The sequence below is a fragment of the Pholcus phalangioides genome, unplaced genomic scaffold (assembly GCF_987345545.1).
Source record: "Pholcus phalangioides strain wild (caught in Gottingen) unplaced genomic scaffold, Ppha-v1.0 ptg000014l_1, whole genome shotgun sequence".
In the NCBI taxonomy this organism is placed as follows: Eukaryota; Metazoa; Arthropoda; class Arachnida; order Araneae; family Pholcidae; genus Pholcus; species Pholcus phalangioides.
The window spans coordinates 23,637,524-23,781,702 of NW_028301607.1; the positions used below are offsets into that span (position 1 = coordinate 23,637,524).

Here is a 144,179-nt window from a genome sequence, read left to right on the forward strand (position 1 = left end):
CAGCACATCCTAATTAGAAAATGAAAGAGCCAAACACTCATTACATACTCATTATATTTCAATGTAAGATCTGTAGGGGGCGGGGTGTATGTGTGGTGTAGCAGTAGTAGGTAGGGCTTCCAAAAAATGGCTCGGGGATCCATGATGTTCTTAAGTCAGCCACCTCGTTGGGCAGTTTGCCTGTTGTGGCGTTGTATTTGTATTTGTATTGTATTTGTATAATAAATACCACGCAATGTCACGACCTCGTCCTACAAGAACGGGAGTGGTTTTGGCAAGTCACGTGACTCCGGACAATTCTTTCCATTCCGGGCAATTTTGCGTGTGATAACTATTCTGCCCCGGTCCGGAAATTATTTCTCTCATTTTCACTGGTCCGTGAAATTTTCAAACTATTTTCACCAGTCCGCAGGTGTAAAATGTTGAAGAACATTGCCACATACAACATAAATGCGTTAGGGCCATGCATATACGCAAACATACAAAGAAGACATCCCAACCGCCGTGTAACAAATCGTTTGAAATTTCCCAAGGGAATAGAGATGGATGATGATTTTTGCTCGGCCAAGACATGGAATCATTAAGTTTTCTGGATATTATGTCGGGGTGAACATGGGAAAAAAGGGTCTTTCTTTCGACTGGGAGTTGAACCCAGGACGTCTTGAATAACGGGTAAGCGCACTGCCCATTATACCATGGAGAGGTGTTCCTTTTCCCCTTAAAGCAAGAAGATTAGCGTGACTTGCAGCCTCTCTCTTCAGCTAATGGCCTCTAGGTGGCGATAGTAGCGATAGATAATGATTTTTGCTCTGCCACGAGAGGCTACTACTTAAACTAGACATGCGCCGCGTCCATATTATCTGCGAAACTTCTAACGAATTGGTACATGTTGGAATGTGTGTGCTATGTATAGTGAAACCTTCCATGAAGTTTATTTTTGTGTAATGCTTGTTATGTGTAGTGCTGTCATCTGCAATCATTTTTTTAAACTATGAGTTTTTTCTCAACTCATAGTGAGAGAAGACCACGAGAGGCTGCAGTCTCTACTCAGCAAGTCAAACTACTGTGCGTGTTTTAAGGAAAAAAGAATCGTCTCTCTGTATGGTTTAATAACCAGTGCGCATGCCAAGAGGTTCTGGGTTAGATTCCCAGTGCAGGGAAAGATATTTTTTTTCAAGTTCCTTCGGTATAATATCCAGAAAGCGTATTGATTTCCCAGTGGAATGCTTGCGAGTTGTATGTACGTACGGTTAAGTAAAAGTTGTAGCCTACCTAATAACACACTTCATCGGACCTTGGGGCCATTCAAGTATTACGTAAGCAGATTATCAGCCATTCTTTACCCCCCCCCCTTGTCAGCAAAAGTCAGCAAAACACTGACCCCCCCCCCCCCCCGTCAGCAGCTTAGAATATTTCATACCTTCAAAATGGGGTGGTTGATGACGTAAGCGACCTTCAAACCCCCTCCCCAACTTGTCATCAAAAGTCAGCAAATCCGAAACAACCCCCCCCCCCCGATGCTGACGCAATACTTGAATGACCCCTTGGGTTAGAACTGTGACCAAATTTGGTGACGGAACAGTCAAACATTTTCCGACCATGTGTGTCAGATATCCGATCTTAAATTCCTATTCATACCAGAAATTGAAGAAAATATTTTAAAAAATGCCAGAAAATTAAACCAAATAGTGTTTACTCATAAGTACATATTTTATACTCTCATTCCAGTTTACGATTAAAAATGAATCCACGCTGCATCGAAGCATTGGGATATAACAAGAGTAACCAGTGTTATCGGTGATGATGGCGATATTCGAACAGTAAAACAATAAATGCACATATAAGCTTACAGCTATCCATCCGTTGTCTATGCGGAACGTATTAGATAGATAACCCCATATGTATTATCCGCATCTCCTGTCTCTGACAAACGCACCCGATAGATAGATATATACATACACGGGGGATCGCGAAGCGTCAACGTGATCGATACGAAGCCGGACATGTCCCTAAACATTACGCAGGATGCATGATGATCGTCAATTGATGGCGGAACAGGGGTGAGAGAGGGCATTCTTCTTGAAACACGCCAGAAGGGAGGAGGGTGAATATTCTGAGAATGAGATCCAAGATGCGCTGAGGGAAAAAAAAACAAAATACGACAAAAATATCGAATGCAGCTGACACAAAAAATATCGCATTTAACTAAATCAATCGCTAAGGCCTTCAAAAAGATTGTCGTTATGGTAACTTTGACAACGTAAAAAAAGAGATGACAAATAACGAATGCCCCTCCCTTCAACTAAAAAATAGTATGGGGAAAAGCGTCTTTATATATGCATATACGTACAATAGGGAGATGTGAACTTCGACGAGATAAAAAGAAAAAAAAAATTCCGATATCGTCCATAACGACGTTCAGGGGATATCCGTTGTGAAGAGGAAAATCGTTTCATCGATATCACTTTTGAATCTTTATTTAGGTTTACAAAGAAGAAATAGAAGACTAAAAAGAAGACATTATATGGAAAATTTTTTCCAAGAAATGATACGTGTGATCTCTATGATCATCGTCTATCGGAATTATTCGTTGATATAGTCGGTGATGGAGAAATAACTAATTTGCTAAAACGACACAATGATTAGACAGATACCCGTAAATGAGTATACCAGTTTGTTTATACTTGTGGTGTGTGAAATAGATCTAGGGAAAGATTGTTATACCTTAGAACAGCGGTTCTCAACCGGTGCTCCACAGTGCCCTTGGGGGCTCCTTGTTCACTCTCCAGGGGCTCCGCGGCCTTTCGAGAAAAATAAAAAAAAACCAGTAAAATTAAAAAAAAATTATAAATATTTTTAAATATTTAGTATAAATCAGTAACTTTGACGAATAATTAAATAAATGGCCTACGGGGCTCCGCCATAGAGTTTTTTTACTTAAAAGGGCTCCGCGAGTCAAAAAATATTGAGAACATTTTGTTGAAATGCCTTAGAACATTATTTTTTTCAAAAATTTCTCAGTCAATTTTCACCACAAAATTTCACTAAATTCATTTTTTGTATCTGTATACTCTATGAAACATATACTTTTTAAACTGTCTTTCTTTCTTACCGTAATCATGGAATAGGGATTTTTTAAAAGGGAACAAATGTTCCAAGTTACAACAAGGGTTCTTGTACCTTGAAGCAGCTCTGTTTTACATTGATACAGGATGAAATTAAAAAGAAAAAAAATACAAATATTACTGGAAAAGTTATATAATGTGTATTTTTTTATATAAATCATATATTCGAATAAAAAATATCAAAATAAAGGTCTGCACAATTATGATTATTAATATATATATGCACAAAATTAACAGTAATGAATGTAGGAAAGCATTTATATAGATGAAATACATAATTGTATTCTTCGTTATATTTGAAGAGAGGAAAATGTAAATGAATCTTTATAGTTTTGTCTTGATGTAGGTGATTTCATTAGAGATGTAACATCCATGATCAATATTTGCTATATCCCTGGCACTGATGAACCTCTCCTCCTAAGGAAATTCACTTGGCATCTAAACCCAAAAAAAACTGTAAACTTTGTTTTTTTTTCAACAAATTTGACCATGAAATAACCGAAGGTGAGTGGAAAAGAAGCAGTGAATGTAGCTAAAGTATAAGAAAAAAGAAATTTATTAATTTTTAAAATTTTAATTTATTAATTTTTCTTAAAATTTATTCCTGAATTATAAGAAAAAGTATAGAACTAAAATATCTGAAATATAAATAGTATTTAAAAACAAAAGAAGAATTAGAATTAGTGTAAGTCGAGTATTTCAGGGTAAACTAGAGGAAAATGTTAAGTTTCGCACTGTTTCGAGGTACACGGAGGTTTTCTATGGTCAAAGTACAAGCGTGACCGCTACATGATTTCAATTTTTTTTCTTCTTTTTTTTTAATTGTCAATTTTGAGTTTTTCGATGGGTTTCGGCAGAATTTTCCGGATATTTCCACAATTAGCCCAATATTAATGTAATATTTGTTTGCTGTCGCTCAATGGGAAGGTGAGAGAGTCGCAAAACGAATACACCTTATCTGGTAAGTTGAGTGTAATATTTAGCACCGCACAATATGGGTGACAGCACGTGTTAATTACGTCAAAATGGCATTACGCTTTGGAAGAAATGAGTGATATAAAGCGAGTAGGTTGGTCGTCCAGTTATCGACCAACCTACTCGCTAATATTACATTACATTATATTGGATAACTTCTAAGGATAACTAGATATATATATCCTTATAACTAATATTATAAGGATAACTTCTGATTGAGATATTTTAACGCCGTTTTGCATTTGTGCCATGAAATCAAGTACTCTCTAATGCTGTTTGCAGGTGCTTTTTATATTTTGCCTAAGAATTCACGTGTGCCGCAGCAAATACCCAATCTTCTTGAGGAATTTTACTGGGAAGCACTAGAACGTTCCCCTTAAAGTCCGAAACTGTCATACCAACATTCATTCACTTCTTCAAGAAGTCGTTGGTGATTAAAATTGCTCACATTTTCTATCCAAACTGTCTGTAATGTCTTTTGTTCTATTTGAAAGTCTCCAATGTCATTGAACCTCATGGACACAAAAACTGTTGAAATGGTCAGGCAGGAGTTTTCTCGTTAAATAATGAAATATCTGGGATATATCATATGACATGTTCAAGTACGTAGATAAGAAAAATTCTTTAAAACAATAGGTATTGTATATCGTGTTCATAAAATAAAGAAAGAGGGAGTCGAAAATACCCGAATCTTAGACGAATATCGTCAAATGTACTGAAAAAGTTCAAAATTACATCAATCCATATTCAAACAAACGTAAACTGAACACATGTTTTCACGATAGAATATCGTAATACAAATTACCCTACGGATGAAATATACGTACCGATAAGACACGAAGGAGACACGAATCAAAATAAATCGAAACAGTAAACCTAGATATAAAAGGAACAGCTCGGAATACCTCATATACTCGAGCGAAATGCCACCTACATACGCGCACATACACATTTATATTTACCTACACCATACCACTAAAACCGAAGGTGTCTATTGAAGACATCTCCCAAAATTCTACCATATATATATATATATATTAAAAAAAAAAAACATATAAGAGATGAGAGAAGAAGAAAAAAAGGAGAGATCTCAGTTTGAAAATCTCAAAATGCGGAAATGGAATTTCGGTATCTCTCTAGAATATAAGAGAAAAAAAAAATATATTTTTTTTACTTCTATCATAAGAGAAGATAAAAAAAATGTACACAGAAAAGCAAAAAAGTAAAAATAAATAAATAAATGAAAGGGTATAGAGAGAGAGAGAGAGAGAGAGAGAGATATCGCTCTAAAACGAAAATGGATTCGATTTTGTTTTTTCTTATTTTTCCGTAGGAAAAAGGACAGAGATTTTTTTGAAGAGTTCGTGCTCGAAGAAGTTTTCAAATTGATTTTTCTTTTCTATCTCTTCCCTAAACGTATATATATATGTAACATATATAAGTGTGTATCGAGAAACGTGGGTATTATAAGTAGTAGAAAGTGGCGGTATTCTTTAGAGGAATCCCATTCAGCTATATATGTGTGGGGGCTATGTACTGTACTTACCTCGTTACGCTGGCTTCCGATTCACTGGAATATCCCTCACTTCACACAGGATGTACCGAGTTCGGGTAAAATGAAAACGCCCACTGTGAAAAAGTGAATAGAGATCAGAAACGTATCGGCACCATGTTTGGAAAACGATAATTTTCTGTACTACCGCTTTTGAATATGAAGTATTGAAGAGAAACGGGTGGATATCTAAGGAATGTCTGATATATATCTCTGAGTAATCAAGTCGACTATCGGATACGATTATCTGTTTCATTCGTGGATGTAATTATACAGGGTGGTCCTGTACCCTTGCCGTCGAAATAAGATTGGGGATATTGTATGTGAAAGCAATTTTCCTAAGAAACCGTAAACCTTTACCAACTTATTCATTCTAAAAAAAATAAAATAGATAAATCGAAGAAATTACAGGGTAGTTGCTGTTCTTATTTTCTTCAGTTCATTTCTGATCCTTGGTGTAATGCCGTGAAGATTATTGAAGCAAGATTATTTTTCTGCTATTTATTCAGTTTATTGCCATTCCAACTTCAAATTCATTTTGCTGGGATGTTCTACACCTACTGATTGTAAAGAGTTTTTATAAAAGATTCAAAGGCCGATTAATTCACTCTGCTCCTGATCAATGTTTCTACGAATTTGCTCACGTTACCAAACTTCACGAAATTTCATTGGACTTTTTTTTTAATGAGATTTATCCACAGATATTTAGTCGTTGCATGCATTTCTGTAGAAATATTTAGAATTCATTCATTTTTTGTCCTACGCGTCGACGTTTTTTCAATCATTTGTGAGAGAGTTTTTTCAATCATTTGTCATATTATTCATTAACCAATGAGGTACCGCTTCATTTGCCTCGCTTTATCTATGTAAATCAGAAAAAATTTCCAACATTCTACACTGCTCAAAATAATTAGGGGAGCAAGCAAAAAAGTGAAGAAAACCGTGCTAGACAGCCACGTATTGGCATACAATGGATAGTACACGCGTATCAATGCGCAATACAGAAAAAAGACTGGAAATTTGGAATTAGCTTTAATTCTTTGAAAATATGGAAAAAACATGAAAAGATGATTTAGGGCAACAATTTGGTTACATGTAAACGATAAAAAAAAGTACTGTTTAGACATGATGCATGAGTTTTAATAGGACGTGTGGTCTCCTCGAACAGCTAAGACTGCTGCACACCTGTTTGCCATGGATGCGATGAGGTTATCGATCAGACTTTGGGGAATACTGTTCCACTCCTCAAGAAGTGCAATCTGCAAGTCTCGGACAGTAACAGGCGGCCTTGCGACATGCGTCGTCCTGATTCAGGTCAGGAGAGCACGCTGGCCATTCCATACGCTGTATTGTTTCAGCTTTACGCATGTTCTCCACCAGACGAGCTCTATGCGGTCGGGCATTATCATCCTGGAAAACAAAGGAATCTCCAATGGCTCCAGCGTAAGGGATGACATGAGGTCGCAGTATCTCGTCTGCATACCTTCGGGCCGTCAAAGTGCCATTCCGAATGATATGCAGGTCCGTATATCCGCCTATGCTGATTCCACCCCATACCATCCAACCAGCTCGTCTGTATTGTGACCTTTCACGAACGAATGCGGGGTTATTTCGAGTGCCCCTGTCCCTCCATACCAGAACACGTCGGGTGTCACACTCCAGACTGAATCGGGACTCGTCTGTAAACAGCACTTGGCTCCAATCATGTTGCTCCCAATCTCGATGTTCAGCAGCCCATCTTCTATGGGCCGCACGGTGGCGTGGGGTCAACGAAATGCAGACCATTGGCCTACGTGCATAGAGCCCTCCCTCATGAAGCCGATTACGTACTGTTTGGCTGGACACCCTTCGTCCTGATGCCAAGAGCAACCGTCTTTGCAGCTGCGTAGCATTCTCTGTTCTGTTTCGACGGGCTGTTAACCGTACATACCGGTCATCAGTTGCTGTAGTGGCGCGTGGCCGACCTTGCCCTGGTCGACGTCTAACATTTCCTGTTTCTTGGAATCGATTCCACAGCCTTGCAACAACACTTCTGGCGACTCCAACAGCGTCCGCGACACTACGTTGTGTTTGCCCGGATTCCAGTCTGCCTATAACACGCCATGCCATGGATTCCGGTAAATCACGTTGTTGAGACATCCTCAAGTCACCTTGTCTCAAAAAAGAATACTGCGCAATCGAATTTCACAGTTACGGCAGTGAAACAGACGTTTCTGCAACATCCCGATTTCTGCCCTTATCCCCTTTTTCTGGTTTTTCACGTCATGAACTTTGATTAGCATATGAAGTTTTCTTCTTCCGTTTCCTGCTAGGCTTTAAATTACGGATGATTCAATTTATGTCACTTATCGGTATATATCTTTGCGTAATTTTGTTAAAATCATGTGCTCCCCTAATTGTTTTGAGCAGTGTAGTTCACGTGGCACCTGTGATCGTTATTAGACAGTTTCACGGCACACATGAATACTGAATATTTTTCATCTGGAATATTTTATTACAACATCTATGATAAAAAGGAAACATTTATTTTCTGGATATTATGCTGAGGTGAACCAGCACCTCCTAGAGATAGAAAGCCTCTGCACAGTTTGCCATAAACGTTATTCAGATTACAAAGCAAGTTTGCCACATTTTGAAACACGGCATCCTATTTCTGTATCTTCTTATTTTGGCGTGGAATCCCAATTGGCTTACAAATACCGCATACTGATTGGATGTGGGGGCATAGAAAACGCCAATTATGAGCCCGATCATCTCTTTTCCTCACAACGATGATACTGACACGAGCAGGGAATTTTTTTGCCGTGAATATTCTGATGGGAAAATGGATTACTTACTGACGTCACAAGGAGACTGCGGAGGCCTTCTATCTCTAGGAGGTGCTGGGTGAACTCAGAAAAAAAAATAATCTTGTCTCCACCGGAATTCGATTCCAGGCCCTCTTGCATACCGGGCAAGCATGCTACCATCTACACCACTGGAGACACGACCCTGACATCTACTTCGGCTCCTCACGCCACAGCGCGTGAAATAATGAAGGCAGGGTCGTGTCTCCAGTGGTGTAGACGGTAGCATGCTTGCCCGGTATGCAAGAGGGCCTGGGTTCGAGTCCCGGCAGAGACAAGATTACGTTTCTTTAAGAGTTCACCTCAGCATAATATCCAGAAAATTAATGTTTCCTTGATATCTTGGGTTGAGGAAAAATCCATATATCTCTCACCTATATATGATAAAAGTTTCTGTTCTTGGTAACTGTGGAACCGTAGAGAAGCTTTCGTTAAGCCCTAGGATTCCAAAGATTGCCATTTCGAAAACTATGACTTAAATTCACTTCTAGATCGGTGACTCATACAACTTATTTGTGCCACCGTTTCAGGCTCTTCCTCCCGAGTTTTTAGAGACAAAAAAAATATTCTCAGCACACATTCCCTTTCCTGAGAAACAGTATACTGTACTGTACCTGCAATTTCTACTCAGCTCTCTTTCATTTTTGTCTCGAGTTTCAGACACGGCCAGAGGTGTACTATGCGAAAATAGCATCACTGCGTGTCATTTAGAGGTAAAGTGCCATCGGTGTCACGATATTTTTATTTCCGTGATTTGCAGGAATGCTATCTCGCGACAAACCTCATCATTAGCTCTACCTCATGAAATAAATTTGAATGGGAAAATCCACGTTGTGTGTGAGAGTTTACTTCTGCCTCACTCAATTCAGATATGAATTGAAAAAAAAATACAACTTTACAGACAGCTTTTTAAAAAATGAGAGCATTGATATGTATCGAAATAATTCTCTAGTGAGACGTTTTCCTCTCTATCCCCTTTACTCTTCACTTCTCTCGGGAATAATTTTGAACTGAGAAATATTGCGTTTATACGCGTATTATTTCGTAATATCACAGGCTGTATAAAGAGTATCTTCATCGGATTTTTCCGTTCAGGGAGATGTTTGTTATACATAGTACATCATGATTTCCGCCCTGAAGTGAATCTTCGAGGGGAAAATATTCTCACTTGGGGAAACTTGGAAAACACTTAAGTGAAATCCGAAAGACATTAAAGCTCCCGACGCAGTTCCTGACACGAAAACCCATTTTACATTATGACTGGATTTAACATATGACATTATGTAACACATTATGCAAATACTTTTACAAGACATTATACATCAGCTTTACTGCTCGAACATTCTACGAGTGGGAAGTAGGATGTCTACCGAGAGAGAGCGAAACACCGCATTGCGCTAGAACGATATTCACTCGGAAATTGGTATTGGAATGAGATTTTATTAGGGCTTGATAAATCACCTTGTAGTTCGCAATTATTTTCCCATTGTTTGGTGTTTACATAGTAATTTAATAAACGACGCGTCGTTAAGCTATTCAATATCAATCCATCGATTTTACAGAGCTAAAGTTGTTTTGAAGTTCAAAGGGCAGGTCTATGATGAATACCTCTATTGAAAATTGAGAAAATGAACGCGTTTGGCTGAAAATATGAATGTAGGATAAAAATCAAGAAAATCGGAATGGACTCTGTTCCTTGTGCTCTACGTACCCAGAGCGGTACACAGAATCGACCTTTAAAGGGGGGCACAAACATTTCCTTCCAGAGAAATTTTGAGTTAATACCCTTTAAAAAGCATTTAAATCAACAGAAATCGGCTAATATATAGCATATAAGGGGTATTATGTTTTGATATTTCAATTCGTTCACCGAAAAATTTTATCTTTCTTTCCCCTTCTAATTTTTTGTCAGCTTGCCGGGGGGAAGCACGAGCTTCCTGAGCAGCCCCCTCTCTGCGAACACCTCTGCACGTACCCTTTGTACAAGTAAAATGAAAGCCACGACCCCTACATCCCTAAAATGATAGGACTCCCCCACCCTACCCCTAAAACCTCTCCACTGATTCCCAAGATCTTCATGAACCCCCTGGACTACTACTACTTACTACTTGAACGTGCACCTCGTAAATATTTCCCGGGGGAAATTTTTTAACTGTATAATTGATCACATCCAGGAACGTGGAGTGTGTGCGCAAATACGTAGCCCTAACACTTAACCCTACCATTGTCAGGATTAAGATTGTTTCGTGTTCTAATGGTGCCGTCATCTGTGTTTCGTATTTTGAAGTGAAAAGGACGAATGCCTGAATTTTCACGCGATGTAAGTATCTCGTTTTAGAGCAGCTTGTTCTGCGGAGAGAGAGCCTCCCAGGACTGGACAGAGACATCCGAAGTTTTCCGCACTGTTATCACGTTTTAAAAATGCTGAAGACCTACAAAACTCATAACTGTGAATTTTTGTGTATATCTTAAATGGGGAGTACAGTTTTCCCATTTACAAGAGATATGTAAATGGGCAGCTTAGTTTGCCACGGCTATGTGGTCATGTGGACGTCGTCATGGACTGGTATTGCGGGGACCCAGGTTCGGACTCCCCTGACGGCATAGTGGTGCTCGTCTGAAGTTAATTTTCTGAGATTTTCCAACTTCAAGGCTTGATCTGATCTCTCATTTATAAAAATATCCCCACGTAGAGCAATAAGGTCTCCAAAATTTAAAAAATTCACAGATGAAAAGCGAAAAAATTACCGGCCAACTTGTCTGCTTCTCTAATGTACGGAAAAATATCTAGATTTTGAGACTATGTACGGTACAATATATTTCTCATCAATATTGAATATCCTTGTCATGCCTCATTAGCGAGTTCTCAAGATATATCATATACTGAAAAGAAGGCTCTCACTCTCTGTAGTGTCCCGGAGGGAGGCATGCAGCGGCAAATACGGCAAACAAGCGCTCTTAACAAAACTTTGTTGTCGCCGAAAGTTTCTTTACACTTTAAGATCAAGGTAATAACTAAAGATCGCGCTTCAAGCTATACACTAGCACAAGTCACCACCACCTCATACTTAGACTTACTTCCTCTCGCCACTTGTATTAGACGGAAAATTAACTTCCTGCTGCTGCTGCTGCTGTCTCCTGACGAATGGCTAAAAGCCCGAATTCGAACAAGGAGTTGGGGGGTTGTGTGTGTGTGTGTGGGGGGGGGGGGGGGGGTGGTAGCATGGCATGTAAAAGCACTTCATCATTGCGAGCGAATGAACGTTCCAAATTACACCATTAAGCTACACGTCCATTTACACGTTAGCGACTAATCACGGGAAAAGCTTAATTATGTCATAGGGTATTGAAATCCTCTCGAATTCTCTCTCTCTCTCGGGCGATTGATTAAAATTTGTTTCCGGACAAGAGCTTTCAAGGCACATCTTACTTCCCCCCCCCCCTTTGCGCATATCCCTCGTAATGCAATGTCCTGGTGATGTATCTCACGGATATCACGGGGTGGAAAACTCTCCACAATAATCTTCGAAATGTGCAACCATTTTTGCTAATATTTTGAAAACACTGTGAAGGTCGAGGATGTCAAGAATTTTTTTTTTCAACCCTGCTGTTTTGTTCGTTTTTATCTTACGGTTGTAACGTTTGGATGAATATGACCGGATTCGTTTGTTTGCACTTTAGTGCTTGTCTATTACTTTAAAAAACCAAAAACTATAAACCTTTGGAACCTTACACATGCGTACAACGCATTTTCTATATCATTCATTAAAATTTCGATTTTAATTGCATTACTTAATTTCAATTAACAGCTCTCTTTTAATGTAGGCAAAGAACGCCCTATAAACTACTCTGCTTTTACTACAAAAAAATACTTGTTTTCAATACACAAACATTATACAGTAAAAGCGTGGTATAACGTCAATCCTCTTATAAAATCATCCCGTTTATAAGGTCAGTAATTTCTGTATAAGTAGCAGCTCTCCGATACCGTCCATCCTTTAGGAAAAAGCACAAACTAACCAGGATGGTGTCTCTGGGCGGTTAGCGGTCATATCTGTCTGTCTGTGTAAATATCATGTTGGTCACGCTTGTTAGTTAGTCGCACCGCTTTTGAAGTCATGTTATTCGGTCTCCAGGGAGGTGACGTTACACCAAGGTCAGACTTTAACATGGATGTGATGTAATCCCCCCAGAGGGGGGGACAAATATAGGCCCGTGGGTCTAAGGATGACTCTGTTGTTTACATGTTTTTTACCCCATACATTCACAATGCAGGATCCAACCTCAAGTGAGTTTGAGTGTTGTGATTAGCCTCAGAATTCAGAATAGCGCTCTTTGAAACCCCAGGATTCTTTACCGCACACATACCAATTCTGGCTATATCTTGTAAATCTTTTTGGAGTTTCCAAGTAGTACTCGAAGCATGAAAGATTCAGAGCCAACAGTCAAGAGTATCTAAAACAATAAAACAATAAGTCTATGCAGACGCGTATGTATTATGCTCGAAAGGAAGATTCCAACGGGTTGGGGGGATCGTCGTTAAGTATCATGTCTAGTGAGTACTAGTCACTTCATAAGCATGCAAAAATTGAAGCAAATAGTCAATAATAGTCCAAAATATAGCAATTTACTATCGATCTGGTCGCGTCGTAAATGAAGGCGCCATCTGTCTGTATTTTTCTCAGGTTGGATAAGGAAAAAATTATGTTCTTACGCAGGATTGAACCCACGGACATGACTGTAGTTTTCATGGTATGGTGGTAGACGGGCCTCAGTACACCCCCATACCATGCTGAAAACGACGTTTCTCATCCGCTTACTGAAGTTAAGCAGCATCGGACATGGTGAGTACTTGGGAGGGTGACCACCTAGGAACACCGCGTGCTCTTGGCATCACATTTTTTGTCACTATGGCGGTCATAGTAACAGGCTCTTATTGCACCCATGTTCAAACCCCACCGTTGCCATAGGGGTGGTCGGCTGAAGTTGGTTTCTGTGGTTTCCAACTTCGAGGCGTGAATGCGAGCCGATCTCCCCGCCAGAGAGAGCAACAGACCTACAAACGGTGCAGATGTAATTCAATCATTACACTCCACTCACTTCACTTCTGAAATATAGATGGCACTGAAAAATAAGGCACAACACTAAACACTCACTCAGACAGTTAGATACACTCACTTACTTGGCCGAAAAGCAAACCAACACATGAACAGATGCTAATGAAGACAAAATTCAGTGCAACGATTGAGAAAACTACCGTAATTAACAAGATAGCAGAGCGGGTACACTCGGTTCTGCCGGCTAATGACGTCACGCGTGACGTGAGCTGGTACTGACTACAGCGCCTCGTGAGACAGCCCTTGTTATATGGCCCTGACGTGTATTACCATAAATGCCGGCGCAGGTCGTACACAAACAAAGAAGATCTCACCAAGAGGTTGATGGAAGATCCCATCGGCGGAAGATCTCCTGCGGCAGTGATGTGATCCGCATTGGTTGTTTCCACATTTTTCTTTGTCTGAGTCTTGCGTCTAGCGCCGGCGTTTATCATGCTACAGGTATCGCTTCAATGTTATTCATGGTGCCAATGTGTTTACAATGCATAACAGGGAGTTGCTATTTGAATTTTTCTGAATTTCGCTGTGACCGTAACTGCGTGCATCAAGTCTTTGTTTCTTTTTTCATACTCGATCGCATAACACCCATACCTCAAATTTTATATGTATTCGATGATTTTTGCCGCCGCTAAGATCTCCTACATCCGCAAAGTTATTTTATGGCCACCTTGTATAAGAACTCCAAATGTCTTCTCCATGAGACTTTCCTCCATAAACACATACCGAAGTTCTTTTATCTGATTCGACTTGTTAAACGTTCTTCCTTAGCCGTTTTCTTTCTCGTCCGCTGATGGTACCCACCATCAATACGCATGAATGTAGGTCACGTACCAAATATAAAAATATACGTGCCTTAGCAGACATATGGCGATTTTAGCTATTTCTCCTCTTCTCTAATGCAACCTTCATAGTTCGGGAGGATTCGATAGCCTTCCGTCTCCGTTGCGAAGTACTAAAAGAGGCAAATGGTGAAAAAAAACAATGTCTCCCTTTTTACCAACAAATACAATTTAAAATTGTACCGCACTGCGCATGTTAATTAATTTTCTTTTCAGGGAGTCCGAAAACTACCCAAAAGTAATCGCTTGCACTGATGTACATGTACAGTTTTGAAAGTACAGTCGGCTCCCCGTATTCGCGGTTTCCGTATATATTCGCGGTTTTTTTTTTCTTTATTGGAAAATTGTTTTGACAACACTCAGCAATCGTCGTTCACGTGTTTTGTTTACAAAATATGAGTTGTGCTTGTTTAAGATGGCTCATTCTTCTAAATGCTACTGATAATGCTTTGAAAAGGCAAATAAAAGTGAAAACTTCACAAGAAAAATTGGACATATTGAATATGCTTGGCGAAGTCAATACCTGCTGTGGTCCGCCATTACGGAATAAACGAATGTACGGTGAGATATGTCAGGAAAAGGAATCTGAAATTCGTTCAGCCAGAGCCGTAGCTGCACCCGTGGCAGTCAAAACTTTGTAGCGCCTATGGGATCCATGTGTTTCACGTACAGAATTTTTTTTTTTTTTTTTTTGAGTACACGACTGACACAAAAAAGGTATTCCAATTGATTGTAAAGCAAACAGAATAGGGGAAAAAAACAGAAAGGGGAAAAATTTTATTCTTCCATAAGGAAAGGGCTAGTGAAACGTCTACTTCATCAGAATTTTATGCAAGTAAAGGTTGTTTCATAGGTTTAAGAAACGATTCGGATTGCGTGATGTAAAAAGCATTGGCGATCAAGCCTCTACCGATCAGGAGGCAGCTAGAAAATTTCCGAAGAATTTGTAGAAAATTATTGAAAAGAAGAGTTACGCCATCAGCAGGTGTTTAACGCTGACGAAACTACACTATTTTGGAAGAAAATGCCGCAAAGAAGTTTAACAAGAGAAAAAAAGCGAGATCCTGGTTTTAAGGCAAGTAGAGATAGACTTACTATGTTGTTTTGTGCAAATGCGTATGGGTACATGGTACATCATTTTGAAATCTTCGAATCCGTGAGCATTGAAGGGAAGGATTAGCCAAAGCTCCCAGTATTTTGGACGAACAATGGACTATGAAAAGATTTTTCCTGGATTGGTTTAAACGGTTTTTCGTTCCGGAAGTCAGGAGGTACAGTACCTTGATAGTGAATACATGTTATTCTCAAAGTTCTTTTGATATTGGGTTGACCGAGGAGGAGTTAACAGGATGCAGTTGAGTGGTCCTGAAACTGAAGCAGCACCAGATTAAGAAGATCGAGATAAAGGAGTAGAAGTTCACATCACAAATAACATAGCGGAAGGAAATCGCAACCTCAAATCAGGAATAGACTATTTTCATAACATAGATCCGTCTATTTTACGTTCTTCACATGTATAAAAATTAGTAGAGGAAGCCTTGTCAACATCTCCAATATACTTGATGATATGAAGAAGAAGACACGGCAAACATAAAAATCACAACATTCTTTCAGAAAACATCGCCAACAATCGCTGCAGCCTCTTTTACTTTCCCTTCTACCTCTGCGTCAACCTGATCTTTCTCATGATGTTCAATAAACGAGATATACAATAAAAAAACCTATGGTTTCTGTTATTCGCGGTCACTCCCGGAACGTAACCCCCGCGAATACGGAGGGCTGACGGTACTACACCGGTGTAGCACCAATTTGTTTCCATCCAGGTTGCGCATGCGCATTGTTCACAGCTGGTTTTAGGCGCTTTCAGCAGCAGTCGCGCTGCCTGCCAGTCAGTATGTGGACGCCACAACGTAAGGTTATACAGGACAGGTGATTCAGAAAAGATGGGGAAAACTTTTAAGAGGTGATAGTACACACCAACACAAACAATTGTCATCAAAGAATGCATGGTCTAATATGAAGCGCAAACGCGCTAGCGTGTTTCGAAACGGCCGCTCGGCAAACGTTAAAACGGCATTCCTGTTGAAATTTCTCCGGAGAAAAAGAACACGATGCATGCAAATGTAACCTGGGGAAGAAAAAGAAACTGTGTGCAAATCTGCGTGAATAAAAGGCGCGGACATGAGCCTTGTGAAGTTATTCCAGCGTGCAATGTGTGTGTGTTCTAACAGTTGTACGTACGGGATAATGGTGCACTTTGATAATACTGTAAAAACAGGCATGGATGAATGAAATGCATGTCTGCTTTTTCAGTATTTTTCATCCCATACGTTACAACTGTTTGAACGTGCGCGCGCGCTGAAATAACTTCACAGGACTGGCGTCCGCACCTTTTATTCACTGTGACGCAGATTTGCATACGGTTGAACTGGAAAAAATTAAATGGAATTCTTAAACTATTCAAATCTATGAAAATTATAAAAACACACAGTGTGTTCCCCTCAAGTGTAAAATACTGGTTTTTTTTTTAAATTTTAATACCACTTTTTTTTGTCTTGTAATAGCATTCGGGGTAGCTCATTTGCTTGATATAACCCTCAAACTTTTACGCCTCTTCATATTTCAATGCTTGCTAATTACAGGGTTAATATACTCTACGAAATTACCGTGTCTAGTTACAACACGGTTTCCAGGAACTTACAACCCGGCCGCGAACAATCAAGACACGTGTAACTTGGTCCAAGAATTCTTCGCAAAGGAACCAAGGAATTACCCACTAACATCACGGATGTTATATAAGCGGTGTATCTTAGCCTTAAGAACTTTCTTTGGGCCACTCCATCTTTGGAGAGAGAGAGAGAGAGTTACCACAAGAAAAATCAATAATCCGATATTTAATTAGCCGGGACTAATCTTTTTTTTTCCTCTCTTGACGTTGCTCAAGCTCCAGGCGAAGGAAAACCTCGAAAACGACTGAATGTAATTCAGCCACCGATTTTTGACTCCTCCTGAAAAGACTCGAAGCGAATTCTCTTTTCTTTGCTACAAATGGATTCTCGGGCTAGAAATATCGCTTCGAATTGACAACGAATCTAGAGTTAAATTAATTTCGCTGCATTCCAAACCAAGAACATTGACAACTAAAAGTTACTGAGTTGAAATGAACACGTAATTATGACTGTTTTTTTTCCTTGAGGAATTTGTCAGCGGAAATTCTGCTCGAATAATGTTGCGAGAATGTCTCGAAGATGGTTGCAAGTAATCTAAATGCTACATATACGCAATGGAAGCTTATAGTCGCAAGGCATACATGCTCAAGCCATGGCCCACTCAAATACTGCCCAATATGTGGACAACCATCACAAATCTACTTCTGTAAAAAGTAACTAAATGGTTGTTCATATGTAAGTTTTGTTTGATTAGACAGTGGGTCATCCCATATTATTGCCTTTTGGTGTGAATACCAGTTCCCGATCACTTAATCAGCCCACGGAACCTTTATAGATCGGTTTAGCGACCTGTGGAATATTTATAGATCATTTAAGCGATCTGCGGCTCAGTTGCAGATCTCTTAAATGTCCCGTGACACGTTTTCAAATCAATGAAGTAGTCCACGCTTTCCAAAAGGTTGAGTACTCTCGTCATAAAGGAACGGTGAAGACTCAACTTCGAATGAAGTCCGAGTTCGATCCCCGTGAATAGGGAAGAGGTGCACAACCATTTCAGTTCGCGGATCACCAGAGAACTAGGGCTCTTATTCTAAATTAAAATGTCGAACTAAATTTATTTCCATATTATATGAATTATAACTATGCTGATTATGGTTAAAATATAATTAATTATGGTCATATGAATATTCATCTCATGTATTTGTCGAATTGAATGTTTAATTTGTAATAGAGAGAGCTTCACTTTTACACCATTAACTGATAAATGTCAGCTTACCTTTGGCAGCATTTCGGCGATAATTAGCTTAGTTCCGCATTTTTCCGTATGGATCCCGATTACCCATTTTCTGGAAGCAATATCATCAGACAGGTACATATCATGTTGAATATATTGATATTCTTCCGAAACACCTTTTGCGCGGCCGGGTGGAGCCCCTTGGAGGCCTTCATTTGGCCTGACTTTATGCAAGGCGTCAACCGTATGCGGATACGTGGGTGAGGGATCAGTGAGGACGATCACTGCCTTTTTCACCAGTAAAAATTGCATTATTGGCATAGTCGGGCGGGCAATCGCACCTGCCCCGCCGCCCCACATTTGAGAGCCGGTATCAGCTCATGTTCGGGCTGAAGGTATGTAAAAGTGATAGTTTTATACTAAGAGGACTCTCTGCACATGCTTGATTTTAGGAGTTTTGCACCGTCGAGAGAGGGAATAGCTCCAATTTTTTTATCCGAGTCTTCTACCAAAGTCGCGCATGCACACATTCGACAGTTGTTTTGAAACGCTTTTCAATTACACTTAAGGCTGAAACACACTAAACTGACGTGGCGTGATTTCACGTCATGTCAGAGACGTTGTGAATTCTGATTCGTGAAAATTCTGTGACGTAGGAATTCTGCGTCACATAATTTGTACGTCGCAGTAATTCCAACGAATAATATTTCACAAATTCAACATCGTAGTGTGTTTCGGTCTTATGTCTGACGTATAATGTCTGATATGATTCCGCGCCATCTGACGTCATGTGGTTTCACGTCATAGTTGTGTGCATCGGCCTTTACTGCCAGCATAGAGACGCCATGGTTGGCTGAAGTTGGTTTTCTGTGGTTTTATAACTTCAAGGTGTGAATGCGGAACTATCGTCCATGTAAAAGAAGTTTCTCTGTAAAGAGCAAGTGATCAGGCCTGAAGCATTCAAAGTTCAAGCATACTGTATTGATACAATCAAAAAGAACTGCCGAGTTGTTTATTTCTCGGAAGACAGATGGCAACACTTCTGAGATTCATGACAGGCATTCCTCAGAAGCAAACTTGACGACGGTAAGTAACGCATACGCGGAACATTCCGACATGCAGCAATTCATTAGAAGTTTCTCAGAGGAACGTTTACGAGGTGCATCTTCGGCTGATAAATAGCAGTGGCAGCAGATGGATGCCACAACATAAGGATCAATGCTGTGGTTTTAAAATAGTGACGCGTATATTAAAAACGCCGTGCTCAAGCTGAGTGAAACGTGAAGTCTCCCACATGATTAATGAGATAGTCGGTAATGCCATCTATTCGCAAAGTACGTTACTACAGTAGAACCTCGATTATCCGTGCTCGGATTAACCGTGCTACAAAAATTTCAATTTCATGTTTTCAGCTTTTCTTTCGTATCCGTATTTAATTATTTATTTTTTAATGGTTATGTAGGATTTTATGAGTGCTGTGATGAAAACAAGCTTTTTCATTTCGTAGAACCAGATTTCTTCATTATTTTACATAACCCCAACCTTCCCCCTCCCATTCTCAGAGTTGATCTCTCATATATACACATAAGAACCGCACATTGTTGTCTTGGGGATTCACAGATCAAGATTCACAGCCAATTACAGGAAATGCCGAAAAGTGTTAATCGAAATTTATTGTTTTTTTTAATGACACACAAGAATGATGTAACTTCAGATGCGGTCACGTCACCGCATGGGTCATTGGCTGGACCAGCGCTATTACTTGTTTTTGTCCTTCTCGCAGTACAGTTTATAAGTGTGCTGAATAGCTGACAGGAGAATGATGACCGTGTTTTTCTCGGTTGTAGATCACCTTCCCTAACATTAGTCCGGATAACCGAGGTTCTACTGTATTTTTCTGTCATCAATAAACCCCAGTATATTAGTAGTGCGGCTATCCTTAAAACGTGCAATTTTTTATTAGATTTTTTTCACATGGATAATATGAATAGTCATTTTGAACAGGTAAAATGTGTAAATACTTATTTTTCCCCCAGTTTTGTCATTTTAAATCTATTTTTTTTTTACTCCCTGTGGGTTTTACAGTGTTTTCTGATTATCCGTGTTCACCTTCCCCAACTATAAATTAGCCCTGATAATCAAGGTTCTACTGTGATTTGAAAATTCAGTACCATTCAAAACTGGCTGGTTACAAAATGAAAATACAGCAAACGGTTTATATATCCATCTCTAACAGTTTTTCGTTTTTCTCCTTCGTAGCTGTGTCAAAAAATCCGCGCCTACTTAGGAAAGCTGATGACAAATATGGTACTTGCCATCTAATCTGTGCATAATTACCGATTTATCGCATTTACCGTAACATATGCTCATTGATACTTACTTTCATGATCCTTTTCCACGGGGTAAATTTTAAATTGAACTTCCTGTACCAACATAGGAAGAAAAAAATTAGAGGAAAAAATTCAAACTATGAAGACAACACTGACGCGCCAAGTATTGACTAAATTGATTTAGTCAATACTTGGCATTGAATATTGATTGAACTCCCTACTTTTTGCACACCCTGTATTATATCGTCTATACGACGATTGACTGGAGTTTCAGACGTTGAAATGAAAAGGGCAAAATACATGACATATTCATTAGAAACTAATGAAGAAAGTTCTCTCTTGTCCCTTGGATGAAAGTTCAACCTCGACAAGCGCTTACTTAACCTTTTCGGTGAGATTTAATGCGATACATAAATAAATGACTTGGAAATACTTTTCTTGAAAAACCATGCACAGAGGACCATCCGCTAATCATCTAATGGAGTATGAAATGCTTTGAATCCTTTGATAGATGAGCAGCAGCATCTAAAGTGGAAAAATAGACACTAAATTTCAAAAGGTCCCGAACGCCATTCCCACGAATTCGATTTCTCCTCGACTAATACTAACACGAGGTTCTGGGGGGAGGGGAGGGGAGGGGGGAAACAAACGTACATACAATTCCGAGTTTGGGAGTCGCTCACAGCGACGTACAGTTTCCATCAAACGTTGTTATTATTGTTTGTTGTCCTTCTCCTTGCTGAACTCGGGTCTCTGGAAACAGTTTCGGCTTCTGTTTAAGGGTTGGGGCGTGGGGGGGGGGGATGGCTAGCTTGGGAAATGCACAGAGATCTGCGATGGGGCTGTAAAATTTAATTAGTTTCATTTAGATGCGTTCAAACTCATTAAGTGCTCTCTTGCGATGGGACTCGAACACGCAGTCAGTGCGCTTCGAAACTTTGTTTATCTCTTTGTGGGAAACGGGGAGTTGCAGCAGTGAGATTAAACGAACTGTTCTCGGTCGACTCGAGATAAGCTACTCGGATAAATTGCTAAGAATCGTGTCCACTTCTAAAACTAAACAAGATTGATCGGAAAGTATGTCGTAACAAGTTCAAACACTTACTCGCAATGTATTACACAAACACACGGTACTCTTTCCTTTTTTGGTTTCAAAATTTTGAACATCGTGTGTAGCGATGTCATGGTCCAAATTGAAACCTCAAACCATCTAGGTAACTGTGCGCCTATTTGAACTTATTGTGCACTCATTCATCAGCTTTGCAGATTCAGCCAATGTGCTTAGAAAGTTCGATAACTGAAAGGGTGTCTAGAAGATGGGCTGAATATAAATTCAACCACAGCTGAACTTTTTATAACTAAATGATATCTGAAATAAGAGATGAATCTAAATACCCCTTCAAACAAATTATGAATTTCGATAACTGGAGGGGTTATGGGAGGAAAAATTAAATCCAGATTCAGCCAACGTGCTTAGAAATTTTAATAATTGAGGAGGTGTTTGAAAGAAAGGCTGAATCTGGATCATTCTATTAATTCAGACGCATTTGATTATTTAAATTTGAAGCTCATTTGGCTGAGTTTGGATCAGACATTCCTTGAATTGTCAAAATCCAAAGATTTTGGCTCAATTTTGATTATTTCAATTATTTCCTTTCAGGTAATCAGGATCAAAACGCCATAACGAATAATGAAAGAAGCGTATGATGAAAGTGTAACAGAATTAATATATATTTTTTTTCGATCAGGTTGAGAGGAAAAAAAAGAGCATCGATCAAAAACGGGTAGAGATCTTCACAACCAAGGGAAAAAAAAAGGGAAAAGTACTTTTTTATCTTCAACGGCTGAATAATGCAAAAGGGAATTGCGGAGTGAAGTGGAATTCCATTCCCGTCAGATCTCGTTGCATGTAGTGTCGAAAGGAAATAGAGAGAAAGGGAGAAAATCACGCCTGCCACACAGTACAGTATACTGACTAATGATGGAACCCGAAATGTGTAGGTTCTCTTTTTTTTTTCCACCACCCTTTTAGCAAAGAGTAGCGAATTTCTCTTCTCCCAGCTAAGTGCGCGAGGTCAACCAGTAAAGAAAGAAAGCAAGAAAAAAGGGACAGCAGCAGTCTTGAAAAATGGACGCAGATCTAGACCGCAGTAAAGAAAATAGCATGTGAAAAAAAGCAGGTGCTACGTCAAGCCGGGAATGCACCAAACAGACGTAAAGTGCCAAAGAACAACGGGAAAGAGACGTTTTAGGAAAGAAAAAGTAGACATTGGAAATAAGAAGACAAACGATATCTCTATTTAAGCCCTGGATACCGGTCTTGATTTTTTTTTATTTTCTCTAGGACCTAGAATCCCAACTTTGTGTTCAGCTGAAACCCAAGACACGTTCAGGGGGTTCCGCGACACAAAAACCGCATTTCCATTGGTTTTCAAAGTACTTCATTACATACATGTATCTGTATTAGAGAAATATTCATGTTTTATATGGGTTCTGTAGAAAAGTCTCGTAACTATCGAGAGCTCTGTGGAACAGTAGCGTAACTACCAGTGGGTTCCGCGGAACAGTGTTGTAACCGTCGAGGATTCTGTGGTACAGTATCATTAATGATTCTGTGGAACAGTCTAGTTGCTCTCAATGGTTACACGGAAAAGTATCACCAAGTGTTACTTGGAAAAGTATCACCAAGGGTTACATGTAAAGTATCACCAAGGGTTACACGGAAAGTATCACCAAGGGTTACATGCAAAGTATCACCAAGGGTTACACGGAAAGTGTCACCGAGGGTTGCATGGAAAAGTGTCACCAAGGGTTGCATGGAAAAGTATCACCAAGGGTTGCATGGAAAAGTATCACCAAGGGTTACACGGAAAAGTATCACCAAGGGTTACATGGAAAGTATCACCAAGGGTTGCATGGAAAAGTATCACCAAGGGTTACACGGAAAAGTATCACCAAGGGTTCCGTAGAACAGCAAACTCAGCCTCCTGCACAGGGAGAAAGACTGATATTGCAAATAGGTGATGAGTCTGAGTTGTTCTTCGTTGGTATGATACGGTACGGTATGGTATGATGAACAGTATCACCACGAGTGAAGGAAGCAAGGAAAAAAGACATAACAGCAGTCTAGGGGAAAATGGACACAGATCTAAACCACAGTAAAGAAAATAACCATTGGGAGAAAAAAAGCAGGTGCTACGTAAAGCCGGGAACGCACCAAACAGACGTAAACTGCCAGAGAAAAGAACAACAAGGAAAGACGTTTCAGGAAAGAAAAAGTAGACATTGGAAATAAGAAGACAAACGATATCTCTATTTTAGCCCCGGATACCAGTCTTGGTGTGTTTCTAGACATTCAAGATTTCAGGGGGGAAGTAATACGAAATAGAGGTGTATAAGAATAAAAAAAAAGTCCCGTCCTGTCAATAAACCGATACTTCAGAAAAGGGATTATTCCGAATGCGGCTTACGGAGAAAATTGAAAATTCTACAGCGTGAGGGTTACTCTTTTTAACGAAATGCGTGGGAATATCCAGAAAAAATATATATAAAGCTTCTTTTTCTTTTACATCCCGTTCCCAAATTAAACTGAGCCACGTTTCGTTTTGGTTCGAGGGGGAAGAAAACAAAAAAAAACACTATAATAAGCCTTTTCCTTTTTGTAATATATGCAGATGAAATATATTGATATTCTCTTGCTTATATACTGGAAAAGCAAATGTTCTTATTGTGAGAAGAAAATTCAAGGAGGTGTTTCTGTGCGTTGATTGGACGGTGATACTCGATCGGGATTGCACTGGGTGATGTTTCGTACGTGGTCTAAGCTTACTGTAAGTATGTGAGAATATTATCGTAAACACAATTTTGAGTGATTGCGTTTGCTGTTTGTAAAAATCATTCAGTGCAATACTTCGTGTTGTTTTTTGGAGAAGTGTTCTCAACCGCTGGTCCACGGAACATTTCGCTCAATTGATACAGCAGCTGTTTAGTTTTCAATTTAGTAAATATTATACAGTCTCTATGTTGGGTTTTAAATTGTCTTTAGCCATTCGGAACGTCTTTGAATTATCTCCACTCATTTATTTTTCGCCGGTTCGAAAATTATTTCCCCCTACTCATATATTTTTAACTTGTCTTCGAATTATTCCTCTCTCTCTCTCTCTCTCCTACTCATTTATATATACCAGCGTTTCTCAACCTTTCTGATCTCAAGGACCAGTAAAATGTCTGAAACAATTCGACGGACCACTTATGTTCCGTATTATGGGACATTAATGCATTTTTAGTTGTTCCGAATTGTTTTATACATTTGTCCCGTGTTTTTTTAGAGATACTTACTTGAGTTTGTAATGTTTACTAAAATCGTGAATAAGCGGCGTTTTCATAACATGTTGTGATAATTATACCCCTGTAAATACAAATATTCGTTTTGCATGTCTGTCAGGTTCGTTTTTTCCTGAACTTTTCAGGGAGATTTTAGCTATAATAGGGAAATTTTTTGTCGACTTATGGCAACGTTTTTGATGGCAATTGGCGACGCCCCGTATTTTGCCGTAAGATCTCAGCTCCCCTCAATTAAATGTGGTCATCTAGCTATTTGAGTGTTTTTTCGCAAATAAATTTTTGTTGACTGCGATTTTGTAGCTCTCTCTGTCTAACCTTTATTTCCCCACCCTTCACCCATATTTGCTGTAATTAGCCAACTTATCGTAAATTTGCATCTTTTGACTACGATTAGTGATATTCCGATCAAAATTTCTACAATTGTTCTTGATGATGTATGGTGAACCTAAATATGAAGATACAATTTTCACTTGAGCCCATATGAATATTATTAATATCATTTACAACAAATGTGAATTAGTTAGAGCCGAATTATCAACTCTGTCTGCTGACCATAGGTTGAGAAACGCTGATTTATATTTCCCCGATCATAAAATAGTTTCTCCCACTTCAATTATTTTTTTTCGATCCACAAATTATCCTAACTATTTAATTTATGTGTTTTTGGTTCGCAAATCATTTTTTCCATACACGTTGGTTGTATGGGAAAAATGGGGACCAACGTGTCCTCCCTTCCACCTATTTTTTTTCCGGTCCTCAAATTGCTTCACCTATTTCTTTAATTGCCGGTCTGAAAATTATTTCTCCCATTTGCATTGGTCCTGAAATTATTTCGTCTATGTTCTTATTTTTTTCGGGTCCACAATTTATTTCTCCCATTCACACCGCTCGGCAAAACTGTTTGACCCTTTTCACCCGACCGCCGTTGTAAACAAGGTTGAAGAACACTCTGCTCTACAGGTTTCTCTGCTATTTAATGTGGATTTCAGTCTTCTGAAACACACCAAAATAGTCAAACCCACTCACAAACTTTTTGTTGTCTCCGAACGCACGAGAATGAATTTAAATAGTCCATAATCACTATCAATCGCGAACTGGAAAGAACATTTAATTAAAATCGTGTTATAAAAATTATTAAAATAATAAAAATGAGATATTTCCGTTTATAATAATTGTTAATAATTATCATATTTCAGTATTTCATAAGTAGCAAATGATTACCTGGTGGTAAAGGTGGAAAAACATCAAATCGTCATTATAAAGCTTTTGAGCGTCTGTCTCATTTATAATGTAAAGAAGATGGTGTCGCGATTAAAATCACTGCAGGGCATTCATCAGCAGCATTTCACGGACCTCAATTACCCCGTAGTTATAACCTCATATGTAATCTCATGCATATCTGTCCAAACTATCAATTGCGAAATTCATCTCTCTCTCTCCCAACTCAGCAGATGTGCCTGGCTGGCCAATGTGCCGCTGTCATGTGAAATGAATATATTTCCTTCTCCCCCGTATTATACGCAGTATTATAATTTATACCAATAAGTACGGCCGCGTATATTACGTACGAGAAGAGATATAGATAACCGCGGGATAACACGTTGCTGCGATTTTCTCCGGCGGAAGATTTGGCGTCTTCTCAACCACTGATTACGGAGCAATGTCAAGACAAGAGCAAGAAACAATGACATTTGCGTAAAATAGGAATCTTCAACCCGTTGCTTGCGGCACCTTGGTGTTGTTCCCTGAAACACCCAGAGTGTTTGATGCCCATTTGTCCGATTTTGTGCTTGCGGGCTCTAGGTCAACGTTCCAATTACAGCCGAATCCCGTTTTAACGAATACCGTTATAGCGAAAATCTCGTTTTAACGAACACTTTTCTAATTCCTCAAATAAGTTTACATAGGAACAATACCAGGTATCCTGGAATTCCTTTATAACGAAAGTCCGTTTTAACGAAGTGATTCCTCCGGTCTCTTGGCATTCGTTATAATGGGATTCGACTGTAAATACCTGGCAAAAAATCCCATTCACGGATTGATATTATCCTGATTTCATGCATATGTATGTCAAACTTGCCGTCCTGGTGCTCATCTTTTGATGATAGGTACAAGCAGAACTCGCGACTAGAGGAAGGTTGAAGACCTTTGGCGCGTATATAAGACGTTACTCCCTCATCCTCATCCTCCTTAGTCACCAAAAATAAGCACCGTTAGTAACAGTAGAAGTACAATATTTTGTACAGTAAAAAATGTATTCATCAATTTTTTACCTTATTATTCGTTTCGTGCATACAAACACAATCGAACTCGGTTATAACGCGACATCGCAGATTCCGCGGAATTTCGCCATTAAAACCGAGGTTGGCGTTTTTGAGGTTTATTTAAGTATAAAAAATACGATCAGATGCAACAATAATATGTTATGTATCAGGCTTCCACACATACTGTGCAATATGCTAGGCATTCAATAAAAATTTATGAATATACAGAGTAATGCACGTACCCTCCTCAGAGTTCTTTATTGAATCCCTTATATGTCAGATGTCTGTGGGATCCAAAGTTACCCTTCATTGTTTTTCTCTCGTCGGAACCCCTGAGTAGGAGCTGGGGGGAGGGTCACTCGATTGTTGTGGAGCAACTTATATTCCGAAATTTTGAAATCAATGAATGATACGCAATATAAAAACTGTAAACATAAGATTTTTCCATGGGGTTGGGGCCTCACAGTCACCGTGTCCGGAAAATTCACCACCGGACAATCCACCGACAACAATTCACCTCCAGGAAAATTCACCGACAAAAAATTCTCCAAATGGGAAATTCACCGACATTAGTTCATGAACGAGTCAGCAGGTGTGAACTAGTGAGTGAATGAATGAGCAGAACCAGCTTATCACCAGAGCTAGCTCGCTCACTCACTCACCAGGTCACTCAGTCAATCACTTAGGTAGTTCTTTCTATCACTCAGTCAGTTCTTTCTATCACTCAGTCAGTTCTTTCTATCACTCAGTCAGTTCTTTCTATCACTCAGTCACTGTGGGTCGTTCCTTCTGTTACTCATTCTCTAGCTTGTTCATTATATCACTCACTCACTTACTCCCTAGGTTACCCAATTGCTCAACAGGTCACTCACTTACTCACCAGGTCACTCATTTAAAATGTCGCTCACTATGTTACTCGATCACTATCTCAGTAGGCCGGCCACTCACTTGATCTCTAGGTCGCTTACTTTGTCATTTACACACAGAGACTCACTCATTCTATCAACTGAGTAGGTCATTCATTCTATAATCAATTCATTGGGTTGCTCACTCTTTTTTACAATCAATCACCTAGTCACTCAATCTGTCACACGTATTCAATTACTAGGTCACGTACTTACTCATTAGTTTACTCAATCTGTCACTCGCTTACTCACTCATGGCCGTATTCACCGGCAGAGTTCAAACTACAGTTGAAGTTTAAAGGATTAGCGCTGAATTGGATAGAATCGTGGTTAAGAGATAGGTCGCAACGAGTTATGGTGAACGGGGAATTCTCTGGTTGGACAGACGTCACAAGTGGAGTTCCTCAGGGAAGTGTCCTTGGCCCCATACTTTTTTCACTTTTTATCGACAAACTCGATCAGGGTATCGATGGAATTACTAGCAAATTCGCAGATGATGTGAAGCTAATGGGGGTAATCGGAAATGAAAGCGATAGGGAGTTGCTCCAGACCAACTTAGACAAGATTGCAGCATGGGAAAATGAATGGAGCATGACGTTTAGCGTAGATAAGTGCATGGTCGCTCATTTTGGTTCGAACAACCCACGGTTCTCTTACGAGTTGAATGGTGTCACTATCCCGGATGCAACTAGAGTCACCGATTTGGGAATTCTCATTGACGAGCGACTTAAGTTTTCTGAACATTGTTCAGCGGTTGTCAAAAAATCGAATAGAATGCTTGGTCTCATTTTCAAAAAGGTCTCTTCGCGTTCTCCTAAAGTCATTCTTCCGCTTTTTCGAGGCTTAGTTCGTCCTGGACTGGAGTATGCTGTAAGGTTTTGGAGACCATACCTACAGAGGGACATAGACTTGGTTGAAGGGGTGCAGAGAAGAGCTACGCGTGTCCTTATTGGCACACGGGGCTTGAGGTATGAAGAGAGACTTCATTTTTTGAATATGTTTACACTGGATGAACGCAGGTGTCGAGGAGATATGATCGAAGTGTTCAAAATTTTCAATGGGATGGATAGGATGGACCATGAACTTTTAGTACACCGCCAATCGACTGCTTTTACAAGGGGACACCAGTATCGATTGGTGAGGGACAATGCAAGGTTATGGTGTCGCAGGGAATTTTTCTCCAATAGGGTTGTTAATAAATGGAATAGCTTACCCCCGGAGGTAGTAAATTGTAACACAATTGACACGTTTAAAAAGAAATACGATAAACATGTTGGGGTAAATCGAGAAGCTCTATCCATACTTAGAATAAGACAACCATAAGTATTCTTTATGGGCATTGTATAATATTTTATCATGTGTATATATTGTTTGTAATTTGTGTTAATTGCATTTTTAATTGGGTTGCTGTATTTTTGAAACATATGACAACCATATTTTTATGGGCATCTTTTTATCAGCCACCTCGTTGGGCATTTTGCCTGTTGTGGCGTTGTATTTGTATTTGTATTTGACACGGATTCGTTAAATTGAGGATTTTAACCAATCCTTGTTGATTGTAATCCTTTAACCTCTACGATTGTAGTTTAAACTGTGTTGGTGAATACGGCCGTCAATCTACCACCGGCTCACTCACTACGGCAGTCACTAACTTACTAGGTCACTTAATCTATCTGTAGGTCACTATATATATATATAACTCGTTTGCTCACTTACTCACCAACACTAACCACTCTGTTACTCACTAACTACAGTATCATTTACTGACTTACTCACTCTGTCATTCCTCGCTCACTTACTGGCTCACTGATACGTGTCGAACTGTTGTCGATGAATTTTCCCAGCGCGGTAAATTTTCCATCGATGAATTGTTGTCGGTGAATTTTCCGTAAAACGGGAATTTCGGTAAGTCTAAGTCTCCCCCCCCCCCTCTCCTAAGTCAAGTGTTCCTTCAATATTCGGATAAAAGCACGATGCCTTTTTATCGTCACGCGGATTTGAATCTCTAAATAGTATTATAATATCCCAAAACAACGAACACAATCAAGTTCACCTTTGCAGATATTCCACACTTTATCTCTTTCGGCATTTAATTAAACGCAATTATAACGAGAGACACCCGTCCAATGGGGTCTTATCTAAACTTTCCTTGGAACGGGTGATAATTTCCTCGAAACAGAGAGATATCGTTAATCTCTTGAAAAATTTTAAAGGAAAACTTTATTATCTCTCGCTTCTCCTTCCGATCCGACTCTTAAAGCAAAAGTTTCACCGCAGAGAGAGACACACACACAAAGATGGAGAGAGAGAGAGAGGGGAATTTTTAAAGTACCGCAATTATCGCAAAGAAATTAACATTCTTGATTCCTTTTGTAAATGGGCTTTTTGTGATAATTAGGTTGCCCGCGCTTAAATTTAATCGCTCCCGCATAGCTTCTATCTCCTCCGCTCTGTGCAATGCGCGAGAACAACATTACTCCATCCAAACTGATTGCAATTTCTGTATTTTTTCTGCACCTAATTTTTTGTTGTTGTTGTTGTTCGCATACCTTGGTATTCGGATGGCAATTATACTAATAACGATGTTTTTACTCCCTCCATTGTTTTGTTTTTTTTCTCTCTCAACGATACTCCCTCCATTGTTTTTTCAACGATCTTAGAATCAAAACTCTCTCTATGCGTGAATTAATTATTTTGAATATTCATTTTTTCCCCCTCTCCTGGATCGGTGAGATAATTGCGTTTGCAGTGAAGAATATTTTCCTTGTAAATATGTACCTTTTTAGAGATGTTTTTGAATATTTTGTGCGAGATCAAAAAGAGGTTTTTTGAGAGAGAGGAGTATTTAGTCTCTTATAAAAGAATCACGATTGCTGTCATAAATATACATGAGCTCGGACTATGCATTAGCTTTTATCCACCGTTTGAAAATATCGATTTCACTATTTTCCGTACAATAATTTTTTTTTCCGATCGGCCAATGTATACAGCATAGATGTGACCACCGGAGTCATCTGATGTGGCCCGTGACCCTCAAACCTAATTTTTTTTAAATTAAACGAGCAGCGGATCATATAAGTGACCCGCGTTGCATTTCTACATAATTTGAGTGGTCTCTGCGGTGCGGTTTCAGATCACTTAAGTGGCCTCTGCGGTGCGGTTTCAGATCACTTAAGTGGCCTCTGCGGTGCGGTTTCAGATCACTTAAGTGGCCTCTGCGGTGCGGTTTCAGATCACTTAAGTGGCCTCTGCGGTGCGGTTTCAGATCACTTAAGTGGCCCGCCGCGTAGTTCCAGATAACTGGAGTGGCCCACGTAGTAGTTCCACATCACTTAAGTGACCTTCGACACATTTAGAGATCGCTTAAGGGCCGTATTCACCGACATGGTTTACACTGACGTCGCAATTCATAGATTGGTTAAAAGCCTGAATTTAACCAATCCGTGTGGATCTCTTATCAAAAAATTGTGACTAGTTTAAAACATGTCGGTGAACACAGCCCTAAGTGAACCGCGGCAAAGTTCCAGATCACTGGAGTGCATGGCCCCCACATCCTGTAGCGGGGCCCCTAGGCTGGGATCTTCTGCGGGCCCCTCGGTCAGACTTTTAACGGGCCCCTTCTGCAGTTAATTTATAGCATGAAAAGTAAAAATATGATGATAACCGTCCCGGGCCCCAGGGCTAGAGCCCTGTCAGCCCCCCCCTATGTGGGGGCCATGCTGGAGTGACCCGCGGTGTAGTTCCACATTTGAGTGGTCCACGGCATATTTACCGATCTCTTTCGTGACCAGTGAAATATTTATAGATCACTTGAGTGACCCACAGCATGTTAAATGTTTAAAAAAAAATTCAGGGACCCTCGGCCCTGTTCGAGAATTTAAACGGCCCTCGTCCCATTTACAGATAACTAAAATTAACAGCGGCGTAATTCCGTATCACTAGAGTGTCCCGCGACATGCTTAAATATGAATTAATCGAGCCACGGCACAGTTCCAGACAACTCAAGTGGCCCGTGGCACATTTCCAGATTACTTCCATGACCCACGGCAAATTTATGATCCGCAGCATATGTATAGATCGCTAGAGTGGAATACGGCACAGTTCCAGAGCTTAAATGAACCAAGACACAGTTCAGATCACTCAAGCGGCCCGCAGTAGATTTCCACACCACTCAAGTGCCCAATGGCATATTTCCAGATTACTTTCGTGACCCACGGCAAATTTATAGACTACACGAATGACCCGCAGCATATGTTCAGATCACTTGAGTGACCCACGGCAAATTTATGATCCGCAGCATATGTATAGATCACTAGAGTGGAATACGGCACAGTTCTAGAGCTTAAATGAACCAAGACACAATTCAAATCACTCAAGCGGGCCACAGTAGATTTCCACACCACTCAAGTGGCACATGGCATATTTCCAGATTACTTTCGTGACCCACGGCAAATTTATGACCCGCAGCATATGTATAGATCACTAGAGTGGAATACGGCACAGTTCTAGAGCTTAAATGAACCAAGACACAATTCAGATCACTCAAGAGGCCCGCAGTAGATTTCCGCACCCCTCAAGTGGCGCATGACATATTTCCAGATTACTTTCGTGACCCACGACAAATTTATAGACTACACGAGTGACCCGCAGCATATGTTCAGATCACTTGAGTGACCCGCAGCATATGTTCAGATCACTTGAGTGACCCGCAGCATATGTTCAAATCACTTGAGTGACCCACGGCACAGTTATAGAGCTTAAATGAACCAAGGCACAGTTCCAGACCACTCAAGTGGCCCGTGTGACACATTTTCCCAGACACTAATAACAATGTTTTTATTCCCTCCAGTTCACGATTTTAGAATCAAAAACTCTGTCTATGCGTGAGTTAATTACTTTGAATATTCATTTTTCCCCTTTCCTGAATCGGTGAGATAATTGTGTTTGGAGAATCGCGGAAATTTGTTTGTGCAGTGAAGAATATTTTCTTGTACCTTTAAGCGATATTTTTGAATATTTGGTTTAAGATCAAAAGTGTTTTTATCTGAGAGAGTAGTTTTTGAATCTTTTCATAAGAATCTCATGTGATTGCTTTCATAAATATGCATGAGCTTGGACTATGCGTTAGCTTTTATCCACCGTTGGAGAAAAAAATCATATCCGCGAGAGAACATGTGGGCCATTGTTTATATTACAGCATCATGCTCTCCCTTTCGATTTACTGAATATTCACCGCCACGCAATTCACCGAGAACAGCTGACAAGTGAGCTCGCAAGTGTGTGAATGACCGAGTGGTTGAGAAACTGAGTTGAAATGTATGAGGAGAGTGAGTGGCCCGCTAAGTTGCACAATGAGCTGAGCTAGCGCATCATCTCGCGGGTGGGTGAGTGACCATATGAATGAACGAATCAGTGACCGAGTGAGTTACCAAGTGAGTGAGTGATCATATGAAAGTGTGAGGGAGTGACCGTATGAGTGAGTGAAAAATTTACCGTTATGAGTGACCAACTAACTCCCTTACCCACCTGCTTACTCATTCGCTCACCTGCTCATTCACACGCTTATTTGCTTACTCACTTGCTCTTTTACTCGCTCATTCGTCCACTCACTTGCTCACGTACTCGCTCATTTGCTCACTCATTAGCTCATCTGTTCACTCATTAGCTCATCTGTTCACTCATTAGCTCATCTGTTCACTCATTAGCTCATCTGTTCACTCATTAGCTCATCTGTTCACTCATTAGCTCATCTGTTCACTCACTTGCACACCTGCTCACTCATTCGCTCACCCACTCACTCGCCTCATTCACTCACATTCTCATCCCCTTTCTCACTGTCTTTTAGTCGACGATTACTTTTGTCGGGTAATTTTCCAAGTGGTTAATTGTGATGTCGGTAAAATTACGTGGCGGTGAATTGTTGGCGATGAATTTCCTGCACCCGTTTCCTTTCATATACGACGGCCTTTCTTCCTTTCAAACCGAGCACAACTCACGTTAATTGCCATGAGCAATTTACTACCCAGTGAGTTGTGCCGGAAGTGTGAGTGTGTAAACCTATCATTCTGAGTGCGTATATAGTGTTGTTTCAGATTTTTAAAAGTGCTGCCATCTATATTTCAGAAGTGAAAAGAGTGAAGTGGTTGAATATTTGTACCATTGTAGGACTGTTGCTCTGGGGCGAGAGTTTTTAACGGCGAGATCCGATCGCAATCCCATCATTTCATGCCCATATTTTTTTCTCACGATTTTTCATAGCAAACGTCAAATTTTTCGTTCATGGTACAGCAATTTCATTATTTTCCGCGCAATAAATGTTTTTTTCCAACCGGCCACTGCATATAGTCATAGATGATAATGAAGAAGTGCTTTTCTTTTTAGGAGCTTCTTCGTTATGGAACTCTTCGTAATACATAAGAATCCGAAAAACAGGGCCTTTTGTCCCAAAATTTATTTTTTTCTGTATCATTGGTTTATGAATTATTTATCAGGCCATCGCCTCTAATGAGCTTCTTTTTTTCAATAGTTTTATATGCAAACCAAATTTCGGTTACCAATTTTTTTCCGCGCCACCTCCGGGTTTGAATTGCGCTGATTTTGCACGGAGGCAAATGATATCTCGCTCTCCAATAAAGTGTGTTTAAAATTCTTTTTCCTTTATGAAAAATGGACTATGCATATATATTTGTGTTGTGTGTGAGAGAGAGAGAGTCATTTCATTCCCCCAGTACTTATGAATTTTCAATGCGAAATTCGGTTCAATATATTCATATATTTTTGGCGGTTTTTAGATTTGATTTTATGAAAGAATGTGGAGAAATCCGACCTTAACGATGCTTCAAATGAAAAGGAGAAAAAGAAAACATATTGCATAATTTTAAGTCTGTGCTGTCTTATTTCCTAAGGAAATGGAGCAGAAATGGCTAGGCTGACTATAGGCATTGCGCATATTTATTCTTACTTGGCCGTGGTAGTTATAAATTTGTAGTAAGTTCATTTAGAAAATAATCGATATTCTCCGTGGACATTTGCGAAAATAATTGAAATAGAGACAATATCTTTTTTGGAGGGACTTGAAGTTTGTGAACTTTGAATTTATTAACTTACTAGCTATAATCACTGCCGGATTTTCTTCTTTTTCTGGGAGGATTGAAAAAGTGGCAAACTATTAAAATGGACACATAATACTGACAGCATTGAAGAAGTGACAAACCATTGCAAAAGTATATACATTGTACATGCTTTTGCAATGGTTTGTCACTTCTTTAAGTCACTTTTTGCCTAAGCACTCATTGCAAACGTTGGGGGGAACTAGTACATCAATTTAGGCTTAAGGTCAAATGTACTATCAGAAACGTTTGCATATTTTTTGGCTGTTCTTTGGGTGTTTCTCCCTGATGACGAGCCCAGAGATAGCTTTATATATTCAGCTCGACGATTTCGGCAATTTTTTTTTTTCAATTTGAAATATATATATAAAGTTTTTAAAGTGTTTGACATTGTCACTACATTAATAATAATAAATATATGAATTGATTAATATAATAAACTATCAAAAATACTCAGCTCTGCCTGCTCTGGCGAATTTTTAAAGTAGCCTATCGTTCAAGTATATATCCACTACATATATACTGTATAGTGGATTTCCATAAGAAATAAACCAATATATTGCACACACAAGCATCATTTCTCAACCGAATTTCCGTGAGACATTGATAGGGTTTCCTACAGCAATCAGCATTATAAAGACTATGCCTTCAGAGATTGTGATGTGACCGAAGTCAGTGTGAAAAAGAGTAGAAGATAGAAGAGGTAGAAAGTGAATGTGGATTTATTTTCAAAGGTCTCCCTAGATCAGGGTTCTTGACCCTTTTTTTTTAGCCGCCGCACGAACACGATCAACTGTGCGACCGATGAGTCTATTTCGGATGCTTATTAAATATTCCTATGCAATAAATTGTTCCGTTTTCAAAATCTTTAAAATCAGTCAATCGCATTTTAACGGGTGGATCAAAGTGTCCCGGGCCCCAGAACCCTGAATTAAACAGGATCCCCCAATATATTGAAAGGGTTTACTAATTCGGAGTTTTCATATTTTTGCGTAGATATATATTTTTTATAATAAGGTGTGCGTTTGCAATAATTTCATGCTTTCTTTTTTAAAGCCGACTTCCCTTCCAAAAATTTATTACGCTGTAGTTTAAGAGTATCTCAAAAGATGTTTGGGTCCCAGTCCAGGCCATTGAAAACATTAAGATGCATCTGAAAACAGTCGCATAACGATAGGGTTCATAATGGGATTTGTAAGTGGATTTGTACGACTCACCCCCAGAAGTTCTCCGTCTCACAGATAAGAATCGTGCTTATCCACGTTTCTCGAAAGTTCCCCAAAATTCTGTTCTTAACTTCAATGTTTTCCCTTTAACAGTCATTTTAAAATTTCCCTCACCCACGACCCCATTGCTATAGTCAACGTTCATGCGCGCAAGACCTGAGAATTGTCTTACAAAGATTCACTTCAAAGCAACGAACAAGCACATATACGAATACCGCTTTACAAGAAATAGCTAGAACTAGCTCTTCGAGACACACTCTTGGGAAACACGGCATTAGAACATGAATATACCGTTTCATGGGGTCCCTATAAATGTACGGTATTATTTCAAGCATTTCGCTAGAACATGGCTAATGTTATTTATGGTCGTTTCATGATTCCCTATGTCAGATACGTTTGAGAGTAGCTGAACGTCTCTAAATGAAGGTAGTGTCTACCGGGCAAAGCCAACACCATCTATAGCATAAAGCCTCCGCGCGAAGCTCGTGACGTCACTGAAGTCGACCATTTCACCTATAGTCATTGGATACACTGCAAAAAAAGTAAAGGTTTCGCATACGTCGCTGCTTTAGCTAATGACTATAGGCGAAATGGGCGACTTCAGTCAAAGCATCGCGCGAAGGCTTTCTGCTACAGAAGGTGTTGGTTAAGCAGCCGTCATTAGCATGTGTTTATCGTAAATTTTTTTCCGACAGCAAGGAATCTGCCTTATCAGAGAATTTTCAGTTCAGACCTGAATCAGTGCTATCCCCTTTGTCCTAAACGCTTAAAATCGGCCATAAAGCTTTCTTTTTCCTTTAGCTAAGAATAAAAAGAAATTCTAGTGGCGAAATTTTTATGATCTTATATATGAACAGGTCGTAAATTCATACAAAGCGCCCTCTAACGAAAAAAAAAACTGATGAAAAAGCCCATGAAATATGTGATCATTCCTACCAACCAACAGCTAGATGCGTTTTGGAACTGTATGAAGTTCCTTCTTCAAGTAAACAAGAAAAATTGAAGGCAAATATAGAGTTTTTTAATTAGCTCCCGCTATTTGGAGTATTTGCCTTCAATTTTTCTTGGCTATTGAAGAAGGAACTTCATACAGTTCCGAACTCATTGTACTCTTCTTATTTTGCGTTAAACGACGTTGTTCCCCTAGTACATTGTCTCCCCCCAAAAAGATAATTTGTGTTTAGCTCATAGCAGTTTATCACTCTAAGGCCGGCATTACGCTATAAAAAGTTTTAAAAAAGTTCTTTTATGAAACTTGAAAATGCAACCAATAAGAGTATTGATTACGTTCGAATCAATGTAACTTATTAGTTGTTGTTTTTTAAGTTTTCTAAAATATATTTTATCAAACTTTTATAGTGTAATCCTGGCCTGATACTCTACAAGTACAGTCAACGCCACTTATTAAAATCTCGAGTAATGCTGTCATTCGAGTATTGTTATTACTTTTCTAAAGAACGAAATTAACCAATATCATAACATGGGAAAATACTTTTTTTATAGCTATTGGGACTTCGGTTAATGTTATGTTATCAATTTCTTTTTTTCCCATCGGAAAGGTTTTTTTTTTTTTTTTTTGCGCATTCGGAAGCTAAGGTTTAACCAAATTTATTTATTTTTCCTGTTAGTTATCGTTATCAGGCTGGAAGACTATGTAAGAGGCTAGAAAGTGTTCTCTCCCTCGTCCTCCCTTGTCAACAAACATTTCGAAACCTCTACACTAAAAAAATCTGCGTGAGAATCTCGTGCGATGGAAGTGAAACTTTAGTTCCGGCACATGACTACATTCGCTTCAATTGAATTCAATTTTAATTATTTAAAATGGAATTTAAAAATTTTATTGTCCTACACGAATGTCTATTCACATTCCCTACCACCATCACAACCCATCTGCGTCTTGGAACTTCATCACACAATCAGTTATTCCACGGAATGGGTTTTGAGGAAAAAGAAAGCGTTTCACTTTTTGTGATGAATTTCCTTTCCCTCACATATACTTTTATTCTCAAGTCCCTTTCACTCTTAAATCACTATAGAAGTTTCTCTTCAAAAACTCGTAATTCGTGATATACATTAAACAGTTCCATTTTAACGTCTCACAATGGCTGGAAACAAAAATTTCAGGGTTTTAGCTTAATGGGAAAAGAAGTCCCGTTTTAGAATTAAAGACAAAAAATGGATCGATTGAACAATACAACCAATTAATTCCCTGGACAGATCGTAAAGATTTCTTGGGAATACGTGGTGATCACATTATCAATATATAAAAAAAAAATTATGTAAGAACGAAAAACTGTTGTCCAGTTTTGCCAATATACGTTCACCATAGGTCCGTTCAACCAAACGCGATGTATGGTCACCATATTTGCAAACGGGACTTTGTGTGCAGCTATCATTGAGATGTGGTTATCAGCGAAAACCCAATCTGGATGTGATCGCATTAAGCTACGTTGACTGTATGTATTTGTTAGGAGTTTTACTGATAAATTAACATCAATCACGAATTATAATTTTGAATTATATATAAAATCGATTGTGGCGCACACACACATTATTTTCCTTTCCACAGACAAGATTATTTTCGATTATCAATGCATCAAGCGCCTCGAGATGTAGGTTGGGTCTCGTGTTAAACGAGGGCAAGGAAAGAGGAGGTTTTCTTCGGATTAGAAGCTACATTAAGCTGGTTCAACCCCGGCGAACGTGGTCTTTATTTTCTTAGCTCCCAATACTAATCGGATTCGTGAGCCATATATTAAAGGGATACCCCCTACACACACACAGAAAGAGCCTTTTTCTTTTCTTATCCGAAAGAAAAGAGAATGAGGAGGTAAAAGTAGCGTAATGCGCGAAACCTAATTAGGATAAAATGAAGGGCGAAAGTCCTGTTCGGGAATGGATACTAAATTGGATAGATGGGGATCGGGAACTTTTCTTACATTCGTTGAAAGCTACTTCGACGTTCTTTTGCTGCGCAGAACAGAAGCAAAAATTCTCTGGGAATGGGTTGTTGTTGGTGGATGAGGTAACGAAAAGAAAAAGGCAATGATAAGATGTTATCGTATCTCTTGACTCGTGGAAGGGAAATCTATTCTGGTCCGAAGAGAGAAGAAATCACGAGTTTTCTTTGACATTCTCGGCCTGTTAAAAATGAGTTACGGCAGCGTAATTTGGTAAGCAAAATCGTTCAATCAAGGACTTACCTTTCTAAGAAATGAGCCACTGATACCTTTTACTCGGGCGTATCTTCCAAGGGATTATTGAATCGATATAAAATGATTCTTTCAAACGGTTTTTTTTTTTTTTGAAATTAATTATTTAACCTATAAATATACACTTATTAGCATAATCACATTTCTTTCCGGAATTTTAGTGGAAACATACTCATATTATGCAGATAAATATATTTTCAGATAATAATGCAATGTACGTGGTCTATGGTGCTGTGACAGTGGTATGTATAAATGTATGATGGTCAAATTAATCGATCAATTGTTAATCGCAGTTAAAAATTTTAGTTGAGTTAATCGACTCGATCAATTCGATTAAAATTTTTAGTGAAAATTCGTGAATTTACTCATCTTTTTCTTAAAAAACCGATTAGATGTCATAAAAATCATGTTCTATACAAACCATTTCGGATAAGTGATTTGAATCAATATTTTGATCAAATTAGATTCAATGAAAACTGATGATTTCAGTATCAAACTGAGTTTGACGGGAGTGTAGGTGTCGCTGTGAAAGTTCTGTATCAAAGGAGTTTTTTTTAAAGACGAGCAAAATTTATTGTCTCCACTATGAACAGTAGTTTTTCGTATTCTTGGAAGCATCAACTCATCATACAATTGAACGACCGACGTAATTGAAAGTGGTTCGCAGTGGTTCTTTTGAAATTTTGGGTTCAACTACGTCGGTCGTTCAATTGCATTATCTAACCCAAAAAAGGTAATTCATTTCCATCAACTCATCTCCTCACAAGTACTATTCGAGAGGAATTTCTAGGAAAATAAGCAACAGTATAATCGAAAGTAGTTTCGAAATAAGTGAATAATATCCAAAAACAACCGATTTTTGTAAAAAAAACGAAAAAAAAATCCAAATGAAGAGAAATTACAGGTTTAGGCACTTATGTTCAGTATATCTCATTGCTTGAAGCAGGCAGCCTTAATTTTTTAAACCTATTCTTACGTCTACCGAATAGGAGCGTGAAATGACTAAAACTCGGTCTATTAATCTATTAAACGTTTTCGATTAACCAGTTAAAATTTTTAATCGATTCCCTTCCCTATATAAACGCGATCAATATTCCGTTCCGCTGTTGCTTCGTTCGTACACATTGGCAAAGAGCATATCGAGTGATTTTGTTGAATTTGATAAGAGTATAGCAGAAGGGATAAGGGTTCGATTTCCGCATGGGCAAGGAGGCATTTGCTCAACGCACAATAATTTTAGAGGCTTCAAAACTTTAACAAATGTTACGGTGAATCCGATAAAACGGTAACTGTGCATAATTACCGGTTATTATGTATAACCAACAATTTTCTTGGTAAGTTTGAACAATTTTCCTACATTTATCATTAAATACCATCAATATTTATTATTTCATTACGCATAATTCCTGAATGAAGTTGATAAGTATAATAAATATGAAAGAAAACATCACTATCTCCCGTAACGATGTGGGTGTTCACTACACATATTTTGCCATAAAAATTATATTAAATGAAAACAAGTGCTATGAGAATAAGGACGTATAAATTACTGTCAGGTTTGTAATTTTAGCTTTCTTTACGTTTATCAACACATTTAAACATAACCGATATCACCGACAACAACATCCTAGACCTAGACTGAAGTTTAAGCGAAATTTCCGATAAATTTAAGTAATTAATTAAGGATTCATCATATTTACCAATATAAGCTAGGAGCTATACATAATCACCGTTTTTTGAATTTGATAAATTACTAAACTTACTTAAACAAACTTAAATAAAAATTGATTAAAGTTTCATATATGGTCTATAATTATGCATAATAACCGGATTTATCATATTTACCGTAACATATATTCACTGACTAACCTGAGTCGCAGGTCCACTCTTGTCAAATTCAGACCCAGAAGAAGTATCCACCTTTAGGAGTAATAAATGACGGAATGAGGTAGAGAATCATTAGTAGATTGTAGGCAGGGGAAAATCCAAAGCTGAGTTCGTGAGAGTAAAGCACTCTATGAATGTGTTCAATAATTTGGGGGGAACCCTGTTTAATAACGGGAATTCAACGGTGTGACTTAGTGGCCCGTGCAATATTTTAATTTAGCCCGCAATGCCTGAGATGATGAAGACCCTTGCTCTAAGGCCATATCCATGAATAAAAATATTATTCATAACATTTTTGTCTAGTCGCATCCTTTTTTCCGAATGCGACGAAGCAACAACTAAAAAAGATTCGTAATACTTACACGTACATAACATAGAAGACGGGCGACTCCAATTTCCTCTTCTCGTAATACACAATATATGAGCAGTACAAGAATAAAGCAATATCTGAAAGACCCAAAAAAGAAAAGAATATCGATAATATGGATATGCGGCACTACGTATATTCTAGGAAATCGTCATCGATGTTTCCTGCTTGAAAGAGAGTAATGAATACTAAACGTAACTTTGGCATGTCTATTTACGGCGACAAACGAGAATCTACAGCCAAAAGAAAAATAAATGGATGTGGATGTATATGGATATTTCTTCGGAAGATCTACTTCTTGAATTCTTATATATGTGAGTGGTATATTCTTCGACGGACAAAAAGGTATTACAAAAACCTTCATCTTGGCTCTATCAAACGATAGCCGCAGAGAATCATTTAAATTGTAAAATATATAGGCTATCACCGTATGGAAAGTTTTAATTTGGCCCGTAATTGCTCTAAGCCGGAAATGAAGGATGCATCAGGCTAGCGGGCCGAATGCGGCCCGCTAAAGTTGTTCCGGTAGAATAGTATTAATGCACGCAACACTATAAATACCTAAGCTGACCATATTTCCTTCGTAAAAATACAGGATATCGAAAACAAACAAAACAAATTTGGCAAAGGGAAGTCAAACTTCCTGTTACAGCAAAAAAATTGCCAAAGGCAAAGTAAAGTTGTCAATTGCAGCCAAAAAAAATTGTCAAAGGCAAGTAAAATTGCCGATTATTTCCAAAATTGCCAATCACGAGAAATGATGGGTGCCGCATTTTAAAATGTAATTCACCAAACAAATGTATATGTTTGATAAATATGTGAGAATAATACCGTATATTTGTATGACTTTAATTAATTATGGGAGATGAAACATGGGCACTCACAAGCAAGACGATACAAAGGCTACAGACAAAGGGGTATGGGAAGATGTATGCTAGGCATCACAAGGAGAGACAGAAAACGAATCACTTGGATAAGGAACCACGCAAAGGTATATGATATCATGGAAAGAATCAAACGTTTGAAATGGAAATGGGCTGGACATATTGCAACACAGGACAACAGATGGACCACAAGTAATCTAGAGTGGTATCCCCGTGGTGTTAAACGTCCGAGAAGGCGTCCCCACGCAAGATGAATTGACGAGATCAGGAAAGTGGCAGGAGTCAACAGGATGGCTAAAGCATCAAACAGAGTAGAATGGAAAAATTTAGAGACCTTCATCCAGCAGTGGATTGAAAATGGTTGTTGATGTTGACGATGATGATGATAATTAATTATGATAAAGTTATAATTATCATAGTAATATGTATTGCCATGAAAATTATCTTAATTTATTATTTCAAACATTCACATAAGCCTTGTTGAAAATAGGGGGGGGGGGGTCATTTTATAGAAAAAGTTTGGATGACCAAAACCACTGGAATATCCCGTGAAATGCGAGTCACGTGGTCGCTGTACGAGTCTGTGGCACACGAGCGGTAGAAATACCTTATATATAGCCCACGGACTGAAAACATTCTGAACCCCCTGCTCTAAGGCAATCAACACCTTATCCAAGAATAGAAATGTTATTCATAATATTTTGTCTAACTACGTCCTGCTTTCTGAATGCAACAACTAAACAGATTCGTAATCGAAGTGCATAACATACATGACGGGCATTCTTCCGTCGACTCTAATTTCCTCTTCTCGTAATACACAATACACATCAACAGTATAAGAGTAAAGCAATATCTGAAAGAACCAAAAAAAAGAAAAGAATATCGATAATATAGATATGCGGCACTACACGTATATTCTAGGAAATCATCATCGATGTTTCCCTGCTCGAAAGAGAGTAATGAATACCAAACGTAACATTGGCATGTCTATTTACGGCGACAAACGAGAATCTACAGCCAAAAGAAAAAGAAATGGATATGAATGTATGGATATTTCTCTTCGGAAAGATCTACTTCTTGAATTTTTATACCGGCGAGTGGTATATTCTCCGACGAACGTACGTATTACAAAAACCTTTATCTTGGCTTTTTCATACGATAGCCGCAGTGAATCATTTAAATTGCAAAGTATATATCACCGCATTCCGCACAGCGACAAATCATACATTCCCTCTTTTTCTTAGGACCGTCAAACTCCATCTTGTGTTTTTTTTTGTTAGAACAATTTCCTTTCGAAATTTCTGTGTCAGTGATCCCTCTTAGCCCATGTACTCTATCTTCTTTTTTCCATGTTTTTTGTCTTACTTGAGAAGCACGCAATCTTTGGGACATAAGAAGAAAATGTAAAAGGATTTCTCTCTCTCTCTCTCTCTCTCTCCGTGTCTTGTCTCTTATATATATGTGTGTGTGTGTGTGTGAGTGTTATTCTCACCTATTTCTCTCTTTGAGACATTTTCCAGAAATACATATATATCGATCTTGCGGAAATGATTCGATTTCAGATTTGCTTATCGCAGTGAATTCCGGTGTCATTCTCGACACTTTTATGTTCGTGTGAAATGGGATGATTCCACTTTTATACTGACGTGGAATATATGATGTTATATCCGTCTGGAACGGGACGAGAGAAATGGTTGGACATTTCTAAAGGAAGTTTCCGTGACACACGTATATATATATATATTTCACGGATTGCGTAATCAGAAAAATAATAAAAATTACAATTGCATTTTAAAATAATTAATGGTTGTGATTACTTTTTGGAACTTCCATCTGGATTGCGTGCTAAAAGCGTATAGCAATGATGCATACAGTTTTGTTTAATCACGAATTTTTTGGAATTTCGTGGATGTTTTTCAACGGTTCCGGTGATACTCCGGAAGCGTCAGAGACATATTCCGAGTGGATGCTTCACGGTAGACAAGCATCTTCCGCTGTGAAGCATCTTCTATCTTCACAGTGGAAAATGCTCGTCTTCCACTATGATGGTTACCGTCAAGGTCCACGGGTTCAAGTTTGGTCAAGAGCATCAGAAACAAGTTCTTTACCTTCTGAGCCTGGGGCGACCACCGATAGATGCAGAACCTTCATTTCTTACCCTACTCTACTGGAAATTGCCGTACGGTAATGCAGGTCATAGTCTGGACATTTTCGATTGCCGAAAGGTCGAAACGACCGAAGTCCGAGGAGTTTTCTACTTTTAAATTGAACAGAATTTAATTAAAAATAATTATATTTAATTAAATGTCTCAGATATTCGTAAATAAATTAAAAATTCATAAAAAAACTGAACGAATTGATACATTTGGATGCGGTTTGCGGAAAGTAATTCTCACGAAGGGAAATTTTCTTGTACAGAAAAAATAAATAAATAAACATTTCAAATGGTTGTTAATAGAGGGCGCTGCACGATAGAAAGTCTGTGGAAATATGCAAATCAGAGTCATAAAACGCAGGGTTTACGATTAACAGCTCATTTATGATATTTTCTGTTATTGGCGCTCATATAAGGTTTTCATTGTGATGTTGGCATTGGTAGATGAAATACTATTAGTGAGGTTTTACCTCGAGCACGAATCACCGTCTGAAGCTTTAAGAACGTTTCCGACAGAGAAGTGGTTGAAATATTTTTTAATCCAATCAACCTTGCTATACTTTCGTGCAGCGTCCTCTACAGACACAGATCAGAACTAAATATTTTCCTGCGCAAAAGAAATCCTCCCCACGTGGGAACGACTTCTTTGCAAACAACATACAGATATGCCAATTCCTTACTTATACGAATTTTTTTTGTATATTTAGACTATTTAGGGATTCATGGGACAACCTGTACAGAAGAAGTGTTGATGCACAGATTAAAATGATTGATTACAATAAGATAAATTTGAACTATTATCGAATGCCGTTGTAGCGAAAATCTCGTTGTAACGAATACTTTTCTAATCCTCCAGATAATTTTACATAGAAGCAATACAAAAACCTGGAATTCGTTTACAAACGAAATTTCGTTATAACGAAGTGATTTCTCTGATCTCTTGGAGTTCGTTATAACGGGATTCAACTGTCATTGAATTCGTCAGTTGGCAGGAATTGGTTAAATGTCCCTCTTTCGTCCCGAATGAAATATGGGTAGCCTGCCACACGTAGCAACGTGGCAGCCTGGAACATTCAGTGACCGTAGACAAGTAATGAATCATATAATTGTGTGTATTGCTGAACATGTTTGATGTTGATAACGTGATCTTATCAAAACGATCTACATAAATTGATTCAATTTATGGTGCTTTCATTGTAACACTATTTCAGTATGTTACAACTGAATTAACACTAGTAACTCGATGCATTGTTACGCATTTTCAACACATTTCTCAACTCGCTTCTAATATTTCCTCAAGTATAGAGCGATGAAAAACACCTACCAAATGACTGCTGGAATGTATTAGGGAAAGGGCTGTAAATTTAAGAAAAGAAAGAAAGAAAATTTATATAATGAGAGCAAAAGAGGAATTAAGCCTTGATGACACGACGTCATTATACACGTGTGCTAATGAGTATTCCTTTCACGAGCTTCTTTTGTTCTTCTTTTATTTCTTTTAAATTGCAATTACCAATGGGATATATCGACAAAAAATTCTGATTCTAGAATCAAAAAGGGAAATAATTACGGTTCAAACGAAAAGTTTCGATTTTTTCTTCTTTTTTTTTATGTAACTCTTGCACAAACAATTTGTACTTGCAATTAAAGGTTTCATTTTAATTGGAGAACAATCGCAGAAAACTCAGAGCCTTGTTAAAATAAGTTATGGCTGTCCCCTTTTTTATTTAAATTGTTTCTCTGTTAATAATGACCATGGCCAGGATGTTGTTGACCTAAAAAATCCTGAAAAATGACCATAAAAAATGTCACAAAAACTAAAAAAAATGCTCTATTCAGAAAAACGTCTTAAAAACTAAACCAAAAGATTTCCAAAAATTTATAAAGAAATGCTGTTGAAGTAACGAAACAAATTTATTTAGAAACTGAACCTGTTGAACGCCAGAACTTTGCCACTGGACTTATCCCGTTGGGCGAGATCATTTCCAGTTTCGTGGCAGAGTCTGGAACACTTTATTTTGTGTCAAAAAAAGAGAAAAAAAAAACCCATAAAATTTTTTTTACAACGTATTTTCCCCGGCCAATTGGGTACTATCGCGATTAACAAACATTGTGGTGATTTCAGACGAGATGGGGTTGGGTGTTGGAGAAAAGTTTCTGGGTTTCATTAAGACGGATGAATGTACGCATATTAGGATGGAGGTATATTTTAAAAGCAATTGGATACCATCATTATATTAACCGGAGGTCAAAGAGGAAAAAAATTCCAATAGTATCTGTTGAAAATCGCATTCATTCTCAACATTAGCTTTCATCATATTTCTGAAAAGGCAGGATAAACTTCTTTCCGGATATCAGACGTTTCTGTAAAGACATCAAAACATTTTTGCCCCGTTATTTTTTCAGATTTCTCCGTAGCAAATTTCCCCCCCCCCTCCCATTTTTAGCATACTGACTTCATCGATAACATCAATAAGCTATATACTTTCCCGCAACGACTGAAGGATGGAACCCCCCCCCCCCCCACAGAATGCTGAAGATTGATTTTACATACGTCATCAGTTCTTCAATATCCCCAAGGCAAAAAAAAAGCTTAAGAAATCTTACTGCATGCAGCATTCTTACGGATGAACATCATTCAACACGAATTTGCAGGATTCTAAATTCCCCCGTAGTACGTACATGCAAATACTATACCATGTTCCCTCACTTCTCTCTCAATACCCCATATAAGATCAGAATTTCTTGAATTCACTTTCATTTATTGTTTGAATAAGTGTGGACAGCTTTTGGAATTTTTAATGAATACTACATTTATTTACTTGGAATTGATTCTATATCAGCTTTGTTTGTCATCTATGAAGGGAAATACAAGTCAAGTGATGTTTTTTTTGTTTCAAAAGTTTTTTAGCCAACTTTTTATTTTGAAAAGTTTCAAAAATATCCTAAAAATCCCAAAAAAAATTCCCTTAAACCTATAAAAATGCCGTATAAGTGAAAAAGTATTGCCAAATGCAAATGTCATCAACATCCGGGCCATGATAACGGCACTAAAGTAATGTTGCGGATTGAATAGTGATCTAAAAACAAGTAGTTGCTTATTTGGATTGTTTTATCGGATTGTATTGTCATCCGAGGAGGATGTTACTCTCCGCTATCCATACGAAGGCTTTTAACAGCTGACTGATGCGAAGATATGCGGATAGCGGAGAGTGACATCAACCCCGGATAAGTCGCTACCTGGTGGCAGTGTCAGAAATTGTGAGTTTTGGCCGTTCAGTGCACACGAGCTCCAAAGAAAGATTGAACGATTCGTTGCCTTTGTGGTCTAGTGCGTTCACCCGCAAAGTGAAAGGACGTGGGTTCGATTCCCCGCAAAGGCAGTTGAATTTTCTCTTTTTTCTAAACATATCTTCGCATCAGTCAGCTGTTAAAAACCTTCGTATGGTATTGTCATGCCCGTATTAAGGTGTGTGCAACAAGTGCTGCTGCTGCTGTCTTTCTCATTTATAATGGCATAGTAAGCCAAATTTATCGAGTGGACCTGATTTATAAATTATACAGTACGGTATATGCTTATAAATTCGATGAAAACGCAACGAGGTCGGACGTAACGGCACTTTTCGACGCTTTTGTTATCGTATTTACGACGCTTTTTCAAGACATTTCTAGAACTAGAGCTCATCACATTGAAGAAATTTTCTTCTTCTAAAACAAAACGATTTTTCAGGAACATAAGATTTATTACATGTTTATCACTTCTACTTGCTTATTGGTATAATCCATACTTTTTTTAAATAAAAAAAAATCCCGTTTTTTCTAAAGCTTCTCTAAATCCATGATGATTTCCACTAAAACTAGGGAAATGAGATAATCTGCATAATTTATAAATAATATTATAATGAACACGAATTATTATAATTTATATAAATGTCTCTATACATCTGGCATATTTTTCAAGCTCAAAGTGTGAATCACATTTTTATTCAACGCGCCCTTCTAATAACACTTTTTTTTGCACAATAATGGTTTTTAAAAAGCAATAACATAATATAATAATATATGTAGGCCTATATGTACACACTTGGTTTAGTCGATTTATCTAAGACATTGGATACTTAGTGATTTTGTGGACAATTAAATGTGGAAATTCAACTCAAAATATTGGTAATGGTTCAAACATTACTGCTCGAAAGCCATGCTTATGTCATACTTATATTGCACAATGCTTCTTTTTGGATCGCAAGACTTTCCTACGGATAGGTGAACATTGGATGATTGTTTTGCAATGGATCCAATGCCGTTCAAACAATGACACTCATTGGTACCCAAGCAATATCAGTTCCCACCGTGTCCTCTCCCATATCCTGTTTTTATTACAGCTTTAGGAATCCTCGCCTTTTTTCTTATTATCCATCTTTCGTTATATGCACCATAAAAGAAAGAAGAAGACTCTCCCAACAAATTAACTCGATATAATATATATATATATATATATTTTTTTTTTTTTTTGATTTTATTTTTCCTATTTTGTCTATGACCGAGAAGCGGTACAAATTCCCGGTTCCCACTATAATAAAAGAAAATGATATCGAGATCTTTCTTCCTGGTAGGAGAAGAGAAAAAGCAATATCTTTCTTACTTTTGGTGAATGAGACCGCCGCGTCCTCGTTTCGAGTTCTAACTAATATGACCGGAATGCGATAAAAAAAATAATAATAATAAGATGAAAGGGGGGTATCACATGACCAATATCCGAACAGGAGAAAAAAAGGCCAATATGATTTTACCAGATATATACTCTGTATCTTGCGTCATATACCATAAAAAGGCTGCACTTGAGATGCACCTTGTCCATATTATGTATGTAATATGTATTGGCAATATGTGGTTGCAGTGATAATCGTAACCCTATTTTTGGGACAGACATGGAAAAATTTGATATCCACGAAGCCACGAGTGCATCTTGACCTGGATTAGGAAGAAGACACTATCGCATATCACCGTATTTCTTATCCTATACGCTGCATTGTTCAATTCAAGTTATTTTCGAAGAAAAACTTTTGGGATTACGGTGCTCATATACCACCTATGTTAACTTTTGACAATTAACTGTGTGGACATGACACTTATAGAGAAACTGCGAAGATTATATACTAACTCTTTTATATTTTTGATTATTATACTTTAAAATACGGTATGACATGAACCTGAAACTGGTGTTTTCATAAAGTTTGAATTCTTTTCGTTGCTTTGATAAATGTGAAGATATTTGGGGTGGAAGGGGTTATGTGAAATAGTCGGGTAATATGGAATAACGAACGGTTCAAAATGATAAAACGAGATTTATATAATGCGTCTGTGACAATTGAAAATTCAAATTTCATTGTTTTTGTAGTTGATGATAGTGGTGTCATAGTCCATTTACAAATGTCACAGATACAATTTTCTTTCTCTACCCCAGAACAATCAAAGTAGGACAAAGAGAACAGGACACGCATTATTACTAGACCTCTCTTTCCCCTTCTACCTTACTAAACTTTCTATCTTGAAGGGATATCCTAGCCCAACACAGATGATAATCAAAGCATTCCCTTCGACGCACAATTTTCGAAAAACTAGCGTTCCATCTAACCGGAGAGAATCGCTAGCTAAAAAAACTGAGCAAAGTACAATAAAATATAAAACCAATTATTATTACGTACATTCTGTCTAGTTAAAAATTGCAAACATAATTTGAGCACATTTCCCACAGAGCTGGAAATCGATTATAACATTTAACTGGTTAATCAAAAAATTTTAATCGACTAATCAACTGATTGATCGAATTTTAATCGAATATTTTCAAATTCTAATCATCCTTAGCAAACGTATATAATTGGTGAATATATACAATATGAATTGATGCTATACAAAAATATGTTGTATTAATTTTTCGCCTCACAATTCATTCACTAGATCTTTACAAATATAGGTATGGATTTTAAGACCGTCCGCTTGAAGCTATTTAATATGCCGAACATACTTGTCATATCCTGGAAGTCTCTTAAATTGGATATTTGTTTCCTTTCCTCTTAAATCAGTTATTTTATGTTAGTCCTGATTTAGAAATTTTCATGCATTTTAAATTCGATATTCAAATTGCTCGTTCCTCCCTTAAAACTGTTCTTAAATGTTACAGGCGAAGGAGGGGAGCCGATGTTTCTAGAATGAATAAAGTGGTATTCACAGTTAAGACAATAAATTTTGGTCTTGTCTTCCAAAAACTCAATGGAATTTGATTTGAAACTGAAATTATAACTACTTTTCGTTGGATCGACTTGTATTTAAACTTCCAATGTCGAAAAATTTGATCAAAATATTGATCCGTCCAGAGCATTTGTTAGTGTTAGTAAACATCCATGCCCGGAAACATGCAAATATTTGAATATTGATTCAAATATTTTTTTAAATGGTTACTTATCTGAAATTTATTGCATAGGAACATAATTGAAAACAACAAATCGTTTAAATAAATAAAGTTGAATTATATACTTTTAATTTTTATTTTATACAAATTGCCACGTTTTCAAGACAAATAAAATTCAATTGGTCGAATGGTCGACGCGTTTCGGCTCTTCAATGGAGAGCCGTCATCAGGACCTCATGGTTAGAATTCATATGAATGAGTCGTAGAGGGGTGACGTTTACGCGCGTCTGGTCGTCCGGAGAGTTCGCCTTTGTATTTGCTGCGTCCGAGTGGTCTTTGGATGCGAATTGGGGAGCCATCTGGTGCAAAGTGTTGAAAATTTTGTCTCGACTGATGTTAATAAAGCCTGGACGAACTATTAACCTCAGTCGAGACAAAATTTTCAACACTTTGCAACAGATGGCTCCCCAATTCGCATCCAAAGACCACTCGGACGCAGCAAATACAAAAACGAACTCTTCGGACGACCAGACGTAAACATCACCCCTCCACGACTCATTCGTGGGAATTCTGACCGCTTTCGATGACGGTTTACAATGGATAAGCCGAAACGCGTCGATCATTCGACCAATTGAATTTTATTTGTCTTGAAAACGTGGCAATTTTTGTATAAATTAAAACCAGGCAAAGTTTCTAATTTTTGTGATAATATATACTTTTAATTTAAATTTTAATCGAATTTTCATCAGACTGATTGAGTCCAATAACACAACGGAAATTTTTAACTGCGATTAAAAATTGATAGATTAATCGATTGATCGGACCAGCCGTAGGCCGGGACTGCACTATAAAAGTTGTAGGAAAGTGCTTTTATCAGAAAAAAAAAAACCCAATAAGCCTATTGGTTACATTGTCTGGGATGTAACCGATATGTTCATTGGTTTTGTTTTCTTTTTCAATTTGATAAACGAATTTTTCTAAAACTTTCATAGATAGATAAATAGATAAAACCGCTCACAACCCCGGACTGATGCAAAGCACCTTACTTCCGTTACTAAAACGTTCATAGTGTATTCCCGGCCAACCTAATTTCCAAGAATTGATACATATCTTTGAAAAATTTCTGGAAGTGGAAAAACAAATCTCCTCCCAATAGCAGCCGGGATGATGGTGACAACTGATCGACACACATTACTACCACTAAAAAACACATGCATCTGGTCCACATCCTTCTACGGAATTTCTAACGCATTTGTACATGTTGGAATGTGCGTGTACGTGTTATGAACCTAACGTAAAGTTTGTTACTGTGTAATGCTTGTTATGTGCAGTGCTGCCATCCGTCATCAATTATTCAAACTGTGAATGAATTGCAATGAGAGATTAAATAATTGAACCATTGTATTCACGTTGCTCTTTGTGGTGAGACTATTTTAAAGGGAATATCCGTTCACATTCGCGCCTCGAAGGTGAGAATCACGGGAAACCAACTTCAGCCGATCACCACTGTGAAGACGGTTGGATTCGAACCCGAGCGAATTCCTGGCAATATTGTCATTGTCGAGAGATGTGAGTCCACTTGTGCAGGTTCGTAGGATCGTCCGGTATTTTACGGAACAGACAAATTTTTGCCAATATTAGACGGCTCTTGAAAGGAACTGTCGCTACCATTGCCTTTCTTTGGATTCAGGCCTGATCCAGACGAATTACTTGCATCCACATCAGCGACGAATTTATTAGAAAATCCTCCGAAGGAGGTAACTTCAACTCTTTAGACTTCAATCGTTTACCTTCAAATTAATAATTTTTCAGAGAATTAACGAAAAATCATATTCAATAGCTAAAATAATTTCTCAAATTTAATGGTAAATTCATATTTAGTGGGGAAAATGATTTCTCAGAATTAAGGAAGAATTTATATTTGATAAGGAAATAATTTAAGAAATAATGAATATTCATATTTATATATAAAGAAAAAGATAGTCTCACAATAAACTCTCCAATAATATATTGCTCCCTATTTGACTCGAAGGTTTTGGGACCCATTAGGTCGAAATGTTAAGACGCCACTATGTGAATAGAAGTCCCACACAGCAAGACTTATTGGCCATTGGATTTTATGGAAATGTTTTTCTTTGTCCCACACAGGTTGAAAAACCCTGCTTTAAACCAGGCTGATAGATTTTTGGCTTCTCCCACGTGTGAATATAAGATTTCGTTTAACACTTAAACGACCGCTAACGCGATTTCTGGTGTTTCAATGCTGAAACGTAAAAGACCGGCAACGAGATTTCTCGTTTTTTATCTCTTTTCTCTGAAAATTATCTGTTCTAACACTAGTTGCTAACGGCCGTGTTCACCGACACAGTTTAAACTACAAACGACTTCTACAAATGAAAAAAATCAACAATGCTGTCGTAATTCATCACACTAAACGTTCTTCAAGAACGGATCCACCTGGACGATTATCGAGTGACATAAACAAACATGTACTCAAAGCAATTCCTTGCCTAGGTGAAAAAAATTCCGACAGTGGTATGTCGAGTCTGCGCAACCTATAAAAAAAGGAGTGAAACAAGGTATATTTGTAACTTTTGTGCTGTACCTTTGCATAAAAGAACTTGCTTTCGACAAATATCATACCCTGCGGAATTACTAATCTTATTTTAAAAACTACATTTATAATATATTAGTTATAAGGTTAATAAATATGTGGATTTTTAATTTTCTATATGTATTTGCTTTTCATTTCCAAACGACAAATCGCCGGTCTTAGAGTAAGCCTACAGGAAATAATATGCGGTCATTTAAGTGTTAAAATAACAAAAAATACAGTAAAACCTCCCTCAATAAACACTCCCCTTTAGCGGACACCTCCGATATCGAACGCTTTTTTAATTACTACGTTATCGGGCCTCGGTGTATTTTTCTATCCATCAACGGACACTCCTCGTTAGCAGACGAAATTTTCTTTCCCGTGGATGTCCGTTATCGAGAGGTTTCACTCTATATGTCACTGAAAAAGGACAACCGCGTAAGTAGGACCTACTTTCGAATCGAGGAGAGGAGCATAGAGAATCTTTGCAAAGAAATTTTGAGTTTCTAACTTTCAAAAAGTGTTTTAAATTCACAGAAAAATATTCACACATATAAAACAGCATTCGAATTTTTTGTTCTCAATATTTCAACTTTTTCACTTTTTCAATTTTCTCGCTCCCCGTGTGTGTGTCTCTTTAATTGGGGGGGAGGGGGCATCCGGATTTTACAAGATGCTTAGGTGGGGCATGGCGAGAAAATAGTACCGAGGGACCAGCGGAAACCATTCAATTTCATTTAAATCCATTAACTAATCAAATCGCATTTCGTATATTCAATAATTAGTTCAGGACCGCTAACGAACATTTTATTTGACTATTAAATCGAAGTTAAATTTCATCCTACAAAGTTATGACACTTATGTCTATGTCAAAAATCAATTTCCGTATAAATTACATACATTATAATTTCTAAATTATTCTCTGAATATTGATTCAGAACAAATAAATCCTTTGTTTAATTTTGTTTTTATTATTTCTCTACATACCATACCGTATTCGAGTAAATAATGGGAATAGAATCAACTAATATAGTGTTTTCGAAAGCTTTTTATGGACTTAGAAAACAACGAATCAATCCAAATAAATCCTTAGTGACTTCAATTCTAGTATTATTAAAAGAATTAGAGGTATTTGTGCTGTAAATTTTCGTTAGAAAAAAAAAATTTGGAGAATTTCTTTTTTCTTTGGCATATGTTGGAAAATACTACTTGTAAGATATTTTTAGGGATTAGGAAGCTGTCATCTATTATTTTATAGGAAAGAAGAAGTACTTCGAGGAGAGAGAAGAAAAATCTTCATCTCAAACCCATCAGAGTTAATACGAACGTTTTCTTACGGAGAATTTATTGCTTCACTTAACGGTGGTATTTCTCAGACTTAAATCTGAAGAAATGAACAAAATAGGGGGTTAGTGTTTTTTTTCCAGATTTATTTTACTTTCTTATCGATTTAAAAACCAGCGGATAATTCGTATTTTCTGTTCATATATGAACGGAATCATTCAAGTGCAGTTGAACTCCTCTTTTGTTGACACCGGTGGGGTGTAAAATTCGTCGTTAAAAGAGGGGGGGGGGGTGACCGTAAAAAAGAGGGTTCCTACTGAAGCCTTTAATCCATACGTGCTAAACCCGTGGTCCGCAAGCTAAATGTGGTGTGAGAAAAATAAACAAACCCTTTCAAGGGCTCCACGAAATATTATAAAAACCACTCAAGTAGTCCGTGGCACATTTCCCACCTTATTTAAACTGCCAACGGCGCATATCGAGATCACTAAAGTCCATTATCACTTGAGCGACCTGCGGCACACTCTAGGTTCCCGTAAGCCAGCAGTTTTCAACCTGTGCTCCGCGGAGCCCTTGGGATATAATTAATGAATATTTTTGAATAGTGAAAATAAATCAGTAACTCTTTGATGACTGAATAAAAAATGGGCATACGGGGCTCGTATATATATCAGAAAGGGCTAGTTAAAAATGGTTGAGAACCGCTGCCTTAAGCCAATAGTCTTCAACGTATGGCCAGCTCGCAAAATGTGGACCTGGTAGGCCCACCGACTATTTTAAGGAAATAACTGAAATACATTGAAAACGTTTAAATGAGAAAAAAAAAAAGTTGAATCGATGAAGTTTCTTAATTTCGTAATCAGTGACAGATAGAAATAATTTCGGAATCAGTGACAAAAAGGGGATTTCGAAATCAGTGACAGAAATAATTTTTTTTGAATTAAGTAAAAACACAATACAAAAAAGTATTTTTCCGTATTACTGTCAGAAATTATTTCAGAACAAATACAAATTTTCAATTTTAGAGGAATCATGATTCTTTTAAGATTTATAAATATCGCATTGTGATTTGGTGAGGTGGCCCGCGGGCTTCACGGGGAGTTATAATTAGGCCTACAATGTGTGAAAGTTTGAAGACCCCCGACTTAAGTGGTACGTGGTAAATTTGCACATTACTGAAGTTGTTGACGGCTCATTTCCAGATCACTCGAGTGGTCCGCGGCATTCTTAGAGATCACTTGAGTGGCGCGCAGTACACTTACATATCACTTCAGCGGCTAATGACACAAGAAATGTTTAAGTTCACTTAAGGTTCCTGCTGCACTTTTATAGATAATTTAAGTAGCTTTTAGCACGTTTCCAAATCACTTAAATTGCCTGCGACACATTTCCAGATCAGTATGTCGCCCGCGGCACACTTTCGGATCAAATGTGAGTGGTTCGAGGCATATTTCCAGGTAACTCAAGTGGCCCGCGACACATTTCCAAATAAATGAAGTGACCCGCACTCCCGAAAAGTTTGAGCACCCTTGCTTTAACCCATTATCTACCGCGATGGTAAACCAGTGTTTCTAAACCCTTTTAGCCCTTGGCTCCCTTTGGACCATATTTCCTTTCCGTGGTTCCCCTGTCTAACGCAGGGCCCAACCCGTACCCTCATCCAATAGCGAGACCCGTTCCACTAAATCAATATCAATCTCTGGAACCCTGGGCCAGGCACTGATCCAGTAGGTAGGTGATCATTCCTCCCACGAGCCGAATAATACGGGAAAATGGGTCTGGGTAAAATGCCGGACGATCCAACTAAACTACACAATAAATCGAACCTTCCGGCACATCATCCTGTGTCTACGCCTACCCTGGGCTAAAGTTAAGTAAGCTACCTCCTTGATGGAGTTTTACGCATGGCTGTGTCAACATCATGGGTCCCCGAGAAAAGTGATGTTCTATGTTGGGGGCCCTATACTTTGCTAGAAGTAACACTTACATATTTACATTCGAAAATCATAGAACCAGATCTCATCATGTAGGTCCTGATATGAGGCCCCGGGTAATGCTAAGAAGTTTCTACGTGTTAAGATGGCCCTGGTTCTGAGGACAGCTCTGCTGGATTCTAAAAGAAGTCACATCCCCCCCCCCCCCACCATATCTCTCACTTAAAAGCTTTATTACTTCACAGCATTCTGTGGTCCCTTTTCACCACCTGTCCTGGCTAAAGATCACAGATCCCAAATTCCAGATCACAAGTGTTCTGTGAACGATTAGGAATCACCGCTTTAAAGTACAAGGTCAGATAATTTCTTACGCACCGTTTATACTGTATGCGAATCGTGCAGGAGTTCTATCTCAATTGAACGAAATATGAAAACAGCGCCCTGACCATAGGCACCGGAATCTAGGGGCTGGGGTCATTTGTGCTCCCCAATAAATTATACACCCCCCCCCACCCCCAATAGTTGATGTATGTTGGGGGTTGGGGCTGTGAGCCCCCCCCCCCCGTAATAGTTCCTGAAAAATAATGCAATGCACCTTCCCTTTCCTGTGTACGCGCTTGAGTCCCGTATATACGGCACGACCAGAAACTTTCAGCCCCTCTCCAATGTTTTCTTCATGTCGGCGCCTTTGCCCGTGACCAAAGCTGGCTTGAAGTACTCTCAATGCAACTTTCTCCGTGACCGTTGGGAAGGGATTAAACGTGTATACTTCATATCAGTGATTCCCAACGTGGGCGGTAACGCCCCCTTGGGGGCGATGGAATGTTCCAGGGGGGCGGTAGAAACTACGCGTATAACATAGGATCCTATGGGTTAGATTGCATTGGGGGCGATGGGACAAAAAAGGTTGGGAAACTGCTTTAAATAGAGTTTTCCTGAAAATTAACGTGGCCGTGAAAGAGGAGTGGCCTTTAAAAGGGATTTTACTGCATTTGCCTTTCATTTTCCTGCGGTCTAACAATTACTCAACTTACATTTATCATGTAAATATTCTCAATAAATGCGAATATGCGTGAATGGAGATTGTTGCGTCATCTAAAGTGTATATTAAGAAGGAAAGTATTTAGTAGTTACACAGTAATTAAATATTCAGTATTTATTGCACATTGTTGTTTTAAAAATTATTCAAAAATATTTTTTAAGCAAAATGTTAATAAAGTATTCTCTCTCTCTCGATAGTGTTAAAAATTAAAATTCTATAAAGTTACTATTTATTATATAATTATGTATTATGTTTTATAATCAATGTTTTTTATATTCCATGCATGTTCCTGGTTCGCCGTAAGTACATATCTACGGATGAGCGCTCAAGAATTCATTCGTACACGAATAAGTTTATTGGCGTGCAATCAATAATATACGTATGGGGTGGTAAATTTATCGCGCGCGCGCTCTCCCGGGGCCAACATTTTGGTCAGCTGCAGTGTGGTGGGTCGTACCAGGGGAAAAACTCTGGCGTACAGTCCGCACCACGTAAAATAGAAAACACAAATTTGTGTCCGCCATAAGTACTATGGTGAAGAACGGGCAATTTAGCCATTAAAATTTTACCCTGTCCCACCCCCGTTCATAAACTGATACATGTCCATGGCTTTTCTGGTTCTCAGCTATGAGACGCAATCCATCAAAAATTACTGTTTCTTTTGCAAATTAGTTCATTCAACTACATCCATAGTTTGAATTTCGCAGACAAAACATTTTCCTGTAATTACAGTAGAACCCAACAAATTCCAACTAATTGGGATGGAGACCTGTTCGAATTACCGGGGATTACATTTTAAATATGGCTTTTTTAAAACTGTAATAATAGTCAGAATGGGGTAAATTTACAGACCAGATAATTCTGTTTAACAGTATATACCAAAACAACGGGGCATTTATATAAATAAATATTTTTTTTTTTTAATCTTTGCATGCTACGTCTTTGCTTCAGCCAAAGGACCAGGGGGCGATACAAACAGTTTCACAAAAAAATTTTGCTTCGGTACCTCATTTAACCTTGAGATAACCTTTCCACTGTCCAAAAAATGGGGAAAAAATCGGTTGAAAAATGGCATTTACTGGCCTGCAGAAGCATACGTGATGGAAACCTTGCAAAAGAAAACCTGGAAAAAATGATGGTCAAGATTCGCTTTGGACGATAATGAACAAATAATCCGATGAAATCCTCTGGATTTTAAAATAAATTCCTGGTTGCGTGGAAGTATAGGAAAAGATGTGAATGAAATGTTCCCATTGGATTCCAACAGCAATCACATTTTCACGAATGCAGAAATCGCCTTCGAAGTTCCAGCAAACAATGACTCATCGTCAAGCGATGGGTTACGTAAGTGATTCTCAAAGTGTACACCGTGTCTCGTGAAGACGTCGCCAAGCTTTGTCAAGGGCGTCGCGGTGAGATGTGAACATTGATGATTGTCTGTTCAGTGCTTTAGAGTGGTTCTTTCTTTGACTATTCTAGGGCGTCGCGGATAAACGTTGCCATAGCAAGAGAACCACGAATTGCAAAAGTTTGAAAACCCCTGGGTTAGATCACGGTGCTCCACCACCAAAGATCATTTTTCTTAAACTATGAGTTTTTCTCAACTCATAGTGAGTGAAGTCTAATGAATAAATAATTATACAATTATATATACTGTTCCTCTCTGCGGCGATACTTTTTAACGGGGAGATCGGCTCTCATTCGCGCCTCGAAGTTGGGAACCGCAGAAAACCAACTTCAGCCGACCAGCACTGCGGCGATGGTGGAATTTGATAGAGGAACAATGCGCATTATGACCCGTTTACACCCGTTAAGTAATTAACTGAATTTCAATCCGTCAAGTGCTTAAAACGTATGCAGGCATTTTAAGGGCCGTTTATACGTTATTAAGGTGTCGTTAGACAAGATAAACCACCCATTTTTTCGATTAAGTAGGCCCTATGCGCACGCAGTTGTGAGGCGTACCCTCGTATTTACTAATGAGTATGGACTACTTGATCACACACTTATTTGTTGAGATAGTTTTTTTTATTACTTGGCCATGTACAATTTAGTTAACTATCAATTATAGTCGATCGCATTTGATAGGTTATCAGTGATTCCATCACACAATATCCGATTAGGGGAATGGGGGAGGGGGTATCCCCATAATACATGAAACAATTCAATTGTCACATTTTACAACGTTAGTATGGTTTGTATACTGAAAACTGGTGAAGGATCAACGAAATAAATCAGGCATCAAAAACGAAATGAAAATGATATTTAATTACAATGATCACAATATTTGAGAATTTTACTTTTCATTAGGAAAGTCAGCGCTCTCTATTGGCTCAAGAGTGAACAAAAATAAAATAATTAAATGCACGGATTCAGGACAACTGGAATACTTGGAGGCCAGTATTTAGTCTCAAATGTTCTTTTTCTGAATCTTAACTTAGTTTAATACATTTTTCATTAATATTCCAAATGTTTGATTCAATAAAAACGTTCTGTGTATAGCGATTGATGTATACTTACAGGTCACGTGTAAAGCGTAATATTCGATTAAGCGGGGGAAAAGTGGTTTAAATTATCATGCGAAGCGGGGATAGTTAACATTGTCTGGGCTTTTATGTGTTTAAGCGGGGTATCCATTATCCGATTAAGCGGGGCCAACTGTACTCGACGCTTGTAAACGGGATTTTGAATCAAGACTTGTATATAAATCTGGATTCAATCTTACAATAAATACCACGGTATGAGATAGTGTGGTGACCCGCGTGATTCACGGAACATTTGAATTTGTCTTGCAATGTGTGAAAGTTTGAAGATCCCGCTGTAATTGATGATAGCAATGCTGGAATACATAGAGTTGGTTACCTATTTGCTCCTTGAAGTTGAAATATGGGAATATTATGACATAAATAAATACGTCTCTCACCTTAAATGTCATTTCCACTCGAAAATTTCTGAGTTTTTGGATCGAATTTTTTTTTTTTCTGGGTCCATGAAAGCATAAAGTTTCCACACATACATGAGAATACCTTTGTCATTATTTACAAGACATCTACACGAAATTCATTTCCTACATTTCTTTTCTTACAACAACAAAAAAAATAAGAAAAAAATTTTACTTACAAGTGGAAAACATTTTTTTATATATATATATATTATTCCAGTATATTTTAACGTACGTATATTTCCGTCTTTTTCTCACTAATGGGTTTTTGATGAGGGGAGCTCGATTTTTTTTTTCTCTCTCTCTCTCCCATCGGATGATCCCTCAGCGATGATCGGATTTCGAAATTTCATTCTTGCGCCGCTCACCGGAAAGATAATGACCGGAAAAACATGTTTTGCGAAGGATAAGCGAAAAAAAATAATAATAATAATAATAAATTCGAGTTGAAAAGCAGCTCTTTTGAGCTAGTTAATGTTACTTCGAGGCACTCTCTCTCTCTTTGTTTCTTCAGTCGATTTCATTAAATTCACTCAACTACGAGTATCGATCAAATTAACCGAACGAAATGAATAAAATATTCGCATTTTCTTAAATCTTTCCTCGTTGCTCGTATATTGGGGAGAAAAAAAAAATTAAAACCCATTCAAAAGAAATATGCTATCTTATATAATTCAAATAATTCAATCACGTTTAGGCTTCGTTCGATACTGCTTAATTAAATATATAACAATGATGGGTGATATATATCTAGTTTAAAATTTTGAAGGAAATGGAATTCATATGCGCGTATAATTTCATTGCCTGAGTAGTTATTGTATTCACGATGTTTTTTCTCTAAGGTGATTGAACAAGTCGAAAAAGAATGAGTATAACTAAAGCAGCTTGTGGCCCTGTAGATCTATGCAGGATCCACGTTGGAGAATGTAGATATATGCAGCTATAACATACCCAATGCTGATACAGATTTTTTATACACCTAAGTACGAAAAACTGGATACCAAGTGGAGATGAAAAGAAATTTCAAAAGAAAATTCACATGCCTCTGTAAAGTATCTAGCCATCAATCTCTCCTAGTCTAATAGAATGTTCCACCATTTGGCTACAAACACCCAACATTTCTTTCCCTCTTAGAGCATATATATGAAAGCTAAACGGGACGCACAATTTACATTCCTAGATGCAGATACCAGGAAAAATCGGGTTTTTTTTTTCAATTTTTCTGGAAGTTTTTAATTAATTCTGGGATTATGTATTTCTTTCATAATATCCGGCGTTTCTTGCATTAATATATTGTGACATTTTTCCACAAACACTTTTTTATTTACTCATTAATTTTAAATTCTCATTAATTTTCGATTGTCCTTCATTTTCTTTTCGTGTGTTCATATTTTTGTATGCATATTTTGCAGCACTTCTGTGCGTTATTTAATAACGTTATGCTTTTTTGGACGCTAACCCCCACCCGGCCTCTCAAATTTGCAAAATTTTGGCTTGAACGGACTCCCAAAAAATGTCTGGTCACAAATTCGGAATGCTTGCTTCAGATGAAATTTAATTATGTCATAAGAAACACGGATATGACACTAGATTTCAGCCAGGTTTGGGTCGCGACCAGTGTTATCCGAAAACATGATCTTGAAGAGTAATTTCACTCCTGTCCAAAATTTTATTGAGTATTTTTGCAAAAAAAAATAAATTATTATATATCAGCGAGAAATAACTCTATTAAAAAAATTACCTGAAATTTCAAAGAGCATTTTCATTCCTCAACAAAATTTAGAGGAGAAAAACTGAATTTTGATGCTTGAATCGCGCAACTGGAGAACACAATGGTATCGGTTGTCCTTTTTTTTTCCAGATAAGACACATTATTTTTCATTTCATGTGCACAGACCTGTTGTTTCTTCTCGTACAGAATTTCCATTTCTACCTTACACAATGTAGGGATTTTTTTTTTGCGCAGTGAAAAGTTCCGTACACACGGAACGAAAATTTGTAAAAAATATCTTTACAAATCTTTCCGTTGTGAAGGCCCTTTGTGATTGGATAGTTATCGAGTTCTCAGTCATTCTCAGATTCTAAAACGCCCATATTTTGTAAATAAGCTTACATATTCTGTAAACTTATTCACCATGATGTGAAATGGTGCCTTTCTTAGTTACTTTTTTTTCCATAAACAATGAAGGGTAAAAATAAAACTTTATCAGTACAAATATGCCTTCCAGAAAATAAATGAAAATGACTATACAGTACAGCGGTGTTCGCCAATACGCCATATAGATGCGTGATTAACGCATCAAAATTCTATTATCATCCTCCGAATTTCATTCAAGAGTGAAAATACTCCTTTAATTTTTTTTTTGAGTTATTTCTTTGTTTTTCTTTTCCCAAAAATTTCAGTTAAAATTTTAGAGCGGTTCTCAACCGGTGCTCCGCGGAGCCCTTGGGGCTCTCTGTGCACTCTCCAGGGGCTCCGCAGCCACTCGAGGAAAATAAATAAAACAGTAAAATTTTAAAAAATAATTATAAATATTTTTAAATAGTAAAAATGAACCAGTAACCTTGATGAATAGTTAAAAGATTGGCCTATGGGGCTCCACCATAGAACGTTTTTAAAAGGGCTCCGCGAGTCAAAAAAGGTTGAGAACCGCTGCCCTATCATATACTCGTAAAAACACAATTATTATAACTTTTCGATCAGAATTGGTGGTCGATTTTTGTTTGATGTGCCGCAAAAAATATATATATGGTGTGATATTAATAAATATTTTTAAAAACAATAATATTAGTTTAATCATTAAGTTTGCTTCGGAATTTCAACAGCTGTTGTAATAATAACGTCCTCTTAAGGTGAAATTTTTCAAATTACAATTTCTAAAAGCCAAGGAAGGCTGCATTTTGCTTTACTAACATTTTACAAAGCAAAAACAACTGTTAAAATTTCGAAGCAAATTCAATGATTGAAGTACCACATTATTGCTTATAAAATATTTATTATTATCACTTCATATATTTTTTATGCTGCACGTCAATCAAAAACCAGTCACGGATTTTAATCGAAAAATTATATAACGATTGTATTTTTTATATGATAGAGGGCAGCAGCCGCTCCAATTCAATGACGCTTCTTACATGTTATATAGTAGTGCATCGCAAAATTATTTAAAAATAATAATTTTGAAAAGTAATTTTACTCCTGCCTAAAATTTAAGTGGTTTGTAAAAAGATTGATAATTTTTTGTAAAGAAAAACAGAGAAATAAATCTATTGAACAAAAACCTAAACTTTTTGAAGGAGTATTTTCACTCTTCAATGAGAAATTTGGAGGAGTAAAATCAAATTTTCCGATGCGTGAATCACACGTTTAGATGGCGTATTGGTGAACACTGGTAGCAACACACGGGTTAAGAACGCCTGATCTGCACGGAGAGGTTTCTTACGCTATTCACACGCTTGAAAAAAGTGTTCAATTTTATAACTAATGTACATGTTCAGTTATACATTTATTATTATTGTGTGTGCAAATGCAAAATAATCAATTCTGACACAGCCTAAACACATTGTAGGTAAAATAAGTAAAATAGTAGTATATTGGGCTGTTGAGGAGGGCCACTGAACAGCTGAACAACTAAACAACGATATTAGCCCAACGCCCTAGATTGTAGTTACCAAAAATACTTATAAGTAGTTAACTAAAATAACAAAATACATATCACTTCCATTTCAACACTAGAAAGACAGACGGGGTCTGTGTGACCTTGCACGCTCTTTCTGCTCCCATATCTGAAGTAAAAATAAACCAAAAGCTTGAAACTTTTTCCACTTTTCCTGAATTATCATGTTTTTATTGTACATCAAAGATTTTTTATTATCTTTCTTACCAACGGAGATACGAACGGATATACCTAGAAAGACGGAAAGGGGTCACGCTGGCTATCCCATATATTTTAGAACACATTCGCCGTATAATGCTGCTACCAACATTGTCGCAATTGGTTTTTGTATTGTCAAAATGAATCTGAGATTCTCTTTGTGCTACTAATACGGTGTAATCCCCCATTCGTGAGACTTTCTTTTACCTTATTCTTATCCGTGTGTGTCGGTCAGCTGGTGCCTCAGCTTTTGTTGTCAAGTATTTTTGCCATTTTGTCAAATAAATTGTTTGTTCTGTAACGTATCCACATTCTTATGATTGCTGTGGGAATGTCGAAAAATGTACAGAGTCACCGAACATAAAACTTTTCAGAAGTTGGCAAAGATTGTGCGTGAAAAAGCACAATCCGTGAACACAAGCTAATGATAATTCAAAGAAGAGAAGGAATGAAAAGTACCCCATGCAAAACCTTTGTTAAATAAGCAACGGTATTGATGAGGCAACAGTATTGATGTGCGAATCAGAATGAAATTATGCTTCCAAAAATGCCTCAGCTAGTGCAAAATGAAATGCTATTAGAAACAATTAATGCAACCAATGAAAACTTTGTTCTACATCCAAACATCAACTAATGTCTTAAAATATCCGAGATTTCAATAATAAACCGTCTATCGGTAGCGAAAAAACTACTGTCGGTGGATGTGGATGAAATATCGTGGGTCAATAGGGCGTCAAGGATACCAAAATATTTTACGAGAAACACATTGGTTACAGATACGTATTTCACATCACTGGAATTATTACACGTGAGGTTCTCTTTTTTTTTTTTTCAAACCTAAATCGACAAGCTTGGTTGAAACTCTTCGGAAACAGCATTCACAGATGCTTCCAAGCGCGAAAAAAATAAAGCAAGATCACTCTTGCTGATCCTAGAGGCGATGTAAGACTGAAACCCTATTGGGAATATAGAAAATACAAATCTCCCAGTCTCGAGTTTCCTCAACACTCACGAAACATCGAGAGAGGTTGTTTTTTGCACAGAACGCGTTAAAAACTAAATAATAATAAAAATATACAATATTAATATATATATACAGTGGAATCCCGTTTTAACGAATACCGTTATAGCGAAAATCTCGTATTAACGAATACCGTTATAGCGAAAATCTCGTTTTAACGAATACCGTTATAGTGAAAATCTCGTTTTAACAAACACTTTTCTAATCCTCCAAATAAGTTCACATAGGCAAAATGCAAACACCTGGAATTCCTTTATAACGAAATTTCATTATAACAAAGCGATTTCTCCGGTCTCTTGGAGTTCGTTATAACGGGATTCGACTGTGTGTATATATATATAATATACACTACCTGACACAAGGGTACAACAAAAAACGGCGACTTGACCGCAGCAAAAAATTGCTACCGCAGGGAGTCCCACATTATATACACTATCATATACACAACATCATAAATCTTCTATATATATAAAATTGATTTTCTGTGTGTGTGTGTGTGTGTGTGTGTGTGTGTGTGTGTGTGTGTGTGTGTGTGTTCTCTATACAAATCTACAATTTTAGATCGATCGTCACCAAATTTTGCATATATACCAAATGTGATCCGACTTGAACGATAGGCTACTTTAAAATTTCGTCAGACCAGGGCAAATGCCCCAAATGGGCAAAAAACTGTCCGGCAACAATGGTTTTTGGGCCTCAACAATCACTTTCCGAACGTTTCTTTGGTTACCGTGGTTCCCTAGCAATGCGTTTCAGACGCGTATATGCCTTTACAACGGTTTGTCACTTCTTTAATCCTGTTAGTATATGTATAATAGTTTATGCCTTTATAATGGTTTGCCACTTTTTCAATACTCTCAGTAATGAGGCTTTTTGAATAGACGTCATAATCATCACCATCATCGCTTTGGGGGTCAGGGAAAGGGTGATCCTCATAAAAATCAGTATTAAAATTGCCGATTTAACTGCATAAATACGGAAATTTAGTGGGGGGGGGGGGGTTTCCTGCCACATCAATAATTTTAAAAATTAAATTGAATTCTCGATTTTTGAAATATTGAATTCACTTGGAGATACGAAGCCCAGAAAATTAAAAATATGAATAATTTGCCGGATCTACTTTTGAGTTGGATATCCATGTAATAACATTGATTTCAACTTTTTATTTATATCTTCTCAAGCATGAAAATTAATGTCTCCGTATTGTCTTTTGATATTTATTTGCATAAATTCATATAGTTTAGGATGTTTTTAAAATTAGTTTTGGGCCCCGTAAAGTGCATCGAAAAAATTCCACAGCTTTAATTAAGCATTTTTGGAAGCTGAAACAGGCAGAGATAGATAACTTGCAGTTCAGGGGGAGGGGACTATTCATTTCTATGTTTCTTTAAATTTAGATTTGTTTATTTCATGAGTCGCGCAGGACGTCGCCATATTGGTTATCTTTAGACACGGTTTGCATGTCCCTCAAAGAAAGAGGGAGATATCACGTGGTTCATAAAGCCTCATTGAAGAAAACCCGGGCAACGCCGGGTATTATAGCTAGTATATAATATAAATCAATGGTTTCACCCACCAATATTCTTTGTGTTATAACTTTATTCTGTCATAAAAATATACCATGCCCTAAAACAGTGTCCCAAACTTCTTGTTCTATCGCCCCACTTCTTCACAATTTGTTTTCTGTCATCGCCCAACAACTCAATCGAACCCATATAGGATCCTATGTTATACCGGTAGTTTCTATCTTCCCAGGATCATTCCATCGCCCACCAGGGGGCGATATTGCCCAGTTTGGAAAATACTGCTCTAAAATATTAAAATGTTCAAAAATAGTGTCGGAAACAGCTATGAGGTCACACAGACCTCTGGCAGCCTTTCTACGCATAGTCCCTCGACTCGTCGTTCTAGAGTTAAAATATATCTGCATCGACCATCGAATTAGAATACATTGAAATATATAGTAAAACAACCGTGCATCGAAATCAAATTATTATTCACACGAATAGAAGAAAACAGTTATTTTTCTTCGAACTAATGAAGTTCTTCATTTACGCAGAGCTTATTGTCTCCTAAATTATCATTTTCATAGCGTAGTTACATATGCATTTATTCACGAAATTCCAATCTACAATTGAAGTGTAGAAAGAATATCTTTACAAATCTCTCCGTTGTGAAGACCCTTCGTGATTGGATAGTTATCGAGTTCTATTTATTTCATTAGTTTTTCAAATAAATTAAATAAAATTTTCAAAGAACGGATTGTGCTATTGTTTGGCTCGATTTCACAGTTCAATAAAAATAGACCGTTTTGTTGTTATAAAGAGAGTTATTCGGCAAATATTTTTCTCCTCTCAAACCGTAAATATCACGATTTCTATTATTCTGGTGAAAATTAAGCTTTTGTTCATATCGCTATTTTTCCGTGAAACCTCGAGAATGCGGAAAATTGTGCACATTCAGGAAACAAGAAAATTTACAATTTAGAATAGAACACGTGTGTAAATATAAGGATCTCATTAGAATTCGAATACATATATAATCGTTTTTCGAGTAAAAACAATTTTCTTACGGTTTTTTATCGTGTGCAGAAAATTCATCGCTGGGAATATCCACCGACAAACAATTAATTCATCATTAAAGTGACATAGTGAGTTAGTGGATGATCAAGTGAGTCAGGGAGTTAGTGAGTGAGCACGTCAAAAAATGAGTTAGTCAATGGGCAGGTGAGTGAGGGAGGCACGGAGAGAAAGAGAGCAAATGAGAGAGTAGGTGAGTGAAGAGATGAAAGTGTGCAGGTGAGAAGGGAGCGAGCAGGTTTTAGCAAATGAATGAGTGAACAGGTCAACGAATGATCAAGTGAGAGGGCAGGTGAGCCCCTCATGCGGCCACACTCCTTCGCTTACTCACTTGATTCCTCATATGGTTGCCCACGCACTTGGTCACTGGCTCACTCAATCGCTCACTCAGCTATTCACTGGTTCACTCATTCAATCAATCAAACAATTACTCGTTCATTCACTCGATCACTTATATGGTCACTCACTCACCCACTAACTAATTCACTAGCTCAACCAATCGGCCACTCACTCCCCAAGAACTGTTATCGGTGATTTTTCCCATCGGTAAATTGCATAGCAATCAATTTTCCGCCAGTGAATTGTTGTCAATGAATTTTCCTTAGATCGTTTTATACAGGTTGACGCTAAATTCATGAGACAAACTTGAAGAGTTTATACAAGACTCAGACTCCTAAACAAGCATTTTTTGTCGTAGAATGTGCTGTCGAATCGCAATAGCAAAATCGGTAGAGAGTGTTCCTGGAGAGTGCATAACAGCACTTCACCAAAAGCAATGTATCTTCCTGACGGATTTGCTGCGATAAGTCCTATCCGCCATTCATGGGTGTAGGGTATCGTAAGGTGCTAGGTCTTCTCATGGTGCAACCTGGGTAACGCAAATTCTACCACAGGTCATTGTAATACTTGTCATTGTTTGGCGTGTCCCGTTCCAATATGAACCCAAATTCAATCCGAGGGTTCATGTTGCTCTAACATCATAGTGAAGTATTGATATATATGATCACGGCTCATTTTTGCAATGAAATACGGTGTAACTTAAACATTACATTTCTGATCGAATGGATTGGATACGGTGAACCAATTACATGGCTCCCGTCTCTCACGAACTCTCCTCTGTCTTCCCAACTTCGAGATGCGAACGCGAGCCGATCTCCCCGTTAAAAAGGCTCGCCACATAGAGCAACAGGCCTAGAACGGTATACTAATTTAATAATTACACGAAAAATCAGACAAGGCACAATATACACACTCCGACCGTTGTGTACACACATTCACACTCCCGGCACATCACACTCAAGCCCCGTTCACATGGGAAATAGAAAAATCGAGTTTAAAACCTGCTTCAAGAATTTTCACCCGTGACTGCTCCCCATTTCTTTCCTTTTCAAGGAAAAATGTCGTCAAGCGGGTGCTAGAACAAAAGCGCCTCAATCCTTGTCCGACTCTGTTCTAGTGTCGAATTTGATTGGACGTGCGTGATCATAGACGTAAAATCAGGATTTTCTTCCTTGTAACCTTTTGCATGTGGCTTTGGCGCAATTTTTTTTTTCAAGCAACTGTGACGTCATAGAAACGTCACAGTAGACCGCGAGGCTACCGTAACTTTTGATCCATTTGGCGCCACCATATTTCCTAGCGACATTTAATAAAGGATATTTTAAATTTAACTTCAGTTCGGCAACCAGGATTGATGCAGTGGAAAGTTCACGGGACGCTTAAAGCGAAGGTTATGAGTTCGAGTCCCTTCATAAAAATCCAATTTTTTTTTTTTCTAGCATCTTCGTTTGAAAAGTTTAATTTCTTATCACATTTAATTTTTTTCTTTTAACCGTTGCACGGGATAAACATGATTTATTATATTATAATTCACCACAAATTGTCAGATGCACGGAAATGGGGGGGGGGGGGGTCTCCCAAACAGCGAACTTGGCGATACAGGGGGAACGGGGGGGCCACCCCCGTATAATAAGTTATCGTTTATTGAATCACTAACAAATGTTTTTTTTTTTTTCTGATTTAATCAAAATGTGGTTCAGTTGCATCAAGTTGACAATAGTAACGGCTCGCGAAGCGAGCGCCCAGCGAAGCTGGGCCCTGCTATCATTTATCGATTGATAATGCTGATAGATTCATTAGAAAACCAAACATAGAAATTGTGTTTCGGCAAGCCACTGTATTTATTGCATGTCAATATAATTATTATTATGTAATATATATCATTATTATTATGATCGTTATAGTATTATAGTTAAATTATATCATTGTAATTTATTATCGTGTGAGCAAACGAGACGTAATGACAAAATAAAAGCGAAATCGTTAATAGACGCTGGTGTTTGGCGATAAGTTGCCAAACGTAACAGCAGGAGGTACACTTTACACATACGGTGATGTTTCTATAACGTCACAGTAGCCTTATTCTGATTGGCTGATAATGTCAAAAATATAAATAAAATCGTCATAACTACGAAGAACAGCCAAAACTAGAAAGGAAATCCTTAATCAGACGTCATTGATCACGTGATACTAACTATCCAATCAAATCCGACACTAGAAAAGAGTCGGACAAGTGTGGAGGTGCTTGTGCTAGAACTCCCAATGCTACCGCAATATTTGCACATGTGAACGGGACTTAAGTAGTAAATTGCCCATGCGCGCGATAGACAGCAGTTGTGCACGGTTTGAAAGAAAGAAAATGTTATTGCAATGTAGTAGGACTTCTCTCTCATGGTGGAACCTGGGTTACGCAAATTCTACCACAAGTCATTGTACAACTGAATACAAATACAAATACAAATACAACGCCACAACAGGCAAAATGCCCAACGAGGTGGCTGATAAAAAGATGCCCATAAAAATATGGTTGTCATATGTTTCAAAAATACAGCAACCCAATTAAAAATGCAATTAACACAAATTACAAACAATATATACACATGATAAAATATTATACAATGCCCATAAAGAATACTTATGGTTGTCTTATTCTAAGAATGGATAGCTTCTCGATTTACCCCAACATGTTTATCGTATTTCTTTTTAAACGTGTCAATTGTGTTACAATTTACTACCTCCGGGGGTAAGCTATTCCATTTATTAACAACCCTATTGGAGAAAAATTCCCTGCGACACCATAATCTTGCATTGTCCCTCACCAATCGATACTGGTGTCCCCTTGTAAAAGCAGTCGATTGGCGGTGTACTAAAAGTTCATGGTCCATCCTATCCATCCCATTGAAAATTTTGAACACTTCGATCATATCTCTCAAGCATGAATCATTGCTTGGTGCAGCATCACCTTGATCGTCCTTGCCCCAATAAAAAACAACCTCCAATCCAATCCGAAAGTGCATATGCACCCTCGAATGGTTGAGATCAAATCTATTAGAAAAATATATTTGTTTTTTGGTAAAGAGTGCTGTTGCGCTCTCTCCAAAAACACCCCCATACCACCTTTGCTATTGCGATTCGACCGCACATTCTATGACCAAAAATGCTTGTTTAGGTGTCTTATATCACTTTTTAAAATTTGCCTCATCAATTTAGAATCCCCCTGTAAATGTAAAACCAATCCTCTAGTGTTGCTTTCGTGGCATTAATGTACGTGGAAATTAAATGATGACCAAGTCAAGTTGTTCAAGTGCCATGTAATAAAATCAAACCGTATCTCCTTATTGAAAGAAGTGCCGATCAAAGTTCTTGTTTTGACCATCAATATTACGTACTTTTATTCTGACATTTATGATAATTATAATCAAAGAATATCTCCGAACGTCTCTTAGCCAAATAATTCTACAATTGCATAAACACGGTAAATATCTACGAATCGGTTTTAATTAACCACGGCACGTCCAAGAAAATAAATATTAAACCAATAACTCAAGATCCGTCGCCGCTCATGCTCATTCTCCATTAATCATTGAACTAATATAAAACATAAACAGGAATCCGAATGCTAATCAACTTAGCAAAGAGTATGAGTATAATAAACCTTAAATCGCTACCAGATAAATGACTGCAACTGAAACCGATTCTCGTGGGATTATAATTAATTTACATCATAATTAATTTTGAGATCCTTAACGGAATCGTATTATGGAATTTTCTTTATTATGTTTGACTAGTAATTATGGATTGATGCACACACAAACAGCAATCAAATACCGAGGTACAGTGCATATCATACGATAGGGGTGAGGATACATTTACTTTATGGATGCTAGAAAATTTCTAGTTTTCAATAATGATCAAAATATGTCAGTATGAAATCTCTATATACAGTGAAACCTAGATGTACTCCGAGAACTAAGAAAATATACCGTTGTAGGGAGGTTATCGTTATATCGAGAGGCAGCATTATCATCAGCCACCAAATTTGTGATATTGTTGGCATCTCTTCTGTGAATTGACGTTGTTAGTATACCACCATAAAATACACTTATAAATATATTTATTCACGATGAAAAAATTTTTATACTTTACTATTACTAAATGGATTTGCTCGAAATTATTAGATTTTAAACAATCAATGTGCTCTATTGTAGTGGTTCTCAACATGAGGGCCACATGTCCCCCTTGCGTCCTGGAATTTTTGCTGGAGAGGCTCCATAAGGGAATATAGACGAGGTTCATGTGTGCTGTATTAGTAGTAGTAGTGTACTACTAATACACACTAGTGTGCTGTATTAGTGTACAGCGTGTAATAATGTCACGTTCAATATATTATTAAACGTGACATTATATCCTCCCGTAATGGACACTCCCCGTTAACGGACACTTTTCTGATCCCCACTCCAGTGGAACAGTGCTTTAATGTATTTCACTCCCCGTTCGCTGACACTATCGATAGCCGACCGTAAAATCTGGCAAACTAATTTTTTTTTCCAAACTCTAATTTATTAATTTTTGGTCATTAACCGAGAATTTATCATATTCAACTAAGATCATGTTTAATCTCAAGCTGGTGTTGGTTGTTGAAGTTTTATATTCTGCTGGTTTACAGAATGGCAACTCTTCTGTTTTGTTTATCTTGTACAATTTACTTTTGATATGAGTGGCAACTATCAGTCTTGTTTACGCGGCCATGCTGTACGGTTGTATCTGTCTATCTCTCTATACAATTAAACTTATATTACGGGATTCCCTGCGCCCAGTCAATGTGTTTGACTATGAATTAGTTTCATAATTTTCACAGGTTATGTCCCCAGCCCCTGTTGACAAGTTAATTGTAAGTTTTGAGGGATTTATGTTCTTTGTGAACAAGTTCTAGTTTCCGAATCCGTTGGTTTACGTTTCGACTACCACGATGGCTGCAGTTGAGATTTCGTCAATCAACAAATTCGACGGCTCGAATTATTCCCAATGGAAGTTCTTGGTGAACTGTGCGTTGAAAGCTAAAGGAGTCTACGACGTGGTTGTAGGCGAGAATGCTAAACCGAATGTAGGTCCTGCCCTCGCACGATGGGAGAAAGCTGACGCAACAGCGATGTTTGTTATCACCTCGGCGATGGAGATGACCCAGATATCCCTTGTGCAGAACTGTCGTTCCTCGAAAGAAATGATTGACAAACTAGACTCGATTTATCAGCAAAAGTCCGCCTTCAACAAAATGTTATTGCTGGACAGATTTCATCAGCTGAAAATGGGAAGCAGCGAGTCAGCTGTGGAGTATATAGCGAAAGTTGAAAACCTCGCTCGTCAAATCACGGACGCCGGTGAAGAGGTGAGTGATGTTACAATCACAACGAAAATTCTAAGTACTTTGCCGACAAAATACAGAAACTTTCGTCAAGCCTGGTTGTCTATGGATTCAAATAAGCAAACGGTCGCCAATCTAACGGCACGTCTCATCGATGAAGAGCTTTCGATTTCGCGCAACGAACAGAGTGAAACTGCGTGTGTCTCAGTTTCTAAGCCGAAGAAGTACTATTCGTCGAAAAACAAAAATTTTCAGAGTCATGAAAAATCCGAAAAGCGTCTCGACAAGTCGAAAGTGATCTGTTATTTTTGCCGAAGGAAAGGGCACTATGCCTTCGAATGTAAACAACGAAAGCACGACTTCAATCGTCGTTCGTCTGAAAATGATGGTGCGTCCAATTTTACCGATGTGAATCATGATTTGCTCAGTGCTGAAAGTGTCTCCAGTGCTCTTCAATCAGGTGAAAATGAGTGGATTCTTGACAGTGGCGCATCTGCTCACATGACGTGTATTAAAAAGTGTCTTAGTGATTATCAAGAGGCAGATGGTCAAATTAAGCTCGGCAACAACACTGAATTACCCGTTCTTGGTAAAGGTAAGGTTTTGATTAAGAAATTCGTGAATGGTACATGGAATAATGGGGAGATCCATGAAGTATTATATGTCCCTGGTCTAAAAAGAAATTTATTGTCGGAAGGTGTACTGGCTTCCAGGAACATGAAGATAATTAAAAAAAATCACTATGTGAAAATTTATAATGACAATAGATTAATTGCTGAAGGTATTCGCACTGCAAATAATTTGTATAAAATGCTTTTCAAAGTCATATTTAGTGATGAGGTAAATATTACAAGTAACAACGACTTGCAATTATGGCATGAAAGGACTGGTCACATGAATATGAAGGCTCTTAAAAAGCTATGTGAACGAAATATTTTGAAAGAAAACATTAATTTTTCTGATGCCGAAAAATTCTTTTGTGAGGCTTGTCAGTATGGAAAGCAACATAAGCTATCTTTCACAAGAAGGGAACATAAATTGACTATCCCAGGTGAAATAATTCATTGTGATCTTTGTGGACCGATGTCTGTTCAATCGGTGGGAGGATCAAATTATTTCATTCTTTTTAAGGATGATTTCACAGGCTATCGTTCAGTTGCTTTCGTAAAACACAAAAGTGATGCGTTTGAACAGTTCAGAAAATTTGTTCATCTCTGTGAAAACAAATTTCAACATGTTGTCAAAGCAGTCAGAACTGACAATGGAACTGAATTTATCAATAACGAGTTCAACAATTTCCTTGGTCGTAAAGGCATCTTGATGGAAACAACGGCACCATACACACCCGAACAAAACGGTCGTGCAGAAAGAGACATGAGAACAATTGTTGAAAGTGCCAGATCAATGCTGTACGCAAAACAGCTACCTAAATACTTGTGGGCAGAAGCAGTGAATACTGCAGTATATATTCTGAACAGAACACCAACAAGTCAATATCCAAATTCTACCCCATATGAACTTTGGACTGGAAAGAAAAATTGCCTGAATCATCTCAAGATTTTTGGAAGCGAAGCGTTCATGCACGTTACGGACTCTCAAAGAAAAAAACTGGAACCCAAAAGTAAAAAGATGATTTTCGTGGGATATGATAGAGACTCGAACAAGTATCGATTATTCGATCCGAATAAAAGAACTGTGAAAGTGTCGAGAAATGTCAAGTTCAATGAAGTCCATGATGTGAAGATGCTTCCCTCAACATCCAAGGTACATGTCATTGCGGATGAAAACAATGATATAAGCCCGTACTGTGATGAAGATATGCAAGATGATATGTCTGATCGCGAATCTAAGAATCCTGGTCCTGGAAGAAAAACCCATAGGTGCAATCTTCGAGATCGATCTACAATAAAGTCTCCTTCTTACTTCGAAGCGAATATGACAGAAATTGAAACACCTGTTTCATATGAAGAGGCGATGTGTTCTCCTCAGCCACAGGAATGGAAGAAAGCGATTAAGGAAGAAATCGATGCTCTTGAGAAGAATGAAGTTTTTGACTTTGTCAATCTACCAGATGGCAAAAGGACTGTAGGTTCAAAATGGGTATTCAAAATTAAATATTTCCCAGATGGAAAAATTAAGAAGTTTAAAGCAAGGCTGTGTGCAAAAGGCTTTTCGCAGATTGAAGGAATTGATTACTCAGAAACCTATTCACCAACTTCAAGGTACGACACGATAAGGGTTCTGTTTGCTATTGCTGTCCAACGCAATCTCAAGATAATGCAATTTGACATAAAAACCGCTTTTCTCCATGGTGAAATAGAGGAAGAAATATATCTTGAGTCACCTCCGGGATTAACAAGCGATGACAACAAGGTGTGCAAACTAAAGAAATCTTTGTACGGTCTGAAACAAGCTTCAAGATGTTGGAACAAGAAATTCTCAGACTTTCTAAAAAGTTATGGTTTCGTACAATCAGTTGCAGATTCTTCAGTTTATTTTGGGACATTCAAATTAAAGACTGTGTTACTAGCCCTTTACGTAGATGACGGTTTACTATTTTGTGAAAATGAAGACATCTTCATCGAAATCGTCAATAATCTGAAGAACACTTTTGAAGCTGTGGTGTGTGAAAAGGGACTTTTCGTTGGTATAGAGTTCATTGAGAAGAAAAATTCCATCTTCATCCATTCGAAAAGTTATATTCATAGAATGCTGAAACGATTCTCTCTTGAGAATGCAAATCCTGTCAGCGTTCCTGCGGATCCCAATGCTATAATCTCTGCAGGCTCAACACCACTTGAGAGAGGTTCAGTACCTTACCGTGAAGCCGTTGGGACATTAATGTTTCTAGCTATCACTACTCGTCCCGACATAATGTTTGCCATTAATATCGTGAGCAGGTACCAAGAAAACCCTGGATTGTGTCATTGGAATGCCGTCAAAAGAATCTTCAGATATCTGAAAGGTACATCATCGTACGGAATAGAGTATACACAACAGAGCTGTGATGAATCAACCTTGGTTGGTTATTCCGACGCTGACTTTGCGAATGATGTGGACACTCGAAAATCGACATCAGGATATGTGTTCAAGATTAGCGATGGAGCTGTGACATGGGCTACCCAAAAACAGTCAGTTGTGTCTACATCAACCACAGAAGCAGAATACATCTCTGCTTCGACAGCTGTGAAAGAAACTCTGTGGTTAACTCAACTTCTCAAGGATTTTGGTGAAATTATTAATGCCGATGGAGTACCCTTGTGCATTGATAACCAAAGTGCCATAAAACTCATCAAAAACCCGGTATTTCATAAACGAACCAAACACATAGATGTTAGGTACCATTTCATAAGAGAAAAATACGAGGATAAATCCATCTGTGTGAAATATGTTAAATCAGTTGATAAAATAGCCGATATTTTCACCAAACGCCTTCCAAAAGAGAGGTTTGAAAAATTGCGAAATATGCTCAATGTGAAAATTTCATGATTATATATATATATTTTTGACAATGTTTGTTTTATATATATTACCTGTAAACCATAGAATTGGTGGGAGTGTTGAAGTTTTATATTCTGCTGGTTTACAGAATGGCAACTCTTCTGTTTTGTTTATCTTGTACAATTTACTTTTGATATGAGTGGCAACTATCAGTCTTGTTTACGCGGCCATGCTGTACGGTTGTATCTGTCTATCTCTCTATACAATTAAACTTATATTACGGGATTCCCTGCGCCCAGTCAATGTGTTTGACTATGAATTAGTTTCATAATTTTCACATTGGTAAATATGATAAATCGTCAATTAATTGCTTAATCAACTTGGCATAACTATGCTCCAAGATGGTGAATTCGAATGGTAATTTTTTTTTTTTGGTTTTGCTAATGATACGTGTGAAGAAATCCAACATTACAAGTCTGTTAACGTTGTTATTAATGTGTTTTTATCTTCTTTACACTTATTTTAATTAATTTTTTATTGTAAAATATGTGTAGTGCACGTATCATGTACGGGTAAAAATAACTAATTGGTTTAATGAAGAGAAGAAAGTTTAAAGGTTATAAATTTTTTCCACATTTATCAGACTTTCCAATTTTTTCTGGGAATTATGCATAATCACCGGTAAAAGTGATAAATGCAGCGAAATTTAAGTTATTAATAAAACTTTCTTTATCGAGACGATTAGTGATTATGCATATCCACCGGTGTGTACCACTTTCACAGTAACATTTCGTATGGGATTGTGATTTTTGAGGAAAAAGATGATTTCGAATCTGAAATCGGATGTTCGAGATCGTCGCACTGAATCGTACCGAGATGAATTTGCGCATGTAGATGTATGTATATACACTTGTATGTGTTGTAATATATATATATATATATATATATATATATATATATATATATATATATATATATATATATATATATATATATATATATATATATATATATATAATTGTATTATTCTTTCTCTCTCTCTGTCTGTCTGCAAATAGTCAGAAATGAGTTTTTCTATCTATTTATTTTATTTTTATTTTTTTTAATATTACCTCAGCACGTGGTACTTTATTCAAACATTCCTGTATTTTATTCATTATTTTTGGATGTACTGGCACTTTTATTTTTGCCACCTTGATTATGGCTCACGAGCTAAATCAATAACATTTGAATTTTGTATAGGACCAATTGCGACTGAAGCCAAACGTTGTATAAACGTAAAAGTTGAATAAAAACTAACGAGATTCCATTGTATATCGTACTTCAATATTAGCGGACACTCCCCGTTAGAGAACAAAATTTTTGGTCCGTTATCGAGAGGCTCTACAGTATTGCTTATTATTCCGCGGACAGCAATGTTCAGCAATTTAGCCGACCCCCCAAAAAAATAATTCTGACGTGTCTGGGTTGTTTTAAAATCGTCGTTCGCGGGAAGTATTTCGGTCTCGATCGATAGCTCTGAATTTTGGATCGAATTCATTTTCTTTTTTTCTTTTGGTTAAAATCCATCTCCGAAAAACGTTGGAGTTTGAATGGCAGCGGTACTCGTAAAAAAAAAACGAGTCATCCTGAGTCTTAAGGGATTTACTTAAAGTCTTCCTCCTCTTCTTCTCTCTCTAGGAACAAAGGGATTACGTGACATGGATCCAATCATTTAAGAAAAGGAAGAACATGAGAGAGAAGGAGGGGGGGGGCCCAACAAAATGGAAAGTTTTTGTGTGAAATATTGGACTGGAACAGAAAAAAGAAAAAAAAAAGACATTTTCTAAATACCTCCTTCAAGACATGGCGGAAAGAAAAAAAAAACGGGTTTTTTCCTTAGAGTTTTGAGCCTTGTATCGTGGCTTCTAAGGTAAACCATAAAATTGGGAAGGGGTTTTATTCCTTAGACCTGTTTCTTTTTTCTTTTAAAGTTATCGACCACAGGAAATAGCAGCTTAGCTTCCAATTTTTAAGTACGCTTTACGATATACGCCATTGATTCATCGTTAGCCTTTTTTTCTGGGTTTTTTTTGTTTTTTGGAAAAAGAAATCTAAAGTTTACGTGATTTTGATTGTAACTTCGATATTGGTATTGTCAAGAACCGTTTAAGATAGAGGTCAGTGTTACGAAAAATTGATACAATGGTGAATCCTTAGAGAAATGATTATAGAGCAACTCTTGGTGTTTAACCTTTTTTGGTTTCCAGGCCAGTGGTTCTCAACCTGGGGATATATACCCCCCTTGTATCCTGGGAGATTCTAATGAGGGCCACGGATGAAAATCAGATGAAAACGCAGCCACGAAAAGTGGTGAAGGTGCCACAGAGAACTCCGAAGAGATAAACTTTTAAGTGAAATATAGCATGAAAAAATATGAATACTTTTAGAATCCAGCACAGCTGTTCGTATAACCAAGACCATCTTGACCCATGGGGCCCATTATGGCCATTATGGCCCATTATGGCATTGGGAGCCTCATAGGCGATATGAGACTGTGATTTTCGAGAGTCAGTATGCATATGTGTAAGCTGTTGCTTCCAAATAATTATGAGGGAGCCAGAACATCACTTTGTTAGACAACTCATGATGCTGAGACGGCCATGATGACGGCTAACAAGGCTCCAGCCCCGGGGTCCGAGATGATCACCATCATTCTTTTTTCATGCTGTGAATTCATTATATAAGAGCCCGTGAAACGTCTGGCTTGGGGGTCTGCCAAAGATTCTAGCCTAGGGGCTCTGCTCCAGTGTGTGAGGCCATGGAGCCAAAAGTACGTTTCATGCTCATAAACTCTAATCTAAATGGTTCATGCTCACGAAGTCTAAACTGAATCCCAACATTTTATCGTCATCAAGTCTAAATTGAATCCCAACATTTTGTGCTCATCAAGTCTAAATTGAATCCCAACATTTTGTGCTCATCAAGTCTAAACTGAATTCGAACGTTCTATGCACATGAATGCTACAACTCAATAATTGGCAACCTATGGCCGAAACATTTGTGGTCAGTTGTTTATATATACATACCGCATTTATAGCATCGTAAATTGGAAAATTCATTCAAAACTCAGAAGCCTAATAATATACATGAATATTTGAAAGATTTTATTCCCGAGTGTTATTGCCTTAATAAAAGAGATTGGCTTCCTGAAAAGAAAACAATATTTTCACCACACCGCTTGTTTCAAGAAAATCCGATTAGTTCGAATTCGCAATTTCCACATGGACGTTTGTAATTGCATATCCAAATAGAAAAATCTCGCACTTATTTAAAAAACATTTTCACTTCGTATCTATTTTCTAGTAATATTTACCTTTAGTTATTCATGAGATACAAAATTCGTCACCCAAACAGAAAATTTTTACGCAGTTAAGATAATCTCTTGAGATTATTAAAATCTAATCAACTTCCGAAAAATTCCAGAGAAAAAATTTTCACTTGGAAAATTCTTTTAGCCAGAAAAATAAATTATTTATTCAGTTTTCGCTAAAGGAAACTTCGAAATGGAAATAAATATTTAATATGTTTTTTAATTTTTCATCCTGAACGCCATCAGTAAAGTATTTCATATGTAAATAAATATCGAAATATGTACCGTTTGAATCTTTGTATCCATTATCGAATTTTATGCATATGTCTCTGGAGAAATTTCGGATATGAATATCGTGATACGATCGAGCTTCGACCGGAATATTATGAAAATTCCTTAATGCGTTCTGAAATTGCGCACTGTACTCGTCTCCCATTTCCCATGAACTATTGCATTTTAATCGCTTTTCGCGCGGAGAAAAAAGCTCTCTCTCTCCATCTGAGCTCTTTGTTTCGCGTCCGGCCATGTCTCCATTTGTAAAAGTGTGCGGAAAGATGTAAACAGGATAAATCTAAATACCGAGCAATTCAAGGACATGAAATACGAATCTGAATACCGAGCAATTCAAGGACATGAAGTACGAATCTGAATACCGAGCAATTCAAGGACATGAAGTACGAATCTGAATACCGAGCAATTCAAGGACATGAAGTACGAATCTGAATACCGAGCAGTTCAAGGACATGAAGTACGAATCTGAATACCGAACATTTTTATGGGACATTAAGGCAAATCTGAATACCGAACATTTTTATTGGACATTAAGGCAAATCTGAATACCGAACATTTTTATGGGACATGAAAGCTAAATCTCAATACCGAACATTTCATGGACATGAAAGCTAAATCTGAATACTGAACATTTTATGCACAAGAAGATCGAATCTGAATATCGAAAAATTCAAGGACACGAAGTATGAATCCAAATACCGAACATCTTTATGGGACATTAAGGCTAAATCTGAATACAGAATATTTCATGGACATAGAGACCAGATAACTACAAAAATAAATTCCTTTATTTGAATAGACTTGAATACTATTATTGTAATACGTTGAAAGAAAATGAGATTAGAAAAACAAATTATTATTATTTTTTTTTTTTTTGCTTAAAAAAACTTACAAACATATATTTAATATTTATTAATTTTTCATCATCTTGAACGCCATCTATGGAGTTTTCCATACGTAAATAAATATCGAAATATATGTACTGCTGGAATATTTGTATCCATTATCGAATTTTATGTATATGTCTCTGGAGAAATCTTGGATATGAATATCGTGATAGGATCGAGCTTCGACCGCAACATGATGAAAATTCCTTAATGTGTTCCGAAATTGCACACTGTGTGCCCGTCTCCCATTTCCCTTGAACTATTGCATTTTAATCGGTATTTCGGAGAGAAGAGCTCTCTCTCTCCATCTGAGCTCTTTGTCTCGCGTGTCTCTCCCTGTCTCCATTTGTAAAAGAGTGCGAAAAGATCGATTCGTAAAACACCAGCGAAATCTGCGAAACTATAAGTAGCGGAAAACCGAAGTGTAATGTCCATAAAAGCGGAAACGTGAGAGAGACTCTTGAGAGGGTAAAAGAAGAAGCTCTCTTTGCCACGCATTTTGTGCCCCTCTAACTCACACTCTATCTCGTCTATGTAGGATGTCTCCCTATATCCTCTTCGAAGCAGCTTGAACCTGAATAATGCAATCATGCGTATGTTCCCAATGCATGGATCCTTTACTTCTCTCCATTTCCCAACCGACTATCTATATTCCGGGCAATGTATGGCGCGGTATGGGCTACGGAAATTTTCAGGAGGAAGTGAGTGAGAGGAAAAATATCGGAAAATCTGTTGAAGCAAGTGCTGATGCGAATCGAATTTGTTAAAACGCCTGACCGATCAAAGCGTGGGATGAAGGTGTCCCCCCCCCGAAATGCGATGCGATCGTTTCAGGATCATTTTACTCGATCCTCGTAGAATTTTGGTTTGAAGCAGTGTGTGTTATGGTTAAGACGGGAAAAAATTCGTTTTTTTTCAATGGTTAATATTACGCGTGAATGATGAATTCTTTCCCCCTCCCCAAAAAAAAATTATATATATATATATAACATAATTTTTTTTTCTATGTTGGAAACAGATTTTCTTTAATCCCTTCATATATACAGGATATCCATAATTACAGAACCATATTTCAAAGCTGCCTGTAGCCAAAATCAGTCATCAGAAAAGTGTGAAATTTTGTGGATGACTTAGTAAAGGGATGAGTATTTCTTACAGCGAAAAACAAAATTAGTTCCGAAAATTGGCGTCGGAGGGCTTTTTATTAATATATTGCATATTTAGTCACACTTTCTGCTTTTGTAAATTCTTTTTTTACAGCAAAACATATTTCACATGACGGCCGTCATTTTCAGCTACCATGTGAAATCACACGATGGCGTGTTCCACAGTCGAGCGTGTGTGATTGCAAACTCGATGTGCGATCTCGTCAACTTAATCATTGTGAGTAGCAAGCACATTGAAAACAAGATCCCCGCGAATGTTTCAGGGTGCAGCTGGTGCGTGACATCGAAAAACATTTATACGTATACTACATTTTCAAAGTAATACGAAATTTAGAACTATCCCCCGCACCACCAGACCAACCGTGACCCCACTCTGTCCCACTAGGGGATATAAGCTGGTCCGTCTCAGGAGACGTGGGCCACGTTGGAAAATTTCAGATGACATTCAAACCAGCAAACCCCCCACACCAAGCCACAAGCCAGCCACAGCAGCATCCCTCATACAACTTCATCCCCCCCCCCCACACACACACACTTCCCCACTTGTTGTACATGAAATGATATATCAATAGAAAGATATGGGGAAACATGGGCAGGTGCAGGGACGCACATCGCCTGCAGACCACGAGTGGGGCCCACAAAAACTAGTATCCCTCCCCCCCCCCCCCGAAAGAAATTCTCATCGCTCCATTAAGTCATCCACAAAGTTTGAGAATTTTCTCATGACTTTTCTGCATGACTGCTGTGAATAACCCTGCACAAAATGGAAGGCGACTTCAATAGGAGAGAGAAAGAGAAAGATGCAAATTTTCAAAATACAGGGTCTTTCAAAAATAATCATCCGATTAAAAAAAAAATAATAACATAACTATTCAGCTTTTCATTCGTTTCGATCGAATAATTTATAGGTAGAAAGAGGGAAATCTCGAGTTTCACGCAGTTGCCGACGAATAACGCTCTTCCTTCGGCCGCCACTTCAGTGTTTGTCAAGATTGGCTTTTCCCACAGTTGGAAACCGATTCGGATGACTTCATTTCCCATCAGAACGGGGCACCACCAAACTGGAGCTTAGATGTTCGAGAATTTTTTAACAATCGCATTCCTAAACGATGGATCGGCCGCGCGGACACCTGACGATTCAGTTGAACATCACTGGCCTCCAAGATTACCGGACCTCACAGTGTGCGATTTCTTCTTGTAGGGGTTTATAAAAGACTACGTTTATGCGCCTCCCCCTTCCAGCTACATTAGCCGAACTGAAGATACGCATAACAGCAGTAGTGGGTGCAAACATGCTCGCAAAAGTTTGGGACGAATTTGAATACCGTATATAGACATATGCCGTGCATCCCATGGTGGAAATATTGAGCACTTTTTATTTGGTTTGTAAAAAAACTTTGATTAGCCATGTAATATAAAATTAATCTCAAGTGTCTATGTGTTCAATATTTTTCGTAATATACGCATGTCAAATCGGGTGATTATTTTTGAAACATCCTGTATTTTATGATAGGAGTGTGCAGCGGCTGAAATAAGTTTTAAACTCATCTTGGCACTAATTTTTACAAAGGAAATCTCTACTTTATCCATGACACCACGAGACACATTCTTTTCATTAGCCAGTCACTATTGGGTTTATTTCGGTCAAATTTTTGAAGCGCTGTGAATGTAGCCTATTTTTATTTGTTTATTTTTTCAAATTCAATAGTTTATTTTTATAATAAAACTAGTTATAATACTCGGAGCTGTCCGGGTTTTCTTCGGTTACTGGGAGGATTGACAAAAAATGGCAGACCATTATAAAAAGGAATAAACTATTATACACATAATTAATAATGGCAGCATTAAAGAAGTGACAAACCATTGTAAAGGCAGATGCACGTCTGAAGCGCATCGCTAGGGAACCACGGTAACCGAAGTAAACGTTCCGAAAGTATTTGTTGAGTCCCAGGAACCATTGTGCCCGACGGTTTTTGGCCCCTGCTCTGAGAAACTTTTAAAGTAGCCTATTTTTCAATCCGGGCCCTGTTTTGTATATGTATGCAAAATTCGGCAACGATCGATTTAAAATTGTAGATTTGTACAGAGAACATACACACACAGACAGAAAACCAATTTTATGTACACAGAAATAAATTAATTTGCAAATGAGATATTACCTGTGGGGCATGATTGGTGACTTTATTTTCTATCAAGTAAAAAAGAATAGAAAATCAAAAGGGCTCGTGTTTTGCATTGGTTGCCACAATTCATATAATAACCAGTAAAATAATGTTAAATATTATTTAGACAAGAAGAAAGAGAAAAATATGAAATGAATGAAAATCAAGTATGAAACGGGAGAAATAAGAATGCCTTACTTTAAGAAAGCATGCAGAGTTTTGGACGATCCGATGCGTGCAATTGATTCACAATATAGACAGCAACAAATTTTCAAAACAGATCATATTCCAGAACTTCTATTCTATCAAGATTGGATTTCGCTAATGCTGCAGTGGAAATATCATTAAAAACACTGTTCGTCCAGTGATTTTATGTGACTTTATTTATGTGATTTTATTTTTCCCACTGTCACCATTGATTTATTTAAAATTTTTACACATTTCATTAATAATGCTATCCTATGACACTATAAAGTTTTATACTTAATATATTGCAAATTTAAAAAAATGTATATTAGTAATACAAAAAAGAATTAGTGAAAAGATACTTTTTCACTACCTCTTCATTTCTCTTATATTTTTATCCCACTATATAAATAGGCCTATATATGTATACAAGATTCATCGAAAGACTAGTTATTTGTGGAGATGAAGATTACAAGGAACAAAATTTATCACTGCCCCCACGGGGACTCGAACCCCGGTCTCTCGCTTGCCGTAATCTTCATCTCCACAAATAACCAGTCTTTCGATGAATCTTGTATTGAGAAGTGGAGAGGACGTTTCTATATGCATATGGCTATCTGGTTGGCCTTTGTCATTCACGAGCTATTAGTTGATTGTTGACGCCGTTCATGTACGGTGCCTTTCAACATATATATACGCTCCAAGGTTGAAATATTCTATCTGCTTCCATAGCTTAGATGGTAGAGCACTCGTCCGGCAAGCGGGAGACCGGGGTTCGAGTCCCCGTGGGGGCAGTGATGAATTTTCTTCCTTGTAATCTTCATCTCCACAAATAACCAGTCTTTCGATGAATCTTGTATTGACAAGTGGAGAGGACGTTTCTATATGCTATATATGTATGTACGTAAGCTTAAAAATAAACTAGCATATTATCAATGTACGTAATCAAATAAAAATTCATTCAAACGAAAGGAAACTGTTCCGTCACGAAATGAAGCAAAAGTGTAAGATTTCGTCAACTCAATCTTATTTTAAATTAAATCTTAAATAATTTTGAATTCAAAATTTAATGTAAAAGGAGATTGAGTCAATGAAATCTCCATTCTTTTACTTGAACTAAACGGTTTCCTTTATTTTGAATTAATTTTTATTCGATTACGTACATTGATGTCATGTTGTCATAGAGTAAATACTAAGTATATACTATATAATATATATTATATAATAAAGTATAAAAATGTAATTTTTTTTTCTGCGTCAAGTATAAGCAGAATAATTCGCGAACATTTTCTGAAAGTGATCGGCTCTAAGTTCAAGAATTACTTGGGAAAACGTCATTGAAACGGAAACAAGAGTAACGAAAAATTATTCGTTATATCCGGGGTGGTTCATTTTCATCAATGTAAGAAAGATTCGTTAACATATCTTAGTCTCATTCTTTATGAGACTAACTCCGGAGGACTGCCAATTACTGACGTTATGGCCGAGGTGTCGTTATTACCGAGTTTGACTGCGTATTCGTTTCACGTCCTTTTGGTAATTCTTCTACATTAATTAAAGATATGCAGCTAAAAAAAAGGCTGAATCCTGTATAATAGTCAGAAATAATTTTTTTCGGTGTTTTTTCCTTCCACCATCTAAAAAATCCACCTGTCTTATTTAAATATTCGTATAAAAGAAATTCAATTCAGGTTGGGGAATTGGTGGAGGGGGAACACTCCACACACACACACACACACACAAAAGAAATATTCGATCAACGCAGTGAAAAGAAAACGACAATATCTTGGAACTAAATACCTTTTTCCCTGTGGATCCTTTTTTAGAACTTTTGTTCCCAAGAATAAGAAAATAGGAGACACACACAATGCAACAAAAGAGAACTTGGGGAATAAAATTTCAATAAAGAGTGGTTTTTCATCCACAATTTTTTGCGTGTTTTGTGAAACGTAATGAATAAGGAATCAAATTCCGTAGATAATTTATTTATAGATGATTGATTGGATAGTGTTGTGCGTATAATTTGAATACAACATACTAGAAAAAAAAAAGCAAAAGTAAAATTGTTACTGGTATCTATAGAATTATTATCAATCTATTTAATGAAGAAAATTAATGAATCTACCAACATCTAAATCAGCTCTGAAAATAAGAAATTTCAGCTTCTAAGTTCTTTAATGACTATTTAAGGGTGGATATAACTGAATTTAAACGTAAATAAAAATCTCTAATTTACTAACATATGTATATGTAGGCTACAGTTACATAAACTATAGATCAATACGTTCATATCATCATACGTTTCCTGTAAATTCACAAAAAGTAATTGATTCATTGATGAAACATTCACCGAAATTAATCAATTCATCCACGGAAAGTTCACTGAAAAAAAAATTAATTTAAATTCATCGAAAACGATCAATTTAAAACTAAAAAAACAATCAATTTAAATCTAATAAAAAACAATCAATTTAAATCTAATAAAAAACAATCAATTTAAATCTAAAAAAAAACAACTAATTCAAACTCACTGAAAACAAATCGTTGAAGGAAAGTTCGCCGAAAAAAATCCAAATCCATCGAAAGAAATTAATTCAAACTCACTGAAAACAGTTAATTCATCAACCGAAAGTTCACCGAAAAAATAATTCATACCCACCGAAAACGGTTAATTAAAATTCACCGAAAACAATTAATTAAAATTCACTGAAAACAATCAAATCAAACTCACAGAAAACAAACAATTTATCGATGGAAAATTCACCTAAAATAGTTCAAATCCACGAAAGAAATTAATTCAAAATAACTGAAAACAATTAATTCAAACTCACTGACAGCAATTCACCGAATACAATTCATCGAAGAAAAGTTCACAGAAAACTATTAATTCATCGGCAGAAAAGAGATATTTGCATACTTTATTAATCAAACTTGAATGTGAAAATGTACGTGAATAAAAATTCTATTGTTATGAATCAGGTATATCATCTACTAGCTGTAATACCAGGCGCTGCCCGGGTTTTCTTCAATTACTGAGAGGTTTGAAAAAGTGATAAACCATCACAAGTGCAAACAGCCACCTCGTTGGGCATTTTGTCTGTTGTGGCGTTGTATTTGTATTTGTATTTGAACAATCATGCAGAATACTGACAAAATTAAAAAAGTGGCAAACCATTGTAAAGGCATGCTCATATCTGAAACGCATTGTTAGGAAATCACGGTAACCAAATTAAACATTCCAAAAGTTATTGTTAAGGCCGGGAAACCATTTTTGCTCATTTCATTCAGATCATTCTTACTAATAACGAAAGAAGCTTCAGAGCTTAAGAAATCGATGGACAATTTTATTATATTCGTTACTATTTAAAAGGTCATCAAACAGAAACACCTTAAAAATACGATACACTTTCTCATGTAGGACTTGAATTTTTTGAAATGAACCGATCAATCCTTACCAAGCAAATAACGAAACTGTGTGTGGAATGGACATTTCTTTCATCTATAGAATAGACAGGATACCTAAATTATTCATAAATTAATCCAACAGCGAACTTAAACTTAAATTGCTATATAAAACATGAAATCCGAATGTCATAAAGACGTCGATTTCCCTTTGAATAATGATTCTCGTTATATCGTCATTCATTAATAAATTATTACGTGCAGTTGAATTTGCAATTTCATCTCGAGGACCCGAGCCAACTGAAGTCATCACCGTCATCATCGGCTCGATAATGTCCGGCTAAATACGAACTAACAAAATAAAAAATCCTAGGCAAAAAGTATAGCAGTAATAATAATAATGATAATAATACGCGAAAGATAGATCAAGTGGAAATAGAAGGGAAAAAAAGATTCTTTTCTTTTCTTTCAGACAAACGAGGTCAATCACTAAGGCTATTACCAACCAAAAAGTGACAAAGAAAGAGAGGCAAAATAATAATAGAAAAAATAATAAGAAGAAGAACGCCATATTTATTGATTACTTAACATTCTACCTTCCTTATTCTTTTCTTTCTTTTTTTGCAAGAAGACAGAATAAAAGAAAAGAAAAGGAGCAGCATCATATTGGAGTAAGAGGAATTCAAAGAAAGATTACGTGATGTCATCAAGAAAACTTATTTTGGAATGCTGCCCATCCCGAGAAAGTACCCATCACCATCATCATCATCTATGAAAACATTTACTTGGACAGAGTCAAGAATACATATAAAAAGAATAATAAGAGAGACAGGAAAGAATATAAGTCATAACTATTTCCTGCTACATACGAGAATAACATCGCAATGAAAGGAAAACGGCAAAGGGATAAATGACGGCAAACTGAACAGAAAAATAGTAAAAAAAAAAAGTGACTTTACCAAGTCCAGTGATTGTTCTGTTGTTGGAGCCTTTCCGGAATTAATTTTGTCCCCCGGCTGAAGAGATACAACTAGTCCCAAGCTATTTTATTACATTCCAAGTGTTCTCTTTCCCTAGTCGGATATTTGACTTGATTTTTCTCTCGTATATACTCTGTATCCCGCAAAGGTCAACCACTCCTACGATAGAGGGTTGTTTTTCCTTTTTGCTTTGTTTGAAATGTAAAAGTTTGTTCAAGCTCCGTGGAAAAAATTTCAGCATAAGAGTGCTCAGTGATAGAACTGCTGATGGGAATATTTTTCTGTAAAATTTTAAAAAGGGGGAATGCAGTCAATTTCAGTAACATGAATGCGAACCGGCTCATGTCTCATTCAAAAAAGTCTCTCATTCTCTTCAAAGAGAACAGACAGACATACAACGCGATACTGACATGACATGAAACTGAAGCATTTACCAACTTTACTTCAAAATATGGGAGACAGATGGCACTGGCAGCAAAAAACGCGAAACAATCACAATTCTGACATTAAGCATTGAAGGACCGGACACACCCCGCCTCACATCTCAGGGGAAGATTTCAAAGCGTTTCGAAAGCATGGGTGTATCTGTAAACTTTATTAAATAGCAAGAGCAACATGGCAACAAAAAGATTAAATTATCAACATAAAAGAAAAATTCAATCTGGATTCTCACGATCTGTTTTGTAATAAAGATTGAATAAAATAAAAATGAGTTGGTTTTCATGAAATTAAATGTTGAATCTGTGTTGTCGACATAGAATTGAATAAAATCTTGGTGTAATCACTAGAATAAATAGTTAATTTATCAATATGATAATTTGTAGAAACCGTCCATCTACGATTAGATTACAGTCATATAGCGCTTGATCGTCCTTCAGCCAGGTAAGAGGTCGCAAATCATAGGTTTTTTGCGGGCCTCGAGGTATTCGCGATGGTGCATAGTCAACGTCTTCATTTCGAAATGTCCGGCCATTTGTACCATTTACATAATAAAAGGTTCGGAAAGGTTTATTGCCGTTCGGAATCGGCAATAAACTGAAGGTCACGGTGTAATTAGCCCTCATGTTCACAGAATGACCATTGTTTGACAAACTTTACCACACGTCAAGGTAATTTCACGTATGTTGAACCATTGGTAGAATATCAAGGTTTATAAGAAAGAATTACGTATTACTAAAAAAAAGGTTATAAGAAAATATATAAATTACTCACATCAAAATGTTCAAACCGCTACATAAAATGATCTCTTCTCATTTACTTAAGCTTGAGTTTTCACCTTTTTTTCCTCCTATATACAAATTAATTTGAAAGGGAAAAAAAATGTCAAACTTCAAGTTACAAAAAAAGTCAATTGAGAGAATATATTTTTTTTATTACTTACTTCTTATCAAAGTTTAAGAGGAAAAATATACGACATTACAAGAAGAAGAAAAAATTTATAATGACGGAAACGGGCGGATAAATAAAAAAGTAGTGAACAAAACACAACACATAACATGGCCAAATTGGAAAGGCGATCCCATTCAACATGGGATTAGTCTTGTCCAAAGTCTTTAATCCCTTTCACAGTTGAGAGCAAACGACACGTAGAATTTATATATCTTTGAGAGGATTTATAGTATTGAGAGAGGAGACGGTAATTCCATTTCACTTGCCCCCCCCCCCCCCCCGACTTCATGTTGCCCACTCTCTCTTCCGAATGATGATGATGATTCTCCAGGAAATACTGCGGATAAACACAAGTTAATATTTTATACTGATAATTCTCTGTGAGACCCATAAAATTTATGGTTTCTACGTAAACAGATTTTTTTTCTTCATTGGAATTTAAAAATTCAGTTTGCGATCTTTGTTTGCAGAAAAAATGCATGCTTTTATATATCTACAGGGTGCCTCAAACATATTAAAGTTCATTTAACCCTTTTAGACCATGGTGCCACAAATATGTGGGTTGCTTTTTCTCACTGAATAATTTTTCTCTTTTGACTTCATTCAGTCGAGTCCATACTTGAAGGATTGTGTAAGTTTTTAGTTTGAAAAATGGTGATATGAACTTTGAGGGCTTTCATCAGAGGGCAGCACTTAAAGTTGAAATTTCAGGGGGGTCTATAAGATGGCTTCCAGGAGACAGTGACTCCGGGAAAAGTGTGATTTATTGCATAAAATTTAGCAATAAAATTCTGGGCAAAATTGTATTTGATGATGAATATATCCTGCATCATGTTGACTGAAAAATTTGAACAATTTGAATTATTTTCTTTACAAATAATTGGAAATTTGAAGGGAAAAAAGTTGAAAAATAAAGATTTGCTGGCATTTATGTTTTTGATGTCTTTTTTGAGTAACAAAATGCAAATAACATTTTGAAAATGACAAAAAATGAATGCTTGGGTCTGAAGGGGATAAAAAGTAAGAAATGTTAACAAAACGAAACTTATTTGCACGAAAATTGAATTTATTTTAATAAAAATACAATATATAAGTTCTAGAAGATACCGATAGACTTGACCCGCCTGAATACTTACCTTCGCAGGTTCTTGTATCATTTCTTCTAGCTCGTCTGGATTACTGTTGGTAATAACAATGTCATCGGAAAAAACACAAATGTTTAACAAAAATTCCTAATTTATTTTAATTCCTTTCTCATCCCGATCCAGTTCACTGAATCCTTCTTCTAAAACAGCGGTAAAGAGCTTTGGCGAGATAGTATCACCCTATCCGGACTCCTTTTCCAAGAGTTTAATCCTTTCTTTTCCTTTATCCAAACTAATGGTTGCAGTTGCTTTGTCATATAGTATTTTCTTAATGACATTGATATAAGTTTTCTCTACCCCAATTTCAGCTAGAGCTTTAACAACAGCAAATGTGAAGACAGAATCAAACGCTTTCTCAAATTCAATAAAGGGCATACACAAGGGTAATTCGTATTCCTTTTATCTCTCTGTGAGTTCCCTGATTGTCTGGATGTGATTCCATTGTAATAAATCCATTTTGAAAACTTGGTTGTTCTCTTGGTTGGGCTGCGTCCAACGTGGATTCAAGCCTATGTTAATAATGATGTATTTTGATGTATTGAAATGCAATATAAGCTCTCTAATACATTCATTTTTGAGTTTCTATCGTCAGAAAGTTACCTATCGTTCATTCCTTTTCAGATTTTTTTTCACATTTTTTGATAGGATCAAAGAAAAGGGTGATCATCGAATTTTCATATCAAAACGGGGAATTGGAAATATATTAGTATAGATGAATGTCACCCTAGTTTATGAATGCAATGAAGAACCGACTGCTTATTTTTTTTTTTTTTTGTATTTTTTGTATTTTAATACATGAGTCTAGGTTTAGAAATATATCCGGACTTAGTTTACATCAGGCCTCCTCGACGTTGCGGGCCAAATTAAAATTTTTCATGAGGCCCCCTTTACTCATACTGTGATATATATAAACGTAAGAGAATCTACAAATTCAGACGGACTGAAGTATAGTGGCGTCGGATTGACCAACACTGACTTGAGATAGACAGAGATTCTAAAATTATAAAAAGCTTTTTTTTGTTTTATTCTGAAAGCATTTCTTTTTCATTACATATGAATTTTCAAAATTTTTATCACCAATTTTGAATTTTTTTAATCGTTTCTTTAATTAATTATAAATTTTCTCTTTAGTTATGAAATAATTTCTATAATTAATTCTGGAATAATAATTTTTTTCCAGTAATTTCAGAATTATTTCTTTCTCTGATTCTGAAATGAGTTCTAAAAATGATTCTGAACACACTAGACTCATTTGTGAATGTTTTTCACCTTCATCAAATCCATCAATTACACTAGGGAATAATGCATAATCACCGCTAAAACGTAAAATCTGAACTATTTATCGAATTAACCAAGTACGTTTGTATTATGTATAATTACCCGTAAAAATGAATGTTTTTTTAGTGTTGTCATACTTACCAACGGGTTTTATGCGTAACCACCGATAAGAGTGATACATTTATGATGCTTGCGGAGACGATTGGTGATTATGCATAATAACCAATTTATTACCTTTAATGGAAGTTATATTCTCTACTAAAGCATTTCAACACCTTGCCTCTTGAGTCCCGCCTCATCTTTTAGTGGCGTAATAGTGATTTTGCCCAAAGATCGTAGCCCCATGTTAAAATCCTATTCATCATCAACAACCATTTTCAATCCACTGCTGGATGAAGGTCTCCTCTAAATTTTCCCATTTTACTCTGTCTGAATAACGCCATCAGGCAAGTGAAAGGACGCGGGTTCGATTCCCCTCAATCGCAGTTGGGAATTTTCTTTCTTTCCTGTATTAATCTTTTGCATCCGCCAGCTGTTGTAAACCTTTGCATACATTAAATGCTAATAAAAAATATATTAATCATTATCTTATTAATAATATGACTACACTCGTGTCTTAAATAACTATAGTCTTTGTGCGATGCAAGTGAGAAGAATGGATGAAAGCAAAATTTTTAGTCTATAAAATGATCATTATGGTCATGGGGATGTTTCGGCTCAATTCTATCAACTCGATTAAGAGCGAGAGAAAGTTTTTATTTTCTTTTGTCGGATAATAGCAAATTATTGCGCTCCGTTCTGTTGGAAAGAATGATGTTGATGAATTGACTAGCATCGGGGAAAGGAAAGGATATATTTCTAATACGAGCCCCGGACGTGACCGGCATTGTTTCTTGCCGGGTGCCTTAATGCTGACATGATATGAAGAGTCAGCAACGCATTCAGGCGATATTAGTGATAACGTGATCGCAATTTCATAAACCCATGCTCGGTATGAAATATACATGAATAAAAGGCATTAAAAGATCAGAATGCTGCGAGGAATATCTTTCATATGGAGTCTCATACGTCTAAAAAAGACTTTAGCGTTACCCTTCGATGGTGGAAGTTTATCGGTATATATAAAGATTTATATATCACTAAAATAACTTGATACTTTTTTTTTTCCGAGGGGAAGACATTCATCAAGATAATTGAAGCCCGTTCATTGAAATCAAATTTGTGGGAATTGCTTCTTCTTTTGAGCTACCGGTTTTTTGTCATTCAAAAATAGAAATATTTATATAATTAATAGCTGCCCGAAGACTTCATCTACGCGAGGACGTGGCAATAGTGGCAATTCACATAAATTAACACGTCATAAGTATCAGTCATTTCCGTTCAGTTGTCTCAATTGAAACGTGTTCAAAATAGATTTGGTGCAGCAAAAATGTATCGAGTTCGCGAAGAGAAACCCTAGAAATGCGTGGGCAGAAAATTCATCGCTAACAATTCCCCGCCGGAAAAAAATAACTTTTATATTTGAATTTTCCGGCGGTGAATTCAGATGTATGCCGAAAGGGAAATTTACCGCTGGTAAAATTCAGTGCTAAGACAATTGACCGACAAACAAATAATCGACACAAAGTGGCATACATGGTGATTAAATTACCATGTGATTGATCAAGTGAGTCAGGAGAGTTGATGAGTGAGCAAATGAGCGAGTGAGGCAGTCATACCGCCTCTCACTCGCTCGATAACTCAACCCTCACGCTCGGTCATTCACTCTGTCACTCACCCGGTCATTCATACGGTCAATCCTACGAATACTCACTCACACGGTCACTGATAAAGTTATTCATTCGGTCTCTCATTAATCATTAATACGGTCACCAACTCACCTCTGGTGCTTAAGACTGACCGGGATCGGAGTTTTTGTACCCACGACGTACGAGTAAATATATATGAGGGCAGTGCCGTAACTAGGCGGGTGCAACAGGTGCTTCCGCACAGGGGCCCCTTGCCCTCTTCCAAGGGGCCCAGAATGAGCAAGAAGGGGACCTAAATACAAATTCTTGCGCAGTGCACAGGAACGGTTAGTTACGGCACTGTATGGGGGGGGGGGGGATACCATCGCATATTATCTCTAAGTTGACAACCTGTCGGCGAGAGCTAAAAAAATTATAACTTTGCCGTTTGAAATCTGTTATTAACTATAGGCCTCGGTCTAATTAGGCCTGGCTTGCAGAAAATGACCGTGGTCTGATACGAATGACCAAACAGATCACCCCAAACAATAGCAACGGCAATGTAACATAGCTCAACAAATATTCAACATAAAAAATTCATATCTTATTAAAGATTCGAATACACGATAGAGTGATGAAAACTGACTATCAATTGAAATATAATTCATACAACATAATAATAAACCAGTGATTCTCAACCGGGGGTATATGGCCTTCTTGTAGTACTGGAATGTTCTAATAAGGGCCACGGGTGGAAATCCTGTGGAAAGGAAGCTATGACAGGGGGTTATGAGAGGAGCCCCCCAGAGGGCTTCCAAAACAATCAGATGTAAAGAAATGAATGTTTTGAGTGATATATGATGGGAAAAACTGTGAATATTTTCAGAATCCATCAGAATTCTCCCATAGGACCTGGCTCATCTTACCGCATGGCCTTCATGTACATGGGGGGGGGGGCCCTACATGATGAGATCTGGTGCTATCGAGCTAAAGTAAGCGAATATTTATAAACTGTTCCTTCCAGATGAGTATGAGCCCCCCCCCCCCCAGAAAACCTTTTTTGCCCGGGGACCCACGATTTTGCTACGGCCCAACATGGGAACCCTCCCTCCATTAGAAGAGCGAGGTTCACCAAAATCTTGTCCAGGGGCTCGTGGAGATCGACTATAAAAATTTTGTTCACTATATATTTACTGAAGAGGTCAAATCAATAAATGGAAAAGGGTCTCGCTTTTGGGTGATGGGGGAGGGACTATAAAAGTCAGGGGGCCATGGGAGAAAAAAAAAAGGTTAAGAAACACTGTAGTAATAGGATGATATAACATGAAAATCTCATGAGCAATTTTCACACACACAAATATCTTTCATGTATTATAAGAGATGTCTTCATTATAAAATTTTCATTACATTTTCTCAGCCTGGGATTATTAATCTGGATATTCACAGAGTGTTTGGAATACCAACTATTAGACAAATAATTATGAAGGCAACTATCGATATTATTTAATTATATTTAAGTTAAAAAATAATTTATGATAAATAATAATGATTCTGAATATTTAAATAGGAAATAATGATTCATGATCATTCGGACTACAATCGAGATAAATTCGAATGCATAACAGCAGAGAGAGATAAATTTCCGCCGGAGAAAATTTATCTCCCAACGATTGATCGTGGTCCGTCGATTTCGTTAAATTTTGTCGAACGTAACGTTTTGTCGAAAGATCCATTTCAATGGTCGATGTCCCCGGCGATGGAAATTCGTGAAATGCTTGAAGATTTCTGTATCTAAGTTACTGATTTAATTACTAGAAACGCCGCAGGGGGTTGAGGGAGAAGTGAAGATACGATAGGTTTTAAGGGGGGGGCGGGGAGAAAGAACGCAATAAAGAGGAATGACGAGCATTTTCAAGTTCGGGCTTCCGTTATTACATTCCTTCGAACCATCAAGGCTCGTTCGTTTCCACAGCAGCCACATCATCAAAGGAAATCGATATAAAATCTCACGCGCACACAAAAGTCATTTGGCCCACAACCCGAACTTTCAGATAAATTCCATTTCGACGTACACATTCATTCGTTAGGAAGCATTCGTACACAATTTCGGCTGTTGCCGTTTCAATGGGAGAAATATTATTATACGCATCAAAATGATGATTGGATTTTTAGTTGTACATTTTGTGAAAGTAAAACTTTATTTTTGTGAATGCTGCAGTTCCTATAAAAGTTATTGGCACAGTATATTCTGAATAAATTGTCTTCTATCAGGTGTCATCCTATATAATGATATTTCAAACGGACGAAGCACAATTTTCGGACATCCTCCTCCTAACCGGATCATGGCCCACAGTTCTGTCTCAATGAAGAGATATAACTGCGGTCGAAAAAGACCTAGGATATGTGTGCTGGAAAATGTGCGTGTATGTGTTTGAACCTAACGTGAAATTTTTTCTATGCAAATGCTATAGTGCTGCCATCTCTGCATCAATTTTTTAAACCACGAATAAAATGCAATGCTTGAACACTCGTACCTCTCCTTCTTTTATTTCAAACCGAACACAACTCAAGTCTATCGCCATGGACAATTTACCACCTAGTGAGTTGTTATACCGAAAGTGTAAGTGTGTGTACCAAACACTCTGAGTGCGTATCTACAGTGTTGTTTCTTATTTTCTCGTGGTGCCATCTATATTTCAGAAGTGAAGTGAGTGAAGTATTATAATTGAATATTTGTACCATTTGTAGGCCTGTTGCTCTCTGCGGCGAGACTTTTTAGCGAAGAGATCGGGCATCTCCCGTTTTCACCTCAAAATATGAACTGCAGATGGCAGAATACAGAATGAACCGAGCACGTCCAGGCTATATCGCTATTGCAATATAAGCACAGTTGTCATAAGACCGCGGACGTGGCGGGGAAAACATACCGGTGTATCTGTCAGGCGAAGCCACCCCAGGGCGCCCCTTGCCAACTCTCTTCATGTCAGACGAAAATGTGGAGCGCATCCGACAGCGTTTCATACGTAGTCCACAGAAGTCCACTCACAGTGGATAGAAACATGCTCGCAAAAGTTTGGGACGAATTTGACTACCGTATAGACATATGCCGTGCATCCCAAGATGGACATGTTGAGCACCTTTCACTTGGTTTGTAAAGAAACTTTATGATTAGCCATGTGATATGAAATTAATCTTAAGTGTCCATGTTCACACAATATATTTCGTAATATACGCATTTCCAACATATGGAAGACAGCTATAAAGACATACTCCAACATATGGAAGCCAGATGGCAGCACCACGGAAAAGAAATATATAACTCTGACAACATATATACTTTAAGACAACGCGTTTACACATACACACACGTTCCTGCTTGTACCGATTAGTTAGAAATTCCCGAGAGGAATGTTTATAAGGCACTTGTACAGTTGAGTAGTAGTAGTAGTTTTTCAATCTTTTTTTTTGTGGTTTTTTGCCAACTTCAAGGATTGAATGCCAGACAGTTTTGAATTGAAAAAATGTGCTGAGTATTTTTGTTTTGTGTTTTCCTAACGTAAGTTTGGGTCTGAGTAGTGCTTGTTACGTATTTTAAGACGTGCTCTCTCTCAACTGGCTTTCGAATTTGACAGCAACCCGGCAGGTTACTTTTGCCTCTACGTAATATATGAGGTTTTAAAAATAATTTTATGTCATTCATTTTGCTGCAGACCCCTAACAACTACGTCATATATAATTGATGAACTGCTGCTGTACAGAGCGCTAATTTCGTGACGTTGATTTAGTTCGTAATTCGCCCGTCAGAATACTCATTTGATTGCAGAACGAATCCGCAATTCATTTTATTCTTTTCAGCTTTTGCAAATGCATTTGCCAAATTGCTTTCGTAATTATAAGCAACCGGTGGCTTACTTCCAATAAGATGTCACATTAAACTGATCTTGAGTTAGTTTATGGTGAGCAAAAGCACTAATAGCTTATCTAGTTTCATCCCTGCTATTATTCAATATCACGTAAATTTTCATTATGATTGAATCTCAATCCATATCATAACTATTTGGTGGCCAGGCCACCCGCATTCGTCTAATTGAAGAAAGAAAGAGTGAGTGAAAATAAAATTCCGTCCGAACAGTTTCAAGAGACTCTCTATAACTAGAGATATTACCTCCCAAAACCAGCTGTTACTCTGACTCGGTGAAAATAATTCCTATCGAGATGAGAGAGAGAGAGGGGGAAGAATAGTTGGTTTAAAACACTAGCAGTGGCTACTTGTGTACTACTACTTGCGCACTCAAATAAAATTTTGCAATCCAGTTGTATGGATAGCTTCGAATGACCCGAATCACCGTTTAAAATGGGAGTTATGAAATTCGAAATCTGGTTCATTTATACAAAAATAAGGTTTAAATAGCGGGTCACATCTGATGACTCTTATGGCAACATTTGGTCCGGGAATCATAGGTTGAGCATGTACGCTGAAGATTGGATGTTCTAGTCTTACCACATTTGTTTAGTTCAGAAACCTAACTCAACCGTTAACCGTCAGAAAATGATTGGATGAGAAAATAAATTCAGAATAACATTTTATTCCTTTTTTTTCTCAAATGCCTTTGTTAATTTCATTTTCGTAAAGGCCTGTTTGCACTCGTCAAATAGTTCAGTAGTTAACTAAATTTTAAGTCATGAAGTACAGTAGAACCTCAATTATCCGAACACATCGGGACCGAAGAGTGTTCGGAAAATTGAAAAGTTCGGAAAATCGATTTCGAAACTAATTCGATGAAGCGAAGGAGTAAATTGAATTTAAGATGAATTCGTCAGACGAAAAAAAAAATGACAGTTAAATCTGCTCCTATTCACACGTTTCTTTGCTTGTCAATCTTAAATACAGTGTACTACTGTCAATAACTACATACAGTGTACCCGAATCTGCCCCCTACTTACGTATCTATAGCTCACAGGTACGGTAGGTACAATTGTTTGGAAGTGAATTATTGTACAATAGAGCGAAGCTATCGACTTGAGAGAAAAGAGGATTCGAGTTCCAAGAAAATACCAACTGTTGAGCATCATTGACTGTAGAAAACTGAAAACGAGTTAAGTTGACCGAGTTGTTCGGAAAACTGATGTTCGGATAAACGAGGTTCTACTGTATTCAAAAAACTGTCCCACCGTGAGTGACCAAGTAATCTCAATGTTCGTTGATAATACAACGCCGTGCACACTGGTGCATGCGCATATAGGGCCTATTTAACTACTTAAAAATTGAATCCGTTTTACATACTTGTCTACTTAGGTACTTAGGGGACGTTCAAGTATTACGTAAGCAAATTTTTAGCCTTTTTAACTCCCCCCCCCCCCCGTGAGCAAAATTTCGTCATCAGCTCTGCCCCTCTGAATCCTAACTGATATTTTCATAAAGTAATGATGACGTAAGCATTATCCAATCCCCCCCTCCCCCCCTTGTCATCAAAAGTCAGCAAATCGGAAATCCCCTCTCCCCCCCTCGATGATGACGTGATACTTGAACGGCCCCTTAACAACTAACGACCCTCCCCGTCGGCGTGAGAGTGAGACCTGTTGCTTATTCCCAACAAGTTAACATATTAAAATGAACTTTAATTAGTTTATGGGGAGTAAAGGAGCTAATAGCTTATCTGGTTTCGCCCCTGTTATTATTCCGGATCATATCAGTTTTCCTTATGATTGAATCTCAATCCATATCATAACTATTTGGATTCCCGGCCAACCGCATTAGTCTAATTGAAGAGAGAGAGAGAAAACACTATGAAATAAAATTACATCCGAAGGTTTTCAAGAGAGTACCTTACTTCACTGGAGATATTGCTTCTCAAAACCAGCTGTTGCTCGGGCTCGTTGAAAGGAATTCCTATCAATGGGAGAGAGAGAGAGAGAGAGAGACGGGGAGAAAATAGGGAGCAATAATTGTTGCAAACACTAGCAGTGGAGTACTCGCGCACTTAATTGAAATTTTGCATTCCGGTTGTATGGATAGCTTCGGCCGTCGATGATCAGTATTCTCGAAGCGGAATAGAGGATGGCGAATTGCATCGAAGAAAGCGCAGTGAAAATGAGGCTGCCAGAGTAAGCATAGGATGAGGAGAGAGCGGTAGAAAACAAAGAATTAATAGCAGTATCCTGTTCAAATATGAAAAGGTACGCTCCTAGAATTAATTTGAATTCCGGAATCGAAATCCTGGAGGTCTTCCGGGGGAAAACTTTTAATAGCTTTCCTGCTTCCGATCGATCTTGTGCCTTTTACAAATAGATTGAAATTGTGAGAGCGGCAAAACAAAATCTCAAAAAAACAAAAGTAGAACGCATTGATAATAAAACGAGAAGCATTTGTTGATTAAACGTATCAATTTTGCTCTTCTCGTAGCGAACAATTGTTAGATTCCCACGTAAATGTAATATTTCCACCGTTTCGCTATAAAACTACAAATAAAGCGTTGGGTGAAAAATTGTTTATACATGTTAACGATTTCTAAACAGTGTTTATATCTGGACACAAACACATTTTTCCACTTTTGAGAATTGTTTTAAAGAGAAATAAAACAAAAGATATAAATAAAATGGGAAATAGAATGAAATGATAAAAATAAAAAATGAAGTGAAAGAAAAAATAGAATGAAATGAAACAAAAAAACAAAATGAAAAATGAAAAATGTTAAATGAAATGAAATAAAAAAACAATGAAATGAAATGAATAAAAACAATGAAATGAAATGAATAAAAACAATGAAATGAAATGAATAAAAACAATGAAATTAAATGAATAAAACAATGAAATTAAATGAATAAAAACAATGAAATGAAATGAATAAAAACAATGAAATGAAATGAATAAAAACAATGAAATTAAATGAATAAAAACAAAACGTTATGAATTAAAAAATGTAATGAAATGAAAAAATTAAATAAAATGAAATGAAAAAATTAAATAAAATGAAATGAAAAAATTGAATAAAATGAAATGAAAAAATTAAATAAAATGAAATGAAAAAATTAAATAAAATGAAAAGAAAAGATTAAATAAAATGAAATGAAAAAATTGAATAAAATGAAATGAAAAAATTAAATAAAATGAAATGAAAAAATTAAATAAAATGAAAAGAAAAGATTAAATAAAATGAAAAAATTAAACAAATAAAAAACTGAATGAAATGAAAAATTAAATAAAATGAAGGAAATAAAACAAATGAAAAGAAAAATGAAATTAAATGAAAAAAATAGAATGGTATGAATAAACAATGAAATAGAATGGAAAAAAAAATAATTCAAAAAATTTATATATAATGAAAAGAAAATGAAAGAAAATGCAGTTTTTTTTTGTGAAAATAATCTCTTCTCCATGCTGTAAGTCTGCTTATTTCTTTATAAAATATCTGGACCTGTCATCGTTAAAATAAAAGATTTTCAAGATGACGAGATATCTCGTTGATGCGGGTGAAGTGGTTAAAAAATACTATATACACATTCCTTTCGAATTCATCAATCACACTTTCTGCACCAAAGCAGCTCCTATCTGTTTGATAGTTAGTGGAAATCTGCGATTACCCTCGCATATAGGATAATCTTATCGCATATAGGATTTTAAGATGTCAGTACCTCTGAACGATCAGGTTGCCTCTAAGAGACATGCGTAAAGATGCGTGGCCATCTAAAATTATGCCTGATTATAACATGAAGCGTCCAGCTTTTCCCTCATATTGGCGTGTTCCATATTCCCCCCAACCAGAAAGAATGACGAGAATCAGTGTCTAGACTGAATTGTACCGTACATACACCTCGCAAACACTCCACTGAGAAATTTCTAACTAATGAGTGCCGGAACGTGTGTTCTATGTAAATTATGTGTTATCCTAACACGTTTTATGATGTCAGATATGCATTTTTGTTTCGTAGGGGTGCTGTCATCTATCCTACATTTTTTAAGCAAAAGTTGCAGACGCCTGAGTTTTAGTTTTTGTGTCAGTACGATGTTTGTGGCCAGTCCGATTGATTTGGTGCTGTTATCTACTTTCTAAAACCAGTGATGAGTATTAATTATGTATTTTTTGTAATGACCTGTGTCCGCCACTAGTTGTGGGCAGTATTTTTGTTTGAAAATATACTCGCAATCAAGTTCGAAAATTAGTGAATAGAAAAAAAGCCTTATATGGCACCAACGGCAGCGATTATTCTGTTGGTATAATTCGAAGTCGCCGGTTGGATTCATAAGTGAAAAATTATCGAATTAAAAATATTAAATGGAATTAACAAAAACTTATTTAATTTCTCTTGTTCTGCTTTACATAATTTCCATTATCGTATTTCAAGTCTGTTCGCTCTCGGCAGAGAGACTTCTTTTATTCAAATTGGGAGATCAGTCCACATCCTGCACCTCGAACCGCCGTATTCACCGACAGAGTTTAGACTACAATCGCAGGTGAAAGGAATACAGATCGACACGGTTTGGTTAAATTCAGGATTTTACCTACTCGTGTCGATCTCTAATCCTTTAACCTGCGATTGTAGTTTAGACTCTGTCGGTGAATAAGGCCGTAAGTTAAAAAACCCACTTGAGCCGACCAACACTGCGACGCTTGCGGGGTTCGAATCTGTTCCCTCGCGATTGGCTCGCATTTGCACCTCGAAGTTGAGAACCACAGGAAACCAATTTCAGCCGACTACCACTGTGGTGACAGTGGGGTTCGAACCCGGATCCTCGTAATGCGAGTCCGTCACTATGACCACTAAATAACCACAGCGGCGCAACGACGTCACTGAAGATAAATTGACTCATTGAAGTTGGGTCGGAGTCGCGTGTTCCTCGCATCGTGCCAGACGCGTTTCCTTTTCTGAGGGAGTGCGCGGGGCGCAAACAGGCGGTATTCTGGCAAAAAGCCTTCGAGAATAATCCACGAATGATAATGCGTGCTGTATGTATATTCAACAATCACCACTTTTTATGGGGGGGGGGACCCCGCTATTTCTGCTATACACCAGCAGAATGTTCGAATTTCTACAGAATAATAATAATCCATTGAACATTTAACAATATAGTGTTGTAGGGTAGCTCCCTGGTAATATGCAACACCCGAGTGGCGTGGTGATAAGATACTCCTCTATCACTGTTAAGGTTGCCGTCAGGTCCCATGTTCGATCCAGGCGAAAAACATTTTTTCACGTCTTAACGCTCACTCTCTAATATATCGCCTGTTTCGGAAACTGATAACAAATTCTCTAACCGATGCACAATCATTGGAGTGAAAACAATCATTCAACTTCTCTGAACTGAATACAATTTGCAGACTTTCCAGAAAGTTTCACCCCAAATCAGAGTCGGCGGATTTTTTAGTTGGCCTGCTAAGTACAGCATTCCAATTTGCAGTGCGCCAGTTCACTGATACGTATACCGATACAGGTGCGAGAAGACTACTTCTCTTGACTTTGAAGTTATAAATATTCACGATACGAAAGTTTCGATCTTAAAGTTCGCCGCACATGTACGAGAAATTCGTATGGAAAAGTCTAAATTTTAAGAAGCAAAAGGGTTTTTGAGATTTACAAAGGTCTACTCGAAAATTAATTTAAAAACTTCTCCGAGAGAAATTCCATAGGGTTCCTATAAATCATTCCGAGTATCCGTTGCTTCTTTCCTCTCGAAGAAATCGTAAAGCATTAAACAATGATAAACCATGGGTTTGTGGAATACGATTGTATGCAGTGATTGTTGATAAAACATGCTGAGTGAGAAATACGGGAAATATGGAGATTAATATTTTTTTTATATTCATGTTATCCCATGTTCAGTTATTTCAGTTCGCAAGAAAATAACCAAAAAATCAATCAGTGGTTGCTATTTGCCCAAACATCGCAAGGTAAGTTCTATCCAGATGATATACAAAGATATAAATCTCATTTATCGATTTTTTTCTGATTTGGAGAAGTGTAAAAATTTCATATTTTCTTCAATTTTTATTTTACAAGAAGTGTCATTATAACAAACAATCTTTTTGCTGATTATTTTTTATACTCCATTTCAATTTCAAAACACCGCTCAACAAAAAACATTTTTTCCATGTTACCTAAGAAATTCCAACGGATTCAGGGTATGTTGGGGCTGATGATATTAAAACTGGTGCTGGTTTTTTGTCGAAGTGGCACTAGTTTTTGAGATAATGCATACTCCTAACATTTCAATGCAGTCATCTTTGCGTCGAATTTTTACTTTCAGTTCTTTATTTATTTTCCTAATTTATTCAATATATTATTGCATTTACGTCATGACCATACATCTCAGTGGTCTTTATTGATATTAAGTATGTTATTGAATTGCATTTCGCACTTTTCGAATGTGATTTGTAAGCTACTTACATGTATTACCATTGAAATTTGCCTATCATTTTATCTCTAAAACTAGAACCAATTTGACAAAACCAGTGCCAGATTCGACATTAGCGATACAAAATCACTGAAAAATCTTTGATTTGAATCCAAATCAATCCAAATCTTTTGTCCACATATCACAGTGTGAGTTTTATTCATACAATAAACAAAGTTGAAAATTTTAGTAATTGATATTTTTGATTCGGAGCTGTGAAAATGTTCATATTGCTTCCAATGTTTTTAATTATTAAAAAGAAATTTCATTATTACAAATAAATTTTCTTTTTATACAGATCATTTTTCATACCTTTTATTAATTTTAGAATCAGCCCTAGAATTTCCATCCTTTCTGACATTATTCGTTACCATCTCTCTGTATTCTTCCAAAATACAATTTCCGAAGGTACTAATTGTATTCAAACTTTTCTAAAATTTAAAGTGTAACAGGCAAGCTGTTAACAAGGATGTACAGCAATACTTTTATTCACGAGACACGTGAGATTTAAGTTGTATCAAGAGACGAAGACATTCTCGAGGAGTTCGATTTTAACCTTCATCACGAAGGGTTGTATGTTTCGCAGGTTAATGCAGAATAAAGGAATGCTTCATGTTCGTCGCTTCGTATACACCTCACCAATCGTCACATTGGCGCCCAACGTTTAAAATAGACGCGTGAGTGTTTTTAGCTAAGCGGACATCCTAATTAGGTACCAAGTGAGTGAAAATGGCATACTTGGCGAAATATCGAAAAGACGAACTCCGTCGCCTTGCCGAAGAGATGGGCGAACCTACCGAACCCGAGATGAAAGTGATAGAGCTGAAGAAGCTGATTACGTCCAGTAAAGAATACGATGAGGTCTTCGCAAAAGGAGTGATACAGACCCTCGTAGAAGAGAGAATTCGACAAGAAGAAGCAAAAGAAAGAATTCGACGAGAAGAAACAGAGGAGAGGATTCGACGGGAAGATGCCGAAGAGAAAGAAAGAATTCGACGAGAAGAAGCAGAAGAAAGAATTCGACGAGAAGAAACAGAGGAGAGGATTCGACGGGAAGATGCCGAAGAGAGGAACCGGCGAGCAGAAATGCAGTTCGAACTCGAGAGACTGAGGATAGAAGCGGAGAAGTGCCAAGCTTCCGTTCGACCGGCTGTGACAAATCGGGACTTTCAAGTGTCGGTTCCACGTTTTGAATCATCAGATGACATTTCATTGTTCCTGGTCCTGTTCGAACGACACATGAGACTACACCATATTCCGGAAGAATTGTGGATTACGTATCTCATCAATAGCTTACCGAAGGAGGTGGCTAGGATCTGTGCCAGGGAGCCTGACGAGAAGTTCAAGGACTATCGGTATCTCAAGGAACTGCTGTTAAAGCGATTTAAGCTACATGCGGACAGATTTCGACAGCTTTTTGTAGAGCATCGGAAGAACTCGGAGAGTTCATGGCGTGATTTTTATTTTGAGTTGAAAACGTATCTTGAAGGGTGGTTAACAGAAGTTAAGGTCACAACATTCGAGGACTTGATTAATCTAGTCATAGCTGATCAGATGAAGAAGAAGTGCCCTCCACAAGTGAAAGAACATTTCATCGATGTATGGGCCATGTTGATCTCCCCATCGGAACTAGCGGAGAAACTCGACGCGTATGAAGATGCCAGGAGTACTTTCCCAAAGAAATTCAACCAGCAGTACGATGTCGAGGGTCGTCGAAAGCAAACACCGAGGAAATACCCATGGACGTCATCAAAACCAGTGATTCGTGCACATGAACAGACACTTCCCATGATCAGCCTGGATGAGCAGCGACCTGTAAGCTGCTATGGATGTGGATATCCGGGGGTAATTAGAGCGCAGTGTCCGACCTGTAATCCCGAAATGACAGCGACAACCGCTCAGTTTGGTCAGTTGGAACTGAATCTATGCTCTTCTGTAACAAAACCCGTAGCATTGTTAAAAATTCATGTAAATGGTAAAGTGGGAACTGCCTGTGCCGACAGCGGTGCTACGCACTGTATCGCAAGTGATACTCTGCATCGTATTTTGAAAGAGCAAAACGCCAAATTCCATCAGGAAACTATCGAGATGCGTCTTGCAAACGGACAGCAATCAACGGTGAATGTGTGGACCACAACGGTATTGGTCAACATCCAATGGAAGCGACTAAGGACGAAATTTATAGTTCTTCCTGGAATCGTCGGTAACAGAACTCTTTTGGGAATCGACTTTCTAGAGAAAGCTGGTATCGTGTTGGATCTCAAGCGAAGGCAATGGTTCTTCGGGGAAAATACTTGGAAGCGATTTCACTTTGTGAACGAGTCTACGATTAAAACTGTTCAACATGTAGTAGAGCATGTTAACTTGAATTCTTGCCAACTACGACAAGTTGAAGGACAGCAACGGAAACAAGTGCTGAACAGGTCGTGGAAAAAGAATGAAAATTTTTTCAGTCCAGGGGGAGGAGACGCTCCCAAAGGCGAAGTTCACCATGGTGATATGGCATCGAAACCTCAGCGGTGGGATCGGTCTAGACGTCTCAGGAACCAAACAGGTCGCGTCCGTGACTATCCACGTCATGTTTCTGGCTATCCACGTCTTGCTGTTCATAGCGAAATCCACCGATCCGCAAGAAGCTTTCATCACCAATCGGTGCAAAGGCAACCACGAGTTACTCCGACAGGCAGGCAAGTACTAGACTTACGTTTCCGCAGGAACGAACGAGTCGAACTTTCCGGTGCCAGGCGACGCAGTCCAGGATCACCAGGATATTATCACAGACTGCATCGTTGTAAAATGCCAAGCCAAACAATAACGTCTAGCAATAGCTTCCATGAGTCAAGGACCCAAACAAGTATAAGCAGTGCTACAGAAGGGAACGATAAATGCAGGGGGAGCGGCATTAAATATTCTGATCAAAACCCTAACGCGCGTCGATCAGAAGGTCGCAGCCATGCCCAAAGAAGTCGTGGAAACAGGTTGACTCCCTTGCAAAGCCTTACAAGAGTTTCTGTGAAGCAGAAGGTGGAACAAAAACGGGATGAACGCAAAGGTTATGTTGACAACGGTTCCAAGCAGAGTTCTCGAAGGAAGAACTGGTCGACAAAGTTCACGCCACAACGAAATGGATCGTACCCTGTGCTAGCTCAGAGATCGCCTACGAGGTACATAGTCGCTGATCCGGCCAAATCGGGTGTCACTGTCAGCGTATATCGTACTTCTGCTCTCACACCATGTGCGAAACCGGATGCTGTATCCGTAGTGTCATCACGAAAGAAGGGACGACCACTCAAAGTTGGAACTAACAAGAACACTGAACAACCTCCCACAACGCCTATTGCTGGTTCCTTGCCGGGACGTCCACGAAACCAGAGGGGGAGTATGTAACAGGCAAGCTGTTAACAAGGATGTACAGCAATACTTTTATTCACGAGACACGTGAGATTTAAGTTGTATCAAGAGACGAAGACATTCTCGAGGAGTTCGATTTTAACCTTCATCACGAAGGGTTGTATGTTTCGCAGGTTAATGCAGAATAAAGGAATGCTTCATGTTCGTCGCTTCGTATACACCTCACCAATCGTCACAAAAGCAAATTATATATAAAGAATATATTTTACTGATAAGCTTACCTTAATTCGCAATAAATAGAATTAGAAGAATAAAGAAAATGTTATTATTAAATTATTTTGGCAAGTTTTTGTCCAAATATCACGGGGTGAATTTAATCTATAACGATGAACAAAGGTAAAAAAGTTTTTGGGATTTTTCTGACCAGGAGATATTTTGAAAATTTTAATTTTCATATTATAATATATTTCCAACACATATTGCATCCGATCATCATTTTACACAAATGTCATTATCCCTCTCACAAAAATAAAATATATATTTTCAATATTTATTTTCTTCTTTTTTGGCTGGCATTTCATATTTTAACGCGATTTCAGAATCAACCGTAGAATTTTCAAACTTTCAGACATTATTCAGTATACATCCATACTCTTCCCAATTACAATGAAATAACGTCAGACTAATTTTCATATTCTAAAACTGAAAGCAAATAATAATTTAATAGATGAGTAAATAATCGTATTACTAATAAGATAAATTTTATTCTCAAATGTACAAAAAAAAAGCGGAGAAGTTTTCACGGATACAAAATACATTTCACTTTTTTATCTGTAAAATTTAATTTCAAAATTTTTGCATCCATGGAATTGAATGAAAAAAAATCACATCCATACAAAGAGGCATGGAAATGAGAATTTCACCTGTAGCTGTGTTTTTTTGTACGAAGCGTATGTATTTCAATAAATAAATCCAATTTATCCATCCTCGTACATTTTACTTTTATTCTTCGGAAGACATGAATGATGCACATATTAAAAAAAGTAGAATTGTTTCTGTAGGATGTCGATCGCATGTAACGAATTCATCGTGGTTATTCGAGGCAATTTCCATTCTGCTCATTTGCGTTTTGTATCGTGAATGTGCACGGGAAGAAATTCGCGGGTTCAAAAGCCACGAATTGTTTGTTCTCGAAATTAATTTTTGCTTCGTGATACGAATGCCTCCAGATACCATAGCAGATGTTTCTGTTGAGTTGCATTTCTTATAGTAATTAAAAACAAAAGTTTCCGTTTTGTTTTCTTAAAATAAGAGAACTAAGAAAAATTAGATACGAGTTTTTCATTACGAAAATTTGAACGACAGAAATATATATTTATAATTAAAATTTCCGTCTTGATTTTGTTATGTGGTTGATGTACGGAATGAGTTTCTAAAAAATTTACGTAAATCCCTGAACTAGAAATCAGTGTTGTGCTTAAACTTATGTGCTGTGCTGTATAGGTGCAATTAATATTCAAGATTTCCAGTTGCTGTAGGAGCGATAATTTCATTATAATTTGTGCAGTCATGAAAGTATTGAATAAATAGTATATGAAAGAAGTGACAAACCTTTAAACTGTTCCTATCGCTTTCAGCTAATGGCATTACTATCACTCATAAGGTGACATAAGATGAAATCGAAATTCTCAAAATGACATACATACATGGTGTACCAATATACAGGGTGATTATAATTAAAGTTCCCGTACTCTGAATAGTTTTTTCCCCGAAACTACTCATCCGGACACAGCCAAATTTTCAGGGTATCTTAATGAAACCATGGGAGAGAGTGAGATTTATGCGGTAAGAAATATAGTTCAATTTTTTACCGCCAGGTTAAAAATACACATTTTTCCTATTTCAACACATACACATTTCCTATTTTTCATTCTCCACATAGCTTATATATATATACCAAGTTTCAATGGAATATACTTCCACCAGAACGGGAGCTTCATAGGTCTGAGTTATGTCAGTATACTGAAACTACACAGACTTCTATTCGGTCCGTTCTGGTGGATGCATTCCATTGAAACTTGGTATATACGTTTCTTTTATGGACCATGGAAAAAAAATTCAATAAAAATGCGCCACTTTTTCACCTGGTGGTCAAAAATTGAACTATTTTTATTGCATAAATCTCTCTCTTATGGTCTCATTTGGATATTCTGAAAAATTGGTTGTGTTCGGATGAGTACAGGAACTTTAATTATATATTCTCCCTGTACTATTTGTATTTCCTATTTTTCATTATTCCGCTATTCTCTGACAATAACTGCTTGCTGCTAAGAAAAAGAAAAAAAATTCTATTTGTGTACAGGGAGAGCTGATGATTTTTTAATAGTTACTGGCACGTATAGAAAGCCAAAAAAATTCATTTGAAAAATTCATTTCGAATTATACTGCTTATACACAGCCTCAAAAATTTCATATAAAATAAATAATATATTTAAGTAATATTACTTCTCAAGCATATAAATACCTTCTTTGTGATCCAAACTATACTGTAGAAATTAAAAAAATCACGTTGTGCAAACTTCAATTTAAAAAAAATGAAATTCAAACAAAATTTCAAAACATTTTAACAAATTTAGCGAAATCACAGCCACCCATTCTCTAAAATTACAAAGAGTTGTCCTTGATTGTGACACCTACCATAAAATCGACCTTCTTTTATGCGTAACAGATATTCTGAATTTTTATACCCAAACTATAAGCTGCAGTAATGGACGTTTAAAGGACCCTTTGCAAAGCTATGCATTTAAGGGTTAAAAATCCTATTAACTGATTTCAAATTTAAGTGTTAGGCAGTCCAATAAGTATTCGGCTTGCTTATTACAATCGAATCCCGTTTCAACAAATACCGATACAGCGAAAATCTCGTTTTAACGAATACCGATATAGCGAAAATCTCGTTTTAACGAACAATTTTTTTAATCCCCTAGATAAGCTTACATAGAAACAATGCATAAACCTGGAATTCCTTTATAACGAAATTTCGTTATAGCGAAGTGATTTCTCCTGTCTCTTGGAGTTCGTTATAACGGGATTCGACTGTAGTTAGGGTAATAAATCATATCAAAATTTTTGCACTCATACATAGCCCTTACCTAACCATCAGTTCTATAAAACAAACCACGAGCTTCTTTTAAGTGATTGAAAAATATAACATGACACCTAATACGAAAAAAAAATAAAATAAACATGATCTCATGTCAAATTTACTTCTTATTTTGGTCTCCAAGGCCTTTTTTTTTTCTCTTAGGAAAAGGGGACAGACACATGGCCATTACCTGGCTTTGAATTATTCAGCAAGTTTATTATCTCATTTTGTTGAATTTTTGAATGGTGTTTGCGCAAGTACTGTAATTATAAAATATGCCATGTCTTGAACAAATAAAAATGCAATTTTGAGAATTCAACTTAAAAAAAATTCATGCACATAATTGTTCCATGCAAATTTGTAAAAAAAATATGTGTTTCAACCAAAAATCCCCGTGTTTGCCCTGAGCCTAAATAGTGAGGAAAGAGCCTTGATTCGAGGAAATGCACTTTTTTTTTTATTCGAAGAGAAGATGAAATCATACCAAAAAGATTAATGTCTCTCTTTTTGTTTCCCCCTTAATTTGTAAAAATGTGTTTACGTTCTTACAAATCCTACTCATAATTACGTATCTCTTTTTATAAAAATAATTTTTTTTTGCTTGTTGACGTCAATAACTAATCTCTGTGAACAATAGAATCTCTGAAGATTTTTTCATCATCAGAAAGACTTCTAAACAAACGAAACTGGTGATTTAATTTGAAAAGTATGATTCCTTGAGCCATGAACATAGGAATAATGTAATTTTTTTTTCGTTATCCTTCCCCAATTAAGGTAGTTATAATTGAGAGCAACAAAAAAGTACTTTGTTGCAGTTCTTTCAAATCAGTATCATCTGAACGATGTTGATAAATTGCGGAAATTCTCCACTGGTATCAGATTAATCAGCAAACATCTCTAAAAGTAATCTACAGTATATATATTTTTTTTGTGCCTTCAATTCTTTTTTCAGGATCATTTATTGCTTTCATAAGCCAATAAAGCTCCGTCTAATTCATTTATGTAATTTATTCCATTGCATTTTTTTCCCCCACTTTTGTTATTATGCAGCGAAACACTTGGAAATTGAGAAGAAACGCGATCTTTTCTCAATCTTAACCATGAGTAATGAGCGATCCATTTTACGTGAATTAACCATTTCCCTCCGGAAATAACTTTTCGGGAAAAACTAATTACTATTGAGCTATTTTTCTGGGAATGATTATCTGAAAAGTATAACTTAAATGGGCAAAAAATAAGTGGTACAATGTGCATTGGATAAGAAAATTGGATATTCTAAATTGGCTGGCAGTGCGTCTCTTTGAAAAAAATGGCGTGCCTAATATTTATATATATACACAAAAGATAATTTTTGAAGGGGAAAAAAACGCGAGATAGAATTTATGTAATAATGAATATGAGTAAGTATTCACTCATATACAGTATATATTTATGTTACTGACAAAGCCCGAAATTTGCCGATTCATGACGGGACCGGCCACTTCGCGAATTGGCTAATTTCGTTAATTATTGACCAGGTCAATGTCCAAATTTCCGACATTTGCTTGCCAGTTTGCGAAGTGGCCGGTGATCCCTGGCCAAATTCCGATAACAAAAGACGTGCTGAAAATAACTGCATAATAGGGGATTTTTCACAAATTGGTTATTGATTATTTTCTGTTGCTTCGTTATTGACCTCAGTTGGACAATATACACGCGTGTTGTGTTTAAACACTTCTCTTACACACACGTATAGTATCAGACACGCGTCTCGCCTTCGCTCGTTCGCATAATGCTGTTGGCTTATTCTCGAAATAATAAAATAACAGAAAATAATTGTACGTCTATGAATAAATGGAAAATCTCTCATTATCCAATTATTTTCAGCAAGTTTTGAAATTTTTGTTCACTTTATCGTTGATATCTTCCTGAATTTCCATGTCATTCAGCTGGATTTTCATATAAGTCGAACTATATATTTGGCAATCAAATTATGAAAAATATCTTTATTTCCTGTGCAAGTGCAATTAATAATTATTTACAAAAATACTCGTATCTCACTAAGTAATGATTTGTCACATTTCACAGTTCTACATAGTATGTCTCATGTATAGTGTAATTGTTCCTGTAAATTTCGTAAAAATTGGTTGAAAACTCCGTATGTTACAAGAAAAAAACATGCGATGTGAAAATTGAAATTTTTATAGAGACGATTTATATTTTCGTGAATATATACGTCATATTCTCGCAAAAAGCACAAAAATATTGCACGAAGTTAGTACAATATTTTGTTGAATTTACAAGTCATTTATAGCTTTTTCTGATACAGGATTGATCAAAAATCTTTTTCTTTTCATTTAAATTTTTGTCTGTTCCCTACATGCACTCCTGACTAAATTTTCAATTTTAAAGGTGAGTACTAACATAGAGTATATATGACCGCGGAAGTTTAGAGCGATTCGTAAAGTATATTCTAGAAATTCGAGGAAATATCTAAACTCTGAAGTGAGGACACAGACTTTTGGCTGTATAGTGTACTTCAAAACCAACTTCAGCTATGCACAATTCGAAAAAATAAAACCATCTAAATCATTTCAAAAGTAATTAATGCTAATAAATTATTGTCATTTAAAAACTTTTTGATTCGTTTTTCATAAGTGGAATTTTGAACTTTTTCTTTTTAACGAACGGAAAATCTTCAAACATTTGAAAGAAAATAACCGTCACAAACGTTTCTCAGAAGCTTAAAAAACTGTTGAAGTGTTACGAGAATTAACTTGTTTTTTTTTCTTTTAAAAAAACTCGAGCTTTAAAGGAAAATAAATAGCAGGAATCGTTCTCAACGTTTTAGAAAAAGTCCTAAGAAATCCACATTTTCTTCTTCTTCCTTCAAGTCTGTGGTCTTTCTTTGAGAAAAAAGAAAAAAAACCAAGAAGCAATTCAATGAGAAGAAGGATGTTATGCAGCAGAAGCTCTTTTTCTTGAGCTATTTTGACAGGGTGCCGAGGTGAAAAGGTTGAATAAAATGTTTTGTATTGATGGCTGTTTTCTTCAAGTTCAAGAAAAGAAGTAAAAGTTTCTTTCCCCCAAGAAAACATTCATTTGAAATGTTCTTTTGAGAAAACGTTAAACCAAGTTAGGAAGAGAAAAAAAAATAACAAAAAATAAAATAAAATTCTATTTTTCCAGCCCTATCTACAAACTTGTCCGGAATGATGGTGGCAACCAACCATCTTGAAGAGTGTGAGAGCCAAGTTCCTTAGAGGGAAAACGCCTTGGAAAAGATCGTTACCTCTATTTTCTAACTTTTCTTATTCATTTTTTTATATAACTTACAAATATAGCTGATATGGATTTTTCCTGTGAAATCAGTCGTTTTTGTGTGTTATATATAAATGGCGACATTTTTTTTTTTTTACGCATTGCCAGAAAGAGATCTTCCGTTGTATTCTATCAGACCTGAATACCTTCTGTTATAACTACAGAATCAGCAAAGTTGTTGGCAAGTCATAATAAAACGGTTTGATATCAACAGAATTTTTTTTTTTTAAAAATCCATAATTTCCTGTTTGCTTTAAGGCAAAAATATTTATCAATTGTGTTTTTCTCTTCGGCAATTTCCAGTTATGTCGAAATTTTGAAAATGTATTTTTTATTATTGCATAGTAGTTATATGACGTGTGAGTTGTTCCACAACAGGGGCAGGGGCCCTTTTCCAACATGAAGAGACCCTAGGCAAAGCAGGAGTAGGAGTCCCAGCGACCAGGCTCAAAGATGTTTGCTTAGTCAGAACATCATCAGTGAAGATGATGTCACTCCCCACTGTTCATAAAAGGACTACTACATACAAAGCTTATGCGGACATAGTTCAGGAAATAAAATTTGACTGCCCCCTACCACGGATCGAGCCACCGCTTTCCATCGCAATCCGGACCAGTGCACTGGACCACAACGCTACCGAAGCGGCGAACATTTTTCTTTTCTTGTAATATATATACTCTGAACGTATAATGAACAAACCTTATTCAGCTAATAGTTCATACATATATTGGCCACTAGATGGTGACGTACATGAAGAATATGTCACTCTCGCTATACATAGTCAGGTCTGACTGTCCATTGTACTGTCCCGTTAAGCGTATATGAGCATATGCTCTAAGAAAATAATTATGTATATTCATTCCGTAGCGTAGTGGCCCAGCACACTCACTCGGGATGCGATGGAGAGGTGGATTATTTCCCCGCAAAGGACAATAAAATTTTATTTCCTGAACTCATCTTTGCATAAGTGAGTTATCCTTGTATGTTGCGGCCCTTTTATGAACATCGGACAGTGACATCTTCTTCATAAACAGCTTCCTTGAAACCTCAGGCTCACTCATCCCCGATCCCTGAATGCAAGTGCGATGTCAGTGTTATCGGTATATCCAATCGTTGTCGCCAATTCTGTTTTTTTTTTTTTTAACAATTACAGGTCACTTGGAGCGGTAAAACCCAGTTTTTTTCCCTTCAAAGCGCCATAGAAGCGTGGTGGTAAGATGCTCTTATACCACCGTGCAGGTAAAATTGCGTATAGCGGTATGGCCGGAGTTGGTGCGTGGTGAAGTAGTAAGTTGTTCAAATATGGAAGACAATATGAATCCACCCTCCTATTCTAACGCCTTGGTCTATAAATATATTAAAAAAATATGCATGTTTGAGAATTTTTAATTTCATAATTTTTCGAATCGGCTGTTTCATTCTCGGAAAGTTATCATATTCAGGTTTTGTTATGTCCGCCAGTGTATTGTACACCGGGGTGGAAATCCAGTCGTGCCATGTGTATTGCGCACAGTAAAAAATTTATTTCTTTCGATAGATTCATAACAACAACAGGACGTTCACTCAAAACTAAATAGCAACTTCATTAAAACTAGTTAGGAAAAAGTTCGGAACACCAGAAAAAATTGCTTTACTAAGAAAATATTAGTGTTTTTATATATAATCGACCAATACATTAAGCGCATTCTTTCCCCGTTTTCAGCCAAGTTGGAAATGCAAATATTTTTCTACCCCCCTAACCTCTCCCTACTCTTTATTACGTTGCGGTGAAAACGGTGTCATTCCTTTGGCGACGGTCCATACTTCTTTTAAAGAAATTGAGACTTACTTGCATCTTGAAAGAAAAGACGATAAAAAGAAAAAAAAGACATTGAGTCCCCAGGAATCTGCAACTACATAAGAGCATCTTGTCTCAGAGAAAATTGATGGCATTATGCGAGATTTGGAAATCTTTCTCTTAATGCTTTTCCCAATACCACGTGGAAAACTGCAGGATTCGGGAGGGAAGCTGGGCAAAGAAATGATAACATTTCGCTGTTCTGCTATTTCTTCTTGTTGTTGTTCTGCCTCTTCTCCGCAATAACATTTTGCTTTGAGTTTGAAATATGAGCCAGAGACAACATGACATGTTTATGACTTGCCACATCATGTTTTACGTTTCCTTTACTTGGCAGGAGAAAGAAAAGAATTCATCCAGGTCTTCTGCTACCCCCATTAAGAAATGATATATGTGATCTACCATGAGCGCTTTGTATCCTTTCTCTACCAACGGCAAACAAATCCCAGTATATTTATTTATCCTTCTTTATTTTGTTTATTTTTTTTTCTGAAGCTGTTCCCTCGGACGCTAACGACTTGTGTTCAGAGATAGAAGTCGAGACAATTGCAGACTAAAACGAATTTCACAATGGCACGAACATTTGCTGAAACAAACTCATTATTAGTTTCGCAATCTTCAAATCTTACATCAGAAATAACGGATATGATGAATCATAAAGCAAAGCAATTTAATACTGCACAAAAAATAATTGGAGAGGTTTCGAAATCTCATTGGAGGCATAATGCTTGGCAATTGATCATAAAATCCTGCAATTACTCATACAGACTTTTTTGGTTTACTAAAGTTGCAGGATCTGTAAACATTAACTATAATCAAATTTCGCCTACACGAGATATATTTTTCCTCTTATCAACTTTGCTATAAGAATTGATTATCGCAGGTCGAATTTTCAGTTTACAGGTTGATAAAGAAAGCACACAATTCTTCCATATAATACTTCACGGAAAATGTACAAAAGAGCAAAGCCAAGGTAGTGTGAGAAACCGTCTTAAATATAATTTTGAACTACGTCGCTTGTTTTCGTTCTTCCGAGAGCATCTAGTCACATCGGTATAATTCGCACGATCCGTGCATCCGTAATGTACGTTCAACAAGTTATGAAAATAAATACTATACTGTGTATATAGAAATAAAGTGGAGAATTATGTGCAGTCATGTCAATTTTTGTCATATTGGCATGAATTGTGTTTCGCTCCCGATGAAGGATCCTCGTCGTCAAGTTGATTTATGGAGGTGTTGAATTCGAAACATGTAAATTATTGTGATGGTCGTATATCGAAGAAGGTAAGACAAATCAGCATTACTAAAGCCAATCGCAGTTGCGCCAAATCGAGACGAAAACATTTGGTGAGCAAATAAAAAATCTAATTGGTCTAGAAAAATTATGAATGTTCGTAGACCAATGTCACCAAATAAGATACTACCCGACTAATGTTTTCTCCCCGTTTGGCTCCTTTTTTCTCTAACTATCTAAATTTCTACAAAGAAATATAAGCCATGGGATCAACTTTGAATGAAACTAAATCATTCCGTGACTATACTTCAAAAGTAAAGCGGCAATAAATTGCCTCAAAGGTAACAAACAAGACTTGTGTACGGTTAGGAGAGCAAAATACAATGAAATAATACCCGCAGAACAGAAATAAAAACAGTTTAAAACCAACTTAAAAATTGCATAATCTTAAAATTTAAAAAAGTTATGACTTCATTATTTTGGAACATTTCGGGAAATTTGCATAATATGTATGCATCAGGCGTTCTGGGCATAAAATTAAACATTAATATTATTCTCCTTTCTCTTCGCAAAACCTCTCTAATGACCTTTGAATTACAATGAAGATCTCACACAAGACTTTCCTCTATAATCTAAAAAAAAGCACAAACACTTTTATTGTTATTTTTTGATTCGCTGTCACTGATAGGGATAAAGTTCTGAAATTATCTATAATTAATAGAACAATCGCATTTCGAAAAGGAATTAAAAAACAACTCGAAAATACTAAATTATACAATATAAAAAAAAGAGAAAACTTGTTATTTTCTTAATTGGTCTTAAAGGGCGCAACCTATCCATAAAGAAACAAAAATTATTAGCAAAAACAAAGCGTTTCAAGCAATGAGAGAAACGAGAATTTACGAGAAACGAAGGTTAATTAAAGAACATTATTTCTGGGAAAGAACTATTATTTCCTTTTATGTATACGATGGGCATTAGTTTGAAATTGTTATTCAGTTTCAATCGTTTATTGAGATTTATTTGTTGCTCGTTATTTTTAAGATTGTGACATTTTTATTTCGCTGTTGCATAGACTAAAAAAAGAAAAGTTTTCTCTTGAATTTCAATATAGAATCTGTACAAGAAAACCGAGCTGACCACCGCCTTTTAACCCTTTAACAGCTGAAACGATTAGAGATATGTTTCTTCCTCTAACCCAACGGAATTTTTTTTCCTTTTTTTCAAAAATATTGTAGAATTTGATAATTTTTTCTTTTGTGAAAGAGACACGGCACTCAAACTCAGACGGTGCATAGATCGGACAGAATTCAGAAGGAGGTATACCAGTGCAAGAAAACCTCTCAGAGAAAATTAATGAAAGAAAAAAAAGAACTAGGACACATATTCCTAAGCTGTCTATACGTCTTGTTAAGAATTTCACCTGAAGAAAGCAATATTCCAATGAACAAGAATTGAAGCAGGATAATACGGCCATCTAAAAGTGACGGGAGAAGCTCTAGACAAATCTCAGAAAATGTACGCATCCAGTCGGGCATGTAACTTAAAATAATAGATGTCCGAATCAGTATTTTACGTGCTCGAAAAATATTATCATATACAGTATTTGATACTTATACTTTGTTATCAGAAATACGAAAAACTTCATCCGTGAATTTATGACACAGTTTTATAATCATTTAATATAAAATACGTCATTTATGAATTTCATCTGTAGAAAACCATTTGAATCATCTGAGAATGATTGAGTGGTCATCATTAGAGGTACTTAACTTTCACTAATAAAGTTTCCCAAAAAAAATTCAAATCAGAAATTTTGAGTTTATTCCCAAAATTAAAGAATAAAAGTGTTCAAGTTAAATACCGTATTTCGCAATAATTTAAAAAATTTGCATTTCTCCGCAAAATATATTATTCAAATCGAAAATTTTGCATTCAAACGAAACAATTTTTTTATTGTTTAATTACATTATAACTGGGCTCTCAAAATGGCATCATATACTGCAACTGGGCTTTTCTAAAAAACGGAAAGCCTCACTTCCAGCGAAGTAGTATATCCTAACGATATTCACGGAGGAACAAATAATTTTTAGTTTGCACATAAACGTAAAGATATATTTTATTATGAAGAAGATATATTTATAATGAAGAAGTTTTATTATTAGAAGTGTACGAAAGTGATCGACGATTGACTCTAAAATTGTAGAGAGAAAATATTAATGCACATTTCTATTCTACTAAAAATATCAGGAAACAATCCACACATCAACAAAAAGGTGAGATACTACTGCCATCTATTAAATATAAAATTGACTATGTGTTATAATTTTTAAACTGAAATTAGTTGTTAGTTGCATAGCGGTATGCAAAATGAAAACAACTAAAATGTGCTATGATGCACTATATTAATTGTTTTTTGCTGCATGCTGATGCAAATTTTATACACTAAAATATCAGTTGATATCTTTGTTTGAAGGTAGATTCATTTTTATAAGCATCAAAAACATTATCCGGTATTTGAATTTTGAAATTTACACCCGCATGCGCACCAGAAACATGAAAAATTATAGTTCCATACCACATGCTTTTCGTTTCTATTTTGCACATTGGTTTAAAATCAACAATATAATTTTAAGAATTATAACAGATTTTTTTTTTTCAGTAGGTGACAGCATAGATCCTAGGTTAACGCAGTTTTTCATATTTCTGATAGCAAAGTGTAACTAGGAAATACTGTATATGCTCAATCAAGTGACAATATTTTCCGGACACGTAAAAATATTCATGTGGGCATCTATTATTTTAAATTGCATGCCCTACTGGACGTGTAAATTTTCTCAGATTTGTCCAGCTCCAAAATGGTCGCATTTTAGATGGGCTCAAAGGCGTGCTAAATCATCTCTTGATGATTTGAATTCCTTTCTTCAGATGAAATTCTTAACAAGACGTATAGATAGCGTAGGGAAATATAACATATTTTCTCTAATATTATTTTCCCTTTCATTAAATCTCTCATCTCTGACAGGTTTGCTTGTAATGTATTATTCCCTTTTTTTCGATTCTATTCGAAGTGTGTAACGTCTGTATAAGTTTGATTGCCATCTATCTTTCACAAAAGCAAAATAAAGGAAAAAAATTTTTCCTGGAGAAGTGAAATTTTTCCCCTTGCCCGGAGAGAAAGAGAAGCATATCTCCAACCAGTGTTATCCGAAAAAATAATTTTTAGAGTAGTTTCACTCCTCTCAAAAACTTTGAGGGGCTCTTTTGTAAAAGAAGGGCATTTTGTTTTAATGAGGAACAGAGAACTAACTATTAAAAAAGAAACCTAATAGTTACATGAGTATTTTCACTCCTCAACGAAATTTTGCAGGAGTAAAATTGAATTTTGATGCGTGAATCACGGATCCAGATGTGTAATAGCGTTGTCTCTATTAACTATTTCGTCCCCTTTAACTATTTGAGCAGTAAAGGAGACGCTCTCGAACCTCTGGATTAGAAATCTACTGAAAATCAATTTCGGCAGAGCAGTTTCAGGAAGACTAAGAGAATTTTTGAATCATCAAATACAATGTGCACGCAAGATCATCGGTGATTACAGACAGCCAGACAATCATATTTTATATCATGCATGTTTTTCTTGCATTCCTTAATTAGTCTCACCCATTTACGTACTTGTTCGTCATTCGTGGCATTCAGGTTCCGAACTTCATGTATCTGGCGATGATTCCCTACCAAAAACACCATAGAGAACCCAATCTTCGATGACACAAGAATACTAACATAATCTTTGGTAGGGTGTACCTTGAAATTATGTACAGTAAAGCCCTTCTTTTTTAGGGACAACGACTGCACACAAAAAATTCAACTATATACGCGAGTGGTGTAACCACAGTAGAATAAGGGATGATTATTGAAGATTTTTAAAACGAACGTAAATATATTTTTTGACCGTAAAATAGTGGTGACCGCATTTGAGGGGTAACCGCTAAGAGGAGTTTCATTGTATTTCTATATAATGTCACGCGTGCTTTGAGGTCAGAAAAGTGAATAAAGTAACTTATCTCACAGGTCACTCGAGTGCCTTGCACATTTCCAGCACACTATGCTAGTTACAAACGCACACCACGAAAGAAAAATATTTCCCAAAGGTAATTATTTCAATAAAAATTACCCCAAAAAGGTAATTATTTCAATAAAAATTACCCCAAAAAGGTAATTATTCCAATAAAAATTACCCCAAAAAGGTAATTATTCCAAAATAAATACCCTTAGTAAAAACTTTAACACAAAAAGATAGCGGAATGAATAATTCCGAACGCTTTAAAAACCAAACACCACCCAAAGAAACGATAACAACTTATTAAAAATTCAAAGCAACGATAACCTAATAAGTAACCTTATCCAAAACTTGAAGGCGATTAATACAACGAACAACTCAATTACTAGGATAACATTTCAAGAATGAAAAAAAAAATCGCATTATTATCTTCAAATTAGCCGAAGATTAGAGGCTATTTTCATTATAGATGATGGAAATTAATATTCAGAAATTAATTGAATCAACTAATCTTGGCTGGAATTATGTATTCCAGAGCCAGAGATATTTATTAAAACCATTTTTATTATCATTGAATTATTAATTCCTTTTTTTTTATAAACACTTACTTTTATTAATATCTCTCATTTCATTATCGCAAATACGCAATGTATATGGTAATAGAAAAACAAATTTTTAAAAATTGATTAGATTGAATTTCTTTCAATAAGATTTCGTAATTTGAAATCACTGTTGGAAAGGTGACTCATATAAATACTTCCAGATTTCATCATCTCTTGAGTAGGTGCGTATGCATTTGAAATGAACGCTTAGATTCTTTTGTAGAAAAAAATACTTCAAAATGAGTTTTAAGAGATTTTCTTTCCCTTAAAAAAACGAAAAATTGGATCTCTCTTTGGATATATGTATATGATTCTCTGCAGAGTTTACGTAGACGCATATTCTATGATTTCATGCTAGAAAAAAGAGGAAAAGAATCTCAAGATGTAAGAGTAATCTCGCGAGTAACATCTGCTTCAGCAAACTTCTTCCGAGACTTTTGTTCTGCTTTTAATTAAATGCGCGAGCAAAAATGAGAAACCGAATGCTACTAACATCAGAGAAAAAAATACTAATCTTAGAGATACGAAAATAACTATAGCAATGAAAGAAATTTCTTTTATATATATTTCAAGAAACATTTATAAGTGTATGTAATTTCAGCAGAAAACAAAGTAATTGTTTGAAGGTTTATCGTTTTATAGATACGTTGCGTGGCAGTTTTGATGTGATGAAAATACAAAATATCCGAGCTGAAAGTATCCAAAAGTGATGGATTATTCTGAAAGAAAACCAGCAACACATTCTTAGTTATAGAAGTACTACATCATTGACAGAGTTCTACATCTCTGAAGTTCTTTATCCAAGTTTTCTACCAAAGTGGTGCATATTCACTGTCAACATGAACATGAACATGAAGAACCGGACAAATATGAAAGAGAAAACGAAAATGCACTGTTGATAGCGGCTTCGAGACGTTTGTGGCAGAAGTTGCGCTGACATGGGGACACCATGGTCAGCTGAAGTGGGTTTTCTGTGTTTCTTCAACATCAAACTGCAAATGCGAAGCGATTTAAAAAGTCTCTCGGCACAGACCAATCAGGTCTATAACATCTAAAATTAATGTACAGTACGTGCTACAGGCAAAATAAAAATAAACCGAAAAGTTGTTTACTTCCGAATATGGAGGGTATGTGGCAGCACTTCTGAAAAAAAAAATTCCACAGAGAAATGTTCGCAAGGTGCATTTACGGTTAAGTAGTGACCGTGACCATGAATCACTTATGTAGAGCGCCAGACCCATTTTCTTTTAAATGGTCTACATCTCCGTCATCATGGTGACCACTATTAGCGTGATCGCTACAAAAACTTAGGTTATATATTAAAAACACTTCTGGAAAACACATGGCGGGCATTCAAAACCAAAAAAAAATTTGACGATGGCACACAACACCAACACGGCACAGCCCAACATACACCAATACCTCAGAATGTTTTCAGAGGAATGTTTACGAGGTGAATGTGCGGTTTAGTGTTAATGTAATTTGGTTGCCACTGCATTTAGTGATCGAGTACCGTTTGGACATCTTCAGAACGGGGCTGCACAAATCTATTGCCCGACATGCCCCGAGTATGCATTTTTTTCGACAACATGACAGGTGTGGGAATATTAAAAAAAAATTTAAAACTTCCGCTCTTTCAATTTTTTTCATCGACGATGATGTGTTTCTTCGCATATGCGTGAAATTCCACAGAAATGGTGGCAACCATGATGCAAATGAAGTTAACATATTCTGATCAATTGTCTCGGTTCTAGTTGTTAGCAGCACGGTGCGGTCATGGGGCCTCATTATACTTCTTAAAACAGAAAACCTCACTTCCAGCGAAATAGTCTTTCCTGCTTGCGAAATGAAGCTTCATGCTGGGAGGAGGGCCATAGATTCTAATTTCAAGAAGCGAGAGTTTTTCACAAAGTGAAATCCAAGGCCGATTTAGACTTCTACGAAGACACATACATCCGGGTCTTCAAAAATAAATTTAGTAAACGACAGTACATCAACACCACCGATTGCATCACCATGGCTTAAATTCATTGCGAGCGGGAATTTAATGAGAATTCGGATAGATCAATCGGATAGCTTTTCGCAAGCAGCCAATCAGATTGTTGCAAAAGACTTACACGCAGGCGCTTCGCTTCATTCTTGCCACGACATTTGACTTGAACAGACGTATTGTTTTTTTGGTTTCGCTGAGCAAAGAGATTGAAGATTTGGTACTCAATCCAAGTGGGAAACCCGGTCAGCGTGATACTCTTATCCTCTGAAGACGACACACATAGCGTGTTGAAATGCATTATAGGAATTTTATTATTTCCTGGTATTTGACTTATTCGTTGACGATTTTTTAAGTATTATTAGGCAAAGTAGGACTTTATTAAATGTCAGTGAGGAAATGTGGAAATGTAACTATTACAGCCATGTAATTTCTCGTTTAACGAAAAATTTTACGTCTTTTTGTGAGAAACCGTCAAGATAATCACCCGCATGCAATGAATGTTGTACATAAAAGGCTGTTATTTACTGTATATTTTTCTAGAGTTTTTTGCAGTATGTTATATTCGGATTATTTTCTTGGCTAAGCCCCTTTTTTTTCTTTTGGTTTGTTATATCTACAGTGTATGTTTCAAGCAGAGTATGTTGTAACAGAGGTAAAAATGTATAGACATTAATAGGCCAAACTTTAGGGATTTCACAGCCGTATGTTATGTCCACCGGTTATGTTATAAGTGTGTTCGACTACATATGCAACTTTTTGGAATTTCGGAAAAAGTTGCTATAAAAAGCACTTGAAAAATAAGGTTAAATTAGGAGAAAGTAGAGAGATTTCAACTAAGTACTTTAACACTTTCCAGTAATACGGCCGGTTTATTTTTAATGCAAAATTTTTGATTTGAACAGTTTTATTTATTCGAGAGTGTGTGTGGTGTTGTTGTTTTTGTATGAACGACTGCGAAATTTTTCATTTGGAATTCGTTATTGCGAACAATTGCGAAATTTCGATTTCTTTTTTTGTGAAATTTTCGTATCTCTAATGATGAGTGATTGCTGTTGTTTTTTGCAGAAATAAAAACACAATACGTAAGACAAAGAGATTTTTTTACATTCATATTTCAATTCAGCACGCCAAAAGTAGTCTAAAAAAGACTTATTTCATTCATGTTACAAAAAAAAGTTGGAAATTATTGACCAGTTTTATTCTCGCAAAAAGGTTGAAAGACGCTTCTGTACTGCACTGTTATTCAAGTTGGAAGTTGTTCTGGTTAAAAGGAATTCTTTATCCATGCTATGTGTACCAACAACTCTGATATCAGGGAAACCTGTATATACTCGTTGGCTTGTTGACAAAAATACTTGTTTCTATTCCATTTCAGAACTAAATGAAAGAAAGAAAAATGCTAGTTAGTCATAATACGACTATCTTTACCTTTTTTACTAGTTCATCGCGAAATTTCTTTTAAGGGAAAAAATATTTGGCTTCATAAATACCACAAAAGAAAAAATTTTTAAAATCGGGGAAATAACCAGAAATCGACAAACAAAAATAAAACTAGAAACGTGCTCACATACACACACGCGACTAAAGAGTCTGACAAGAACAGAAATCGCATTTGTCCTCTAATATTGATTCAGACCTTCAAAAGCTATTGGTTACAGTAATGGTAAATTGGTCGGCGATTCAAGAGAAAAAAAAATGATCAGAATGAGCTCTTCTCCCTTAAACACAGAAAAAAAAATCATTTAAAAAAAGGGGGGGAGGGCGTAAAATATCCGATATCGGTTATGAGAACCCTCCAAAAAATTTTTCTGAAGAGGTAAAAATGACTTCATCGATAATCCTGCGCTCAATCGTAACTCGTCCTTCCTCCAAAGCGTTCGGAATGGATGATAAGTAAACCGTAAGTGGCCATAGTACAGAAAATAAAATAAAACTCCAGAATACCGATGGCCCGCAATGACACAACCCTCGCCTCGTCGAAAAACGATGTTGAAATTTTCAAATTTATTTTTTTCTTCACATTCACACACTCGAAGAATCACGGACTATATTGGCATTTGACTCACAAATCACGTAGACATGCAATCAATTTTTTTTCGGCAATCGAGGAGAAATGTAACTGTGTCACAGAGATTGCCACATACTCAGGTTATTTGTATCGATTATATACATCGCGAAAAATTCTCTGTAATTCCGAATATGGTTTTGTTTTGAATGAAAAGAAATATTGATTCATTTTACGACTTTTTTTTCTAATTTTTAATGAATAGCACCCGGTTATTTTGAAGTCACCGTGAGTCAGGACTGGACGAATCCATTGCCCTAAGTGTCAGAGTTTCGACCACATGCCCGACGTGGGCATATGATAACAAAAACGAGTTTAAACACTTTCGTTCATTTAATTTTTTCATCAATGATGAGGCAAGTGTTCCTACGCATATTGGTATAATTCCACAAAAATGCTTTCTTCGGCAGCCATGACACAAATGTGTAAACAACATATCTTGATCAATTTTCACAGTCCTAATACATAGCAGCCCTGTAAGGTCATGGGCCCTTCATATACTGCAACTGGGCTGTTTTGGAAAACGGAAAACCTCACTTTCAGCGAAACGATTTATCCTGGTTGTATTCATGGGAAGAAGCGAAAAGACTCCATATTTTGCACACATGAAGACGTAAAATTTTTTTAAAAATTATGTTTGGGTGCTCTATTATCCAGTATATAAAGTGTAAGAAAGTTGTGAAAATTGGGCGATTGATACTAAAATTGTAGAAAATTATTTATGCGGATTTCTTTCTACATAAAAATATCAATCGAAAAATATGGATTCTCTGCTGCCACCTATGAAACGAAAACTGAACTACGTGTTATAATTTTCCAAGTAAAGTTGGTTGTTAGTTTTAAACCGATAAGCAACAACAGAATGAGCAAAATGTGTTATTATACCATATATATGTGTCATTTGATTTTATGCTTGGAATTCTATGTTCCAAAATACTGGTTAATACGTTGTTATGTTTGTGTCTAGATTACTTTTGTAGATATCAAAAACCGTATTAAAAATGATATTATGACGCATAGAATATATACCGGTTTGCAGCATCTAAATAAACAAAAAATTACAGTTTCATACCACGTGTTGGTCATTCCCATTCTACCATAGGTCTATAATCAACAACCATTTCATTTTAAGAATTATAACCGACTTTATGACTTTCGATATTTTTATGCAAACAAGTCAATTAGTTTCCAAATTTTTCTAGTAAATCCCGCGATAATATTTTTCGGGCATGTGAAAAACTTTGTTTTCGAGAATCTAATATTTCAAGTTTTTTTCATTTTTGTTTTTTAAAAACTGGGTTTAAAATTCACATGTACATTTGTGGAGATTTGTCCAGCCCTGCCGTGGGTATTTAAGGCAACGTATAGAAATTTCTAGGGTCCTCGAAAATTTGTGCTTACGATCTTTAAATAAATACAAGGTGGGTTATTCAGAGCATTTTGCAGCTTCAATCAATAGTACAAAAATCAGCACGCGTACTATCCAAATGACGAGTCTCACCGATTCTGCAAAAAAATAATAAATAAATAAATAATAACCATCCGCGATGGACGGCATTTCATTTCAATGGTGCAGTGATTTCATTCGTACTTTCCTTAACCTCATTTTTCAATACTTATCTTCAGAGTAATTTTTAATTTTGTGACTATTTCTCTCTCTCTCTCTCTCTCTCTGACTACAGTTATAAAGAACTCTCTTCACAAACCCCAGTAACAAAAAGGTGCAGCGCATTATCTAGATTTCAATTTTATTCCAAATACGTCCATCTTTTGCGAGGTGTTCAACCGCCTCCGCCGATTATCAGCTTTGAAGCAAAAAACGAACCGAAGAAAGTAACGATTCAAACCCGTGAAATACGGGATGCATTGTCATTCATTGCATAGCGTTTTCATCGAAAGTCACTCCTTCCTTTTACAAAACTCAGAATTCGTACATGTGGGGCCCTTGATGTTTCGTATTTTCGCCAGTATTCGGCAAGTGAATGAGAACGGTGAGAAAATTAGAGAATGAGTGAGCAAAGTTAGTGGGTGAGTGAGCAGGTGGGCAAGCAAGTGAGAAGGTGAAGGAGCAAGTGATAAAATGAGTCAATGAATGAGCAGATGACCGAGTAAACGAGTAAGTGAGCGTGTGAGCGAGCAGCTGAGGTAGCCACTCATACGTTTACTCACTCCTTCGCTCACTCACTTGATCGCTCATTAAGTTACTCACTCGGTCACTCATACAGCCACTCACCCGCCAGATTTTTTACTAACTCATTTACCAACTTATTCAGATTCACTCACTTGCTTAATCACTTGGTCACTCTCTCACTGATGACGATCAGCTGTCGATGAATTTTCTCATCAGAGAATTTCATGATGGCGGTGAATTTTCCGTAAATCAATGAATATGAAAAAAGTATCAAACTGAAATGTCCCTGGACATTTATACGGGTCGTACTGTGAGAGAACTGCTTCAACAAACACCTCAACACGATGACATAATAAGCTTTATCGGAACTATCTTAAATAGAACAGCAATAGAGAAATGCAACCGAATTTTAATGGCCACCAGGAACAGAATCCACTCGAAGCGAATTGAAGAACTCGTGCTTGTTTTCGTTGTTGCCAATACGCTATCACAAAGCTATACATATCATGATACAAATAATATTTGAATAATCGTTCCATATTAGCGAACCACTGCCACCAATGTTTTTAGTTTATTCTATAATGTGGATGAAGTAGGAGTCATTATGGTAGAAAAGAATAAGTGACACATGACAAATGATAAATCATGTTTCACGCTAATCATTTTTCTCCTTACAACACCCGTCATGCGAGCAAGAAAAGATCATTTATGTTCGTTATCAATACTTTTTCTTTTCATCTCGTGAAAAAGAGGTAACAGTAACTGAATGTAACAAATGTGTTACATGTTAACGGAAAATGTTTCGGTCCGAAAAAAAAGTATATTGGTAAAAAACAAAATCGTGACTTATTTCTGAGGACTTGTAACCTGGATAGAAAAAAAAAAGCCAGCGTAAACACACCTCAGAGAACAACCTTTTTCTTACCGGATGATCACGTCTATCGACACCTTATTTTTTCAACCAATGTGTGTGTATGTGTGGACGATGGTCAATTTGTAACATGATACCGTGTGATTTCGTTATTTCAGGTCAGAGAACGTTGATGGAAACAGTGGCGTAGAAGTCCTTCCTTCCTAAAAAAGTTCGGAAAGAAGGTGACAAAAGAACTATCATTTGGAGCCTGAGAGAAATTTCCTACCTTTTCAAATACAGTTGCTATCTCTTCGGTACATTATTTTGCTAGATTAACTATTTTAAAAGTTGGATTCGTGAATTTTTCCAGCCTTCCACAGGATTACAATTAGCTAAGAGAATGAGTACTTCCAGCTCTTTTTTTCCACTCCTCCACTAGACAACAGCTTTTGAAAATTTTTCTGCATCTTCAATGAAAACAGTCAATTCCTATGAAATTTGGTGTGCTGAACCCGAATCTGACCTTAAAAAAAAGAGTGATTGGCTCCAGTTTTCTTTGTAATTGCAAATTTAACACATTTATGAATGTCATACTCTATCTTTGAGACTAAACTTTTTGAACAGTTATCAAATTATGACAATTAAATCAAAAATACTTAACGAAAAACCAAAATAGAAACTACAAATAGATATAATCGATAGAGTTTATCAAGTACCAAAACCTAATAAAGCATTATATATAAAGAGCTTTTCATACATTGCTCCCAAGATATTAAAAAAATTTTCACACTGAAAATCAACTTGATAATAATAAAAACATAAATCATATAATATTTGACTTCGTTAAAGGCACAGATCACGAAACCATTTTGATGAATGTATTGAAAAAGTATATGAAAACAATATTGAACAGAGTACAAGTAAAGAGTACAATAATAAAAAAGAGAAATGATGTACGGTAATTATATTATATTGAGCTTCACGATAAGCTTAATTGAGAACTTTATTCCGATATATACATAAACGAAAATACATTTGAACACATATCTAATAAGTATAATAACCCTGTTGCAAAAGAAAAAAAATTCAATAACCAATTCCTTTAGGCCTACTGGAAGGACTTTTCAGTTCCTTGAGACTACAAAGTGTTTGTATTATAAATGTATATATTTTGTTTATTATATATGGTATTTGTATACTGTATCATACGTTTCTATTTGTATACTGTATAATACGTTTCTGTTTGTATACTGTATCATACGTTTCTATTTGTATACTGTATAAAACGTTTCTACTTGTATACTGTATCATACGTTTAAATTTGTTTATTATTATTATTATTATTATACAGTCGAATCCCGTTTTAACGAATACCGTTATAGTGAAAATCTCGTTTTAACGAACACTTTTCTAATACCTCAAATAAGTTTACATAGGAACAATGCAAACAACCTGAAATTCCTTTATAACGAAATTTCGTTATAACGAAGTGATTTCTCCGGTCTCTTGGAGATCGTTATAACGGGATTCGACTGTATATGGTAGTACAATACAAATACATTGAAACACAATAGAAAAAATAATAAATATGCAAATAAACATATGGGAAACTTGCAAATATATAAAGGCGCATTAATATATATATGAGTGGTTCTCACAAAAATGACCTAAATTGTGTTCCGAGCAGTTTGCCCGTTGAATATTATTTGACACAGAACTTTTTTTTCGTCAGTTTCTGACAAGTTATCCAATTTTTTTCATCAATAGATTTTTAAAATTTGCTTCAACAAATTTTCATTCCTTGAAGAAAGTTCCTCCTGGCTGTCTCAAGCAAATTTTTTCATTCCTTATTTAAAATAACTTCCTATCTTAAAATAAAAATATATTATCATTTCCAATAACATATATTTTTAGGACCAGTATACTTTCACATTTCATCTTTTTTTATAATTTTAAGTATTTATTGATAGTTTATAGCCAAATGAAAGTTTTCCCTAGCTTTTTATCCCAAATGTAACATTTGGAAAACATTGGTTCAAGTCCTACAACAACAGTTGCCGCCTATCAGATTTTATGTTGAAAAGGTTAAGAAGAATGTAGCAATTACTTGAACTTCCTTTTAAATTGATTAGAATTGTAAATTTATTCACAAATTTGTTTTTTTTTGGATAAAATAGGTGAGGGTTTTTATCACGTGTCCTTATCCTGGCTACTTTCTTTGTAAGAAATATATACTTGAAAATTATTTTCAATTTTCACCACGTGTTTTATTTCAGAAAATTCTATAATTTCTGAAAAGTACAGGTTTTTACCATGCGCAGTCCTTGATAGTTGTTCCAAAAACATATTAAAATGTTTTTCTCCTGGCATTAGAGGACTATAAGTTATTAGTGATAAAACTTTTAAAAAAACCCACATTTCTAGGTTGCAACATCAAGCTGCAGTAATGTTTCATCTAAAAGCTTTACTTTAAGAGAATGCGCCTCTCGTACTCTAAGAAAATAAACACACAAATTACAAATCTAATGTCCCCATAAAATTGGTGAAACAAAGGAAGGAGAAATACAAATAAAAATTCAATTGACAAAATAAATTTTTCACTGCTTGTCCCAGTTAAAAATAAACTAAAATAATATATGGGAATATATGTTCATAAATATCAAGTTAAGTGCTAAAATAGGCAAAATGTCATATCGGATTTACCTCTCTCAGCATGGTGAAACATAAATTAATATTTTTTCACCATGAATTTTTTTGTTTTCGGATTTTTCAATTGACATTTATTTTTGATTTATTTTTAATTTTATGTCCATTTGGGAAAATAATCCATATAAAAGCACAACAAAAGTGCATAGAAACACAAATATATTGCAGCACTATAGTACATTCATTCTTAGCATTGTAATGTCTCTCCAATAAATAGCCGACAGAACTTTTCCATGGTTATATTCGTGCTCAGCAGGTCGAAATAATTCAAAAATGTATATTTTCACGCAATTTTATTGCCGTGGGAGTAGCTCAAAATGGTATAGCAAATAGATTTTAGTGTAGTATACTAAAACTTTGCATAGACATTGCATACTACTAAACATTGCATAGTATACTAAAACTTAAACGTATATTTGCGACGCATTTTATAAAGCACCAAAGGATAAGATTCATTTATTTCGACTACCGTTATCCGAAAAAATTCCGTTCAAATTTATCAAAAACTTTCCTATTCCTAGAATTTTTGTCGTCATCATCAGAAATGATTTGCAAATTAAATTTCTACCTTCCAGTTATTTACACAGACTCAAAATTAAGATTGCAATAGGGAAAATTTTATTACTATAAAACTGTTTTTCTTCTTTATCCTGAGACATGTTTGAGTTTCCGAGAATAAAATTCAATATCGAATTTCCTTCTATGGTTAATAAGTTCCAGTTTTAATTTAGAAATTTCGTCGACTTCATATTGAAACCGAAACTTAATATCGCAAAAGTAAAGAGAAACTACTTACTCTTCTCGTTTTAATTAATTTCCTTTCTTTTATAAAGAGGGTATTACAATCGCAACGAGATATTTCTGCTTCCAAGAAACCAAACATACGATTTTTCTCTTTAAACAAGAATTTCACAGTCACAATAAAAGTAATCCTTTTTAAAAATTCTCATAAAAAAGGAAAAAGCTCTTATATACATTCCGGATCAATTTAAATTCACTGAAAATGGGTTGTATAATTTGCGTCAAAATTAATTAAGATTTATAATCGCATATATTTTGATTTTTTTTTCAAAAACAAATTTAAAAGTATTTCGAGTATTTAGCTCAAAATTTATTTACTCTCCAACATTTATTTACAGTTATGGCAGTTTGGCAATGTTTGAATACTTCTATATACTCACGTCGATATCATTCGAATCAACTTTATTTTGCCTGTGATAATTCAATAAATAAGTTATAATATCTTTAAACCAAGTACTAATAGAATGTAGAAATAAATGAAATGTGATTGTATTTGGCATTTATTCCATGTACACCATGATTTTAAGACTTAAAGAGACATCAAAATAAGCTGTATTCGCGTTGAAGAATATTTTACGAAATATTGAAAAATTTTAAAATATTGAGAAAAAAGTATTCTAAAATCCCATAATATTCACATTAAGTTCTTCAGCCGCACACACACACATATTGACGAGATATCTTTCAGCTTTAAAGGACTCATATTTTAGCATTGGCAAGTCTAGACATTTAGTACAGTTGATGTTTCAATGGAACAATTTTCCCGATACCTCCTTGGTTTGCACCTGCTGAAAAGTGGAAGAAGGCCTACTTTATTAAAAAAATATATGGCATTATGAAGGGGATAGTGGCGTTTAAAAAATTGTTCTGAAATTAAAAAGCCTCTGGGTTAAAAAAATAAAAAGCTTTCTTGAATTATATAATGTCCTGAAAAAACGCATTGGATCAAAGATTATCACTAAAAACTCATCGGATCAAAGATTATCACTAAAAACTCATCGGATCAAAGATTAAAAACTCATCGGATCAAAGATTAAAAACTCATCGGATCAAAGATTAAAAACTCATCGGATCAAAGATTAAAAACTCATCGGATCAAAGATTAAAAACTCATCGGATCAAAGATTATCACTAAAAACTCATCGGATCAAAGATTATCACTAAAAACTCATCGGATCAAAGATTATCACTAAAAACTCATCGGATCAAAGAATATCCGAAACAAATTCGTAAAGCAAATAATATGTATGAAAAATAATTCTCAATTCAAAAACTAAATCCCATAAACCTATTAAATCAGAATACAAATTCGCATAAATCAAATAACATCCCAAAAACGTAGCAAATCAAAAAATATCCGAAAAACCGTTTTTAATCAAAGAATATTCTAAAAATCTATTAAATCGAAGAATATTCTAAAAATCTATTAAATCGAAGAATATTCTAAAAATCAATTAAATCAAATTAAATCAAAGAATATCCTAAAAATCCATTAAATCAGAAAATACTTAACAAAACTTCTTTGATCAAAGAATATTCTAAAACTTTCTTAAATCTAAGGAAACATAAAAAATTCTGTGATCAAAAGAAACATAAAAATTTATTGAATCAAATATACCCTAAAAATTTCCCTCAGTTCGAAGACTAAAACACAATTACAAAACTAGAAAATACCAAAAAATATGAAATTAAAGAAAACAAAAACATGAAATTAAAGAAAACAAAAACATGAAATTAAAGAAAACAAAAACATGAAATTAAAGAAAACAAAAACATGAAATTAAAGAAAACAAAAACATGAAATTAAAGAAAACAAAAACATGAAATTAAAGAAAACAAAAACATGAAATTAAAGAAAACAAAAACATGAAATTAAAGAAAACAAAAACATGAAATTTGAAGAATGAAAAAATATGAATCCTAAAGAATACAAAAATATAAAATTTTAAAAATTCAAAAAGCATCCAGAGTTCACGAATACAAAAACCATCCAGACCATCAAGAACATAAAAATACAAAACCTTTTAATTTAAGAATACGAGGACATCTACAATTCAAAAATACAAGAACATTCAGAATTTGAGACTACAAAAAAGTCCGAAAAGTAGAGTAATAATAGATTATTCTAAAAATCGATGAATGTTCAAAAAAAATTCTGAAGTTAAAAAAAGAAAAAAAAAATTCCAAAATTAGAGAACACCAAAAATTTAAATTGAAAAAATAGAAGAATATCCGAGAAAGTATAGAAAAATCGACAAACATACTGGAAAAATTTAAATGAAACACAAACTTACAGTAGATTTAGCTTATTGTATATAGGTCAATGTCACTGATTTTTTCATGCTCTCCATGGTCGAGGGCAAATGCTTGTCAAGTTGTTTTCGTTGCAATAAAGCCTTTGTGTAGCAGAAGCCATGATTACAAATCTGATTTCTGCAAGTTCGAAACTGCACTTAGCATTAAATAATTTCAACAAATCACGGTATAAATTAATAGAAGATAAAAAATACATAAACTTTTGCATCTTTTTTCATATCATATGTTATATGCCTAAAAGCCAACTTGTACATAATTTAACCCTTAACTGGCGTGGTAAGGCTTACTCTGACTCAACGCATTGTTCATCTTGCCACCTCTTGAGAAAGAAATGATACTGAACCATCTTATTTTCAGTACTATAATATCATTGATCAAAGTTTATGTATTATATTGATCAAAAAAGGCTTACGCAAGTCGTGCGGTGGGGTCATTTTGACCCCACCAAAGAGCAGTTTTCTCGATAATGGTTTCAAATTAATCGTGAAATATTGAATATCCGAGGTTGATCATGAGGATAGTGCTGTTAGTGAATTGTATGCAAGCTTTGTGTGATCAATATGTTGTGCTGTTGCTTGCAAGGACTGTGTTTCCTATTTCGAATAAGACTAATGTTGGTGGTTGTAAAAAAATTAATATATATATATATATATATATATTATTTTAATTTTCAAATTTCATTTTCAGAATATATTTCAATTATATCTGTTAATTTTCAAGCATGAAAATGGGTTGGAAAAATTTTATATAATATTTTTAAAAAACTTCGAAAGTCATGTCCCCCTCCATTTTTTTCAAATGTGTGTTTTAATAAAAGACCATTATTAAAAGAATAATTAAAGAAATTCGAAAAAAACGTAGTTACTTGGTTGATAGATGAATGGAGTCATGTGAAAAACCCATTGCTTTTATGAAAACGTTTTTTGTTGATTTTCTAAATGCATTAATACTTGCTGGCACCACGACGCCAGTTACACACAGAATTTTCACACAACGCCAGTTCAGGGTTAATGTTTTAATGCTCTCTTTTTCTCTAATACAAAATTTACAAGACATCCTCTTATATAAACTAAGAATATCATAAGAACGAAATAAAGGAGGATGTTTTGGAATCATTATTTGCGTAAAGCACGTTTTGTGTTTTATCTGCGTTTTCTTATTTTGCGGTTGAAAGGAATTTGTATTCTTCTCCGGAAAGCATCATTTTATTTTATTCTTTTTAACGTGTACATGCGCCTCTATTATGAAGAGAAGCTACTGCTAACACTAAAGCATTAATCTTCCGCAGAATAGCTAACGGCTTTATTTTACGCTCCATAACTCTCTAAATGTCGTCATAAAAAAGTTATAAAAGCCGCGTATTTTTGCCTCCATATTTTAACGAAACGAGATTTATTATGTTTACAAAGAAAACCAATATTTTTTTTTATTATTATTATTTTTGTTCGTTGTTAGACATTTTTGCTTATTTTCATCAATGTATTGAATTTTTTGACGTAAATCATCTTCGCTTTGATTACTTAATTTGGAAATTTCCATAAATTTTGTCGCGATTATACAGCACGTTAATGTTAAGATTTTAATAGATATATGTGGTCAATTATCATTATGGCCCCTTAACCATTAGCATTGTTTATCCCGTTATCGAGAACTCGTTATTGTCATTATTAAATTGTCATTATCATTTATTCGTGAAAAAGTATTTTCTCATTTTTTAACTCCGTCAATTAATCAGACATTAATTATGATTTCCATAATAATATAGATTTAATGAGAGTTTTTCTGAAGACAGAAACGCACGGATGCATCTTACATATAAATGTAAAAGTATGTATGTATTGTATGTATGTATGTATGTTTGTTATTTATACAAATCTACAATTTTAGACCAATCGTCGCCAAATTTTGCATATATATACCAAACAGGACCGCGATTGAACCACAGGCTACTTTAAAAGTTCGTCAGAGCTGGGTAAATGCCCAAAATGGGCAAAAAAACCTTTGGGCAGCAATGGTTCCTGGACCCCCAACAGTCACTTTAGGAATGTTTACTTTGGTTACCGTGGTTCCCTAACCATGCGCTTCAGACATGTATATGGTTTTACAATGGTTTGCCTCTTTTTTGATGCTGCCAGTATTTCGTATAGTTTATTATAATGGTTTGTCACTTTTTCAATCCTTCCAGTAATTAAAGAAAACTCGAGCATTGCCGAGTATTATGGCTAGTATATTATATATATCGAATAATTATTTGATGGTTTCTGCAAAAATAACACGTTGAAGCAAACGTGACTGGAAACTATTAAGCTATGCATGTTCCCGATTGGAAGTGATTTCAGCCGATACTTGTTATTCCAACTCTCGCAGATAGGTGCTTCAATTTCCATGCTGACCTGCAATGAAAACGATTATTAATAATGAAGAAAAAAAATTTATATTGTAAAAAACAATTCACAAAATTCACCGCCTGGAAGTGGAGTGGTTGGGTAACTAGCGTCTCACTGTGCAGGTCTGGGTTCGAATCCTGGTTTGGGCATGGATGTCTACTAACACTAACGAATTCCCTGGACGGATCATGCTGATCCCTTGGGAATACGTGAAGATCACGTTATTTATATTTATAAAATTTCAAGAGGCATTCATTACTTTATAGAAAATTATAAATTCGATGTTAAGAAAAAATATATATTACTATTATATATATATAATATATATAGGAAAGAACTCTTAGAAATTCCGAAATGAAAAATTCTAGAAAATTCTGAAACTTTTAAATAAATGATTTTTGAAATGTAAAAAAAAATAATTTTTGAAATTTAAAAAAAAATAATTTTTGAAATTTAAAAAAAAATAATTTTAGAAATTTTGAAACGAATAATTACTGAAATTTTGAAATTAATAATTTTAGAAATTTTGAAATTAATAATTTTAGAAATTTCGAAATGAATAATTTTAGAAATTTTGAAATGAATAATTCTAGAAATTTTGAAATGAATAATTTTAGAAATTTTGAAATGAATAACTTCAGAATTAAGAAAAGAAATAGTTTCTCTTTTTCTTTTCTTAAAATCATGGGTGAACAGAAAAATAATGGATTTCATTTTTCCCCATATATATAATATGATCTTGCATGCGGTGTTCTTGTCGTTTTTTTTTCTTTTATGGGAATCCGAGAGCTATAAAAGTCTGTTTCCAAATGTAGAAATGAGTTCAATTTGAATTCAGCTCTCACGAAAATGGAAAGCTTACGAAAACTCCGGGTCAGCACTTTCCAACGATTTTTATCGAACAGATTTCCTTCCAACACCACCATTTTTTTCATTCCTATCCTTTTTTTCTCCTCACTTAAATCTTTTCCTATATGCGTTTGCTTACACATTATTACGTGCTGTCGCACACTCTCAAAATATGCTTCAAATCCCAGAATCTCGCTCGAGTGAAATATGCTATTCCATTCGTGCTTTTTTTTTCTCTTCTCTCTCTCGAGTATACAACATTACAATAATAGGTAGTATTGAACTTCTAAAAATCCTCTAAAAACTGACAGTATTTTTTCCATCTTGAAGTTGGACTATACTAACTTAACCCTGAAGTGCATGATTTTTTTTCGAGCTGAAAATGCTTTTCATTGTTACTGACACCTATAGAAAGCCGGAAAAAGTCATTCAAAAACTATATATTTTGAACCGTGTCCGGAAAATTCACCGCCAGCAATTCACCGACAACAATTCACCGCCGGAAAATTCACCGACCAACAGTTCACCGACCAACAATTCACCGCCATGCAATTCACCGCTAGGAAAATTCACCGCTAGGAAAATTCACCGACCGACAATTCACCGCCATGCAATTCACCACTAGGAAAATTCACCGACTACCAATTCACCGACGACAGTTCAATGCGAGTCAATTAGCGAGGGAGTGAGCGATTGAGTTACTGAGTGAGTGAGTGACCCAGTGAGTGAGTGAGTGACCGAGTGACTGAGTGACCGAGTGACTGAGTGACCGAGTGACTGAGTGACCGAGTGACTGAGTGACCGAGGTAGTGAGTGACCCAGTGAGTGACTGAGTCACCGAGTGACCCAGGTGAGTGAGTGACCGAGTGAGTAAGTGATTGAGCGAGTGACCGAGTGATTGAGCGAGTGACCGAGTGATTGAGCGAGTGACCGAGTGATTGAGCGAGTGACCAAGTGATTGATCCAGTAACCGAGTCAGTAATTGAGTGACCGAGTGATTGATCCAGTGACCGAGTCAGTGATTGAGTGACCGAGTGATTGATCCAGTGACCAAGTCAGTGATTGAGTGACCGAGTGATTGATTCAGTGACCGAGTCAGTGATTGAGTGACCGAGTGATTGATCCAGTGACCAAGTCAGTGATTGAGTGACCGAGTGACCGAGTAAGTAAGTGATTGAGTGACCGAGTAAGTAAGTGATTGAGTGACCGAGTGAGTGAGTGACCCAGTGAGTGACTGAGTGACCGAGTGGGTAAGTGATTGAGTGACCGAGTGAGTGAGTGACTGAGTGACCGAGTGGGTAAGTGATTGAGTGACCGAGTGAGTGAGTGACTCAGTGAGTCACTGAGTGACCGAGTGAGTAAGTGATTGAGTGAGTGACCGAGTGAGTGAGTGACCGAGTAAGTAAGTGATTGAGTGACCGAGTAAGTAAGTGACTGAGTGACCGAGTGAGTGAGTGACCCAGTGAGTAAGTGATTGAGCGAGTGACCGAGTCAGTGATTGAGTGACCGAGTGATTGATCCAGTGACCGAGTCAGTGATTGAGTGACCGAGTGATTGATCCAGTGACCGAGTCAGTGATGGAGTGACCGAGTCAGTGATTGAGTGACCGAGTAAGTAAGTGACTGAGTGACCGAGTGAGTGAGTGACCCAGTGAGTAAGTGATTGAGCGAGTGACCGAGTCAATGATTGAGTGACCGAGTGATTGATCCAGTGACCGAGTCAGTGATTGAGTGACCGAGTGATTGATCCAGTGACCGAGTCAGTGATGGAGTGACCGAGTCAGTGATTGAGTGACCGAGTAAGTAAGTGATTGAGTGACCCAGTGAGTGACTGAGTGACCAAGTGAGTGACTGAGTGACCGAGTGAGTAAGTGATTGATCGCGTAACGATTTCCCTAATACCAACAATTCTATAGAAGGATGGCATAGAGCGTTGCAACAGCAATTATCTGCTCACCACCCAGATATATGGAAGTTCATCGGTGCCATAAAAAGAACAGAGTTTGAATGAAGTTCGGATGGAGCAAATTGTAAGTGGACATCACATTAGGAGAAAGAAATACCGGGACTCTGCGCAGAGATTAAAGAATTTAGTTGATAAGTATCATCAAGGATGTGACATTAAAGACTATTTGAGAGCTCATAATGTATCATTTTAATTATGATATCAATATTTGTGAGAAATTAATATTTTTCTCCCGTTTTTTCTTACATATGCGTGTTATCTGTTTTTCTAGATTAGTAGATTGGAACCCTTTAATTATAAATATGTAAGGAATAAAATCATGTCGAAAATTGTTAAATACATACTGTATGTTTTGAATGAAAATTATGTCAGATATTACTAATTAAATATTGTAGGTTTTGATTGAAAATTACCAATTAAATATTGTAGGTTTTGATTGAAAATTACCAATTAAATATTGTAGGTTTTGATTGAAAATTACCAATTAAATATGCATGTAATGAAAACTGTGTGAAAATTATCCTTCTAAAATACTCCTCTAACATTGCCCAAAAGAATGCCATTTTTTATATCGTTTCTTGAAGCTGTGGTTCCGTGAGTTTGTTTTCGAAAATGTTATTTGTCACCCAAGAGGTTTTATGTCCAAGAATTGGATGTTTAAAACGAGATAATTTCATACGATTTTTGAACTCACGCATATAACTTTAAACAATATGAGGCTATGGCTTTCTTTTACCAGTTTTGCTGATGGAGAAAATCAAACTTATCTTTATATTCACTTTATTTCATTAATTTGTTTTCCAGCATCAGTAGTAGGACATAATTATATGGCCTCTACAAAACGAACTGCGTCGTAGTGAACTAATATGAGGTGGGGATCATACATAATCACCGGTAAATGTTAGAAAATAACTAAAAGAGCTCTGGAACAATATTCTAAAAGTGAAAGCAATACAGCCAGACTCGGTTATAACGCCGAAATCCCGCGGAATCTTCGATATCGTTATAACCGAGTTTAACTGTATTTAAAATACTGTGATATTTTATGAAATTTTCGGAACTTCTATATGGTAATATTGCAACAAAAAATTAAACAACAAATTCAAGAAAACTTCGACTATAAACGAGTAAAACCGTGACATTTTTGAAAAAGTCTGGATGGAGAAGAAAAAACAGAAAAACCGGACTGTCACGGAAAATACGAGACAAAATGCAGGACATGTGGTCACCGATGCTTAAACTAGATTTTTAAAGATTTGTAAAATCACCCCTACCAACAGCGAGCTCTAAATCCACCCCCGTCTTCAACATATAGGCTTGTGTCATCTGCGAATGAAATTATTCTACCGTTCTACTTTATTTTACATAAATCATTAATAGAATTACTAGAAATAATTATGACCGATCCTTGTGGGACTCTTTTCATTATATTTCAAATGTGCTGATTTTACCATTTATTATGGCAGCTTGTTTCCTATTGTAGTAATATGTTTTAAACCAATATAGTACATTACCTCATTTGCCTGCTGAGAAGTGTTTTTATTTGTTAGAATATTTAAATCAACATAATCGAATGTTCGTTTTAAGTCTAAGACTTAAGTCAAATGTCAAAATTCAACCCCCCTAATAAAGAGAGGGGGGGGGGTTCAAAGGTTATATGGAGTAATCATCACTGAGCCGAAATCCCTGAAGCCATAAATATAAAATTTAGTAAGCATTATATTTTATTACGAGTTGTTATCCGCGGCTTCGATCGCGTGGATTTTGCAATCTCAAAATTACTCTCACCTCATAACCCCCATGGGAGATGAACTTTCAGAAATCCTGTCTTAGTGTGTATGTACATTATAAAATATAATACTAACTAAATTTCATATTTATGGCTTAAGCGACTTCGGCTCAGTGCTGATTGCTCCATATAACTTTTGAAACCCCCCTTAGGGGGTTGAATTTGGAAAAATCCCTTCTCAATGAGTCTATATTACAATATTTATCTAATGTCATATTTATAGCTTCAGCTGTTTCGGCTCGGCATGATTTCAACGTGACCCCCCCCTCCCTTGTTGACCCCCCCCCCTCTTATGACGCCCTTAGGTTATCGAATATGGAAAAACCATTTCTTAGTGAGTAGTGAGTCTTTACGTCGTGAAAAAAACTATTCACAAAATTTGATATTTACAGCTTCAGCGGTTTTGGCTCGGCGATGATGAATCAGTCAGGACATGGTATTTTATATACAGTACTAGGGGGCTCTGCCCCCCTACCACCTTTGGCGGCCAACCCCCCCCCCCCCCTTTTCTCTTCACAACATATCTTGTTTATTTCGTCCTACTTCATCAGCGTGCTATGGAAAGGGACACGTGAAA

At 36.5% G+C, this 144,179-nt stretch overlaps 1 long non-coding RNA gene across 1 annotated transcript; it reads right to left on the bottom strand.

The window, feature by feature from the left end:
• Positions 1-2,729: 2,729 nt before the first annotated feature.
• LOC149078299 (uncharacterized) lies at positions 2,730-117,917 on the bottom strand. Its single transcript, XR_016193927.1, has 3 exons — positions 117,843-117,917; positions 91,502-91,577; positions 2,730-2,801 (listed from the first exon to the last, which is right to left on the bottom strand). It is a non-coding gene; the product is annotated as an uncharacterized LOC149078299 (long non-coding RNA).
• Positions 117,918-144,179: the final 26,262 nt, after the last annotated feature.